The 144,179-nt window shown below is 35.3% G+C and overlaps 2 protein-coding genes across 2 annotated transcripts in view; both read right to left on the bottom strand.

Moving 5' to 3' along the window:
- Positions 1 to 1,182, bottom strand: part of LOC145660798 (putative fatty acyl-CoA reductase CG5065) — a 121,723-nt gene extending 120,541 nt beyond the window's left edge. The window contains exon 1 of the mRNA XM_081726208.1: positions 1,161 to 1,182. Coding sequence (XP_081582334.1) covers positions 1,161 to 1,182 — 22 coding nt within the window. The remainder of the gene's footprint in view (positions 1 to 1,160) is intronic.
- Positions 1,183 to 41,839: 40,657 nt separating this feature from the next.
- On the bottom strand, positions 41,840 to 139,927 carry LOC145660797 (putative fatty acyl-CoA reductase CG5065). The gene is made up of 8 exons (XM_081726207.1): positions 139,715 to 139,927; positions 105,527 to 105,775; positions 81,082 to 81,227; positions 76,232 to 76,341; positions 69,685 to 69,871; positions 47,256 to 47,495; positions 44,563 to 44,820; positions 41,840 to 41,870 (listed from the first exon to the last, which is right to left on the bottom strand). Exons 1-8 carry the CDS (start codon positions 139,925 to 139,927, stop codon positions 41,840 to 41,842), a joined length of 1,434 nt encoding a protein of 477 aa, XP_081582333.1.
- Positions 139,928 to 144,179: the final 4,252 nt, after the last annotated feature.

Here is a 144,179-nt window from a genome sequence, read left to right as displayed (position 1 = left end):
CGGTTTATGTGAACTGGAAGTCTTGCACAAAGTTCGAACATCTTAGAGAATCAACCCAATCATTTTATTTATTGTAGGTCAAACATCTAAACATGCTTAAACATGTATTTAATTATTTCAGATAAAAATTCTAAAACAAATTTTACATCTCTAATTCAAAGGATCGCGAGATTTGAATTTTATAATAATAATAGGAATCATCTTAGCCCTTTTTATTTTTTTGGTATAAATTTCGAACAACGGTGAAAGACATTTTGAATTATCTTAATGAAAAGTCTAAACATAGATTTAATGTCTGCACAAGGTTATTCTTAAGCCTGATGGTTAACATAGAAGCTCCCACGAGCTGCCCAAATCTTCTACCTCGTTCTTCCCATTATTCAGAAATAATAGCTTACACATATATTTACGCTGGAACTCTTAATGATAATATCATCAATAAATAAAATTTATAATTTGTAATTTAATATCTTTTACGTAAAATGCTTATCATAAACTACGAATTTAATTTCCTTATTTTCACTATTGTATATTTAGAAAATCCATGAATTGCCACAATATAACATACAGCTCTAAACATTGCAATACAGACTAAAATTATGAATTACTTAAAATAATTCCGAACACACAATAATCAACAATAACTTTAAAGTGTTGTATACATTAATTAAATAACTCTAAGCACAAATCAGAGCACTGTGACAGTAAATATGTCGAAAATCCAATACACTAAAATTATTTTATAAACATTTAAATTAATTCAAAAACATTAAAACAATGCATAAATAATTAAAAATTTCTTAGTGTTCAAATAAAGACCATAATATGAAACTTACAACTCGCATAGCATGTGCTTAATTGACATACGTAATACAATTGTGCATTTAGTATCTCTAAAGTTGAGCGAAGTTTGGCTATTGAGATTCTTTTAGTATGAACTTAGAAACACTAGTTTTATTAAATACACCTTTACTTGATTTCGTAATTAATCCTCTTGTACCTAGTACCACTAGCACTACATGAAAACGCTTATTGTCACTAGAAACTTGAATTCTTTTTCAAATTTGATATACTTTTAATCACAAGAAAGGGGGCATGGTGGCTTAGTGGTAGAGTGCTTAACTCTGGTGTAAGGCGTCTCTGGTTCGATCCCCGGGCACGTAAGTCTGTAGTGGACAACATCGTGTATGTGGGTTTAATCGGGGGTACTCTTTGTTTCCTCAAACATTGTCATTACACCGATTCTGTCATCATGAGTCACTAGGTAATATTGTTTCTATTGGGTCCTAGCATACTCCACATAATATATAAATTCCATGCAGTAGCCAGCCCAAAAATGTAGGGGGTCCGGTAGAAGTTAGGGGGTGCCTAACCCAATCATATTATAGTTCATCACCATATTATAGTTCATTTGCAAGCCTGCCATAAAAACTTTAGGGGGCCAGTGAAAATTTAGGGGGGGCGTCCCCCTAGCCCCCCGTGGATACGGGCCTGATTTCAGGTTAAGCTCTACAAGATGTGACCTAATACCTGATGCATTGGTTCCATTCTTAATGTAGTTAATGAATTGGATGTCCGCCAATAATTCTTCAGGAAACAATTGTAAACATGGTTATTATGAAAATATTCTATTTCTTTTCCACCGCTGACTTTATTCTTTCAATTGTCAAAGCACTAACTTTTAACTTGACCTTGCTACTGTTAATTACTGCCTGATTATAAAGTTTTACAATTTCTAGCCATCTAGCTAGTTTACCATATTGTTTTTCTTTATTTTATCTAAACTGGAATTTGCAATCGGACACATTAACAAATCAGCTTTTTCAAACACTCACAATATGTAAATGAATTTTAGTTTGGCCAGCAGAACAATGTTTTGAATTTTAGAAAACCCCAGACTCCGATTACTGTTTTTTTTTCGAATTAAACAAATTGTCAACTGCTGAACCATAGAAATGGAACCATTTCTTGATCCATTGCCGAATCATTTCATAAATTGAGTTTAAAAAAGTAAAGTCACAAAAACTAAGAATCTATCGATCTATTTATCTATATCTATCTAGCTATATATATATATATATATATATATATATATATACAGGGGCCGCGATTCGGGGAGGCAAGATGGGCAGTTGCCCCCACTTTTTCAAAGAGACCCCTCAATGTATATAGTTTCATTTCGAAATACAAATTTTTTGTATGTATTACTGGCTCATAGAAAAAATGTTGCCATATAATATTTGCCGTTGCGTCAGTACGTATTGGTTATTTGTCTTCCCGTGGAGTTAAGAAAGCTACAGAAATTGCGTTTTAATTGCAATTCAAAGCAATTAATATTGCTATTGCGTATTTCTTTAAATGTCGTAGTATTTAACTTGTAAATGCTTGTAGTATTTAGTATCTTTCATTTTGTAGAGTAGTAACATACATTTAATGGCATGTGTGAAATTAAAAATATAAGTTGTTCAGTTCCCCAGTTTCAATGTAACTTCTACAAAACATGCCTCATTATTCATTATTATGATTATTATTATCCTTTTTACTTATTTGTTTTGTAAATTGTTATTAAATAATCTGATCACACAATTATCTAGATAGAATTTTAAGATGTTTATGAGTAAGGAATCAAATCCCTTCTTACACTTTCGTTGTTTAAGAGTACAAACGAGTAGTACCTACTTGCGTTGCCCTTGTTAATTTACTTAATAAAATGTGAAATACGATATATAATATTTTAAGTGAAAAAGATAGTATCCTATTAGTTATACAACCTTTCGTCAAATAAAGTGTTACAACAACCAGGAAAACTAGCACTGATATACAAGTATTCAGATCATGTCTTCTCCCCCTCCCACCTTTAACGTACAATCGCCGCTACTGTATATATATATACTATATATACTATATATATGTATACAAATGAGGATGAAATACGTTTCTAAAAATTTAGTTTTTGTCGGACCTTCAAGCTTAGGTTGTCTTCTAATACTTTGATTAGGTCTCCAATGTGAATTTTATTTTCAATAGCCATACGAATTGTATATTCACTCAAATAGGTAAATGCTTCATCTATTTCTGCATATTTAATGTCTATATTATTTAACCTTAAATGCCCTAACCATGATCTCTTATGAGGTTAAGGCATTCCGAGATTTAGACATTTTGTTCGAAAATGGATATCTTAATATATCCATAATAATAGTAGTTTCACCTTTTTCTGAGCACAACTCATTTTCTTCTCTTCTAGGAGTAAATAAAGAAAATTCGAAACATGTGTCTTAATATTTTAAATGAGAAGAACAAATACCAAATTATATGTTCCTAACCTTAAGTCTCTCCAAGCTATGGACTCATTACAATAATTGTAATTGCAGTCTTCTTACCCTAAATCAATATTTAAAAAAAAGCGCTGAAAGACATACCTAATTAGTTTACATGAGAATCTACATACGAAATTTCATGTCGCTAACCTTCATAAGTTGAGCGATATGAACATTTTATTGTAATAATTGCCACACTTACTCCTGTTTGTCGTTGAAATTTTTAAATGTATTTTGTTTAGTGGTATCTTACGTCAAAAATCCTCTGCACTGTCCAAATTTGAAGTTTTAGCTGACGCAGTTTGGCCTGAACATACAGCAGTCACAAAACGCACACACACACTGAGGACTCTTATTTGATTGAAATGACGTAGAGACTTTGCGTATACGTTGCATACTAAAGAATATTAACTTTGAGTGTTCTAGAACAACAAATTCCTGCCTTATTTCTATTAACGAGTGAATCATTGCTATCATTATGTTATGCAATTCTTAAAATTACTTAACATGTTTTCTCACTCATTATGTAGAACAAGATCACACATTAGATAAAATGTCAAGGAAAAGAAGAAGAGTTATATTTTAATATTCCTCGTATGAGGGAATCTGAATGTTGCAACTTCGTTGTAACGATTTCTAAATTTTATTTTAAGTACTTTTTTTATTTTTGTAATATATTAATATTCAGTATAACATAAATTTTCAATTTCTTCATTGTGTTAACTAAAAGTAAAACAAATAACATCATCTTTACTTTACTTTTTTTTCAAGTTAACAAAAACATATTAATTTTAATAAAAAGCAATATATATATATATATATATATATATATATATATATATATATATATATCCTAGGATAGAAATAAAAAAAATATTAAAACTAAGGTAAGGCTCTCTCTGCTTGTCTTATAGCTAGCTCACGAGCCTTTCATGCATGGGTCCTGTCTTCAATCCCCGATCCAAGACAATTGAAGGATTCACGGTGGTTTGGGTTATATCTTAAACCTTTGTGTTCCACCATGAAACCAAAATTTTGAATTTTTTCTCTCTGTCACACTTGTTGCGAAATGGAATTAAGTTGTGGCATTGATTACTGCTGCCGTCTCTCTTGTACAGATATGCAACTAACACTTGAAATAGATCATTAGAATATACCTCGCAATTAACAATAGTGAAAAAATAAAAGCAATATGTTCTATATAGAAACAATCTCTAAGTATAACTTTAAGAACGTCAATTCACCTAATGTGGCCAATTTTACAGAGCTGATGAACGAACACAGCATAGGAGAAGGAACCACTAGTCTGTAGCTCGTGAATCCGGTAGTGAAGTTGTTGTGATGAATAGCTGTTATGTCTGTGAAAGTGACACCTTATTGGGAAGGGTACATATGTGTACTTTCCGATGCACAATTCAGTGCGTCAGTTATTATGAAAATGTGTTCGGCAAGGGGCAAACTCATCAGCAAGTGTACAGTAGGAAGAGTAAGGCAGTGCTGTTAAAGCACCGGCCCTAAATTTCAAGATCAAGCTATGAGAGTGAAATGGAAACGGGCATGTCCACCCAGGACACCACGCGTTGTGACAAACATCAGGACATCAGTTGTTAAGGAGCACCCATCCACCCAAAGCAAACTTTCCGCCTCATGCAGGATATCACAGATCACAGTGTGTCATATCATAAATGATAATTTGAGACTGGAAAAACGTCATAATGCGATGGGGCATAAGTTATTACCAAGGCATATCCAAGAGTGATTCACGAACGCAAGAAAGTTGTATGAACAGTACCGCTCACGTAACAAATGGCAGTGTGTTGTCACTCTGGATGAAGCCTGGATCTACACTGATGACACCAATTAGTCCAAGATCATTTTTTTATTCACCACATGATGCGAAGAGCCGCGGCGAGTTCGTCTGTGAATGTCGCAGGAAGTTTTCGAAAGACTTCATGGTGGTGGCAGGTTTCTACGTCCATGGGAAGTTGCCAATGCATCTTGCGAATTCGAAGGCCAAGGCGAATGCAGTCTACTTTCAACTGAACATGATGGAACCCTTACACACAACGCACATCCTACAGTTGTATGGCAGGGACACCCGGAAGGTATGGATCCACATGGACAAAACATCCAGTCACACTGCTCGCAGTTCTGTTGTGTATTATCGGCGTATAGCCACGGCGACTGGTGTGTCTGTTATACCTTTCTCGTCCATGCTTGTGAATTCACCAGATGCATCGCCGATGGATTTCTGTGCCTTTGGCATTCTGAAACAAGGCCTGAAGAGAAGACGTCCCACAACTATAGCAGAGCTCTGGACACCTTGTCAAGCAATGTGGTCTACAACTCCTCTCAGAAACCTTCGACGCGCACTGCTTTAGTGGAAATTGCCTTGTAGGGCGCGGCAACCACACTGAGCACAACCGTTGGTGGAGTAAGGGACTGTCGTGAGCAGGTGAACGCACAAACTTTGGACATCTTACGTGAATTGTCCTTCAGTATATGTGCGATTTTATTTCTTTCAGAATAATAGTTTTAAACATAGGTCCATATCCTACACTTTTTTTTACCTCCTACACTTTTTTTGCGTTCTTGTTTCCAATAATCAATATAGCAATCACAGTTACTGATTAAATTACTTGCGTTGCGTTGTGATCCAGAAATCTTGAGAAGATCGTTACGGAATGGTGCTCAAGCGACTGAAATCTGGGTTCATGTGATATATATAGCCTCGGTGATAAAAAGGGGATATGAAACGGAATGGTACTCAAATGACTAAACTCTTGTTCCCAGTGATATATAGTCCCGGTTATAAAAATGAACATTAAAGAAATAAGTACTCAAATGACTGAACTCTTTGTACAAGTGATATATAACACAGGTGATAAGAAGTTATGTTAAACGGAATGGTACTCAAAAGGACTGAAGTCAAGGTCCAAGTAATATTTAGCCTTGGTGATAGAAAGGGCATAAAACGGAATGGTAATCAAATGACTGAATTCTGGATGCAAGTATTTATAATCCCTGTGATAAAAAGGACATAAAACGGAATTTTACTCAAATGACTGAACTCTTTGTCCAAGTGATATATAGCCGCGGTGATAAAAAGGGACATTAAACGGAATGGTACTCTAATGACTGAACTTTGGGTAGAAGTGATATATAGCTTTGACGTTAAAAAGAGACTTTCAATGTTGCATAGATGTAGAATTCTACGAATTAGTACCAACCGTCTATTAGCGCTCTATTAAAACTGGAAATGAAGTTAGTCAACCACTTATGATTTTAACGTTGATCACTGTAAAGTAAAGACTGGCAATACATTTCGAATAGCGGTTCTCTGCAAGCAATTAAACGTCGCAAGAATATTTCATCTCTGTTTTAGTCTCTCTACTAAAAGTGAAAGTGATAAAAAATCCATAATTACTTCCGATTTGAATATTGATTGAATAGCATGTCATACGAACTAAATTCCTTCAATTGATGGAAATGTAGCACTGCCTCTTGTTTTACTTTGATTTATTGTGTGTATACATATGTCCTTTCCTATTGTTCTCCGTATTTTAGAAATTTCATTGGAAGATTACGAGGCTTACGAAGTTGTGTTACAAATTTTAAGTAGCATAACTTGTAACAGCTATTACAACATTGTTTCCAAGTGCAACTTTGAAACAAATATTGTGAAGCTTCTATTGTGTACAACAATGTTTGCAAAAATGGCGTGTATACTGTAACTTACATTTTTACGCAATAACTTTGTTTTCGTAATGTATTACTTTTTGTTTGTCTGTTCATGAGAGAAAGAAGTTAGAAACTAATATTTGTTTAAAATTTTATGCAAAAATAGAGGGAAATAAAGATGATATAAGCGAAAAATAGAAATCAATAACAACTTTCGGCTCCTACAAACATTGGCTGAACAAAGAAATGATAGCACAGGTATTTAGAATCAAGATAGACGTGAAGTTTGAAACCGAGATTACACAATATTTCTGTTTTAATTTTAATGCACATAGTAGTGCAAAGTCCTTAAATACTAATTAAGTCAGGATTTTACATTCAAATTAATTTACAACATAATAATTCTCGTTAGAAAGCTCGAATCGGTCATGCGAATTTAACATTAGCCTATTTTAGATAGAATGAAAAAATGTAACCTAAGTGTTTGACCGAGTGGGTTGCGAGGCGAGTTAGTAAATTACATGTCTTCTGCGCGGCAGTTTCAGTCCGCCTCACTCATTATTTTTTAAAAGCCTTTTTAAATCACGAATTACATTACTACACATTACATGGATGAAAATTCCCATGCCAGAAGCCTCACGTTCACACGTAATAAAATAGCATTTCTGTATTATCCAACTTTTTCAACTACTTTCAAGAGGTATATTTATATTGAGACAAACCTTCGACGATGGTTTGCACTATTGAAAACTGTATTTCTGACGGTGCTTCAATTATCAAATATGTAGTTGTATTTAACGTAGAATTGCATACGCCAAAACAGTTGAAAACTTTCTCATTCTTTTAAATTTACTTGAGTTGACTTGAGTTGATTTTGAGTTTAACGTCCCTTTCAGCAGCGATTCTATGTAAGACGTGGATCTGCTGATTAACGTGGAATCCGAACCACATGGGCTAACACCGTTAGCCGAATCCGGGTCTCTTACGCCTTTACTTGAGTTTTGACTCGAACGCTCTCAAACGGATGCCTTGTAACTAGTGGCGTAACTAGTTTTACTGCGCCCTGGAACGATTGATCAACAATTTATTCATACCAACCCCCTGCCCCACGCATATATATACTAACAGTATAGAGTTATTTTTATTAAGAAACCTAAAGTGTTTACTTATATTTTTCCTAAGTTATCACTATATACTTAATATGAGTTATGTTCATCTCACACTGAGTTGATGAGGAGAGAGTGCGAAAAATTATTTTATATAACTTGTAAAAATGTAGATTATATTTTTTTAATGAATAATTACTTTAGTAAACAAGTTTATTTATTATTTTAATCACGGTGGTTGACATGTAAAAAGCAAATTTTTCCTGCTACTTTTTACTTTAAAGGTAGAATGATATTATTGTTTACACTTCTTAATATAAGTAGGGAGCACAAAGTAGTTTTACAAGTGTCAACTAGGTTTCAAACTAGTTCAGGCCCAACTTCCGTTTTATTCCGGAAGGCGCGGTGCGCTGATTGTAATGACCCATTATGCAATACTTTCACTAGACAGCTAGCTAGACAAACATTGCAGTGACGATTGTCCGGGTATCGCTTAGTGGGAATCCAGAAAGGGGGGTAAATATATAAAGTCGCTAATGAAGTGTTTGCTTAAAAACTGTGGGGATAAAAGTTTTACAATTTATCTCAAAAGGAATCTTCTGAGTGCGTTCTTCACTCATTGTAGATAATGTATGCGTTTCCAGTTCATGGTAATCCTGGATTCTCTCGTGTTGAAGAACATGGCTTTTCTCAATGCCGTCTGCAGAACGGCAGAGATATAAATACGTATTATGAAGCACTGCAATCCACATCTTTAGTTAGCGAACCAAATATCTAAAAATGTCTCTAGTTTATTTCTTTATACCTGCGACCACCTCAAAAATTCATGAATCCACTCCCGATATCGGCTGTTACCAATTAACTGCTAATAGTCATAGCTTACCTTTAGAAATATTTTCAAATGTTCTTTGCATCAGGAACAGTTTTCCTTTTTTTTTTTGCCTTGTGCCCTTTTACTGTGCGCCCTGAAGCAACTATTCCACTCGCTCCATTCATCTCGTTACTCCACTGCTTGCAACCCCTGTGTGTTTCAATGAATGTAATTTTTAGTAATTTAATTACTTTACTTTTGAAACGGTGTAATCATTACGTTCTTTTTAATTTAAAATTTCCTTAATTTATACGTAGTCAATGTTGAACACAGTTTTCATTTTTATACGTGGCAATAGTAACTTTCTAATAAAAAAAGGATCTGAATGATAAAGATATTTTTTTCACCCTTCTATTAAAATTTCTGTGGGCTTCCCTGAATTTAGATATAATGCTTTTATTATGAATAAAGAGGTATGAAAGAGCAATTTGACAAACGTGATTTCTATAAAAGACAAAATCGTCTTATCACTTAGTATACAAACAACTAAGCAACTGACGTTGTTCCTGTTTGTGTTTTTAAACACTATGTTACAAAGCTCTGAAACTAGTAGAAAGTCACATAACATTTTCCCTGATGGCAGCTTCAGTGCTAAGACGGGCATTCTGTCAATATATTGTGAAACTATCAATCATTCACACAGGTTCTTTCGAGACATTTAGTTGCAACAGAGGTTATTCAAACCACGTTGTTGTAGATAATGGAGGAGAATCCAAAGGACCACATTTTAGCTCTGATAAGTGTCGGCTTGCACAAGCAGCGATAAATGTTGGAGTTCATACAAGGACTGCTCAACGGTGGGTAAAGCGATAAAGGGAAACTGGAGAATCTGCTAGACGTCCAGGTAGTGGGAGAAACGTGTTACAACACAAGAGCGTAATACAATACAAGATAATCGGCTCATTGCTGTTGCACAGCAGAGACCACACACGACCTCCCGGCTACTGAGAGATAGCAGATTTTCCTGCTTCCCGATCTACTGCTACAAGACGGCTTAGGACAGCAGGCCTTCACGCTCGTCGTGCTGCAAAAAAGGAAGTCCTCTCACAAGATCATATTAGACAGCGTCATGAATTTGGAGAAACGAACAGGCATCGGAATTGGAGCGATGTGATCTTCACAAATGAATGCGCGTTCGTCTCTGATAGTCCACGACCACTTGTTGTGTATAGACCAAGAGGAACCAGGTATAACCCGCGATATGTCTACTACAAACATCACTGTGGGCGTGTTTCGGTGTCTGCCTGGTTTCTTGACGTCAAACGGCTTAGGAGTACTTCATCAGATAGAGGGATGTCTCAGAGGAGAACAGTATGTGCAAATTCTTCGGAATGTAATGCTGCCGTCTGTTCGACAGGTTTATCCTGATGGGGTGATCCATTTCCAGCATGACAGGTCACCCGTCTATATGTCTTTGGCTGGCGCAGAAGTCTGATGTGGATGTTCTGAATTGGCCTCCGCGTGGTGCCGACATGAACCCGATCGAGAATGTGTGGGCGGAAGGTAAAAGAGTTATGAAGGAACACTGTCTAATCCGTCACCCACCACGAAAACACAATTGTGGCATTTAATTTATGATGTCTGGGAGCAAATTGCTGAAAGCGAGCGTTAACTTTGGACTCTCACTTAAGGGATGTCGAGGATCCAGGAGGTTATTAATGCCGAGGAACATTGGACATCCTATTAATTGGATAATCAAAACAGCCCTTTTCAGGGCTAACAAATATATTCCAGAAAATTTCTCACTTGATTTGAATACAGAGGTTTCAATCACTATATAGAAGAAACCATATTTAAAAAAAAATATCAAAAACTCAGAACTCCTTGATTGAAGCTCAGTGCCTTTTCCCTATTCCGTGGCATCTCCGTCAAGATTCACTGGACGGAAGTTTATTCTACTTACCTGTGTCTGGGAGGAACACATTGTAATAGCTTGAAAGTAGCATTCTTGAACGAAAGTCTACAGTCATGTAAAAGCAGACATAATATCATCTTTATTTCCCACTATCTTTGCACAAAAATTTAAAGAAATATTAGCTTCTAACTTCTTTCTACCACGAACAGACAAAAAAAACGTAATACATTATGAAAACAGAGTCATTGCGTAAAAATGTTAGGTTAAAGTATAAGCGCCATTTTTTTTTCTTTGAACATGGTGGTACCATGACCTTGTAACACGCGTATCGAGGTGCTTGAATCATTAACACACGAGAACATTTTCTCACCATACCGCTTATGTGTATTCGATTGCAACACGTACTGAAAACTCTCCTCATTATTTTATTTTTAAGTTTGTTGTCAAACTATGATGTTATGTTCCAAGGATAAGGAAACTAATAATAATAATAATAATAATAATAATAATAATAATAATAATAATAATAATAATAATAATAATAATAATAATAATAATAAATATTATTATTATTATTATTATTATTATTATTATTATTATTATTATTATAAAGAACAACATGAAATTAAGGAAGTGAGAGGGAACAACAGCTTTCTGAAAAAAAAGACATGCACAAGTTGTTAGTCCATTATAACACCAACTTGACGCGAACTAAGAATAAGGCAGGAGTGGGGATAAAATGATTCGTGTGGAGTATTGTAGTGTGTGGTTCAGAATCATGAATGTTACACAAAAATGATGAAAAACGACTGGAAGCTTTCGAAATATGGGAGTGGGAAAGAATGGAGTCAATTAGCTGAGTCGAAAGGGAAACGAGATACAAGATGTTAGAAGTGGTAGGGGAGAAAAAAAATTAGATATTTAAGAAGAGGAAGAGAAACTGGTTGTTACATTGGATAAAAAGGAACTGTATCATGAGAGACGTTTTAGAAGGTATGATAGCAAGAAAGAGGGAGGGGGTGAAGAAAGAGATTACAATTTATGGCCGATATCAAAACAGAAAATTAGTAAGTGAAAACGAAGATGTTAGCGCAAAATCGTGGTGCATGGAAGCTTCTCAGTTGCAGAAAGTGGCCTGCCAATAATAGCGGAATATGAATGATGATTATAATGGCGGAATACGAATAGAATAAATTTCCCGAAATCTGGATTCCGGAAAAGTGTTTTTTTTTTTTTACAGAATCTGAAATTTCACTTTCCGGACTAAGGGGAAACTCCGGAATTCGGAAAAATTCCAGAATTTTTCCGAAATATGGAATATTTCCAATTTCCTGATTTTTTTCCGAAATACGGAATTCTTCTGAATTCCGGAATTTTCCGATCTCCGGAAATGGCCAGGAATGCAGTTGATAGAGATGAGCGCTTTAGCACTGAGTCATTGAGCCCGACTTATGTTATTATTACCATCATGAGAGGGATACTAGGAGAGGAAAGAATGATATTTTACCATCTGAATCGCGGTAGGACTTAACATAAATGCGTTACTGTGGATCAACTTAACCGTAAACGGAAGGTTGTAGTCTCCTATAGCCTCGGTACTGAAATGGGACACTAAACTTCAAAAAAACAAATAAACAGCATTCTCCTTATTTGTGATTTGTAATTTCAACAGTGCAAAATCACAAGAACTACTGTTCGTTAGTACCAATTATAAGCAATCCGCGTTTACAACATCTCTTTATTTTCTGCTGTGTGCAGTTAAAAGGTTACAAGCTACTTGCTGGTTATAAAACCAGTTAGACTGTAAAATTGCTGAAATTTTGATAGTATTCATACCGATATACAGAAAATAAAAAAAATCAACATACCGTATTTTAGCGAACTATGAAAATGCCGATCAACATCTTACTTATTTCTTCCTTAATTTTCTCACTTGTTCAGTGGCGGCTTCAGAATTCTACAAAATAGAATTCACACCATCAGTACAGGTTTTTCCCCACCTCGCCAACCCCTGCAAACTTTGGGACCTCTAGTGATTTTATTACTTCGAAGGCATTGTTTAAATTCTGCTTTGAGACACAAGTATTATAAGAAATGTAACAACGAACTGCATAAACATACATCCAGTATATGTCTCTTATAGATAATTATCTAGCTTAAATTTAAATACTCAACACAAAGAATTCAAGCTATGAAAAGAATGGAAAATAGTTTATGATACCACAATAAATGTTCTTCAATTTTAGCTTTTCTTAAAAATCCACTCCTAAAAACTACTTGGTTCTATACGCACTAAATATTAACTAACCTCTGCCATAATAGCGAAACAGAATCTTTAGTTGTAAAAGTAGTTGTACATAGTGTATCATTTTATATTGTGACTGTATACTTTACACCTGCTTCTTCTATTGATAAGTATATGTCTTTTTATAACATGTTTGAGTCGCATCTGGATGTTCAATATCATAATATACTAGTTATTGGTGATTTTAATTTACCTTTAATTAGTGATTCCAAATATGACTTACAAACCGGAGGTGGCGCCTACAAAAATTTGTTAAATTTTATGAACCTATACAATCTATTCACCTTGAATGACATTAAGAATAGCAATAACAAAACGCTTGATTTAGTTTTAACTAATATTTTAAATACTGTAGTAACTAGAGAATTAATGCCGATGGTACCTGAGGACAAGCAACATCCTGCTCTAAGAATATTAATAAGTACAAAAAGTAATGTTAGTAGGGTTCAGAACGAAACTATTTATTATAACAATTTTCGGAGAGCAGACTTTCTTCAATTGTATAGAATGTTGCTTGATACGAATTGGTCTGCCTTGTACAATGCAGATTGTGTAGAACTAGCTATTAGCATATTTTATAATAAAATTAATGAGGTTTTCTCTAGTACGGTTCCGAAAATACGAAAAAGAACAAGTAGAAGATATCCATGTTGGTTTACTAAAGAAATCATTAAGATGCTAAAATTAAAAGATTACTATCGGAAACATATTGCGATAGCGGAAGAATATAAGGAATTATTTAGGCAAACAAGGAAAAAAGAAAAAAACTATGATTAGTAAAGCATACTCAAATTATTTACGAGAAATAGAAAATAATATAAAATCTGATCCAAAATCTTTTTGGAACTTCTTAAATAATAAAAAAGTAAATCGTAATGTAATGAACTATTCAATGAAGTTTCAAGATGTTCCTCTTGAAACTACAAGTGATATAGCGGAAGGATTTGCTAGATATTTTCAATCTGTATACACAGATAGCTCTGTACAAGATACACATCACGAAAATATTCTACCTTTGTCACCGAACTCGTTATCATTAGGCTTAATTACTGATGTCGAGTATAAAAGTGCTGTAAGAAAACTGAAACCAAAACGCTCATGTGGTCCAGATGGAATACCTCCATATTTACTAAAAGCATGTTCAAATATCTTAATGCGACCGCTATGTGCAATCTTTAATCTTATAATAAGGACTCAAGTATTTCCTGAAGACTGGAAAATAACACGAATTTGTCCAATATTCAAGTCGGGTGATACGTGCAATATTGAAAATTACAGGCCAGTTGCTGTAATTTGCGCTCCGGCGAAGGTTTTGGAACATATCCTATATAGCAGAATTTTTAATCATGTAAAATGCTTTATAGATGTCAATCAACATGGATTTTACCCTGGTCGATCAACAACTACAAATTTAATTAATTTCGTTCAAGATATACACAGTTCATTCTCAAATAAATCTAGTACACACACGATTTACTTGGATTTTAGTAAAGCCTTTGACAAAATAAATCATAGCATACTTTTAAATAAATTATCATCATATGGATTAACTCAACCTTTTTTAAATTTAATTAAATCATACTTATCTAGAAGGAAATATTTTGTTCAATACAAACAATCGAAATCATTAGAATACGTAGCTACCTCGGGAGTACCTCAAGGATCAAATCTGGGTCCATTATTTTTTCTATTGTATATTAATGACTTACAGTTCTCAATAAAACATTCCAAATACCTTATGTATGCAGACGATGTAAAATTATATAAAGAAGTAAGGTGTATTACAGATACAATAGAACTGCAAGAAGATCTTGATTTAATATATAAATGGAGTGTAGAAAATAAACTTAACCTTAATATTAAAAAATGTGCATTTATGATAATGTCAAGAGCGAAAGAGCGTTTTAATTGTTATTCATATACTCTTAATGGTGAAAACATGGAAGAAATTACCACATGTAAAGATTTAGGGGTAAAAATTACACGCAATTTATCATTTGATAACCATATCACTGAAGTGGTTCTTTATGCCTATAGACAGCTTGGTTTCATTATACGGAACACCAGAAATTTAAATGACGTTGTAGCTATTTCTATGGTGTATAATACCTTGGTTCGGACCAAAATAGAATATACATGCGTTATTTGGGCTCCATATTATAAATCTCTTCAGGAGAAAATAGAAAGTATTCAAAAGAAATTCCTAAGGTATCTCTATTTTAAAACAATGGGAGCTTCCGCTATAAGAAACAAAATATCGTATAAAACCCTTCTAGATAAATTTAACTATGTCAGTTTGAGTAACAGACGTGAGTTTTTTCAACAATTATTTCTCTATAAAATTATAAATTCTTATGTTGACAATAGTAATTTCTTACAAAAAATTGGACTCAATGCTAGACCAGGCTATCTACGTAAGCGACATCTGTTGACTGTAGATGTTCCAAGAACTGAAATGTATAAAGGCTCACCATTATATAGAATGTGCAGTAGGTTTAATAGCATATCAGTATTAAACAAAGATCTAGATATAGCATTACCTCTGTCTCTGTATACAAAGAAGTTGAAAAATATATTGTATTAGAATGTGAATACATGTATTTCCATATACATGTGTATACTAATTATCTGACTGTTAATGGTTTCTTGTAATACTCTTCACGTTTAACGGTTTATACTCTTACGATAGTTATTATTGTCTTTGTCAGATATCTACAGGAATTTTGTCCGTATCATTATATTCACTATTATGTATAATATTATATTATATGAACTATCTATATTCTGTACCTTCTGTAATTGGAGATTCTATTCTCTGTTGAAGGACAATAAATAAATAAATAAATAAGTAAATAAATAATAGGTCTTATGAGCCTAAGCCACTCCAACGCCATCTGTTAGCGACCCGTTGAACTACGTCAAGTCTAGCAAGGAACACGTAGTCAGCGCGCTGCGTCGCCTTGTCTCTAACAGACGTCAGTCGACAGTCGTCCTTTCTTTTATGCACGTAACTCCCCAGTTCGCCTCACGACGCTGGGTGGACGCAAAAATTGGGAAGCATCGGCCGGGAATCGAACTTGGGACCACGCGGACGTGAGTCTAACAGTGTAACCTGTATTATCCCATGAAAAGTTAACGAACTTCATTTCTCGAACATTTATAACGTTTATTAAATTGTAAAATGTGGGCATGATAAGACTTGCATGGAGTATTGAAATTCAATTATTTACTTGATTTCGAACGTTTCTAAAACGAATGAGAACGTTTGATACATTCGAGCATTCATTTTGAGCACCACGAGTTAAACCTAGTGTTTAACGTAAAAGCTGAATAGCGTATGCTCCCACCATCGATTAAACACCATGATTCCATGCCGAAGACGCGTTTGCTAAATATTCATCTTTGAAGAAAGCCAAAATTTGCATGATGTTTAGCAAATTTACCGGGGACCGAATTTACTGAAAACCCTTTGTTGTTGCTCGATTTAAACGAACATTACATAGCAACTGACCTAAACTTATGATGATTGTGACCTTCAGACTAGAGAAAACAATAGATATGCATGATCACGTAGCCTATTTTTTCGTAAAGTTCGAAATTTTATTTCCTGGAATTTTCATGTTGTCAACTTGTTAATGTTTTATAATTATTTACTAAAATTACAAGTGTAATACATACATATGTACTTGTAACTTTACATGCACGCTTTCCTAGTAAGATGTTAAATTACATTATTTTCAAATGTACTTCAAGCAAGGGCGCCGATTCCAGGGGGGCCGTAGGGGCCCGGGCGCATCCAAAGCTCATGTGGGCCCCCGCATTTTATTTATGAAATATACAATATTTGACATAATTAGAATGCAATTTGTCTTAAAAATCCTCATGTATGCCTTCTGCATCTGAATTGGACCCCCCAAATTTACAGAGAAATCGGTGCCCTTGACATCAAGAATATCTATTCATTCCTTAAATGCTTTAAAAAATGTTACACACATACATTAAGTGTTACATTTCGTAATCCTAAAATGCATTGAGAAAGAAATTTTTCTTTCCTTTATAATGTATATATGAGCGATGTAAAGGAAACAGACTTTTTTTTGGGGGGACAAACAGCAGTACGTTCTCTCACCCTCGAAACAAATTATTCTTATTTTCTCCGCGAGAAGCAGAATAAAAATTCCTTCACCGTGTTTTTCCATGCAGCTAGGGAGAGAATTTAGGTGTAGATTAAAATTATGGCCTATTTCCTTCTCTTCCATCTGCAACGAACATATACAAAAAAAAAAAAAAATAAATAAATAAATAAAATCATTTATGAAATATGTCGTTGTATGCAATTTCAGAAGTTTAAAGGACCGTTTTGTGACAGAAGCGTGTATGTCACTAGGAACATCGAAGTCAGAACACTGAAGAGAAGGTAACATCAAGCATTGTGCCTTGTGCTATGTTGCCATATCTCTCATGGATGTCAATCAGGGTTCCAAATTCCTTATTAAAATAACTAAAGAAGATATTCCCCGTGTGATCATTCATATGTAGGAATAAATGCAGTTAATTGTTTCCTTTTTCTCTAATATGTTATTTTCTCGTATTTAATAAAAGACAAGAAACTTTGTAAGTACATTATAGAACCGGTTCTGCACTTGCTAAAACACAAACCTAATATATTTTTATTTTCTTCTTTAAGAACAAGCCAAAGTCTATTATCTTCCTTTTGTACATTCACCAGCAATAATATATCCCTCAAAGTGTTCTAATTCAATTATTTGGGGTCCAAATAAATTGCGGTTGCCACAACGACTCGACAGATTCAACCCAACTTACACGTAACTTCTCTCGGCACTGACAGCAGTTGGTAACACTGAGACAGGTCTTTATGCAAGAAAATACTAACAGCACAAGATGTGCTTGCCATGTGCCATTTCGGTGTTCCAGCTAATTTTGAGGTATGCGACACTTGGCACATACGATATTTATGTGCTAAGTATGTGCTTCAGCTACCTACAGTTTTAGGTACTTGTTACACCTAATTGATATTTGCAACTATGTACCACTAATATAGCATTTATATACCTAGCTGAGTTTCGCACTCTAACAGTAATTTGTTTTTATGCCGTCACTTGCGACATATATGTCATGTTCTAGGTACGTCCTTTAGGTACATATTGTTTCAGATACCCTAACAGCACGAGATGTGCTAAGAATTCGCCATTTAAGTGTTATAAATTCATCTCCCACATTTGATGCATTTCTTGCTTCTTTTTCTAAGCGATTGTGTACTAGAAGCAGTAAATGCATCAACTTTATTACATGGCAACTGTCACCGATCATTTGAAAGTGAATATGGAAGGACCATGAAATAAAGTAAATAGACACTCGTCAAGTTGTTATAAAATTACAAAGTGAGCAGATTTAATCTGATCCCAAACAGTTATATTCGAATATATGTGGTTAAAGGAGCACACCTAACAGCACAAGTACATACTAGGCATATGCCTATCATGTTCTGTCAGGTACATGGGAATGTGTCCAGTATGTGCCTTATGTACTTCTGAGAAAGAAATCAATTGGATAGCAAGTGATATTCACAGTCTATGTCCGCCCCTAGGCACATGAATGACCTAGTATGTTCTAGGTATGTACCCCATGCCGTAAGCGTGAATGAACCACAAAATTCTCCATCAAAATATGTTAAATCATCTATATGCGTAATGTATTTACATTAAAATGAGTCTAAACACTTTAAACAAGTAAAAAAATGTAAGGCTATCCTAGGGTGGGCGCGAACCACCAACCTTTGGATTAATAGCCGCATGCTCTTCCGAATTGGGCACAGAGGCGTTAAAGAGAACGTTGCTTGTAGAGGGATAAATAATTTAGGTATTTTTTATTCGGCTAATCAGAGTGCTCATTTGACCGCATATATTCGAATATAACCGTTTGGGATCAGATAAAAATCTGTTCGCCATGTAATTTTATATGAAATTGAGGAGTGACTACTTACATTATTTCATAGTTCTTCCATATTCACTTTCAAATGATCGGCGATAGTTGTCATCTAATAAAACTGATACATTTTTTGCTTCTAGTATATAATCGCATAGAAAAAGAAGCAACAAATTCATCAAATGTGGGAGATGAATTTCGAACACCTAAATGACAAATGCGTAGCATATCTTGTGCTTTAAGGTATCTGAAACAATATGTACCTAAAGGACGTACCTAGAATATGACAGATATGTGTCCCAAGTGACGACATAAAAACAAATGACTATTAGATTGCGAAACTGAGCCAGGTATAAATGCTATATTAGTGGTAGCCTACATAGTTGCAAATATCAATTAGGTTTAACAAGTACCTAAAACTATAGGTAGCTGAAGTACATACTTAGCACATAAATATCATATGTGCCAAGTATCGGGTACCTAAAATGTATCTGGGACACAAAAATGGCACATGCCCAGCACATCTTGTGCTGTTAGGGACTCTGACTAGCCGAATGCAAAAGACCTCAATTATTTATCCCTCTTCAAGCAACGTTCTCTTTATAGCCTCTGTGCCCAATTCGGAAGAGCACGCAGCTTGTAAAGGAAAGGTTGGTGGTTCGCGCCCACATTAGGATAGCCCTACATTTTTTTACTTGTTTAAAGTGTTGTTTAGACTCACCTTGATGTAAACACATTACGCATATAGGTGATTTAACATATGTTTGGGGAGTAATTTTGTGGTTCATGGACGCTTACATTATGATGAACATACCTAGAAAATACTAGGCACGTTCCCCAGGTACATGTCAGACATGTGCTTAGTGGCGGACATAGACTGTGACTATCACTTACCATCCATGTGATTTCTTTCTCAGAAGTATATAAGGCACATACTGGACTCATTCCCATGTACCTGAGGGAGCATGATAGGCATATGCTTGCTATGCGATTGTGCTATTAGGAAAATTGTGAGCAGATGACGCACGAAACAGTTCTTCAGTCTGAAATGAATCTCTACGGTTCAGAGCATGTTGTCCAATGAACACCATATATTATTTTCAATATTGCTATGTATATAATGTATTAATTTGTTATATACTATATGTTCAGAAAAATAAATATATTGACTACACATCAATCAGAAAATGCTTGAAAATAGATGATAATATCAAATCTAGGACAACTGATGGAAATAAGTTTGCAAAGATATTGTCCATTCAGACATTCTGCAATTATCCTGATTCCAACAAGTTCTTTCTGGAGAAGAAAAGATGTTACTTGTCACACTGAGTATGCATTGAAATTGATATTGAAACATTTGAAAAAGTTTCAACCTGGCAGGGTTCGAACCCAAGTTAGCCAAACAGAAGTTCAATGCGCTAACCACTTACCAATGGGGTCAATTCATCTTCCACCTAAACTATTAGCTTGTGGAAATCGTTGCATGTAAGACGATACAGAAGATACTAATGCTCGCATAAGAAGACGTTGCTTATGTGAATGTCACAATGAGTGACTCAAGATTTCTTCCTTTAACTCAAAAAAAGTTACATAAACAATCTTCAATAAGGAAAATATCACGAAAAGTTCTACAAGTTGAGGCTATCTGATCGTTTTTAACGATGATGCCGATTTATATTACTACTATTCTTCCTCACCTTAACTTCTATTTTCCAAAGAAGAAATGAGGGCAGACATTATTTTTACATTCTTTTAATTGTATCAACACGTGAAGAAAAAGAAGGTTCTATTTTTATTTTTGTAAGTACTAGTTTATTTTTCTTCTTTTTATGAGGAATTGTTAGGAGTGTGTAAAGCCTGAAATTCTTATTGCAAGTACCCCGCCTCGAATCCCGTCGTGGGAATTACTTGTTTTATTCGCAGTTATGTTAATGGAATTGGTATTGTAATACTGCTATTCCTTTCTTCTTCTTCTTCTTCTTCTTCTTCTTCTTCTTATTATTATTATTATTATTATTATTATTATTATTATTATTATTATTATTATTATTAGCAACTAAATACGGTAGATAAGATAGATAATATAGATAAAATACTTAGACAAGCAGCTGATGGTATTACCTTCTTTTATATAACCCTTTCACGACGAATCCGCACCATTGTCCTAGTTGTGCGGATACAATCTACAATCCCTAATATTTATATATTTTTTGTTGCGTTTTATTTCTTCGGACGTCGAGGCTCGCCATAATTTTGCAAGTTACATAAGTAGTACAGATGCGTCAATCCCATACGAGAGTACGTATTTCTTTTGTTTGAGGTTGAAGTTTGGTGGGGATTTATAAGGATGTAAAAAGTTTCCGTGGGCAGATCAGTCTGTAGTTTCCAGTATGCAATAAATTACAAATTATTATTATTATTATTATTATTATTATTATTATTATTATTATTATTATTATTATTATTATTAGAAAGTCGAAATTTGGCTACATATTTTATATTTTGTGAAGTTTTGGATTAAATTTCAAGTTACTTTGTTGATATGGCATGTATCTGAAATGGTGAATTACTTTAAACATTAATATTTCTAGCAGTAGTAGCAGCAGAAGTAGTATTCGTAGTAGAAACTTAAAAGCAATTACGGGGAAAGGTTCCTCTTTGATCATTAGTATGGTTGACTCATACTAACGATAAGACTTACGTATTCATCACTTGGTTCGCTAAACACGTTACATTCCCAGACAATACAAATCAAGATTGATAGGCCTGGTGTTATCTTTCGTAGTTCACTTTTCTATTGAAGAAAGTTGTCTAAGCACTAAGACCAAGGGAAATTGAATATTTTCAATGTTATCTTACATTGGAAATTTCAATGTTATAAATGGTAAAAATTCCTTATTTTTTGCACAAGGGTATCGAACCCAGAAGCACCGGGATGTGAAACCAATGCTTTTCCCACTATTCTAAGACATCGCTATTAATTACATGGATAAACTTTTGTGAAATGTCTTCAGCAAATTGTACACTTTCTAAGGTTACAATTATAGAACTCATGTTTCGGTCATGGCAAAATACAAAGTATTAGAAACGATTATCAAGAGCATTCAAATCTAAATTGTCAAAGTAAATTGGTGAAAATCAGTAATAGAGGTAGTATTAGTGTATGTTATTTCACCATTTAGATATGGGGGTTGTTTAACGGCCTGCTATATTACTACGTGAAACTGCACTTTAAATATATCCTTTTGGGTATTTATTTACAATTATATTCTTTCACGTGCCATTAATACGCATCGCAGATTGCCAAGTTCAACATTTTATCCAGTCTACTCAACATTGAGGAAATCAAAATCTCTAACCGTTGGTCCGCGAAGACGTGATGTGTGGCCCACGCACTCAAACGTACTTTTTATACATATTTTCTATTTATCACGTTATTTTGTACGAAAGTTTTCCTTTTGTGAAATATAGAAAGACAAAACTTATAATGTAAACAACATGAAACTCAAGCTACCGCATGTAGGCCAGCGATGGGCAACCAGTGACCTCTCGATAAAAATTAACGGCTTCGCAGATACGATCCACCGTTGCCCCACTTCCGGTTTGAAAATTATACCAGCAGCGGCAGTGAAGCGATGAAACGCCAATAAACCACAAAATTACTTCCCCAAAATATGTTAAATCGCGTTTATAAGTAATTTGTTTACGTTAAAGTGAGTTTTAAAACACTAAGAAAAAAGTACCCGGAGGGTGGTGCGAACCACCAATCTTATGATGAGTAGGCGCGCGTCGCTACAGAGCAGTACGTCTCCTTATACGAGCATTAGTATCTTCTGCATTATCTTACATGCAACGATTTCAACTAGCTAATAATTTAAATGAAAGATGAAGTGACGCCGTAGGTGAGTTGTTAGCGCATTGAACTTCTATTCGGCGGACGCAGGTTCAAATTTCGACCAGGTTGAACTTTCTCAAATGTTTCTATATCGATTTCGATTGGTACTCAGTGTGACAAGCATCTTCTCCTCTCCAGAAATAAAAAGATGTTGGAATGAGAAGAATTAGAGAAAGGTCTGTCAATGGAGGCAATGATTTACAACTTTTTTCCAGCAGTTGTTCTAGATTTGATATTTTCATCTACTTTCAAGCATTTTCTGATTCATGCGTAGTCAGTATTTTTATTTCTCTAAACGTACAGTATATAACGAAATAATACATTACATACACAGCAACATTGAGGGTAATACGTGGTGTTCATTGAACAACACGATCCACACCATAGACATCCATTTTAGAATGGTGAGCTGTAGTCACCTAGTTAGTCACCTAGTTTACAATTTTACCTGCATAAACACGTTCCTCTGGACTAGCAACTGCTGTCAGTGCTGAGAGAAGTTACGTGTGAGTTCTGTTGCATCTGTCCAGGCGTTATCACAACTGCAAATTATCTAAACCCCAAGTAATGGAATTAGAGCACTTAGGGGAGAGATACTTTTGCTGGTGACTGTACATAAATTCACTTGATCATGTACGTCTCATGTTTCTCTCTTTTTCTTTTTCTTGCTTTCTGTCCTTTTTGAAAAGAAGTTACCTATTCTCAACGTACGCTTAGTGTTGCGTAGGCACACAAAACATCAAAACTTGAAATTAGTCTCGTACATTAGTGGTATATTTAAAAATAATAAACTATGAATAATGATATTTTACTGATATTTGCACTTAAAAAGGAGTTTCAAGAAATATTGTATATTTTAAAACCTGATTTTGTTGTTCTTTCCGGGCTTCAACAAAAATGAAAGTGACTTCGTTCGCTTTAGTAAAAGTGAAGTAGATTATATTTGTAACTTAATAACTCTCTAAGCACTTGAGCAATCTCCATCAAATTTTCAAGATAGATGAGGTTCGGAACTGGGATGGTTTATATTACTTCATTTTGACTGTGTAACTTAGAGCAGGGAAGAGGGGCAATATAAAAAGTGAGAAATTCATAGCTTTTAGGGGTTGCTGAGATGAATAGTGACACTTCAGATACCATTTAAATCTAAATTCTACCGCGGAACTTGAGGAAGGGAGAGCGGGATTTATAACAATGATTGAAAATGACTGATATTAGTGTTGAATTCGTATTTTCGGCGGATACTGAGCTCATCAGTGACACTTTTGATTTCGTTTAAATTCAAATTCAGCTTCCATTATTACTCCTAAGGGGGGACGGTGACAATTGAAAATGTTCAATATCAGTGTCGAATTCATAGAATTTGAGATCCCTAAGTTGATTGGTGACAGTTTTGGTGTCTTTTTTGTCCAAAATGAAATGTATTCTCACCGTGCGAAGGACGGATATTCTCCAAGCACATGATAGGAAGAAATTTTTTCCCTTTTCGAAAGCTCAGGAACACACCCACACACATACCCACACCCACAAAAGAGGAAACTATAATGTATTTGTACTTGATCAAATTTTACAAATAAATTCATTTTACAATAAGAAATATTCTTATATATATTTATATCTATCTATCTATCTATCTATCTATCTATATATATATATATATATTACTATTCAAACTTTTGATATTATCATACAGAAAATGTAATTATCTTCCTTTTGACTTTAAAAATAAATAAACACAAATATATATTATATTTATTGTGTTTATAAATACGTTTTAACAGAGTATGCATTTATTTCTTCCAGAATGCGGACATTTGTGGTCTTTGGATCTATCTGCTGGAAGTGAATCGTATCGTAATCTGCTTTAAAACAAAAGTTTTATCTTGTTACTGACCACTTTCAGATTTCGTTTTGCATGGTAATGTCATGTTGTGCAATGACATCAGTGTGGTAATTGTCGATTATGTGTACATATCGGCAAAATAAGATTAATGAGAAAGGTTGGAAAATATTACAGCCGGTCTAATACCATCAGCTTATGAATTAGGTTATACAATGGGTACTTAAGAACAAATAGGAGCTCGAATCCCTAAAGAGAAAGAAATAATCCAATATAGATCACATTTTCCTCAACATGGAGGTAGGTTCATTTCAGTTCACTTATGCTGGAAGAATTGAGGACACTGTAGTCCCGTGATTAGAGCGTTCCGTTCACGTAACAGTCCTGGATTCCATTCCCGCCCGGCGGCTCCCAATTTTTGGTGTCTACCCGGCGTCGTGAGGCAAACTGAATAATTACTTGAATTAAACACGTGACAGTCACTAGGTCCAGAAAGCTCCCGATTCCCTGGTTAGTGACAGGGTGACTCAGCGCGTTGAGCACGTGCTCGTCACTAGGCTAGTCCAGCCAATCACTGACAGATGGCGTTAGAACGACTGAGGCCCTCAAATCGTGTTTTTCTTTACGCCAAGTGTTTTTCTTTATTATTATCAGTGTATTTTCCAGACATGTTTTTGGGGGGTACTGCCCCTCGGAGCTCTGAGAGTGCCCCACCAGAAAAGACCAAAACAATACGTCTCTAATACAATAATAATTAGAATAGTACCATCAGTGCCGCCCCGGAATACTAAGTGTACCCCCGTAACATTGTTTCTGGAAGAAATACTGATTATTATTATCTTGGGTATTGAACAAACAGCGATATTATTAAGTGGGAAGAGAAGTTTAGTTCGGGAATATTTTGCTCGGTATCCATGTAACTGTACCAAAATTTTGCCTAGTATATTTTTCGCTTAAACGCAAATTCTGCGTTAGTGCATTATGTGACGTTCATCTGAATTTGTACGCTTTGTGTGGTATATGTTTCTCATTGATTGTGCTGCCGCCTGGTGGTGCTAAAAGACAGAGTAGAAGAAAAGGAAAAGGAAAGAATGGAGAGTTTTGAAACGCAATAGTTGGTTTTGGTGTTAGTGTGTGTGTGTGAAGTATGACTCGGCAAGTTTCGCTGATCATAGTTTTATCTCGACGCCAGAAATCATTTCAATGATTTAAATTATGTTATGTTTTAGAAAAACTAGAACTTTCTTTGAAGCTCCATAAATGATCTGTGAAAATAATGATGTAGAAACTAGTATTTTTCGTAAGTGTTGTGCAAGTCGTTGTTAAAGTAAATCAGCCCCAAGTAATACTTTATAACGACAAGGGGGCGTGATCGAGATTACGAGTGAAACAAAGGACTTGGCAAGGTGCACTTGAAGGTAATGGACTCCTGATCACCGATTAACACGAAAAATGTCAGAACAAGTCAATTCTTCAACAGAAATCGCAACATAATCCTGTCATCACGTTTGCCTGGAAAGACTGTTTATTAAATACCTCGAATTGAAAGAAAGGACAATTTCTACGAGTGGATTCGTCGGATACTTAGTGTTTCTATTTAGAAACGTGATCACGAATATGGGCTCGCCATGGTGAACTAAAACTGTTCTTGTGAGTAATATTAAAGCATATTTACGAATTCGCTACGTAACTGGGGCAACGTAATGTAAGAAACATATTTGTTACAGGTATGTTTATTCATTTCTAATAAACGGCACTATAATATGTAGTTTTGTCAGTTCATTCTCTTTACAGATTGCATGACAAGACGAGAACGTGGTTGTTGAATTACTTGTGATCAATCCATGAAAGTAGGTGATGCTCTCATCTACTTTCCATAACACGCCTTAGGTCTCCTCCCAGATGATTCCGTCCGAATCTGGACCATTATGGTAACGTGTATCGTGCCTTCCTTAAACGATTGTCGCGGGGACAAACTTTCTGAACCCCTCAATGAAATAGTGCAAAGCTATATTATTCGGGGGCAAAGAGTAGAGAGTTCTCCGCGGTGGCCGGTTAACGATGGTGCGTACCGGGCAGCGCAATGCTGTACCGTGATATCCAGAGCAGAATGAAGCGAAATATCTAGAGTGCAACAGTCTTTTTTTGTGTGGACAAAACAAAATACTTCAAACCCACTAACCCACTTGCAAGTCCACTGTCTCCAAACTTTTTTTTAAAATAATTACAAAAATCTAAAGTAAACTAATCTCGATTCTCCGAGAAAAAAAAGAAAACAGAAATTAATGGAGGAGGAAGCATTAACATAATTAACCCTATGGTTTCTCTAATAATTATAATTATAATTAATGACGAAGGGCCGTTATATTTTACTCTTTACAAAACTATTTTTCTAAAAAAAATGTATCCATTTATTGAAGTGAATGAAAGCATTGATCCATTTTTCATTTTTGTAATTAGACTAATTGCAATCCAAGCAGTCCGTATGGAAAATGTCCTCATAGTTACTAGGTAAGACAATTTTTATTTCATTCACTACTAATGTTCCCATTACGAGTCAGCAAATACAACTTACAAGGATTGATAGCGAGGCAATACTTTTTATAACAGCAATAACGCCCGTAAATCTGTGATACTTCTTCCAGAACGACATTGTTCAAAGAACATGAATCCTTTACCAATAAAAGGATAACTACCTACTTTTCTTTTTTGCAAGCCTATATTATCCACTTTTGTTTGTGATGCTGGGTGGCTGAGAAAAAGAAATGCTATCATATTATCAAAATTTCGAATAACTGGAAAAGAGGGTTCAAAATTCATATGCTGCATTTGTAATGAAACATACCAAACAAGTTTCTCCTGCAATTTGCAGGCACATTTCCAAAATTTAATACCTACATATTGTTTCGTGGTTCGATCCCAACTCATTCTACCTAATAACTCAATTTCACCGTGAATACGGTTTACCATTGTGTTCCCCCAAGCCGCTTATCAGTAGGGCCCGGAAGTTGAGGAAAGTCCTCTTTTTTACGAGTGCCCGAAGACGAAGCTTAACATACTATATATTCATTTTGAGTCATTGCATGCTAGAGAATGGTGGATTTTATTTGTTCTTTTTTGCCTTTGTCGGCGTGTTTTTGTTTATTATTTCTTTTTAAAGCTTTTTATAGGACTTAACGTTTTTTTTTCTTTTTGCCCTTCGTCTTTTGACAATAAATTTACTGGCCATTAACTCGAAACAAAACTACCTCTTAAACATCTTTTCTTTAGTAAAAATAAAAAAATAGGACATTTTTCAACGACTGGACTGATAAGACCAGATCTGCAACAATCACAAGTCAGATAAGGAGGCATAACAATGTCCTCCAGCAAGGGGTAGATGAGGGGTGGAAGCTTTCTTATTTTAGTTTCTACTTCAATTTGTGGAAGGACAGACCGTTAACCTACGTTGCATTTCTTGAGCATTACCGCGGTATTTTCATTAAGTATTTAATTCTAATTAAATTGAGTCTTATTTTTACGTACTTTTGTCCTGTTTTTAGGTCCTTTTTGGGATAGTTTAAGTCTTTTTATTTCCTTTCTAGGCAATTTTTCGGTCAACTTACGAGCCCTAGTTATCAGTATATAATTTCCAGCGTCTACCTAATCTTGTAACTTTTGTCCATCTCTTTGGAAATGAAATGAAATCTTTTGAGTTTTACGCCCCACGGTTATGCCGGTTAAGCTAAAGAAGACAGTGATGATGAAAAATAAATGAAATGGTGGAATGAAGAAACTGGGAGAACCCCAAGGAAACCCACACACATGGTATTTGTCCACCACAAAGTTCAAGTAGCGAACTAGAATCGAACCAGGGACCCTATGTACCAGAGGTGTACGCTCTACCACTGAATCACCGTGGCCCCTCCATCTCCTTGGGATTGTAATAATTCGTCGCTGTTTGAGAAGAGAACAAAATTGTGGCTAATAGTAAACTCTAGTAACTACTAGTACACGCCCAACAAGAAAATGCTTCCACATTCTTCAGTTATTTTTTGTAATACAAATGTTGCCGATCAAACTTCCACAAAGTTTTGTAGTGCATATGCAAATACATTGTTCAAGTAACAATGACTACATAACATCGAAAATTACTCACAAATAAACCATATTACTGAATACATTATAGTAGATCATAAAACCAAACTCATTGTTCTCTTTTTACAATTTAACAAAAACCAAGAAACTACATTTTAACTTTCTTTATTAATAATATTAACAGGCACATATTACATGTCGTTATGGTCATCCCAATTTTAACTAACAATGTTAACAAAATCATAGTAGGCCTACAAGATATTATAATTTCTGCGTCATCTGGAGATAAATCTTGTTCACATTGGTTCTTCACTATTCACATTGACATGTAATGACAATATTTTGTCAGAACATTGAAGCGTACATATGAAATTGTAGTGTGAATGTCTCATTTCCTCAACCCTCATACCATTTTTTTATTCCTTATTTTTATCTCATTTTATATTAAACCAAAGAAATGTGTGCAGCACAAGACCAAGGTAACCAGTAAACTCAAAGTGAAGAACACTTTAGCAGATGTTTCTATAATTTGCATCCTGAAACAAAATAAAAACATTACTATCAATCATTAGAACAATGACCATTAAATAGTTTGAAAAGTTAAATAAAACTTTCTTGCTCATGTAAAGTATGAATTCTGCTAAACATGACAAAATGAAACTAGCATGGGCAATACAATATCTACTGGTCACGGAAGAAAGTGTATGTTTGGATGTGACACAACAGTTAGTAACAGACTAGCATGCTTAGCAGACCACCTATTAATACGTGGCGTTTGACTGTGTTGGTAAGGCAAGCGTTAGACTATTTTTAGGAATTTTCTTGTATTGAAATTTTCGTATTAGTGTAAGTTAACATTATTTAAAGTTTTAAGGAGTTGTTCCAAAAATGTCTAATTCTCCCGTTTGAGTAGCGCGCATACAATTCGGTGCGGGAAGAGGTCGTAACCCAAAACCTTCACATATAAATAATGGTGGCCACAGTCCAGCGGGAACATGGACAAAAATGGGCCAATAACACAATGGAAATGCCCATAAGGTGCGCATATTTTTGACATTTTTTTGTATATCGCTCCGTTGAGGTTTTATGGAAGTGAGATTACACATTGAGCTCTACAAGCACTATGAGTTTCATCGCACTGAACTCTGCGGAACAGGGAAATAAATGGGTCAAATCAGGGGACATACCATCTCCGATGCTCCGACTGGCTCGGTAAAGTTCTGCATTTTCATTTTGTACCATCTTGCTCGGGAAGGGAACGGTTGCATTATTGGATATTTCTATCAATGTACAAATTGAGCATGATCAGTTGGGTGTTGTACACATGTTATGCTCATTATTTGGTACTTAGGAATAGGCGACGCAATTGCATCACGTCCGAAGTCATCTGAAGTCTTGGATAATTATATTTTTTTCACAAGAAGACGTAACTAGAAGCTCTTGTGCGATAACGATGAATCATTCCTGTCAGAGGATGAGGAAATCGACAATTGAAACCTTTTGAATACTTATATACAACACATTATATCCTTCATAATAATCCTCCCCCCCCCAACTTCCTGTGCGGAAATGGGAGTAAGGGAAACCTTGTAGTTCATCTCAGGTAACACATCAATCATTTTGTACTTTTCAATATCAGGTGTTACGCTAGTGCAAGAATCAGTTTTATTCTGCGAATATCTCTGTATTTACTGTACATTTTTCTAGATATGGTGTACAATGTGCAAAATTCTACTTACCGTTCAATTCCACCTATTTCATCTATAGCAATGCTACTCAGCGGAAATATGGCACACGGTTACAGCATTCTCTTTCGAGAGATTTAACGCATATCAGGCCAATCTGAACATCAGAGATGGTGCGTTCCCTGACAGTGACTCGATTTAATTTCCTGTTCCGCAGGCTCGAGTGCGACGAAACTCATAATGCTTGTGGAACTCAATGTGTAGTCTCAGTTCCATAAAACCTGAACGGAGCGCGTCTTCTCTTTTGGGCGATATACAAAAAATACGTTAGAAAAACTCGCACCTAAAAGAGCATTTCCGTTCTATTTTTGACTTATTTTTGGCCATGTTCACGCCGAGCTATGGCCACCATTATTTATATATGAAAGCCGTAGCCCATGAGCCCTTCCCACACCGAATTGTATGCGCGCGACTCATACGGGAAAATTGGGCACTTTTGGAATAGCTCCTTTATGTGCCTTGATATTTATGAAATTACGAGAGAATTCTGAATTTATCATATTTTAATATAGTGGAAACCTGAGGAATAAGTATGTTTGTCTTTTTAGTAAGAAAAAAGAAAAGAAAAGAAGAAAATTCTTCAGGAATCCAGTGGCGGCATGAGAGAGTTTACACGGCGATTGTAAACTTATTCTGTGTATATCAACAAACTGTGATTCGATTCTTTTCAGCAGAGGGTTGTCAGTCCAGTGACACTCATAGAAAAAGAAGGTAATTTGTGTAAATTGTATCTGAAACAATTGTAAATATTCCCCTTTGAGGTCATGAATGATGAGAAGAAGTTTCTGGCCTGCCAAATTCTTCATAGTTGTCTTCGATACACACTTCTTTATAATTCTGCAATGAATTTCACAGAACTGAAAAACCTCTGCTGACAAGAATTTAATCACAGCGCATTGATCAACGCGGAACAGGCTTACAATCACCGCTGTAATTCTTTTGTGCCACACGTATGAAACAAGATGTCATAACTTAGAAGAAAAGGAAAGAGAGATGTTGAGGGGGTGTCGCCATTTTAAAATTGTAAATATCATAACTAAGAATTATTGTTAATAGTTAAGCGTTGTGTACTATGCTTTTACTTTTATCTGATATCGGACTTCCAAAGATTTCTTTAGACGTGAATTAATTGACCATACACAATGAGGACGACTTCCAGTTATAGCATCTTCGGTTTTCTTAAAATAGAAAGACGAAGAAAGGAAACTATGAAGAGGAGGAAGGTAAACGGAGAAAATGAAGAAGTAGAAGGAGGGTAGTAAGAAGAAGAATGAGTTAGGATGATCTTATTGAAGGAATGATTTGTCCCGAAGTAGTAATAAATGTGAAGAAAAAAATACAAAGGAACGATGTCGAAAGTCTATGGCAAATATGGAAGACGGTAAAAGATGTCGAAGAGGAATAGTAAAAAAGAAGGAAAGTACGGAATAATCACTAAAATATAGTTAAAAAAACTAATGGCTATTGTATTCCCGGTTAGTTTCATGAGCATTAAGGTTAAACTCGTTGCTGTTGGATTAAGATATGTTTAATCAACACAACTCTGACTTGGATCCAAGTAAATACACAAGTAGGAGTTACTGGAACCTAACCCAAATGGTGGAAAATAGTTAATTTTGATTAGGGTAAACATTGTTCCAGTCAAAATTTATTCATTTATTGACTCGGTACTTCTCACTCAGCAGTTATACAATTGCTTGCAGCGGAGAAAGAAAAAAAATCAAACTCAAACGATGTACTCGTATTATTCAGATTTAAAGTTCTCGAATATTCTCAATCAATGGCTACCACTATTTCTGTTCTGTTGTCCTCACTTGCTTCGTAGAGCCATAATTGACTAAACGGAAGATTTACACCCTTCATGACCTACATCATGCATTAATGACAACCACATTTTCTTTGAATATCCATATTTTGAATTCATTACCCATCTTTTACCTTATCGCGTAGGTTTCTCTGGTTACTACTAAAACCATTCACTCATTCGCACATTCGTACCACATAAAGACAAGATAGGAACATATACATTAGGTTAATCATTTGAGAAAGAAAATCCACTAACTACATTTTTACGATTTATTACAGTCAGTAGTAAAAAGTTAAAAAGAAGAAATGCAAGGAAGTTAAATACGTTTATAAAATTACAAGGGTTTAAATAAACATTGAATTATATTAACACACTAGTTAAATTGTCAATCAAGTTATTTAAATGTACTTCGTTTTTCGAAAACGACTTATTAGAATGTCACATTAAACGTAAGTTTATACTATATCAAGACAAAGAACGTCGTAATGTTAAGCTGCTGAAGGTAGCTGGATCTAATATTTGCGGTGCATATTGAAAACGCAAATTCTCATAGATTGCTTACATAAGTATAAGACAATGCAAAATAATTAGGTCGAGACCATTGTCTGGTAAAGTTCTTTATTAGCGATAACCAAAGATATTAAGCGTGTCAAAATTTCTCGAAGCTTCTACTACGGTGGTTATATTACATTTCGTGTCAATACATTCACTGACAAGGTGAGAGAGGGAGATTTTATATCGAAGGGGAAGGTGGTTTATGCACTAATAGAGAGCACTAATGACGCCAATTACAAAACTGTAATAAAAATTTCCTAATGCATATACTGTGCAAATTGTATGAATATGAGAAACTACAGCGCAAGTAAGTCAATTCTTAATAGTGCACCTCTATAGTTACTACTCGACGATTCAATAACTATCTATAATATCCCGCGTTTACTTTAATGTGAACTGAAATATATTCGTAAACTGAACCTTTTACTTATTGTCCAATCCAAATAATTGCTAAGGTACGTGTGCATCTAGTTATTTTGATTACATAAACTACTAAAGTGTTTATATGCAGAACGATAGAAAAGAAAGAAAAAAAACTTAATAGTTGTGCATCATACTGTTACTCTATTTACGATTCATTACATTCATTTCACTCCAGTCACTAATATCTTCTGGAAGGTGCAATAACATATCCAAGTTTCGAAGTATAAACTTTACCTAACATAAAAATTTATAGTACATTCATATATACAAAGTGTTTCAAAACAACACCGACAACGTTTGGGAAGTGATTCCTGACACCAAGATAAGACAAAAAACATCGACCAACTTGGGTGCACAAATGCTTCCTTTGGGAGTTATAGGCTGCCGAAAACACGAAAAAGTGAACTTCAAAGGTCCATAGCTCCAAAAATTATTGTAGTCGGTGAAGACTTCACATAGGAACTAGTATGTGACCTGTCCAAATTTCCAAGTTTCAGAATCCTGCGGTACTTCTGCAACAATTTTTATAGAGGTTGCTCGTGAGTACGTATCTGCAGCCAAACTCCCTCTATAAAAATGTTTCGTAAGTATCTTACGATTGTGAAACATGGATTTTGGGATATGGCACATATTAGATTCTAAGTGACGTTTTGACCTGACTGAGAGGGCCTATAATTTTGGAGCTATGGACCTTTAAAACTCATTTTTTTATGCTTTCGGCAGCCTATAACTCCGAAAGAATATTTTTGTGACCCGTCCTTTTCATATATATACGACAATGTAAGTGAGTATTCACTACTCAATGCTACTTCTTACCATATGTATTAGTCGATCCTACGAAGGATAGTCGAATAGAGATTATACACTCAGGTAAAGAAAATTGTAAAGCACTGGCTACCTCAACGGAAGATTCGAAACTATTCAATATGTATTTTTACTAAAATACTGACATTTCCACACATTTACACTTCGTAACTTGTTATATCATATGCGGTATATGAATGATATCACTATTTACTTGCTTGCTTTGACACTAACAGTTCTTCCATATTTAAAACTTCTGCATTGACTCGCGAACTGTAAATTCCTTCTCTTAAGAATGTCAACAAGCATAGATGGCTAAATTATATCATAATTACTCATTTGTGTTTAAGCTAATACTACTAATAATAATTTAGTATTTACTTAACTATCCGGAATGATTCATATATTAACACGGGAATCACACTACTATATATTCTTTAAATTAACCACCAACACGTACGCTCACAACGACTGAGTTTACAACCGGGTAAGCAATCACGAACATTTGGTTGGTACTTTATAACGTTGATTCATCTTATAGACTAAATCAAATTTTATATTTCGGTATTACTCAGCTATTTAACGTTAAAATAGAATGAATCTGTTAACACATCTGTTTGATATTGTCTTTTTATGGATTAGCTACCTACCATCCCCATCACGATATTGCCGCCTCCAGTCGGACAATTTGTCCAAGCTGAACCAGATGCCGGCGCCTTACACCGGCGTCTTTCCGCGCAATTTTCGACCGCGACGAGCAAAAGCAAGGTCGTTCACCAAAAGAAAACAAAGAGAGTTACAAGGTAATTTGGTGCTTTACAATACAAATTAGTGCTTATATTTCCCTCGTATATAGCTTTCCGGAAACAGTAGGACGACGACTGCAAAAAGACACTGCCGGCAATTTCTTGAAAAACAAAGTCGGCACGACGTCGGCGAAAGTTTCAATGACAAGTACCAGTCGAAGGTTGGAAAATGAATAGAGTCTGTATATTCTTTAATGATGAAGTAAAAATTGAAAGCGTCTGAAGGTTTTTCTTGTGGCTGGACACTAATTCCATCAAAAATGTCTTGTGAAAACGGAGTCGGCAGAAAGTCGGCATACAGCGGACGGAAGGACTCAGCAAATGATGGTTGTAAAGACGCCGAAACGCTGACGGCGTGCCGATCATAAAACATGTAAATGTATGAAAAGTAATGTAGTAAAGAGACTCCAAGTAAAGGGTATATGAGAAGTAAATTTTTTAATTTAAATTACAAATACGAGAGGATCCTTGACAAATATTTTGGAAGACGATAAACAGCGGACAGGCCGACCGCAGCAAATGTTGTCGGAAAGACGCCGAAACGTTGGCGGTGAGTCGACAAGTAAAGAAGCCGAAAGAAGATAGGTAAACAGCAAACGAACCGACCTCTGCAAAGATGCTCAGACAGACGCCGAAACGCTGGCGGTTCGCCGACTAGTAAAATAACTCTTATACTATAGGACCTGCAAGGGGAGCAGTATATGGAAAGTAAGTTTCACAGCTGAAACAATAAGCTAATGATCCTTTTAAAATGAGTCGGAAAAGGGTCGGCAGACACAGGACGAAACGACTGCTTCAGTTAATGCTCTATATGCCTTCCACTTTGACGATTTGCAGCCTTCCATGGCGGACCGCCTCCTAATTCAGCTGCCAGGCCGCCAACACAGGTGGTGTCAAGGCGGCATGTGGGCATGTTCCGCTTATGCCGTTATGCAGCTCTTTCGCAATGGCGGCCCGCCAGCGACGATAACACCTTTGCCGCTGAAGAGCCTAATTGGAGAAATCGTTGTCTACTCGCGCTGGCTATATGTTCGGTTCGCGTTTTTCATTTGTCACATGGTGATGTAGTGTGTTTACAAGGTGAGTTTATAAGTGAGAAAAGAGCTTTTGTGTGATAAAAATGTTACTTCATTATACTGTTGTTCTTTACAAAGTAAACAGTAGTGATGTGTAATTGCTCCTGGTGGGGAAGACGACGAATAAACTAAATATTAACCGGCTAATAGTAGTCCGTGTGAAACCTGAGGAATCGTGCCCTGAGTACGAACTACGAAGTGGAATAGTTATATACATGTTGTGAGTTAATTTAATATTATGTATATACATTTCAAATTGTCATAAACTTTCAATGTTGTGTTACATATGTTAATTGTTCCTGCGCAGGAAAATGTTTCGGTTATAGTATCTTCTCGCGCTACAGAACCTTTGATTACTATTGCATAATCGCTCTCAGCTACGCCCGAACAAGACGCGCAATAAGAATAAGTGGGTTAGACTACGACTCAAGGTACTAAATCGAATGGCTGAGTTGAAAAAGGAACACATTCCAAAAACCTCAACTTTCAAACACTGTGTGGAAACATGAACACTTTCCAGAAATATGTTCGATTTTTCACTCATACGTTCCCGTAGACTTCAGTAAAGAGGACCTAAAATTAATGAATGCGTTCCTTGTTCCTTTCAAGCGGTGCAGGTATATATAAAACGAATATAACATTTACAGATTAGCTTGCTTATTTTTTGGAATGTGTACCTTTTTCAACTCACTCGTTCAATTTGGTTTAATTGTTGTATCGCCGTACCAATTTTAGGAAATTTACCGGGTCAATTGGAGAATTTGTTTATGTCTGTGAGGAAGAATGAGGGAAAGTCAGGTAATGGGAGTAGTAAAAGTTAAGAAAGTGGTTGTTTTTTGAGGTAAGCTTCACTGTAAGTGGAGGCGGATAAATTATTTCGTGGAGAGGTACACTTGTTACGATATAGTGGTGCGAAAGGCAGTGTGGAAATGGTTCGTGTATGTCAAGGGAATGACATATCATGTGTGAGTTATATAGAATTATTAAAAATAACGAGCGACATTTAAGAAACTGTAGTACACAATTTTCTTCTTGAAATTGCAAAAGTTTACAAAGCATTAGTTTTGAAGGTAAGTAGCTTCTAATTCAACTGCAATGTTTTTCTGCACAGTGTACGAAAGTTTTATTTTATTTGTACAACTGAATGTTATTAGTATGAAACCATAACAAGTGATATTGAAATATGTATGATTACCCCACATGTTTTAACAACTCTCGCTTACGCGTATACCCATTGTCACTGACGCACCTGGTCCCTTCGGACAGACCCCCGCCCCTTGCCCTGATTCAGTTATATAGCATTCGTGCTTTTTACTGGCCAACTAGCACAGGTTGGTTTGTGTTTTTTGCACTGGAGTTTTTATACCCCTAACCTAATGCAACGTAATCGAATTTAACTTAATCTAATCCAACCATATAACCGATTGGAGTACGTTTTGGTACATTCTTTTCGATTTTGAAATTTGTCATGCGATACAGCAGTAATTCCCTAAATTTAGGTTAGGTTAGTTTGGATAATTTTTAGATTAAGGTCTTTGGCTTACCGCTGGAAGTGGTAACTTGAGTTTTGTCTTTTTGTGAATAGTTGTTGCAAAATAGAGTGAAAAAAGTGACCTGCAACGTTTTATTATGGCAAAATTACTTAATAAAGTAAGGCGGTATACAGGCTGCACCCCTATATTCAAAAGAACGCTATTTCCAAGCACAAATCCGTACTCCAGGGGGAAAACATCGGCGCGGTGAGTGGTAGGCCCGGTTTGAATCTCTCTCTTACCACATACAGTTTATTACAATATTGTATTTATAATATTTACTTCATTAATTTTTATTTAAAACTCATTTTCTAAGGGTAGTGTAACCCTTGTACTTTAAAAAATTTAGAAAATCACTTTTGGCCACTTTTTACCTTCCTTCAATTTACACGCTAGAGCGCGCGAACAGTGGCGCGTGTTCTCTAGCGAGATCATAAAGTTAACTATTACAAAAAGATCTTTAAAAAATAAAGCTTTTGCAAACTTTTTAGTATAATTTTGCAAAAACTCTTTGTATCAAATAAGAATAAATGCACAAGTTTGGTTATGTAAAGAATCAAACAGTTCTGGATTTTGTTATTTGGTTGTTTAGTTAAAGTTCATCAAAATTATTTTATTTGTTTACCTTCTTTCAACCTAATGTTCAGTAAGGTACCCCAGTTATTACTTTTTAAATCTTTAAGGCCTCTTGTACTTCGTCAATTGTTGTTGCCATCTTCCTACGGTCTCAGAGCTACAGCGATTGATTTACTTCTTTATATTGTGCTTTCACGAGTCGGCTAACTGCTTTCGTTAATACGAATTCCACAAATTTCTGCTTAACGAAAGCATTTAGCCGACTCGTGATAACTCTATATCATGCACTCTACTGTTTCTACAAAGCAATTTTTCGCATATTTTTCAGTTCGATTGCAGAAAAATGATAAAATTAGCGGTACTTTAATTTGGTTATGAGGCCTCTTAACACACAGCAACACCTGTGTTACGGTAACTATAGTCGGACGGTAACTATATACGGTAACTATATATATATACATTTAGCCGACTCGTGATAACTGTCTCATGCACACTACTGCTCCTACAAAGCAATTTTTCGAGTTATTTTTTCAGTTTGAGTTATTTTTTCAGTTAGAGAAAAACGGTAATATTTAGCCGTACTTTAATTTGGTTCCTCCGAAACCTGGTCCTCAAGACTCAGGCATTTAATCATCCGGCTGCCTGCGTACGGATTTGTGGTCGTAAAAAACACAAATCGCTGACCAATCCGCGTGCGACATTTTCGCGGCAGCAGACACGTTACCGCTAAGTGGGTCGACAACGGGAAAAGTGTAAGGTCGTTGGCGGACCGCCGTCGATACTGGCCAGAGGTTCGATGTTTGGCCGCTCTTGGCCGTTCTAAGCCCGCTCTCGGCCCGCCAGCGGATTGTCAATGGGGAACGCTGGTGGCGTGCCAACAACAAAGATTTTTTTACAGGCAATTAGTAGAACAGTAAAATCTGATAAATTAAACCGTGACTATTATTTTGTTTATAGCTGCCGATTTTTGGCCATGCTCGCCAATAAAAACTAAAATTGACGTTTAAAATCATTTTTCGAATAGTTGATGGGGAAACGACAGCCTGAAAAGTCCGTATTCTGACGGATTGCTGCGGTTTTTTTCTCGGAAGAAAGCATTTGCAACAAGCAAATTTTGAATGCATAGAACTGTGTTGTTCCTAGTTGTCCTGATGGTGAAAAATGTGCTTTTAGGGCGATAATGTACTTACTGCTATAAGTTTTTCACATTAGGTCCACAAACGTGTTAATTGAATTATTCGTAACGGGCATTAGTAGCTGCTTACTTGTTGTTTTTAGGTCACTTTCAAGCATTTGTAAGTCATTCTCAGATATTTTCCCTCTATATGGCACTTATATCCTACTGAGAATTGTCGAAATGTACTGCTTATGTACATGGTGCGACATTACTGGTGGGAATCCACAATGATTTTCATTGAATTCCTAAGCACCGTTTCTGCTGTTTGCTGACAGCTCGAAAGGACCTCTTTTCGATGTCGGCTTCCCGATTCTCCCACGGGCGGCATCTGACCTTTTGCCGCTGTCGAAAATGGCCCTTTGCCGACTTAAAATCAACCCTTCAGGAAGGAAAAATTTTCACCACCTTTTACAGTAGATTTACCTAAGTCTTCCTCCGTGCTATGATTTCTCGGCAAGGGGACAATTGCTAGTTCTGTAAGTATATATTACTTGCATTTTCCATTCAATTTCTTCTTTTTTGGCTTAGAGTGCTGCAAAAACGCAAAAAGGAATAAATTATACTGAGACGTGAAAAAATGCAAGTATTATACTTCAAGAACTTGAAAGGGTGCTCCTTGTCGAGAAATCATATCATGGGGAAGACTTAGGCAAGACTAATGTAAAAGGTGATGAAAATTTTGCCTTGCTGAAGGTTATCTCATCGGGCTGAGGAGGTTCTTAAGGGTCCTATCTGACTTGGAATTGGCAAATATTTTGAAGAAATTTTACCCAATTCCTAAAATGTGAACTTCCTTGAAACAATAATGTATAATTCACAATTAGACAAATGAGATGCCCATATATGTGAAAAAGTTATAAAGAAATAATGAATAAATAAAAAAGAAATGATTTCCTATCAACCTAGAATCCTAATAACCCCAAAAAAGTATTATTAGTTAGATCGAAAGATGGGTTATATTTAGGCTAGAGGAATCTTGTACAGTAAGCACTAATTACACATTCCAGTATTATACAGTGCGTTCCAAAAACTATCAGTGTGGGGACCAGGATTTAATATATATATATATATATATATATATATATATATATATATCTATATATATATATATATATATATATATATATATATATATATATATATATAGCGGTTGGCACACTACGCAATACCAGTTAAATTCCACACATTAGCAATTTTATATACCTATACGATGTGCATGCATGTCTATTCCCGCCTCGCCCAAAACATTCTTTGTACGATGTTCAGTAGAGTGCGCAGTATTGCCCCGGCAGGTATCATTTGGTTACACTTTATACGAGTTTTAGTGTCTAAATGTTATGTAGTAAATGCGTAATGTAACACACAATAGTTACTCAATTGAGTAACTATTGTGTGTTAATCGTTTTCACAAAATTATTTCATGCAGAATAAACGTTTTTACGTTTTAGGAATTTATGCAGAAGCTACAATTCTTGTTCCGTCATAAAGTTGAACGAAATTAATAGAAACAGAAACAACTCTTTTATTATTACAGTTTAGTCAAGAAGTTTTTTTAATTATGAATTTTAGAAATAGGCAACATTTTAATCGATAAAGTTGTCGAAGGCATTCTCACTATTAGCTGTTGAATTGTGTCTTTATATATTTGATATTCATATCGAGGAGGATAGTATGTAGGTCAGTGATTGAGACGTGTGGCGGACATATTACATCAAGCAGAGTTTTATGGTAGGTAAATGAACGACGGACAAAGAGCCTTGGCGCATTCTATCAATTTCCTGGATTCAATTGTAGTTTATGATTGCAGGCACGGATTAACTTTGGTTGAGTACTAACCATAACATTCGTTGAGTACGAAGTCCGTTTGAAAAAGTTCTAAGAGTATAAGAGCAACATAATCATTAATAGAACTTGTTGTTCTTCGTACACAATCCACTCATTTTTGGCCATCTGACTTAATAGAGCAAGAGTAAGTAGTTTTTGTTACGTAGAAGCAGTGTAGGGCAGAAATGTACAACCGCTAATCGTGCGATACTTATTTGATCTTACATTTAACTTTTTCTAATTTCTTCCAGATGCTTATGATTGGATAATCAACTTGATTCGTTCACAACTTTTCCTGTAATTTTCTGTGGTATTATTTTAGGAGTTACCTTCAATTCTCTGTGAGCACAATATCAAGATCATTGTGCTTCTTTATCTTCCAGATTTCTGTTTACTCAAAAGACGTTTTGGACCAATCTTTCACAGTGTATTCTTTCACTCTTGCTTGATCCCTATGTCTAATGACTAAATATTTCTACGATCCAAATCCAAGCTTATATGTGAGTCAGAAGTCGTAGCTAATGAATACAGAACAGGTGGAAGCATTTATAGAAAGCAAAGGCTGTTAACATATCCTGTTTCAAAGCATGCGATAACAACAATTTTCTTTTCTCCTTAGATGTTTTTGTCAGGAAGATAGAACTTGCTGCGAAAAAAATAATTAAACTAATATTATAGTTGTAAATAACCCAGAAAAGTATTGTCTTAATGGCCTTATATTTAATGGTTGAATCAGAAAATAGAGATGAAATGTTACACATTATGTTTAAGTCACAATCACCTAGATGTCTAACAACAGGGTTACACTATACATAAAGAAACTAGGGATGGGCGAAACCGGTTTTTATAAAAACCGAAAAACGGTTTCTATAAAAACCGAAACCCGAAAAACCGACACTTCCGTTTTCTCGAAAACCAGTTCGGTTTTTCACCGAAACCGGTTTCGGTTTTTCTCCAAAATCGGTTCGGTTTTCACCGAAACTGGTTTCGGTGAAAACTTTTCGAAAACACAAAACTATTTCTGTGGAAATGGATTCGGTTTCCGGAGAACAACGAAACACCATTCTGGTCAGAAATAGAACAAATTTTGAAAACAAACCGGAATCGGTTTGGAAGAAAACCGAAACCGGTCCAGGTAAAAACCGAACCGGTTTTGGAGAAAACCGAAAACCGGTTTCGGTGAGAAACGGAACCGGTTTTGAAGAAAACCGAAACCGGTTTTGAAGAAAACCGAAACCGGTTTCAGTGAAAAACCGGTTTTTGTGCCCATCACTAAAAGAAATGTATGCAATCATGATCTCAGACATTTTCTGGCACCATAATATATATATATATATATATATATATATATACCTTATTTCTGTCTCCATCATCGAAGCTAGTGAATCGTTATGTGATTTATGTCAGTCTGATTTAGATGCAGTCGGATTTATAGGTTGCAACATCAAATTCCTTCATCTCATATATAATATATTGTAATTCAAGTCAAAGTGTAGGATTTTGTCATTATCTTCTTTTTAATACGTTCTTGGCCAATATAATAAACCGAATACAGAGAAGAAAAGGAAAGGAGAGAGGAATAGAGAGAAGAAATATGCGATGTTATCGCAATAACTTGAGTTGGAAAATAATAATAAATCATGTTTAGCTGTAGGGTGTAGGCAGATACAATTATTTTGATCCGGTAATTGGTTGCACCGTCTCAACCTATTCACGGAACCATCTCCCATTGTGGCCAGGGTGTTCAGCAACAATTTAGGTTATCTCATCGGTTTGGCTCAACCATTCGTCTGGCAATTTTAGAGTGAGGTATGGATTATTGAATTACTGAGTAGCTTTCAACAATCCCGCCGAGGCACGGTTAATTATTGTGAGTGAGTGAATTGAGTGGGATATGAGATTATGCTTTATGATTCTAGAGTCAGATCTAGGGCTCGATGGCATTATTGCAGTGACACACCAAGGTAGTAAAATTATCTTGTCGGAGCTTTAGTATTGCAACAGCTAAGTGAGAGTGACGGGTCTCATAACCTCATACATAGTCGTATATCATTTAGTAGTTCGGTGAAATTATTTCGTTCACTTTCTGGATCCCGCAAAAGACAAATATCATCTTAATTTGGTAATGGTATGGGGATTGTGCTATTGTATACCCAAGTTTTTTAAATAAAAAATCATGCCTTCACTGCTCATCTTCTTAATAAAGAAGTAAATATACATAAGAAAGCTCTTGAGTGATTCCTATGATGTTTGTGTTCAAAATATTTTAATGGAAAAACTTTCCTCTACAGTCAGAAAGTTCTGCAATTGGATATTTAAATTTATTCTGTTTCTCTATTTTATTATAATTGGTTACGATAGTTTATTTCTTTGACGAAACAGCTAAACCGCTAAACGCTTTTACTCATGTTTTATAAAACTAAATTATTCGAATTAAAATTCAATGTAGACTGTAATATTTGATTTCTGCTTCATAAACTTTTAAATAATAATTACAAAATGTTTAATAAGAGAACGTTTACGTAACATTGTCAGTGCCATTAAGTCTAGGGAGCCTAGATGGGCAGATCATGTAGCCAGATTGGAAATCTAATCGTAAAACGACTATGATGAACATTTAACTGGAAAATATTAAGATGGGTCCGGCAGAAATAGGAATGCAAAGTGTAAACTAGTTCCAGTTGGCTAAAGAAACAAGGAAATTAAATGCTTTTACGAACGCAGTATCGAACACGCGAGTTACATAGGGCATATACTTATTTAGTTAGTTACAAAATAATTCATTTATGGATTCCGATAATATTAATCGTAATTGTACAAGCTGCAGTTTACATTCGGCATGTTTTGATAGGTAGATGCATTGAAAGCAATATCATAAATGCATTGAATCTATAGAGGATGGCGTGATGAAGGCATTTCGACGACATTACTCGTGAATATATGGTGGGAAAATTTGAGACAGGATAAAGTAAAAGTTCTAAGGCTGCAAATTGAGTGTGGAATGTATAACAATTTTACAACTGCGGACAGAATGTCAGCAAGGCCAAAACATTCATAACAAATATTCAGTAGGTTGCCCAAGTGACACAAAGGAACACGAGGAACCCTAACTTTAAAAAAAAATTCAATTAACAAATAAATGGAAATAAATATCAAGAATAAATACAGTTTCATTACCTGTTTGAATTATGGCATACCTTTGTCCAAAAACGAACTTCTACACTTTGTGCATTCTATCCACCTAAAGGTTCATTCGTGACTTTAATACTGGTTCAGTTTGAAAAAAAAATACACTTATTAAAACATCTAATTTTTATTATGCTTCAATGATTACTCACCTCCTCAGGCGTTTTCTAGCTTCGTCGGCCATGTTTATGTCTTCCTTCATCAGAAATTTCTTGATTCCTTCATAGTAAACTGAGACATAACTATCCCAAAATACTTCTTTAATATCGAAACTGAAAGTAATCTTATCTGAAGCCTCCATTTCTTTTGACAGTGCTTCAACATTTCCATTTTCAAAATCCCATTCCTTTAGGGTGAAATTCGCAAGTTGCACTGACATAGAATGAATCTTTTTCTGAAGGTTTACCATTCTGAAAGTAATAGTTATTTAGTAATGTAATTAATTTTTGTAGGATAGTGAAGGAAAGTGGTACGGAGAAAAGCAGAGATCAAGCGATGTCCATGAAAAAATCAGTATGGATATCTTTATGAATAGATAAATATCAAATGCAAATAAACTAAAATGTCTTTATGAATAGATAAATATCAAATGCAAATAAACTAAAATGTATTAAACTATACAATTGAGGCGTGCGGCTTACAACTGGGCCAACGTTCGCAAACAAATCGTGCTGTACATGAAATTTTAAAGACTTCAGTAGATTTTGCAACCAAAAATGACGGGCTATACACTTGTTCCTTTATTTTACTAAACTTTGCACAAACAGAAAGGTTACAGCAATTACTGAGAATTTCTTTTTTTATGTCCTACTGATAACTCCAGCTTGCTGAGATTGGCGCTTCTCCTATTTTAGGATCTACACCTCAATTTTTCTGTAGCATAGAAAACAAAATTACTTTTTAAAATATAGCTGGTAATTTATGTTTCATCCAAAAATTGGTATTTCCAAATTTTAAAAAGGAAATGTAATTTATATTCTTATATCAAATTAGGGAAAAGTGATAATCTTTTTTCACGTGTTGTCCTGCAAATTTAGAATTTCCATTGTTAATATTTCATTTCTGTAGTAATCTTCCACCTGCAAATAATTCCCAAGATGCAATCTAAGTTTATTTTGAACAATGCTTTAAATCAATATAATTTGAAAATGAAGTACACTCAAATTGAACACGATCCTAAACGATTTTGATTGTGTAAAACATATATTGTCTTCGCAAAGAAGAGCTTTCATCTTATGATATGCTTTTACTGACATTCACTAGTTGAAGCTTGAGTAGTCAAGAACACAATATATCCTACGAGTTCAACCAACCTTTGGCGTAACTGAGGGTCCCGCAGGGCCTGCAGTGCGGGGAGACCTGCATAGCTTGGGGGCCCACCGCGAAACAAATGCTAAGAACTATAGGCTACAAAAAGTGAGCTGAATACGGAATATCCGTTTCCGTAAACAACATTATTTACTTTAGAAAATAAAAATATGTTCTGGGTGAAAATTCATCCATTCTAGCAACTTCAGTTTAAAAAATCATCTTAGAACTCGAAGGTTAAGGGATAATAATTTTTGTCTTTTTCGGTAAGTATTAATTTTAATTGAAATTTTATTATGTTCCGTGGATTTTATTAACCATTATCTTCTACAGGAACATAGTGGGCATGTGAAGGGGGAGGGGGCAAAATAATTATGTGATATTTTTGCGTTACGCTACTGCAACTAACTTATTCGATGTAGATCAAAGATGTCATTGTGATAGACGTTCAAATGTTCTAAACACTTGTTAAATATTGTCATATGGCTTCTGAGTTCAGGGTGATGAAAGTTAGGGGTTTGAACTTTCTAGAAATCATTCTACTCAATCAATACAACTTGTCTGATCTTGACATAATTTGATGTAAAATATATCTGAACAAGTTCAACATTTATGTGAAATAATGTGGCATGCAAGTGATGTACTCTTGAATTATTGAGCAGTAAATTTGATTTTCCAATCAAGTCAAATTTTACTAATTCCAATTACTATTTAAAGTTAACATATATGAATCACACTTGTTTTTAAACTTTACTCTGAGAAACAATTGAGTAAAAGAGGAGACGTTTTTTTTTAGTTTAATCTTAAATGCAATGGAATTACTAGTTCTTCTCTTTAATTGTTCTATTTAATACCTATCTCAGTCCAATTCATGTCTTGTACATTATTATTATTATTTCAAATCTATTCAAATGTTTTCAGTTCATTTGTGGCTAAGTTATCATTTGGCTCAATTCCAGCTGGAAGCACATGTAGTTCGGATCCCACGTTAAGATATAAGTCAATGTCTCACGTAGCTTCGGTACTGTAAACTACTAATCAGCAATTAATTTAAAAAATGATTTAATTTTTCACCACTAGAGCAACTAATCCTAATCCTGTTACTTCTTGTTTAAAAGACTTCAAACTAAGGGTTTATTGGAAATTCAGCTCGATCCAAATGGCAATTATTGTGAAAATATTGACATAAAGATAACTAAGAAAGTTCTGTCTCTTTTTTGAGTTTCAATGTTGTATCCCAATCTATGGTAAAATGGGTCACATGATTTGTTCCTTTTAATTTATATAATACATGAAAGGCACCCATAGTTTGGAAACGGATTTTTTAAACTGGCTTCTTCTTTATATTCGTAGTAAATTTAGTTGATATATAAAATATATTTTGTTTCATACACAAATGATTTACCTATGTGAAACCAAGTAAATTGCTTCTATGTAGTTATGTGAATGAAATCGTCTCCGCAACTTGTGAAGTAGATCAGAACAAAAGCAATGAGCACGAAGTTTAATTAGCGTAGGTTAGAAACTAATTACTTACCTTGGCCTCTTCCGCATGATCATTGAACATAAATCAATAACGTAGGCCGGAATCAACTGGAAGATTATGAAGACACAGTAATACTTGAAGTAACTTGTTGTTAGATTTCTACGAGGAATCCAGTATGTATTTAATAAAGGATTCTTGAGAGAACATTTTTTAGCTTCACTTATAAAATAATCCCACGTAACGGGATTTAGGGTACCTGAAGTGTAGTTGTAAATCTTCATACCTTTATTTCTAAAAGAAGAAATAACAAAATAAGTTACTATTACAGCAAAACCTTTCACAGTACAGCATGTCTATTTGCAGTGTTTACGACTAAACGTATATAAAAACATAAATAAAACAATGTGTACCATAGTGTATCTACTGTTATGGATAGGAGTTAGGGGTAGATTCCCATTCTCACAACCCATAATTACATTACGAAAGATATGTTCCACAGCAGACAACCGTGAAAATTATCCGGTATCGACCTATTTTATATTATGGGAACAGGGCGTGCACAAATGGGAGCCTAGCTCCGTGTAACCAAATGATACACCAGTGAACCCAACCTTCAAACCACCGACTAGAAACCATGGCTGCAAAAAATACTGTAATACCAACGCTCTTGGTTAGGAGATCAGAATATCAACTACAAGCCATTATACATCACTAACACTACATCACTAACACAGTAAATGCTCCACAACACAAGTCCACCTACTTAGCATGGCACTCTGGCGTTAAACGGGGATAGAGGCATATGTTATTGCAGTCTGTGTTGATTTCGACTCAGGAAAAAATATTCCAATTCAAAAGATGAATTTTGGAATGCAAATGGAGAAAACTGTGATTTACAATATATCGAAAATCGGGTTTGGCGGAAAATTCCACAATTTGTCAAATATTCACGATTTTGTAGTTCGTTTTCCTGTATAGTGAGCACCTTTTGATCAGCCTATGCTCTGTGCGCTCAGCAGTTATAAGGTTATAAAATACCTGTAACCATCTTATAGTGTATTTTTTTTTAAGGGAGAGGTAGAAAGGTACAACTGATCGAAAGATCTAGAAGTCATAATTGAATTTGACTGTATAAAATAGTAGAAAGTGAAACTTATTATTATTATTATTATTATTATTATTATTATTATTATTATTATTATTATTATTATTATTATTATTATTATTATTATTATTATTATTATTATTATTTACTCCTACTTTACATGATACTAGAAAGTGTAATTGCATCAAAGGATACATACTCTATGTACATCAGCGAGAACATATTTGCGAATTTTTAAAAATTGTTTAATACAAGAGTATTCCAGGGGTACAGGGATTCATTTAATGAATACACACACGATACACACCCCAGCAATTAAATACTTGCGATACAAGATATGGTTCTCATTCAGTTGTTAAAAATCAAATTAACACAGATAATTATGTACAGTACATTTTACGCTGAGAAATAAATGTATATACGCATTCGCATATTTACTTACAAAATTATCATTTTTACGTAATTAAATAGTCATGGTCATCACCTAGTTCATGTGGGACTTTTGCAGAGTTGGCGCACCTATTACCAAAGCAAGAGCCGCACACAGATATGGATTTTAAACCATTTTTCGACAGAAATACATTCTTATAGATCAAAGGTTTTCTTATGATATTTTGAATTTGCACCGGATAATATTCAGGATGTATTCCGATGTAGGGGCCAAGCCATGTTAAATCGGTTCATACTTTGTTCCTCCTAGCACCATCTTACATAAGTTCTAGCTGCTTGTTGTCGGCCAAATTATTAGCCCGAACGACAGACAGCTATCACATTTTAAGTTGAGAACTCATTCTTAACCTTGGTTTGTTTTTCTACTCCTAGAAGGGGAACCAATCTGAATTATTAAAAGTCAAAACTACCTAGGATCGATAGGCAATTTTCGTAATTTGTCATATTTCTGGATCACCGCTACTACTATACACAACGAACTCTAAAGATCTAGCCTACACATCTCGACGTACTCTCTATCTGAAAACTAGAAACAAACATAACTAACAGGAGACTTTCTGGGCACAATTGCGAGCTTCTGAAAATCACCGGTGCTTATGTTTTATGTAGTGACTATGGACAAAGTAGGCGTTAACGTGCTTGTATCTGTGTATGTGTGCGTTTGCCTTAAGTTATCCTGTAGTTGTTATTTTCTTCTCCAATTACAAATTAATTAAAAATCTAAGGCATTTTCTTTCACACATCATGACATTTTGCCTCTATATAGAGCAACCATTTTGCGGTAAATCACATTCTAGATGAGGTGGTCAATAGCATGTTTTTGTTTAACAAGACCAACGCTAATTAGGTGAGAAATAATTAAAAACTAGAGCTACAATTCAATCAATAATTGGAGCAAAAAAAGAATATTGCTTTTCTTTTTCAGATGTGATCTTCGACCTCACTATTCCAAGTCAGAGGTAATATACTATTGACAAAACATGGGAATAAACACACTAATTATTCATACATTGGCTATGTTTAAATGTTCAAACGAGTTTTAAATGAAATATATCTAACGTCTTTTCTAATCCGCCCCTTAAAATAGTTAGGTCAATTTGTGATAAATAGCTTATGAACGCACATCAGCAGCAAATAGAAAGTTCCTTTGGTTATAGTTCCCCTTCTTCTTTTTAGAGTAACAGACGTTATGCAAAAAAAAAAAAAAATAAATAAAATAAAATAAAATAAAATAAAATGAAAAATTTCCTTTACCTAGGTCTAATGGTTTCATTCTTTGATATATTGTAGAAGAAACATGAAAGAAGCAAGCGTTGTGTGTCCTTAAATTAAGTTCTGGTTATGTTGTGTTTAATTTGGAGGTAATATGTTGCCTCATTTTAAGTTATCTTGATAGATTAATAATAGTGATTTCTGTATACAAGTTCATGTATACCCAAAATCTCTACTTAGGATTTTCTCTGAGAAAAAATAGATAATTATGTGTTCATATGTTAACATTCACAAGTAATCTTTGGTTAACTTGCTAGGATATAATCCTAAGGTTCCGAAAGGTCATAGATTAGTCATTCATTAACAAATTCACGCAGAATCAAACCCAATTAAACTTAGAAGATTTTACATAGGTTCTGAGGCATTAAGTTTGACTTCCAAGTACAGATTATTTAATCTATTCTCCCGTGCTCGTGAGTTTTCTCGGGGTTCTCTTGTTTCCTCCCACTTTCTTCTTTCCACCATTTCACTCATCTCTCATCATCACTGTGTCCTTTAGCCTAACCTGCAAAAAACGAGGGACGTAAAACTTAAAGATTTCATTAGTAGTTTGTTTGATAAAAGTAAAGAATATATAATGAGGCAGTGAGGTCTTTTTTGACGTGGTAGCACTTCGTAATACACGGCCGGTTGACAGTTTGAAGAATGGATACACCCTTTTTCCCGCATATTAATGACACATAATGTATACACCTGCGGCCGGAGGTTGTATAGAGAACATGACATATAATAAATGTTTCGGGTGAAAAAGAAATGTTAATTGGACAAGCAGAATACAGAAAGACCTTTCGGAAATAAAATATGCAGATCACACACGTAGAACAAGGTAATATATTGTTGGATTCATTAATATTCAGCACATGTAACGCGGCAGCTGTTGGAGAATATTCTGGAATTGTGATCGTTGGAGTGGGATATCACGTGATGGACGAAGCATATTAAATAGCCAGTGTTTTTAATGAAAAGGAGTTATAGATTGGTTTTAAAGCATGGATTTACCGAACCCTTTCAATTTTAGTACAAGAGGTGAAAGTGATCTCGCAGAATCATCATCTTTGCCGGGGACAGAGGTTTTATCCCAACCGGTGGTGAGCCCGCAACCTCCGCCACTGGAAACAGAAATTAACCCGGCCAACTTGGATGTATTACCGGGAACAGAATTTTCATCCCAACCGGTGGTGAGCCCTCAACTTCCGCCACTGGAAACAGAAGTTACCTCGGCCAACTTGGATGTATTGACGTCTTTATCGGGGACATCCCAACCGGTGGTGAGCCCTTAACCTCCACCACTGGAAACAGAAGTTTTCCCGTTACTTGATGTGGATCATGAAATAGAAGAATATCCCCCTACACCTTCACCAACAGTGAGTTATTCCCCGGTGGAGAATTGGGAGTTGGAAGAATTTTTGAATTTGCCATGTGAGTGTACTGTGGAACGTACATCATTGGATTGTATAAAAGACGGGATATCACGTGATGGACGAAGCATATTAAATAGCCAGTGTTTTTTAGTGAAAAGGAGTTATAGATTGGTTTTAAAGCATGGATTTACCGAAACCTTTGAATTTTAGTACAAGAGGTGAAAGTGATCTTACAGAATTATCATCTTTGCCGGGAACAGAGGTTTTATTCCAACCGATGGTGAACCCGCAACCTCCGCCGCTGGAAACAGAAGTTACTCCGTCTAAAGTGGATGTATTACCGGGATCAGAATTTTTATCCCAACCGGTGGTGAGCCCTCAACCTCCGCCACTGGAAACAGAAGTTACCCCGTCCAACTTGGATGTATTACCGGGAACAGAATTTTCATCCCAACCGGTGGTGAGGCCTCAACCTCCGCCACTGGAAACAGAAGTTACCCCGGCCAACTCGGATGTATTGACGTCTTTATCGGGGACATCCCAACCGGTGGTGAGCCCGCAACCTCCGCCACTGGAAACAGAAGTTTTCCCATCACTTGATGTGGATCATGAAATAGAAGAATATCCCCCTACACCTTCACCAACAGTGAGTAATTCCCCGGTGGAGAATTGGGAGTTGGAAGAATTTTTGAATTTGCCATGTGAGTGTACTGTGGAACGTACATCATTGGATTGTATAAAAGACTGTATAATATATTGGAAACCAGACGATATATGTATTTGTTTTGCTTGCGGGTTCGGAGACGGCAGTCAATGGACACATGATTGTTTGTTGTTGGATACGGAATCTCTTGAACGGAAAGCTATAGATGCTGTAACGAAATTTGAAGTTCGTGAAGAATTATTATCGATTTACAGAAAAAAGCATGGACAGCCTTTTGCGATGATATGGAATTTCATAGAACGTTTCCGAGATCTTGTGTGGGACTTTGAATATAGACCCATTCTATTAAAAATTTTACTAGAAAAAGATTATGGGAAATACGTGGACATATGGTAAATTGTTTAATTGTTTGATTTCCTTTTATTAGTAATCATGTATTGTGATAGTGAGAATTGTGGACAAAACATTAGTGAAAGTTGTGTGTTAGAAACGATAACTGTATACTTACGCTCAAATGGAATAAGTGGTATGCAGCATAATCCTGGAACTTTTCTTGAAAAGCACTTGTTGAATGATAAGACTTTAGTAGAACTCTTTGAAATTTTTCATGAACGGCATCGTAAAATTTCAATCACAAACTTTATTTTAAAAACTGGTGAATGTTTAAAAAATACTGAATTTATTGGACAACTTATTCCAGTTGTCATGGAACGTTCGTGTGAAATTTCAGTTTGCCATAAAACGTATATTGTAGACATAGAGGGATTTAAGATTTCCCCGAATGAATTTGTGATACGTGAATTTTGTCTTACTGCGTGTGATGATACATTAAATTTTCGTTGTTTAGTAAAAGTACCATGTGAATTTAACGATTTACCAATAGGTTGCCAAAAACAAATCGATTGGCTTACAAACCACTTGCATGGCTTGTCGTAGTCTAGTAAGACTGGCTATCTCGTATCACATATTCGGAATATTATGTATGATTTTTGTGCATCAGATGCAACTTTCCTTTGTAAAGGTGGGGAAAAATCCATTTGGATAAAGAAAATCTTTGCGTTAGCAAACGTTGTGGATGTGGAAAGAAAAGGTTGTCCACCATTAGCAGAATTACAAGGTACCGTTTGTAATGAAATTTGTTCATTTCATAAGCAAGTAGAATCAAAATCGGCATGTGCATATCGAAATGCACAACAATTGAATTATTGGTGGAAAAATGAGAGATCCTCAACCCTTACTAAGGGCATAGCAAGTTTAATGTTTTCATTCTAATCTTAAAATTATTGTAAGAAAGAGATATTTTATGGAGAAATAAAAATATAAAACTTTAAAAAATTGGTATTTATTTATTTCTAAAAATCTACAAACATCTACTTTTTTTCTTTTTCGTTGTTTTGTACATGTTTTTTGACAAGCTTATTATTTTTTTTAATTTTTTATGATTAAACATTGCAATACATTTGTCAAATGAAACACCACGTATCATATAATACAAAAAATATAATACAAAATATCCACTCATGAGAGAATGATTATCTTGAAGTTGTACAGTATTTACAAAATAGAGTTTACAATTCCTTTGTAGGAACTGTTGAATTAGTTTAGGCACACCCTGTGCCAGAGAATCAAAATAGTACCCATGTTGATTGTTATTGATATAGATCGCTACCCAATGACTACCAGGTAAATCAGACTTGTCCAAGTTAATAATCAGCCCTACAGGGTGTTGCACAAGCATAGGTAAACGATCAATGGGATAAATTCCAATCACATTTGCACCGGTAATACAGTCCTTTAGTAACACTTGTAATAATTGATCACTATACATGTTTATTAGTCTATTTCATCCTTACTTTCCTCCTCTTGTTTTATTTTTGATGGAACATACGTTGCACTATTTGGATTTACGTATAAAACATAACCATACACTTTTAAGTATTCGGCATATAATAAAGCTTCACGCACACAGCACTTAAATTGTCCAAATCTATGTTTTAAATAAGCACAAGAGTAAACATGAAATCCCAAGGAAGACGCTTTTGGGCACTGTAAATCTTCTACATTCACAACAGTCCATTCCAATAGTTGCTGCAGATAGTCCTGACGTGTTTTACCATAAGTATACAAGGTACATGTATTAGCACAATATTGTTTCAATATAGTAGGTAACAATGAGTAATCTACATCGCCATTGTACCAGTCAATACCATAATCATGTTGTACTAGATGTTTATTCGAAAGTATGAGCGGCACACGTAATTCATGTAATGAATATGGTGGTTTAAAAATCCAGCTTTGTACAAAGGGGATATCAGGATTTACAATTGCAAGTTCCTTAATAATAATATGATCATCATTATCGTTGAACACGGAGAAGTGAACAATAACCCTCATGGCACTCAAATGACGAACTTTTACATTGTATGATCAGTATATACATTCCTATCTTTATCGATTTGAATGAGAGAGTCAAAATGAGCGTACACAATACATGTAATGGAATTTTGTAGAGGTTGAGAAAATGATAATACTAAATTCACAGGGGAATCACGTATGACATCCCACGTAGAATCATCTAATGTTCCTGTTGGAGATAGAATGAACGGGTACAAAGGGTATCCATGTCGAAATTCTTCACGGGAAATTGTATGTGAATGATCTTGATAATATATACCGGTACCGGAAAACAGAGTGGAATATGTTTGAACATATAATCCATTTTCAAAATTAGGAGTGAGTGGTGTCGGTGGAAATGATTTTGAACCAACTTGTAATTGCAGGTTGTTAACGTTAAAATGTTGAAATTCAAAAGGATTTACATGTGGTTGACCATTAAATGCAGCGTTTGATACAAAACCTATAACAACACCTTTTGGTACTTTACCCAAAAATAAATTATCGAGATTATATGAACTTACTTCTGCGGGAAAGGTATAGGTACGAGTTTCAACACGAGTAAGAAGTATCCTGGCCGGAATGTGTTCCATGCCAGCATTGATTTGCATAGCTAAGTCGGCAGCAATATCTAGACGCCGCACGTGAAGTGTTACGTCTTCAAGTTTGACTTTATACGCTGTATTTTCAGCAGACATTAAACAAAACGAATCTTTTGTACGATGTAATTTTACACGTAAGCTTACTTTATTAGGAAGCATACATCCCACACCGGCAATATCAGCATGGATACGGCCATACATATCGAATGATGCACTATTTCTAACATACTGGGCACGATTTGTAAATCCAGTATTTGCATTACCTAATACATTAAATTGGTTTGCAGTATCTTTATACCATAATCCCCCAGTTAAAAGGGTTCGAGCGGCATCACTACCATAATTTAATAATGTTTCGATATAAGCACGGTACGGATATGAACCAAATGATGAACTAATTAATTTATCGTTTAATAAAACATCAACTTGACTAAATAACGAATGAAGAAAATTATTTACAGGTGCAACAATATCCGCCGCAACTAAATTTGTATTATCGTTTTTTGTAATTTTACATTTTACATAGAGATACAAGTATGCAGTGTGAATAAAATCACCAGTTTCACCAGGTACAACAAATTCAATTGGTCCTTCTGACGATGAAGTAGAAACCGGACGATATTCAACAGTGGAAGATGACTCAATAGCAGTTTGAGTCATTGGTATAGTAAACAAATCAAGTTCACTTGTACAACATTCAGGACTACTTCCACTGCGTAAAGCCATGATTAACTAAATATATCACCGGAATATTTTCGATTACATTTGACCGTAGGACCGAATTGTACACTAGCAGGAGCCTTACGTTTTCGTGGACGTCTCTTACCACCACCGGTTAACAACTGACTAAGTTTTTTTGCAGCTTTAGTTTTTAATGTTTCACCAGCTTCTTCAACGCGAGCACGAACGGATTCTTTAAATAGACGGTCTTCTAGTACATCACCTGCAACTTGTATTCCTGTTTGTAACGCTTGCCGGCCTACAGCTTTGGCACCTTGTTTTAATAAAGGCAATGCAAAACGAAATAAACCTTTAAAGAAACTACCAATCCCATGACCCCGTTGATAAACTGGACCTGAAAAGAAGGGAAGGCCACGTCCCCGCTTATAATACGTATGTTGTTTTTTCATTTTCCAGGAGAACGTTTAAAATGAAGTGTCACTGTCAATGTCCCGGAACGAAATGGTAAATTTCGTCCTGCGTGGTCCTTTAGTAGTATTTCAACACTGTTAAAGCAAAATTTAGAGAGTGGTATACAGTGAATATCTTGATATCGTAACGTTTGAACTTTTCCATAAGTCATATTGCCAACAGATGCAATACGTAGTAAGGGAGCTTGCGTATCTCCCACCAATTGATATTCAATAAATTCAGTATACACAAAAATTTGAAAAGGATATCCAATATCTAAGTATGGTTTTTTAAATCCCTGTTTTTGAATAATGAGATCATTTTTTTCATGAAAACCTAGTTGTATAGCCAAAGTAGGTGAAAGTGTTATAAATTCAACGTTTGGTTCAGAAGTAACATGAATAATATTGGAAAACGTACAGTATTTTTCAAATTATTAATGAAATGGGTTGGACTATTTTTAGGATAAACGTCTGTACTTGCATTTGAAACCAGTGTAATGTAGAAGCTGTCTTCTATGCTTTCAGAAATCATTTTCGTTTAAAGTGAAGTGTCAAGTTCGAAGTTCCAAACCGAAATGGTAAGTTTATACCGAGTTCATCTTTTAAGTTTACTTCTATCGTATCAAAATATTTCTTTTCAACTTTCACGTACTGCGGGTTATGAAATAAAATATTTTTGATTCGTCCATACCGCTCGTAAAATATACTAATTTTACGAAGTAAAGGTCCAATTTCTTCTTGTTGTTCTACAATATCCACACATACGTTAACTTCTGTTGAAATATTATAATCAAGGTTACAGGATATTTTCCCTGAGGTATATTAATTTGTGTTAAGCCCACAACCCACTCTCCGTCTGTTAAATCTATGGCCCTTGCAAGTTTTACTCGAAATGAGGATGTTGTATTATCAAAAAGTGTATTACTTGCATTGGAAGGTAACGTCACGTTAAAACCGTGTTTCAATGACGAATTCATTATGCAGACTGAATACTAGATACTCGAATCCACGAATTCATACTTTCTGGGTAGCCTAACCATTTTACGAAAACTCACCCCTTCTTACGTTGAAGAACTTTTTCAATTAAATAGGTCTTGTTTGAGCTTAGAAATATTTTTTGTATTGCTTCAGCATAAAATATTCCTTTAATTTCATGACCATTCCAGTCTTTTAATTTATAAGTTACAGGATTTGATTTTATACACTTATCAACGAGAAATATTTCTCGAGACCAATTTGGCAAATATCCTTTTTCAAGTTTATGTTTATATTTAGTAATGCGAACATAATCTCCTGATTGAAATTTACAAGTTAATTTCTTATTATTATTTACAGTCTTTCCGTACAGCGTATTCCACACTTGATTGATATTTGAATCATTTACTTCTCCGGGTGCCATTTTAATAGTTGAATGATAACTATGATTATAATTGTGTACAATTTGATCCAACACATCAATGTACCGATACGTATTTTCTGCAGTAAAATAACGATATATTTTACTTTTAATGGTACGAATTACTCTTTCTACTAACGCACATTTCATTTCCGAATGTATACTATAATGATTAATTCCAAAATCTTTAAACACTTTCTTTACATGGCGATTATAAAATTCTGACCCTAAATCAGTTTTAACGAGAACCAGTAATGGCACTTGGTTTAAAATTGAAGTTATTGCATTAGCCATTTCAGGCCCTTTCTTTGTTTTCACAGGAATGCAATACAAGTACCGCGAGAAAATGTCAATTGCACTTAAAATATAGCGATATCCGTCATTATACTTTGCAATATTTTGCATGTCTACCAAATCGCATTGTAATGTTTCATTAGGACCACTAACATAATATTGTTTCCGTGGAAATGTTTTTCGTATTGGAGCGTGCATTGTATATGCATCTTGTGATGCTAACCATTTTTTAATTTTCTCTCGGGATAATTTTGTTTTACGTTCTAATGTACTAACACTGGATAAACATGCAGGATCTGAATACTTGTAATAGATTTTTGATAATTTTGTCATTTCTTATTTACATTTTATATTCTTTCCAATACCGAAATACGTTAGCTGCAATTGCGGGAGATACTGCAGTCGAAGAAGAATGCCGTTTTCGAATTTTACTGCCAGTCACTTTCGGGGTTGTAAAAGCAGGTCCTGGTGTACGTGAACTAATAAACTCCCGAGGAACATTAATATCATCCAATAACGTTTTAAACGACTGTAATCCTACTGGTTGTGTTAAATATTTCCGTGTACGAACGACATCATTTACTAAATCGATAATATTGGAACCGGGAATGATATTTCCATTGATAGCCACTGTATCTGTTTGATCCCACGAGATTTTCTGTGAATTAATGAGTTGTTTAAGTAATAAATCCGTTTTTCTTCGAAGTGTGTTTGGTACTGATTGTAATATATCAGCTACAAGAGTTAAAATACCACTATCTGTACGACTACTCGCATTTTCTGAGTCAACAATGGGTAAGGCAATAGGATTTTCCGGTGTGGGACCCGATTTATAATGTAAATATTGATATAATACTTGCTGTTACAATTTCCATTTTTGTTCTCTACTCAAATCTGTACGATGTAAGATTTCGCTCATATCTTTATCTAGTCTTGCTTGATGTGCTTCATGTGTCTTTAAATTAGATTGTATTCTATGAAGTGCATTTTCTGGAACTAATAGCACTTTACGTAATTCCGACATGTTATCTTCCAAAAATTGTTGAGGCTAAGGCACCAATGAGTGGTCCGAGAATTAATGGAAGTAATGCACAACCTTTCTGTAGTAATAATTTATTTTTCTTTTTAAGAGAAAGTTTTGAGGAGAGAGCACGTAAGATCTTCTTATGTCTACGGAGCCTTTGCTTCTGAATTAATGATATGAGGATATTTCCTTTTATAGTATTTTTTGCTACTTGTGATATGGTACGAATCAAGTCACCCGATGCGTTTTGAAGAATAACTTTCCGATCGGATGGCTTGCATTTCGCATGCGTGCAGAGCGTATTATATTGATGTTTTACCTTCAACATCTTGATGCTAACTAAACATAAAACGGTGTGGCCGCGTTTTTAACACTACTGTACACATGCATTATTTCTCTGGGAAATATATTTGTTCTCAGTCGTAGGGCATCATGTGTTTGTTGTGTAAGATCAAACAATAAATACGTGTGTGGTTTTTTGTGTAACTTCCTCAAAGACATTCACGAGTTGTTTGCTTTCACGAGGCATAATTTGTCTTGCTAAATATTCAATTTGTAACTTATCACGTGGATTCTTAAATACCACTATATAATGTACATTTAAACTAATATCTCGAGCATGTCGGTTTTTTGGAAATAAATGTTGAAAAATAAATATTACGGTTAATTTCTTGTGGTGAGCGTACTTGGTAAATAAATTGGCCACATCGTCATTTGTTTCTGACATTAAATAATCTAATATGAGTAATGAATTTTCACTTATATCGAAAGTATTTATATCGGTGATTCCTTCCAGAAAACGTATTTTTGCATCAACGTCCAAGTTTGGTATAACTGCGCCATAACACCATACAATTTCTTTAAAGGAAACATTAAACATATCATTTCTTTCTTTGATTAATCGATTAACAAAGTGAGTTTTACCACCACGGGAAGGACCAGCTATGAGAATAGTGCACGATGTTTAAAACGTAACATCTTCGTTGCAAATGACACAATGTGATAGAAACTCTGCTTTTTATTCCCAAAAAACGAGTCTCTGGCCAATCATTTATGAGATCTATAGCCATACGGAACAGTAACACTTTTTGGTACGTCAGTCACAATGTCAGCATCTATTCGTCTGCGTTTACTGGTCATCATTCGATGTGTCCTTTAGTTCTCTTCGAGAAAAGATGCGCAAATCTGGTTTCCGAACAATTTTGGATGGCATTTCGATTACAGTTGCCTCCGATTCCCCGTCACTAAATCATAAAAACTATCAAAATTAATTTTATCACTTTTTCTGTGATTTAATGTTATTCCACGAATTTTATAGACATATTTCATTTCCCCACTAGCATTGCGTAAAGCATAGGCGTAATTCTTTGCACCAAATGCTATTACTTTACGTATTTCCCAACCTTCGGGAACTTCATTTGTTAACCCACCCAAATACGAACCTAATTTTAATGGGAGTTGCTCATCTTTTCTTTGTATAAACATGATACTGTCCGTATCGCAATAGATTACATCCTGTTCTCCAACACTTGTTAATAGATCATACAACCACAGTCGTGCCCATGATGTTATAAACGCCGCAACCACAACATTTGAAAATGCTAATGGGATATTTTCACTCTCACAGTCTTTATATTGAACAATTAAATGAGTTTCACCAATTGGTGTTACAGCTTGAATTTCATATTTAGGATCTGTTAAAATTTTTAAAAAATCCTCTGCTGTATCAACCATTGTGCACTGTGAAAGGTCTGTTCTTTGCCCCCATTTCCCGTACAGCGAATTCAAAAACAGTTTCGCTGTACTGCGCAGGCCTGGATTATATTCTATGTTCTCATAATTTAACTCTATTCCCTCATGCCTGAAATATTCTTCAATGTACTTTTCCTGCTCTTCTTTTGTAGTGCATTCTGCAGGAAAGCCTGAAGCTTCTTGTTTTATTTGTAAAAAGGATTTCACACATGACCCAAATAATCCTTCACAAACACCTTTTTCCGGGACTAATAAATCGAACTCCCATATTTCATGAATTTCAATTAGCTCATACCCATTGTCTAATGCTTTGTGCAGTTCGGGGGTACAGAACGTATCGGTAATGATACGTTCAAGATCTATGTGCTTACATTCATCATCATTTTGTTCATCCATGCACGATTTACACAATCCAAAGATTAATCTTCCTCCCGTAACATAAGGGAGGATTGGAAAATATAAATCGGAGGGTGGAAGAACACTGCATTTTACAAGTCCATGAATGTTTCGCACATTGGGGAAATTGGGGCCATTGTGTACTTTAGGTACATTCACAGGCATGCCCCGTTTACACATTGTTGCGGAGTAAAGCGAAGTGACATCTACGTAAACTACGTATTCGTCCTCTGCACAGTCTACATATAACTTGAAATTTTCTGTTCTACCTCCTTGATAGGCAGATTTCGGAATGAGAGGATCACGAATATGTTTGCACCGTTGTTCGAGGATATTCTGTATATGTTTATCACGTTTTACTATTGCATCCCATTCACATTCCCAAATTTCTATTAAATTATAACCTAATTTTTTCAAATAGTTGCGGCAGTGCACTGTTTGTTCGTATCTCTTTTCAAAAGTGTTGTACGCACCATTTTCTTTGCATAAAATGCTATTTCTATTATCTTTATAGCAGCTTTTACAACGGTGCCAGAAACATCCCATAAACTGGTATATAGTATTTGTTTTAGCGTCAAAACCATCGACTTTATATCTGCCAAACCGTTCCTCCAACGCATTATTCGAAGTAACAATAGATCTCTTTGTTACGTGTTCCATATACTTCAACCATTTTAATGCTTTAATACTCTGTTGTTGAGTAAGTTGGAACCCGTTTGGAGGAATAACTGAAATTGTGTTTTCAATCAAGTGATGACACCGGTACGTCAACATTGCTAGACTAGCGATCGTCGTGCTGGAAATAAAACATTGAATACCATTTGTTTTCTCTTCAATCATGGAGGTAAATTTAATTACTGCCTCCGCCAATATACGCACATCGTTCCGGCAGTACTCCAACAATTCTTTCCGAAAATCAAAAGTATCACCATTCCGTACTCTCTCTTCATGCCACAGCATAAGTTCTGCCCGGTCTGCCGTACTACGTGAGTCCGGGTCATAATAATGCAATGCCGGCCATTCTCCAACATAATTTTGATGTTCCTCTGTATTAAAGAGGTATGGAAAATCTTCCTTTTTCAATTTAACATTCAATCCTAAGGTTTTCGGTAATTTGGATAATTTTACACCAAGATAAAGAAAAGTGTCCCGAAAATAAAAACGGTTACTAATACTAATTTGAAATATCTTTTGACCGTGCGTAAGAATATGTGAAGTTATTTTTTTGTTTTTCAATAAGTGTCCGAACACAAAATAGGCCATCATATCGCGAATTATTGTGAGCAAGTGCCACAATGATCTGATACTCTGGCCTTTCCATAAGCACATGTTCAATAAATGACTTCATTGTTGTGAAAGAAAACATACGGTTCCCGGTTATTTTATCTGCGCACTTGAAACACAAACTATCTACTCCAGGATTTATGCAGTGGAAACATACATTCAAACAACAACACAAATTTACGGCATGCTCCCGTTCACCTTTCTCATTTGGTGCTAATAGCATGGTTTCCACATCAAATATAATGTACAAAAACCGTTCAGTGCGTTTTAGTTTACACTTTTGAACGAAACATCGATGGCCAACAGTTACGTGCACTTTACAAAGACTACAATAATAGCAGTAGCGTAGCGTGATATTCCGAAAGGGGGATGCCAAAATTAGTCATTTGTGCGATATAGTACTACTGCAAGCAGCAATACATAGCTATTCCGAATGGAAATATAGGGTTATACAAAATTTAGGAGGAAGCCCCCCTAATTGGAGTTCTAGTGGGGCATAGAGAAGCGAATGCGTGGATTACGTTAGAATTTAATAACCAATTGTCTCAGCTCCTTCTTGCCACTACCGTTGTGACGAGAAAACTAGGCCCCACTTTTGTATGAACATTGTTTCCAGTATCGTTCCCTTCATTTCTTTCTCGTGGGCGGCTTTTTTCTCCACATACCACACGTCAATCTCGTTCTTTCAAAAAAAAACTATCGCCCCTAAAAATTTGTCATCTTGGGTCCGGAACTCAGACGCCCGTTCGTGAATATGGGCCTGAGTGTATATATCATTTGCAGATGTAAATACAAAGCACTTAAACCAACTCTGGGGGACTGGGGCCCAGATACTGAAGTCAAGGGCGCAAATCTGTCTTCAACGTTCGTGGGATGGGTAAGACTGTTCCCATAATCCTTTCCTTTTTTAACGATGTTCAAAATATTTATGAAGTTGAAAAAAATGCTGTGGAGGATTAGGGGAGCAGAGTTGTCTATAACATCGGCAGGAGGGCACATTTTAAGGCTTATTGTGGGGGGAGGGGAGAAAAGACTCATATTACAGTAGATGAATCAGATTTCTGAGGTAAACCTGTTGTACTCGTATATTATATACCAAGTGATGTAGATGAAATAGTGGTACATATCATTATTACAACTCAGTGCCGTGAGCACATTCTGAAATTTGAATATATGCATAATAATAATTGACATGTTTCTACTTACGCATCCACAATGATCCACATTAAAATTTTAGGACATTTGTTTTATAAAAATACAAATAATGACTTCCCCAAAACTATGAAAGAAAATCAATCAGGCCTATATTTGGCGCAACAATACTCTTATCTGAGCAAAATTATGATTACCACAATAGCATTATAGGAATTGTTAAAGGAATTAAACAAATAGTTGAAAATAGACTACTAATAATTAATGACAATGAAATATTAAAAAATACGATTCTTTTTTAAAAATGAAACAAGTCAAAGGACATCAGTTTCCTTTGTGGCAGTCGGATAGAAATCATCATCATCACAATCTCAAATCGGATTATTGGGGGGGGGGAACAAGATTGTAGGGAACATGTTCCCCTTGTCCCCGAGATTTGTGGCAGTGACTGAAGGGCCCTGGTACAATCTTTGCGAGTGACGGGGAGTGGTGGCTCTCTTGTCCTACCAGATCGGTGACCGTAATTCTACATAATGCTTTACATTTATGCCTGTGTCTGTGAGCTCCTTTACGATGAAGATTACAATTACGATGCATTTAGTTACGATTAAGGCATAATTATTTTAATACTATTATTTACATAACCGGCATGCTTCAAAAATGCGTTGAACTAACCATTTCCGTTTTGTTCTATTTCCTTTATATTAGGGCTCGTACGTTCTGTTCAGAAACTATATCTTAGTTCAAAATATATACAGTTGGAAATACTTGAATATGCCAGCGTTTATCTAAAGCGAATGTAGGGTTGCAAGGGATGAGGAAGAGTGAGAAGGGAAGTATTGCGCATGTGCATTCAACAGAAAGCAGACGAAAACCCCGATGCTTTCAATAGGCCTGGAAGCCCGAGGAAAATAGCATACGACAGGAGGAAAGACAGAAAATGTGCATCTGAGCGACGCGCATGCGTAGGTTCCTCTTGTCAAAGTAAGTCGAGAGAGCGCGCCAGAAGATTGCAGTGGAAATAATTGTGATAATTAAAAGCAGACAATTTATATATAATGAAATACGTACTTTTTCTTATTAACAGGGGATGCCGGGCGTACCGGCGTTCCCTTACGCTACGCCGCTGAATAACAGTCGCCGCATACATGAGGAGATTTTCTTTTTCTCACATCGTAAATTACACCACATACGTTACACAATTTCACGTAATCATTTGTGGATTTCTTTACTTTATTTGGTGTTAAATGGTTATTAAAGCAAGTGCCTTCAGCAAAGTTTCTATTACATTGTGTACAATGTACTAGTTTCGCGTTAGTTTCTTTACAATGAAAATGTTCACAGTACAAACATCTCATCTGACATTGGTGAGCCGCATGTGTTTCATAAAATCCTTCCAAGCACAAACAGCAGAACTTCCTCTTACCCATAACCGAAGTAATATTCTTAATGGGTTGGAAATGGCCCACAATATCCCCTCTCTGATACAAAATAAATAACTTCTTCTCAGCATTTATTCCTGGGTAGCGTACAACAGGTGTTCTGGAATTTTCCGGTAATTCATATATTACAATTTGATAATTCTTTTTCACTAAATAGTTTTCAAAAGCAACTACATCTTCCAAATCAAATCCCTGTTTCCGTTCAACGTACATTTTTGCATCGTGACACAATTTTTGTGCTTTATTTTCCCATGTTTTCTTCGTAGGCAAGGTCATATTGTATAGTGCATCCTTACTCTGTTCATGTTTTGTAATCCAATATACTATGGATTTTGGCAGACAAAGAAAATCACTAGCCTTTGTGGCCACCACATGATCCTTGAGAAAAATACTCATTTCTGCATATTTTCTTACCGCTGCGCGTTTAGATATACCCTGTCAGTGTAATCCATCAACGATGTCAAACCGGAATTCTAATTGAATCCCTAAAAGAAATGATTCGTTGCTATTTAGTACGTTCTCCACCGTTCTAAGAACCACATCGGTATTCAAATTTTGACGTTTTCGCCATGGAACAAACACTTCTTTATTCAGGAGATCTCTGTAGGAATTTATTCTTAAACCGACAAAATCGTGGGGCCGTGTATCCCTCAGAACGGTAGAAAGCGCATAATCCATCATAGATGTAATATAATCCATGGGATTTGTAATTACATGTTGCACCGTTGGTTTTACAATAATTTCCACCCCTTTCATATTGAAACGCGGGTACTCTCTCACATTTCTCCCCACAATTTCAAACATATTAAACTCTATTTCATTCCCTCCATACCCTTGCAATGGAAGGTGCTGAGAAGTTGTGGGCCGCATATCTTCTGAATAATGTGCATTATTCAGACGATCAACACGCGCATTTTCTTCCTCAATTTCTTGCAATTTTTGCCACAAGTCAGTTTCGGAATTTTGAATTTCTAATGGTTCATCCAAATTAATTTCATTTAATAGTGCCCAATCAATATGTAATGAGTCATCATCATCATCATGTTCTGATTGAACATTTTCACGATTTCCCGTAAATGAAAAGAACGCGGATACACTTTTATCACTCACTCGCTCTAACTGCCCCTTCTCAGAGGCCATATAATTTAAATATGACACAAATGACGGACCATACAGTCGATCTTCACGGAAAAAATCGTGGTCAAAGAGCTCTATAATGTCCGCTGCTGAGCGAACATTATTCAGTATAATATATTGATTATTTTTAAAATATAGGTACAAAAGCGATAATAGATCACTTACAATTTCAGACGATCCAATATACCCTGCTGCTTGCAGGTCCACTACCTGCTACCACGTATGTAAAACACATTCAGCACTATCCAACCCTCTCAGTCTTCCCTCGAAAATGCTTTCATCAATAACGTTAAATTCTTCGAAGTAAAACTCCATTTTTTCTGTAAAATACAAAACAAAAAAGTGCAATCAATATATGTATACAATGACTAAAAACCTGAAAACAAACAGAATTTTGAAAATAATAATAATAATAATAATAATAATAATAATAATAATAATAATAATAATAATAATACTTACCGAATATTCGTTTATCTCTGTTTAAGTGATAATCCAATTGAAATCCACGCCTTTCGTGCTCTCTGCTTTTTCTCGCTTCTCTTACTTATTATTCGCTTCAGCACCTAAAACAGAAAAGAAAAAACTGTACTTAGTTACCGTATTACGACTTTTCAAATTACAAAAAATATGATATTCAACGTAGCACTAACGTTCTCAACCATATTGGCTTTGCATGTAAGAGAGCCATGGTTCGATTCGCGGTGCAGATTCTGTTAACTACCTCTCCAATATAAGTTTATTCGTAAGGAGTAAAAATATACCATTTATAACTGAGAAAAGTCTACAGTGCAAGCAAGCGTGCGGTTCTCCACGTGGAAAAGCCCTGGTTCGAGTTCCGGCAGTGTTATAGTTCCCTACTCAATAAAAACTTCCTTCTTACCATATACTTTCTAATTACCAGTTATATGTCTTACACAATTCATAGCTACATATAAGTAACAATACCTGCTAAGCAAAAGGTTTATCGCACGGTTTTTTCACGTGGAAGAGTCCTGGTTCGATTCCCGGGGGGAGCATTCTGTTGACTTCCTGTTATGTCATACACAATTCATAGCTATATATAAGTAACAAGTTCGCACAGCAAGCATAAAATTTAGCATACGGTTCTCCACCTGGGAGAATACTCATTCCCGGTGCAATCAATAATAATGATTCCCTCTACCCTCCATATTACATTATACTATATCTTAGTCAAGTTATAATTCCATAAAAGTACACCGAATCATATGATTTTCAATGCCGGAAAATCCGCAATCAATTTCCGATAAAACCAAACAGTTCCATTCCCCTTATACTCCCGACAATTACAATATCTCCCTTTCCCATATAAAAATGAACAAGTATAATACAAGAAAACTACAACGTTAGTACTTACCAATCTTCCAGTCTCCCCTAGTAGTAAAATATCTTCTTCGCAAACTTAACACTTGATGTTCCTGCTGTCTTCTTTCTAAATGTACACATCATGCAAATGCGTCAGTATTTATATACCCTTCAATATTTCAAGAAGTTTCGAGTGTGTTCCTTCCCCTATTCCAACAATAATACATTTAAAAAAGATCTCGAAGTTTCCAGTGCTTCCTTTCACTCATTTTAACGACCACAATTCCAGAATATTCTCCAACAGCAGCTGTCGCGATGCATGTGTTGCATATTAATGAATTAAATTGTTCTAATTGTGTGATCTGCATATTTTATTTCCGAAAGGTCTTTTCTGTATTCTGCTTGTCCAATTAACATTTCTTTTTCACTGGAAACCATTTATTATGTCATGTTCTCTATACAACCTCCGGCCGCACTTACATACATTATATGTCATTAATATGCGGAGCAAGGAAGCATCAATTATTCAAACTGTCAACCGGCCGTGTATTACCAACTGCTACCATGTCAAAATTATCGACACTCATGAATATTCATGCGGGCGATAGTTATGTTACTACCTACTTTCATTTGATTTTTTCATCTATTCTCTCTAGCATAGGTCATGGACTTGGGTTCATGTCCTGTCACATCTTGGTATCACATAATGCCTGAGGATATCACTGAATATATTCTTTCCCGTATGGCATTGATGTTTGAATTATCAGTTTAAATTGTAATTTAATATTTATTTCTACCATTATTTCTTATTTTCTTCATAAATCGTTTGATAAATTAATATCTTCTACTGTGTGGTTAAGTGTAATAAAATTATAGCATGAAATTATTATCTTGAATTTCCTATTTTATCTTTTCACCACGAAAACTAAATGAGGGAGGAATATTTGTTATTGCATTCAATCGAATTGCTTCGAAATAGCATAATTTAAAAAGCACGTTTTGCTGAGATGTATTCTAGTCACGGGTTGCGGTCTTTCCCTTGCATATATACTTATGGAATTGAACGTCTAGTATCGGGAGACTTTGTCCAAAACACAAATAAATTAAATACATTCAATGAAGATTCAAGATCAGTATAACCATCACGAACTGGTAGAGAATTCAAACTGAGTGACTCATCGAGAAAGAGTTCACACATACTCAGTTTAACATCAATTTTAGTTATGGTCTGGATGACCGTCTGATCATCCGTGAGGTTTTCGAGACGAGACATCCGAACCTCTCGGTACCTAATGCTCATCTCATCATTGAGACCGACGAGCAATTTGGGAACAAATTTGTAATCCCTTCTTAGAGAGGTCCTTCAACGTCCTATCCAGGTAAGTCCAGGTTTCAGGAGAATACTCATTGGCAGGACCTAGGAGGACAACGGAGGACAGAATACGACCAGGCGATTACAGTACCACTAATAACCCCAATTCGAAAACCTCAGTCAATGCTTTTTTTAAACGAACCTCCACAAAACACCAGAATGTTCACCACAGTGGCGAATCACTATTTGCTCTCTATATTCATCAATTTTAACCCTTTATAGAAGTCAATCTACTTCAGTTCAAGCCTCCAGTCTTGGTTGTAAGAGAACAGGAAACATACCGCAGCTTGTAGGGTTTAATCAAAACAGAGATAATAGCATTTTTCAACACTCCTGGAATCTTGCTTTTAGCGACAGTAGTCTAACTCACTTCGTCAATATTCCTTCAAGTATTTACCTTGTTTTGTAGTATTTCTCTTAGTGAATTCTTGATATGAAAAGTTCATCAAGATATCTGTGGCAAAAAATATTCTTCTGTGATCACTGAAGGTCACTCTGTTATCAATCCTTTTCATATTACACATTTAATTTTGAAGTGTGTTGATTACCCAGTGTATCTAGGGTTGAGTGTATTATTGAAAACTACGACGAAGTTTTTTTGTTACCAGAAATACAAGATTCTTTATTATAACTATTTTAACTAAAGTGTAAAACCTTATCTCCCTCTTTTGTTATGTATATAAAACACAATTGGTTAAATAACGCGCTTTCCTTTACGCATATTTATTTAATATCACATTAATTCAGAATCTAACAGTATTTCGAATGTCATGCTAATCAATTATCCTTTATTTATGTAATAATATGGTTCTTCTCCTAATGTTGGAATTTATGTTTCCTTAGGAAGCTGTACCAATATTTCCTAGTATCTAAAATGACATATTTCCCTGTTCGTACTGGACGTTCAATCGCTAGTGAACTTACCTGAAAAGATGCCAGGCTACTGCAATGATGCAATTAACACAAAGATCCACAGGCACAATGTCAGCCTTCTTTTGTCCATCTACAAATTGTGTACGCGACATTCCGGTACAGTAAGCCACTAGTGGTCCTGTTGCTGCATTAAAGCTGTTAATCCATCCAGGAAAAGGAGACTTCCAGGATGCTCCGACTGTAGGAAAGAAAAATATTCGAAAAAAACATTAAAGTTTAAGATTTTATTTTGAAGTCGGACACTATAATATTCATTATTAGTCATGGTTATCAACTTCGTAATAATATCTGATTTACTGATACGTCAGTTTCTTACAATGTCAAAGTCTCGACTTAGCATCTCCAAAACAAAGAAAAGTACTTTTATATGTTTTCTAAAAGTATGTCGTAAAACCTGTCCTTGTTCAACGAACTTAAAAAGTTGGTTATGAATTCGAAGAAGGTGTGTTTCTGTATGCCTGTTATTTGTGAATTTTCAATTTCGAGCCAAGAAGTGAAGTAGTTTTTCAGGTCACTGTTATTGTTCCCGAGATATTGAGCACAAAAGTTCTGATTTTGGGAGATTTAAGGAGGTATATAACGGTAACGTACATAATAGAGAGATTATTGTGGTGTTGATCAATACCTAAGAGAATGGTGAACATTTTGTTACAAAATAATAATTAGTGGTCACTGGCCAAACCAGTATCCAGTTCCTATTTCGAAGGAAGCCACAGCTATCTCACGGGAAATGAATAGTCTCAATAGAGACAATGGGTTTCAACTCACTTGTAACTGGTAGGCCTTTTTCTGAAACAAAAACAGATATTCAACAAAGCTATTTCTAGTCCTCACAACAACACACAAACTTATAAGGAAAATATAGCCAACACACTTGATTATTCTGCCTACAAGAAACTAACCGTAGATTCTACCTCTTGAGAGGAAAACCAACTTGTTGCAGAAGTATTGTGGACTTCCTGAAGATCTGCAAAGGGGTCGTTCCGCATATGAAAGCCAACGACCTCAACTCTATGGTTTACCAAAACTTTACAAGATTGGTGCACTTTTGAAGCCCATTGTCAGAGCAGTGGAGAGCTCAGCATATCATTTAGCTAACAAAGGACATCACCCAATTGTCCGGTTCCGATTTCAATGAATTTTTTCTAGCTGATAGAGGACATATATGTATTATTTGTGATGGCAGAAATTTTTGCCATGGTGCATGTTTTCTATTTTTTTATAATTTTTAAGAGTTGTGATGTGGTTATTAGAGATTACTGCAGAAGTCCCTTACTAACATTTGTAAACGAAGCGTTAATGAAAGAATAATTATGTAAATACATATAAGGCCTAGGGAAAGTTGTGTGATAGGTATGGCCTTGACGGCAGCCATCTTGAAATTTGCCATTTTGAATTAAGGTCAAGTTTTTCAAATGGGAACAGGGTAATATGATACACAATTTCGGGCTACAATTTAATCAGAAAGACAACGATGAAACTAGTTTTGAGATACACCTATTTAGGGAAAAGTTACAGGCATTTAATTGTTTACTTACTACGGGCGATAGTCCCTTACCTCGGCTTCTAACCCTCGAATTAATGATAATAAGTGGATAAAAGCTTCGGTAATACATATTATCCCTAGAGGGAAATGATACGGTAAGGGCATCCTTGACGGCAGCCATATTGAAATCCGCAATTTTGAATTAAAGTGAAGTTTGAAAAATGAAAACTATAGCCTGTGACACGTCATTTTAATAGCAAATTTTCCCAAAAAGCCAATGGTATGCTTATTTTTGTTCTATAGTCAAGCAGTATGAATTTAGGACTGCTTCTAATGTGCACCAAACGTCCATTATTCGATCTTTCAAATTGGCCACACTCCTAATTTTCACCGCATGTTTTAAGATTCCAACTGGCACTTTGCAATTGTTGCTATGGCACATGGTTTTAAACTTTATTACGTTTTTTAAGAGTTGCAACTTGTCAGTTTGTGAATAGTGTTGGGATAAGCATCCAGCAATCTTTCGCAATTTTGAAGACATGCAATGTAATTATTTATTTCAAACCAGAATACATGAGGAGGCTATGTACTTTTGTGATGTAAATAAATAAAAATGAAATTATAAAGGTGTTATATGAACACTAAATTATCAGGAAATGTAGCCTACATGTTGCGCAAACGACAAACAATAAAATATTGTTAATAAATACAATCTTAAAGGAAAAGCAGCATTGATAGAAAATATCAAAGAGACATAATATGACTGTTCCCAAAACATTGTTTGTACCATGAACATAATATTAAAACAGGTAAGTTGTTTATAAAGAGGGTAACTTAATTAACTTCCTGATCAATACTGATTATAAATCTTGCAAACATGAATCATCGACAACAATTGCTAGGAAATGAATGACTTTTTTGTCTGACTAGCTAAAACAATTGTCATAGAAAATAAATAAATAATTATACAATAAAGAAATAAATATAAAACAAAACAAAAGACATTTGATTTACACAACAATCATTTCGTTTTCCTTTTTGAAGTGAATTTTTATTGATTTCTCGTCTCATCCACTATCCATTACAAGCTACGTCTTAAGTGTGACCTGAATGCAAAGTTGAAGTTCTTTCGTTGTGCGATGATTCATGTCACTAAACGAATTTTTGAAAGTCTTCAAAATTCACAAAGATTGCTGGATGCTTATCCCAACTATTCATGAACTGACAAATCGCAACACTTCAAAAAGTGTAATAAATTTAGAAAACATGAGCCATGGAAACAATTGCAAAGCGCCAGTTGGAATCTCAAAACATGCGGTGAAAATTAGGAGTATTGCCAATTTGAAAGATCGAATAATGGACGTTTGGTGAACATTAGAAGCAGTCCTAAATTCATACTGGTTAACTATAGAACTAAAATAAGCATACCATTGGCTTTTTGAGAAAATTTGCTATTAAAATGATGTGTCACAGGCTATGGTTTTCATTTTTCAAACTTCACTTTAATTCAAAATTGCGGATTTCAATATGGCTGCCGTCAAGGATGCCCTTACCGTATCATTTCCCTCTAGGGATAATATGTATTACCGAAGCTTTTATCCACTTATTCATTAATTCGAGGGTTAGAAGCGGAGGTAAGGGACTATCGCCCGTAGTAAGTGAACAATTAAATGCCTGTAACTTTTCCCTAAATAGGTGTATCTCAAAACTAGTTTCATCATTGTCTTCCTGATTAAATTGTAGCCCGAAATTGTGTATCATATTACTCTGTTCCCATTTGAAAAACTTGACCTTAATTCAAAATGGCAAATTTCAAGATGGTTTCCGTCAAGACCATACCTACCACACAACTTTCCCTAGGCCTTATATGTATTTACATAATTATTCTTTCATTAACGCTTCGTTTACAAATGTTAGTAAGGGACCTCTGCAGTAATATCTAATAACCACAACACAACTCTTAAAAATTATAAAAAAATAGAAAACATGCACCATGGCAAAAATTTCTGCCATCAAAAATAATACATATATGTCCTCTATCAGCTAGAAAAATGTCATTGAAATCGGAGCCGGACAATTGGGTGATGTCCCTTGTAAGTAATTCATGTCAACTCTAAAACTGTGGACATTACATTAAGAACTCATCTGATTTTGTTAAGATCCTGAAGAACCTGAAAGTGAATCCAAACTACCTCCTTGTCAGTTTCGACGTATTTTGTCTGTTTACAAAAGTTATTGTCAAGGGTACGATGCAACTGATACGAAATGACATCATCTTGGAACCAACTGACCCGTTCCAGCATATATTGACCTCCGCGTACCTTTTGTATGATTGGTGTTACAATAAAAAACGGATGGAGTAACCATGGGGTCTTCTCTCTCTCTCTCTCTCTCCTCTGATTGCCAACTTCTAAATAAAAGGATTTGAACACGAAGCTCTCGATCTGGTGGTTCTTAACACACCCGTCTTCCTTAGATACGTTGATAATACTTTTGATATCTGGCCACAAGGTGCTAAAAGACTATAATATTTTCTGGAATTTCTCAACAGTCGTCACTCTCAAATAAAATTCACCCCCAAAGTGGGGCAGAATGGATGCATCCCATTTCTTGATACTCTTGTTCGCCGTAAACCTGACGGAATATAAGAACACAGCGTATATAGGAAGCTGAGGAAGCCGACTTATACGGATGTTTATCTCAAGGCAAGCAACTTCCATCACAAGTCACAACGTATTACAGTGCCAAACACTTTAATCCACAGAGCTGTCTCCGTAAACGAGCAGGAAAGTCTACAAGAGGCCTTCAACCATCTTCGTTCGACGCTACAAGAGAATGGATACAGCCGTGCAGATATCAGTATGACCACAAAAAGGGCCGTTATTTCGCAACACAAATTAATCAGTAAAGTTAATAGTAAGAATTATCTCTCTACTACCGTAATGCCTTTCATCGGCCTCATCTCCGGCAAACGCAGCAGAAACTTCCAGACATTGTTTAAATGTTATTCATAGACCTTCAGCCAACATCATATCATTATTCAAAAGACGACCTTTACCTGCGCACTCCTCGTGTATACCGTATGCTATATGAATGTGGCAGATCATACATAGGATAGACTGGGCGTACAATAGACAAACGATGCAAAAAAAACATAATAGCTACAGAAGACATCAGCAACTCGAAAATTCAGGACTATTAGGGCATAACCTAGAGCTTGGACACATAATTGATTTTAGAAATACAATCATAGTACCCAAGTAAAGTAATCATAGTACCTAAGTAAAGTCTCAATAGATACAGTGGGTTTCAACTCAGCCCTAACTGGTCGACCCTCTTTTGGAACAAAAACAGACATTCAACAAAGCTATTTTTCATAGTCAAAACAATAGCCAATAAGGAGGCAGGATATTCAGCCAATCAGAAGTCAGGACTTCCCTCAGCCAATCACAAGTCCCCATTCATAGCTATGACCCTAAATAGTCACAATACGTATATGCATGCTCACGTCTCCCGTCTCTTCATTGCAGTCCCAGAAGACGAATGCAATGTCTGCATTCTAAACGTTGGATATCAATATCTTCACTTAGTTAATAGCCAAAAAAGACATTAAAATTTTTACTTCTGTTGTAGTTTTCGAGTGGAGCACTGCTTTCTTATTGTGGGTTCAAAATGGGAAACAAGTGTTTAGGAATTCGAGCTTAGGAATAACGCCGGAATTAATAAGCCAGGCAGAAAAGCATTTAGATACGTAGTAGACTAAATTGCCTGATTTATTGGACTGTCAATGTGAATTTTCAAATATCTCTACAGGAAATGTTATGCTTCGTCTGTGAACGCATAACAGTGCCAGAAACGGTGTTGAAAAATTGCTAAGCCAGGAAGTTCTCATTGGTGAGAAAAGAGAAACACCTGGTGAACGAAATCCCTTTGTAAACTTTGATAGAATTTCTTATATCGATTAAGGAGGCACATTCTAACCAAACTCTAAAGAAGTTTCATGAAATGAACATTTGGAGAAGTGTGCCACTAAAGAGGCCATGCATAAAGTTCCACATCACAGCTCAAAATGACATATACTCAGTTCATGTGGGCTGGAAATGTTGGCCCAGCGAATCACGTGTTGTCTTCATTTAAATGACAAGAGAGGTCGAGCGTACCAACTTCAATTGTGTAATGGAAATGGAAAAGGCTGAAAGTGCCACAAAGTAAAATTTCCAGTATTCAATAAAAACTTCCTAAAACTGTACTTTATCCTTTAAGGTGCTGCTCCTTGCGAGTGCTCTAGAAACTAGTAGGAATTTTTCTGGCACTTTGGACCCTCTCTAGGTTATTGGCGATGTCGTTTACAACACATTCCATGCAAAAAATCGATTTTTTTATTTTTTGGCACTTTCAGCCTTTTCCATTTCCACTACAGAATTGAAAATGCAAATTCGGTGAAGAGTAAGGTCAGGCTACAACAAGTTCAGTAATGATACTAGGACCATTTTGTTGTACTGTGACTTTAGCTTATTGACAGAAGCAAGTATGAAAGAGTGCTATGTTTAGCTGAGTGTTGTCGGTGACTAGTTATTGTTATTTCTCCAACATCTTGATTCATTTGATGAATGTACAGTTAACACTCTTATCTTCTAACAGGATAAATATCGTGTCGTAGAAGTACATGGTTGAGGAATATTCTGCCTGTCCACGATTAAATTCAATTTAAAATATATGGAACTATTTGGAACGCATAAATTAACACCCCCATACTTTGCTGGAACTAAGGTATTTATATGATGTGCGAAGGGACATACCTGAAACAGACTCCAAGTGAAATAGTATCTACACCAGAGGTTCGGTATTAGACAAGTTCTGTTAGGTATGACCAATCTTTTATTACAATACTAATGTTTAAACATACAATTGTTAATAGTAGCATTGACAAATAATATTCTTTGTTTTTCATTTATATTTTTGAAGTACTAAAATCTGACTGGAAGTTGTTTAGTATATACGTAATGTAAAATATGTAAAATATGTTTAGTATATGTAATGTAAAATACTTACCGATGGAAGGTCTAAAGATTGAAACCGGAAAAAATTCTGAGTATGAGTGAACAACATGTTCTGCTAAGCTTTTAGACAAAGTATAGGCATTATGCCCACCAACTAGGAGTCTGAAAAAAAAATTGAATCCAATATTATAAATAGGTAAATAATTAATTATTGAAGTTAGTATTTTTAGGGAGTTATATCTTGTACAGGATAATGCAAATGTATTACTCATTAAGAAAAAAATTTCAGGGAGGGAAACTACTTACTATCAGATGTAGATCATTAGAATCTGCGGGACATTTGAAGCTGATATTCGATCCATCTTTCATTAGTAATATACTGTCATAATAGCAGACGAATTGTACGTCTTCAAATTCTAAATCTTTAATATATTAGTTTTTAATAGATAAAATGCCGGTGTTTTCTTTTAGGTGGCCAACTCTTGTTACTTCCCAAATTTCTACTCCAAAAATTATTCTACATTTATTAGCTTTCATTAACTCCTGTCTTCTTTACCCCACACAACATAAACGTTGAACGTAAAACTAAAAACTTTATTTAATTTCATTTTATCTAGTATACACATGTCTCCATGCAACCACAGAACTTGTCGAAAAGTCTTTTACCATATGTAATCTCTTTGAGACATCGATGTCTTACCAACGAGTTTGTTGTTTGCTGGAACATTATTAAATGCGCCAGGAATCAGATCCTCACAGAATCTCCAAGAATTACTTATTCCCTTAGATAAATCCCACGTCTCGCAGCTAAAATACTTTCAATCATTTGGAATCATTCATATCTACAAAAAAATACTTTCAATCATTTGGAATCATTCATATCTACATATAGCAGAGTATAAATGTAAGACGACAACCTTGCACCTCAGTTCTATGGCAATAGTTTTGAAGATATTCACTTTTAAATATTTTCGACAACTTATATCTGAGGAAATGTTTACTGAAATATATTCCTTGCTTGTAAGAGTAGAATCTCTTCCGAGACGTTATATATGTAAACATAGAGGTTGTTTTGCGTATGTGTGACGAAATTTCACTTATTAAGCATGTACTAAAGTTCATAGCGTCACATGCGATAAATGTGGTTTCCTGATTGAAAACGCCTGACAATATGATTTCTATCTCAGAATGCCCCGTTGCGGAACTACGCGGAGACTCTTTCTTTTATTCCATAATTCTCTGACAGTTACCACATGCCTGTTGTCCAAGGTCCTTTAAAGGATTCCAAATCCTCAGAAGTTATTTGAGTTGAGGCAGGAGATATCACAGATATGTCATTGCAAATGTATTTTCCGTCTTCCAGTAATCTCCTTCATATGTTGGTAGAAAATCAGTGACAATTTTGTGGTGTGTCATGCAGCTTTGACTTGATATGCGTACTATGTTGATCTACTTTCCATAAATTTCTGTTAGCGCTTACAATCTCGGAATTCCGCCTCAGAATTTTCTCCTAGTAACACTGCGAGTTGATTTTGCTGCTCTTCTTCACCTTATAAATTTTCAGTTTGTCCTTGTTACTGTAAATTACGACCCTTTGATCACTGTAGTTGGACAGGTATACCTATGCTCACCCATTGCAGCAACGTATGACACCTTTGATTTTCAAATGCCCCACCTATAGCTTTTGAGCATTATACTTGTGTTCCTGTCGGTGACACCAGTATTGTGATGACCGCAAGCCTTGAATACCTCTTTAAGATTAAGTAGTTGGGGCAAGGTGCGATTGACAGTCCCTAAAGATTCAGTTACATGATTCACCGTCTGTTTTTCGATGGGTAAATACGTTTGCATGGTAATTCTGCAATGTTTCGTGTCCATTCTGGTGATGACTTGTTTGCACGCCCATGTTGCCCCATATGTTGAAGAATCGAACACTGGAACTACTGAGTGCTTCCACTTGCTAATCACATTATTAATTAAAACCAATCTAATGACAAACACTTTGCTCTTACACTGCTTCCTCGCCAAGGAAGCAATAAACTTCCCGTTGTAAAAGAATACAACATAATTCTGGAGAAGAATTCAGAAGCATTTGGGTCTATATACTCTTCTCCAGGCCGCCCCATAAAATCTTTGCTGATAAGAGATAATCTCTTACTCTGATTCTCAACCATGTGCAGATACAGTTAATTTTCTACTTTGCAGATCTTGAAGCATTGAACGATGTTACAAAATTAACGAATAATGAAATTAGCAATTTGTATTATAGCACAAGAGTTCTATAGAGAAGCCAGCAAGAGAAGATATCTGACAGCTCGTAGTGGTCTTGCCACTACTCATGTATCAAATGCTTTTTGGTACATTTAAAATGGCATTTTATGTAAGACAGAGTGATCGTAGCTGGTCACACTACACCAAATTGGGGGCTGCATTTTCGTTCCACTTGTGGCAAGAAACTTCAGAGACGACCTCTTTTGACCTGCGAGAGGTTTTTGCTGAGATTCTGTTATAAGCTAAACTGACAGCGATTTTACAGATTTATCGTCAGATTTTGCTAGTTGAATGTCGATACGAGATCTCCGATATATGTAAGTTATTGACACTTTACTTCCACCCCAATTCCGGTCTTGTTAATATTGCTAGTTTTTGACAATCCTAGTCTAAACTAACTTCACAAACTGTATCTTGAAGATTTAATAAATAAAAAATAACTTTTAGTGTAATTATTTGACTTATATTCTGGTTTCTTAACACATTTTGTATTGTATCCACATTAACACCTTCTTCTCAAGTCATTACTCTCCAATATTCTTTTAATTTTATTCTTCTCTGCTCTTTAAATTTTGCACTCTATCACAATCATATTATACACATTTCCATTCAAGGCAAGTTGTCATCAAATTACTTTAGGTTTGAAATCTTTCCACGTTAGACACAGCTACATAGGGAATTTTGTTTACCAAAACTCATTTACATATTTATCCTATCCACCAGTATATCCGACCGTTCCGGAGACAAAATGGATCCCCACTAATTCTGGTCAGGATATACAGGACCGAAATGCTAGAAAAGGAGTTTGTTAATGAAGGTGATCCAACCAACTTAAATTGTAGAAATCGACCATTTCCGGTTTTAATATTGTTCACTATAGAATGTAAATGGTAATATATAACGAGGTTTCCTGCAGTAGTTTAAGCGTTTCAAAAACACATTTTATCTTCACCTTAACTCTCTTGCAAAACCTGAAGTTAAAGAAATCCATTAAAATGTTCCGTTTCAATACTGCTCTACTCAGAGCAAAAACGGGAAACAAAGCATTAAAAGGATTGAAAGCATTAGAAGTGTTATTTTAGAAAAGAACAGCGTTAGCGTTCTAAGAATAGGACCATCTTCCCTCTTAAAACTATATTTAGGTAGAAAGTGGAAGACATCAAGTACTTCCGATTTGAGCGTTGATCAGTATAACCTGAAAACCGTAATAGGAAACTAGAATTGGTTTTCTTCAATGCATTAAGCGTCCAAAGAATACAGTAATGTCCACTCTAATATCTAATAATCCTGGAACTAATACAAATTTAATGCAACATCTAGTTTCAATAAGGATTGAAGCAAAATCATGCCCTACAAACTGAAATCTTTCACGTGGTATTGGTTCTTATTTTAGTAACTACTTCTACATTGGTACAAAGATTTTGAGGCAGTATTTCTTAGCATTTCCTCTTTTCCCGAACACTTCAGCCTTTATCTTCTCTTTACCTTTATGGTTCTGTGTTGCTTAATTTAAATTTAGTGACCGTTCCACTGTTGACGTTGTATGAAGTGCAGAACTGCGGGTTCACATGAGATCCTGACCCTGGAATCGAACCTGAGCGTTTCTTGTGTTCATCAAAGTTATCCCTTTTCCCTAGTTCCCAGTACATATCACATTCTTTTTATATTTCTAGATTTATGCAAGTGATCGTGGTAAGTACATTTAAAAGCACAAGAATAATGAGAACTTTATATCATTAGTATGAATGTAAGATAGTTTCCTTTGTTCTAGCGGCTAATTTTCCATTCTTACTCTTGCTATTTTTGTTGACACATATATTCTTTTCAAATAATAATGCTGCTTCGGTATCTAGAATGACCAGTGATTCTATTTTCTTCTTAACATCCGTTTATGTGACCAAGATCCCAAACTCGTTCGTTGTAACTTTGAATCCAACATGATGGAAACCTTCTTTTGTTCATATTAATTAGTTTCTTATACATGTGTCTTACATTACGTTAAAGTTGATTCATTCTCTAAAACTACAAAGGTATAGTGGTTCAATAATGGAGCGTTTACCTCTGGTTCTGGATCCGTATTTCGATCTCATCAATCATCACGTGAGCTTTGTGGAGGACAAAAACCGTAAGTGTCAATTTTCCCGAAGTTCTCTTGTTTGCACTCATTTTTATCAGGCTACCTTTTCATTCATTCTCATCATTACCGTCTCCTTTAGCATATTTGGTATAATTGCAGGATGTAAAACCGAATGATTTATTTTTGTATAGTTTCAAAACTATCACTCAAATCCCTCATGGAGTTCCTTTTTGACTAAGCGATTAGCGTACTCACCTTTGGCGTGGGAAACCCGGGTTCATTTCCCGGCGGGAGCTCATGTGGTTCGGAGTCCACGTTAAGTAGTAGGTCCACGTCTCATTGAGCTCCAGTGCTGAAAGGGACGTTAAATTAAAAATCAACTCAAATCAATCATCTCTAACTGGCAAGTTTTCTCACTTTTCGTGTCATATGCACGTCTTCGATTGCGAATAGAAAATTAATATCATTGCTACAACTCCATATCTTTGTAGTTTTCGTGCTGAGTTTCTCAAGAATCCGTTTCTAAAGAAAGTGAACAAATATTTTAATCTTACCTTGATGTTTCTTTTTCTCCCTCGGTACAGTCCATTCTAAATATAATTTCTTCCATTTCTTTCAGTGAAATTTTTACCGGATACAAAACTTCATCTATCTTACACCTGTCACAGTTAGAATAAGCAGTTGACACATGAACAAATGCCTGAAAATATAATGTAAATAATAAAGTAAGATATTAACTTGTTATTAAATCTAAACGTTTATCCCTATTAATCAAGGAAATCAAAGGTTCCATATAATATTTGGAATTGAATTTGATAAATTCGTGATTATTAAAGATGAATTTCTAAGTGTAGAAACTACATGAGAGTGTGATATTTGGAAATTTATAACCAATACTTTTTATAGTAATTCAAGTATAATGTTCTATGAAACACCTGGGAAGATTGTACTTCTCAAGCCTCTATCCATCTCACGAAAATTTCACCTAATATACTGTACATACATTGAACAGGCAGAACATGATGAAAAATATGAATAGCATAGAATACCAAGGATATGTCAATGGGTATTTCCTTTTAAACCAAAGATTTAAATTTAAAGACATCATTGTGTAGCGTATACCACATATCAAAAATGTCAGAAAAATATTTCTTCCTTACGGAGATACAACGCTTTAAGCAATGCAAAAATGAGCTGCTTACGTCACGTATTGTATTATTATTTATTGTATATAAACGTAACATCTTAATAAGACCTATCCTCTTAGTTTAAAATACATTAAACGTCATTTGTAATGGTTTATCATAACATATATTTTAAATACTTGTACACTTATCATTGTATTACTTGTATTGTTGGACTACTTTATTATTGTATTACACCAAAAACATTAGTCGCCTTATGCAGAGTCGTTTTGATATATGATTAGTGTCATACTAGGGTGGGTCGTTTTGCCACTTTTTTTTCGGAACGCAATGTAATACCTGGCAAAAGTGGCCCACCTACATGGACATGGCAGGCGTAGATTTTTTCTCAATTCGGATAATATCTTCTGTGAGAACTATTGTCTCAAACTTTAAAAAATTCACTGAAAATTACAAAAAAAAAAACAAAATTGTTCATTATTTTTTGTTATGTTAAAGTAAACATATTTTTGGCTTTATACATGCCAGATGCTATGAAAACTGACATTCATGTCACAAAATGCCAGTTATATGCCCCTGCGGTGGGATAGGGGTGCTTCCTCTGGGGGCCGAAAAGGAAGCAAATTCAGTACAATTAAGCTATTTTTGTCCTTGTCTTTTCCTTCGACTGGTGGTTCATAGCGGTAGCAGAGCATTCTTATTTAAAACCATGACACTCCCACCCCTCCAGCTCACAATACCACATCGCTCTTCTCCAGTCCCGATATGTCTAACTCAGCGTCGCAGTCAGGAACGAGTTGGATACGCTTCGAATTGGGGGCCATTTCTCAAGTGCTATATTTTGTTACTGTTGCCTTCAGCTTATATGAATTAGCCGTTACAGATAATAGTTTGCTAACCACTATTTTCACAGAAAATATGCCAGTTCCTTCTTGATCAAAAAGGTCCCAGAATTGGTCGCATCGAGTCAGTTGATTTAGCAGTAACAAAACAAATGATGAAAAGGGCTTAACGTTCGTGTAAAGGGTGTAGACATGAGTTTCCTTTCTGAATCATCTGCTTCAAATGACACCCAAAACTTTAATGACAATGAAACACACCTTGGAGACAAAACAGAGGATAGCTCTTCTGAGGAAGAAACCAGACCCAGAGACGGAACATCTAAACCGAAGCTAGATTTGACTGAAACTGTTATGTTGCTCAGAGATACAATTTAAGCGAGAGGGCTGGGCACATATAATACCAACTGTACTTCAGGCAGCTTTAAAGGCTGGAATTATAACATCTCAACAATCTAGCGATATAATATCTTCTTTAATTGTGGGCAGAAGCAAAATAAGCCGTGCGAAACTTAAAGTTGCTCGGAATTTAAAAGAAAGTTCTAGAAATGATTATTCCATTAAAACCTCTTTTTTGATGGTCGAAGGGATGACACTAAAACACACACAGGCATCATTAGAGAAGAGCATTTATCGTTGGTCACGTGACACCACCCTCTGGCTCTGCACATGACGAGTCCATGGCTATTTTCGAGTACATCATGAACCAACTCAAAGTTGGCTTTGATGAAGTTGAGGTTCTTAAGTGTGATGGAACAAACACTAACACTGGTTGGAAGGGAGGTATTCTTCGAAAATTAGAGGAACTAACAGGATAACCTATACAATGGGCTATTTGTGTCTTGCATTTTAATGAACTGCCGTTCTGAGCTCTCTTCACGTATATTGAAGGCGCTTATTCAAGTTCTACTCTTACACAGGTCCCATAGGCTCAAAAGTATCTGACTGAAAAGCTTCCAGTGGTGTCATTCAAACCAATAAAATTTGGCTTACCTCATCATAGTCCAGAAGAGCTCAGAAAACTCAGTAAAGAACTGAGATACTTGTTCCAGATATCTCAAGCCATTATGACATTCATACTTACAGTCTATGTGGTTATGCAATATCGAGTCAGAACAGTCTTCCATTGTTTATGGTCCTCGTCACGAGACCATTCATAGGTCTAGGTACTTACCAAGGGAATACCAGGCTGTAATCCGTTCATCCATTCAGACGAATGCATTCTTCGCAATCCCAGAGAATGTTCTTGCCATGATGACTGATGGTCGACTTGCTGTCCGACAAGATACATTACACAAGATTCTTAGTGCTCGAGAACACGAAGCAAGGAATCTTCATAACTCCATTAGATATAACATCATTCCCAGTCTGAATTTTGATGGGAAAGATTACACTGAAATGATATTTTGGGAAAGCACTGATGTTTCAATATCTGTACCACCAGTTCCAAGGATGGTATCAAACAAACAGCTCATGGACAAACTTTCAGTTCCTGACAACAATGTGCCAGAATGGTCTTTCACCGTCTATCCGTGCCACACGGTAGCAGTAGAGCGGATAGTGAAATTAGTCACTGAAGCAGCCTCCCGAGTATGTGGCAGTGATGCTAGAGGCGGAATAATCAGGTCAACCTTATTTTCTACGCAAGCTGTGTCTAAATTTCAATCAAAGTCCCAATTTGAGACAATTTTTTCTAACAGTGATGATCAAATTAGTTCATCCTCCCCTAGCTGTGGCTGGTTGGTTGGATAGGGCTGGCAGATGAGCCTTAGGTGCACCCATCTCCACTTGGTGGGCTCTGGGTCGCTTGGCCAGGTGAACGACGAGCTGCACAACCGCTTAACTGTACTGAATTTGCCGCCTTTTCTGGCCCCATAGGAAGCACCCCTATCTTCCCCCAAGGGCATATAACTGGCATGTTTATACTTGAATGTCAGTTTTCATAGCAACTAACATGTATTTAACCAAAAATATATTCACTTTAACATAAATAAAATTAACGAACAACTTTGGTATTTTTTGTAATTTTCAGTGAAATTCTCAAACTTTGAGACAATAGTTCTCACAGAAGATATTATCCGATTTGAAAAAGAATTTATACCTGTAATGTCCATGTGGGTGGGCCACTTTTGTCAAGTATTACATTTTGTTTCGAGAAAAAAGTGGTAAAACGCTGCACCCTACTGTCATACTAAAGGGCTGACTACTGCAGGAAACATATGTTAGTCTAACTGTTTAGTATATCACTAATCACACGTCAAAACGACTCTGCATAAGACACTAGGAGTCTAATTACTATATCATTTCAAATTAAGTCACGCGCAGATTGAGAATATCTAGGCCACTATATAGTTTATCTTTATTTTGAAGACTTGTCATGAATTTCCATGTTATTATACTACGGTACAAATAAGCACTTTCTGCACCAAAAAGTTTTTAATTCCTTTAAAAAAGACCGTATCCTTTTACACCCTTACATTATTATACTATTTACTGTACACATTAGCAATTAGTCACCCCACACCATTGCTACAACGAATCGTATTACTGGTATATAGCGCTTAACTATTTTTACTATATTTATAAAAGGAACATGCAGTGGTTCAAAACTGAGGAAAGCTGTAGCGAATAGAGGCAGACAGATGGTTAGGTTTGTGACGATGGGGATCGTCACAAATATGTAATGTGGATTTGGGCGATATATATATATAAATAGGTCACTTATTATTATGGATTTATTAGGAAGTAGATGGCGCCATCTTTTATTTTTATGGAGACATAAGACCTTATTCTCCCTTCGCCCTTTTCCATCCTACCTTTTTGGTCTCAAAATCAGGTTGGTAGTGTATTATGAAAATATATTCGAAGATCTGGTAACAGCTGGTAATGTAAAATGACGAGGTCCTCGTGATATAAAATCCGGATGGTGATTGGTTGGTTTTGAACCCGGAATGGAAGCCATGGATCAACTGACGTAGATCGTCAGTTGGTCACTGTTCGAGGTACGTAGTGTTTGTTCTTTACGATTTGTTAAATTAAATTATTGTTTTTTTGTGAAAATTGGTGAGAAATTTATCATTGGAAATTTCGTGAGTATACTCAAATATATTTGAAAAACGATAAATATTTATGGATTGACATATTTAGTCACGAGCAAGTGTAAAATATTGCTGATTGAAAAATTAGATAACTGAAAGACGAAAATTAGAGGTCGGTGTAGGCCATGTTGGAATGGCGATTTTTTTTAAATGTATGCTAGGCTGTTTTTCTATCAGAAACAGTAAGATTGTTTATTCTTATTATTACTATTAATATCCAACTGTTAATATTTTGTGTACTATTTGTTTTTTTTATTTTTTTATTATTATTATTTATTTTTTCTTTGTTATAATAAATTGTTTATCCTTGTTAAAATTGAAATAGTAGGTTTGTCATTGCTAATTAACTTCCTTAAAACAACTGAGAAATTTTGCTTGCAATTTCGTAAATTAAAGGTGAGAGTTATACATATACATATTCTGGGTGCGCTACGGGGCCCTTTAATACAGTACCAGCGAAAGCTCTCCTCGTTTTTTTTCAGGATTATTTCCCCGGTGGGCGGGTCTGTATTTTGAAGGTTAGATGTGTGCTGTTCTTTCATTCTTTTCAAGTACGGATTTTGGCCCGGGGTGGTCATTCTGAAAAAGAAGGGGGATTAAGGGTGTTTTTCGTTACAGAACAGTGACCAACTCAGTTAAAATACTCTCACTTATTAAATTTAAATATAAATTCAGTTGTTTACTTTTCATGTTAATGGCATATAAAGTCAAGGCGGTGTATGTAATTACTTGCTCGTATATATTAATTGGATACCTTGTAGGAAGTCTATGTACGGCAGTTCAAGGAATTGGTTCTGGGGATCGAACCCATGCTATCTAGTATATAAGTATAGAATCGTATCCAAAAATAAAAAAATGGCTGTAGGTGGTGACTCTAGTTTCTTTCTTGAAGAAGAGTTTGTAGACGAAATTCCTGTGGATGTTAATGCGTTTTTGAATATGACTATAGACGAAAAGCAATCAAAAATATTTTCTATGAATGAAAGTGACGCTAAGAAACTGCTGTTGTCCATAACAATTGCTAACAGCAAGTCTACACCTGTTGGTTCGTGGGTTGTAGTAGGTCAAGGTAGAGGCACTGATAACACAACCACACAGCCGGATGGAAGTGTGTGTGTGCAAACAGCTGGCAGTCAGCCAGGTCATTTACCTTTTAGCTCGGTGAACGAAGGAGCTAGAGCAGAACCTCTATCTGAATTGACACAATATAGTTGTTTTAATAAGATGGAACAGTCATCAGCATTTTTAGTTTTACGTTCATTCATGGAATCATTAGAGAATTGTGATGGTACGGATCCTTTAAAATTGTATCAATTAATCAAAAGATTGATGAATTTTGTAATATTGAGCGTTTTCCTTTTTCTGCGGTTTTGTATTCATTGCGTGGGAAAGTTACGGGTCCACTGCAGGAAATTCTGAACGAGCTGCCACATACATGTAAAAGCTGGGATTTTGCACGTGATTTTGTTTTTCATAATTTATTATCAGAATGTGCTATTCAGAGAATAATAGTAGAATACATATATCGCCATCAAGAGAATAACGAGGATTTAAAAGCTTTTGTAAAGCGTGTAACAACTGTTGATAAACTTTTGAAGTTGCGTTGTGGGGACGAAAAGCTGATTAGTTTTATTACTAGTGGCGTTATTCCAAACATAAGGGAGCGGTTGTTTTACCATATAAAACCCCAGACAATAGATGAACTTAACAAACTAGTTAGTGAATACAGGTATCATGAACTTTATATAAAGCAGTTTACTTATAAAATGAGGTCCCAAACAGGGTTGCCGGATGCTCCGGTAGGGAGTGACTTTAAGAATTCTCGTAGAACTATACGCTGTTACAAATGTCAGGGTCCACATCCTGTGAGGCTATGCCCAGAAAACAAAACTTCGAAGACATTTTCTTCTTTTTCAAATAAGACTAATAGGAACTTAAATCGTTTAAATAAAAAAGATGATGCGGCATGTATTGAAGTTAAATTATGTGGAATCGCAGTGAATAGTTGTTTAGATAGTGGGTGTGTGACTAATCTTTTGAATTTGGAGCTCTTCAATAAAATTAAAAACTCTAGTGATGTGCAAGTAAATTATAAAGAGTGCTTTAAAGGAAAGACTATAAATAACGAATCTATGGTGTTGATACCTTCAGTTTTGGTTCCGTTTACGGTGAATAATTACACCTTTAAATGCAAACTGTTTTTGTTCAAAGATTTGGAATTTCCCATTTTGATGGGACTAGACTGTTTTCGTCAGGAAGGAGTTTTAGTGGACTTCAATGAATCTAAGGTTGTTTTTAGCAAAGGAAATGCTACAACCCCTCTTGCTGACTTCCCCTCCCCCTCATTTTTCCAAACGAATTCTTCTGCGGCTTCTTGTCATTCCAGGGGTCCTGGCGACGGAGGGTCATCCGCTAGGCTATTTTTGGGAGATATCTCTAGTCCCGATGGTACGCCCTGGAGCAAAAGAAAGAACAAACGTGGACTAAATAGGCAATTGGTGTTCGCTCGCTCGAGTTTTCCTGAAACTACTGCTGGTAGAGAGAGCGAGACTGGAACTTCGGCTGGTGGTCCAAGGATGTTTGGTAATGGAGAGGAAAGGAACAGGTTTGACAAATAGCATTCATTCCAGAAGAAACAACATAAAATAGTAAACGGTCTGAGAAACAATAAATATTCGATTGCGGAACTAAAAGAGAATTCCAGCTTTAATTCTAATCGAAAAAGTGTCGCGGATATAGGTGGCTCTATTAGTTCTATGCCAATAGTGGGAGAAAAACAGTGTGTTAATAATGATGTAACGTCTTGTTATAGTAATGAAGATTATAATTTTTCTGATGTTTTGGGTCAGGAAGGGGATCCGTTACTATTAGCATTTAATAATTGTAAAAGCGATAAGTGGGAAATTAGTACAGATGAAAAGGTTAAGATTTTGAATGGTATTGATGAGGATATGGTGAAACAAGATCCTACTTTGGTTCAGTATGTAGAATATTTATTAGATAAATATGCGAATGTCATTACCCACCGAATTGGTACTATCAGTGACTTTGAATACACTATTCAATTAAAGTCTGATGAAGTAGTTCGGGAGCGCCAATATCCTTTTTCGAAAAGTCAGCAACAAGAGTTATCGAACTTAATTGAAAAATTATTAGAAAATGGTGTGATACAACCTTCTAAGTCTGAATATAGATCTCCGTGTTTCCTAGTGCGTAATAAAGATGGGTCACCTCGATTAGTAGTCAATTACTCTAAACTGAATAGGCTCATTTGTGGGGACGGCTTACCATGTCCTAATATAGAGGAATGCATTAGTTCGCTCGCTAAAGCTAAATATGTAAGCAAGATCGATGAAAAAAAGCCTTTTTCCAATTACAGTTGACTCCGATAGCCGTAAGCTAACAGCATTCGCCGTACAGGATAAATTATATGAATATTTGCGAATCCCCATGGGTATCTGTGTCGGAGTACAAGCACTTATGAGGGCCTTGGATGATATCCTGGGAGACCTACGTGGGCGCGGGGTAGAATACTATGCAGATGACATTGTGATCTTTAGTTCTACAATCCAAGAACATAATCGGTTATTAGAAGAAGTCTTATCGCGTTTTGCGAAAAGGGGCTTAACCATCTCACCAGATAAATGTTTACTTTTGAGAAGTAGTATCGAATTTTTGGGTTTCTTATTAAAGATGGTGAGATATCTATGTTGCCAGATATGTTGCAAGCCATACAGGATCCCCGTCCGCCTGTAAATCGCCGGGGGTTGTGTAAAATATTAGGATTTTTAAATTTCTACGCTAAATTCTGCGATAATTATGCAGGTATCGTAGAACCGATGAATCGATTAAGATCTCCGAAGGTGAAGTTTGAGTGGGGTCCGTTACAGGATGCGAGTCTTGCGCAAATAAAAGAGGCTTTTGCTGAAAAAATTATTTTGCGAATTCCAGACATGAGTAAGCGCTTTTACTTGCATACCGATGCAACTTTACGTTGCCAAGCGGCTATTTTGTCACAAAAGGATGAGCAAGGTTTATTGCGTCCTGTTTGGTTCTACAGTAAAACTTTGAAACCAGCTGATTTTAATCGCACTATTTTTCAACTTGAACTTCTTGCTATATATAATGCGGTAATGAGATTTCGCCCGTTTTTGTGTTCGGAGTTTACTATTTTCACGGATAATAGTGCCTTGGTTAATATGCTGCGAAACCCTAAGAACTTAGGAAGATATGCCAACATTGTGCAGAACTTATTTGAGTTCAGATTTAAAATAGTGCATGTCTCGTCTTATAAGAACTATCAGGTAGATTTTCTTTCAAGGATTTATGAGATAAATCCGAGTGATATTGATGTTGATCCTTGTCCTTTTAATGACTCAGAGGGATATATGTATAGTCTGTGGAATTTACTGCTAGCACATGAGGACATTAAACAGTATCAGCAATCAGAGGCAGATACTAAGGATATTTATGAGATGGTAAAGAGCCATGGCGGAGAGCATCAACAATATAAGTTAATGATACATACTTTATACATAAAAACCAAGGCCAAGGTGTCGCCTTATAAAATACTCGTCCCAGGTATATTGAGACCTCTACTACTAAGTTATTATCATACTTTATTGCCTAATGGCGGGCACTTAGGTTTATTGAAGGTATACAAAAAGATTTGTAGATATTTTTCTTGGCCAAATATATTCAACGAAGTGCGGGACTTCGTTCGCTCGTGCCATGAGTGTCAATTAGTAAAGGCACGAAATACTCTTCCGCAAGGACAACTAATTCCGGAATATTGTAGGAAATTAACGCCCATTATTACGCAGACTTAGCGGGGCCGTTGACTTCTAGTTTCGGGTATCAGTATGTCCTTCTGTGCTTAGATAATGCGAGTCGTTATCTACATTTAGTTCCGTTACGCAATGCTACTAGTAAGTTAGTAGTTAAGGCGTTATATGATATTTTCTGTAAATATGGATTTATTAGAGCTATTTCCACGGACCGGGGCCCTTGTTTTTCATCGGCCTATTTCAGACACTTTTTGTTTGGTAATGGGATAAAGCACATACGCTGTTCTCCGTATTTTCCAGGAGGGAACGCAGTCGAAAAATATGTGAGACTGGTTAAAACGAGTCTTCGGGCATATCTGGATGGTAAGCAGGAGAAATGGGTGCGTTTCCTGAATGAGCTCCAATTTTGTCTTAATGCTGCGGAACATGCGGAGCTTAAGTTTAGTCCATTTCGTCTGTTTTTTGGGAGAGAACCGGTGGATACGTTGATGGTAAAGTGGAGTATTACCTGAGGATTTGGAGGGTCCTAATAATGCCCAAATATGGGAACAAGCTTTTGTTAATATGGATAAAGCATGGGAAGCAAGGCGTCGGTTGTATAATAAGCGGATGCTTCCAGTCACGTTTGCTGTCGGAGACAGGGTGTTGTTTAAGTCTCTGTTAAAATCTTCCTTGAAAGATAACGTAACAAAGTCATTGATGCCACAGTGGTGGGGGCCAATGACAGTCGTATCTAAACCTACTGCCAATATACTTCAATATAAGACTGAAGATGGTAAAATGGTTGTTACCCATACAAGTTTAGCAAAATTATATAGAGAACAAAGAAATGTTAATAACATCAGTGAAAATTGAAAAGCATAATGAGAAGTGAGGGTACCGGTTTTGTGTGTATATTTTGTTGTTATTGTTCACCTTCATAATCAATCAATCATCTACTAACACTTTTTTCCATCATTTCATTTCATCTTCATTGAAAAATGTGTAAGGTACTCCTCAAATCTGGTTAAGATGATTTAATTTGTTTATTTTATTGAAAATTGGTCAGTAATGAAAAATTTCTTTGAGTAAAATTTTTCATCTACGGAGGGGGATGTGTGACGACGTGGATCGTCACAAATATGTAATGTGGATTTGGGTGATATATATATATATATATATATATATATATATATATATATATATATAGGCCAGTTATTATTATGGATTTATTAGGAAGTAGATGGCGCCATCTTTTATTTTTATAGAAACATAAAACCTTATTCTCCCTTCGCCCTTTTCCATCCTACCTTTTTGGTCTCAAAATCAGGTTGGTAGTGTATTATGAAAATATATTCGAAGATCTGGTAACAGCTGGTAATGTAAAATGACGAGGTCCTCGTGATATAAAATCCGGATTGTGATTGGTTGGTTTTGAACCCGGAATGGAAGCCACGGATCAACTGACGTAGATCGTCAGTTGGTCACTGTTCGAGGTACGTAGTGTTTGTTCTTTACGATTTGTTAAATTAAATTATTGTTTTTTTTGTGAAAATTGGTGAGAAATTTATCATTGGAAATTTCGTGAATATACTCAAATATATTTGAAAAACGATAAATACTTATGGATTGACATATTTAGTCACGAGCAAGTGTAAAATATTGCTGATTGAAAAATAGATAACTGAAAGACGAAAATTAGAGGCTGGTGTCGGCCATGTTGGAATGGCGATTTTTTTAAATGTATGCTAGGCTGTTTTTCTATCAGAAACAGTAAGATTGTTTATTCTTATTATTACTATTAATATCCAACTGTTAATATATTGTGTACTATGTTTTTTTTTATTTATTATTATTATTATTTATTTTTTTCTTTGTTAGAATAAATTGTTTATCCTTGTTAAAATTGAAATAGTAGGTTTGTCATTGCTAATTAACTTCCTTAAAACAACTGAGAAATTTTGCTTGCAATTTCATAAATTAAAGGTGAGAGTTATACATATACATATTCTGGGTGCGCTACGCGGCCTTTTAATACAGTACCGGCGAAAGCTCTCCTCGTTTTTTTTCAGGATTATTTCCCCGGTGGGCGGGTCTGTATTTTGAAGGTTAGATGTGTGCTGTTCTTTCATTCTTTTCAAGTACGGATTTTGGCCAGGGGTGGTCATTCTGAAAAAGAAGGGTGATTAAGGGTGTTTTTCGTTACAGGTTCAGAAAAAACATCACAACAAGAAAAGTGGTCGAATTTTTTTCTTGTGACCTAGACGCCTGTTCTCAAACCTGGGTACCATAATAATACAATTTTATACATGAACCTGTATAATTTTATTTTGGATTTAACTTATTTAGGAGCCATACTCGTATTTCTAATCGCCTTGTCTACCTTCCGTTCGGGATTATTCGAGCCTGAACAAGAGAAATATTGACAGAAATGCATTATGTATTACATGTGTTGTCACTTTGAAACTTCAAATTTTTCTTTTCAATAGTCTCACACGAAATAGTGTTCTAAGTACACGAACGTAAATTTATTTATATTCTTTCCCTCGTTAGCTCTGAGGTGATTAAGGTTTGGCATATGGTGGTACATTTCCAAAATATTGTATATTTAGGGTATTGAGTTTTGTGTTTTTCGATACCCACAAGTGAAAAAATCACAAAATCAAACACTTGAAGAGTGCAGTCATTTGTTAAGTTTAGTCCGTGTAGACTGATTTCTCTTATATTGCTTCACTCACAGTAACAGAATATTGTGTTTATTACTCGTCATGATATATCACAAGTAATCAAAGGATACGGTGAATCAATAGTAGAGCTCTCACCTCTAGTGTATGGGATCCCTGGTTCGAACCCACGTCAATGAACAACATCGTGTCTGTGGGATTTCTCGCAATTCTTGTTTCCTCCCACATGGCCATTCCACCGAATCTTTTATAATCATTCACTCTCACTAATCAACCATCCCCCTTTGCCTACAGAACATATTTGTGGAACATAATAGTAGAAAATTCGTTCTATTTTATTCAATAATAAGTCAATTGTACCTAATTTGTTATCATTACTGTGTTACCATATCTGTTGATATGTTGGTTTAAATGTTACCTCTGAGTTCAAAACATTTCAGTCGATCTGTAAATGTTCACATTGACTAATATAAACAATTTACGAGTATATACCATGAGCTAGAGAAAACGACAGTAAGCGCGAAGATATTATGGTGAAATATGCTAATGTAAAAAGGAGTTCCATAATAGCCTGTGAATTCTCAGAAAACTTTTGGAAATGATTATCATCATAAGTATTTATGTCCACGTAGTAAAGAATTTAGGTTATTTTTATTTGGAGAAATGCTTTCTCATGTGTTAATTTCCTCGGGCCTCCCCCTGAACGCATAACTATCGAATCCACGACGAACTTGCATACACGAAATTAGAATCGTACTATCAAATCACTTTGATTTTATATTTGCTGTAGATTTTTCCTAAAGAATGAATAAAATTCGTTTCGTAAGGTCGGTCGGTGATCCCAAACATGGAAACATTAATTAGTTTATTACCTCAGGCTACAAACAATGTGAGTAATATTGCAACTTACTACAATACAACTTTGTTCTAATATACTCAAGTATATTCAAATAAATGGTAATAAATAAACAGACAAATAGCTTTATTTTCAGAGAACCCTTAAATCCTGTTTCTTTTCTTGTTCTGTGTGTAATTAGCAACATCGTACACATTTGAAAAACATGCATTGTATCTTTCGCTATGTAGTTTTGCTAGTTAGTGGCACAGACATTTCCCCCTGTACCGACAAACATGGTGGTCATGGTTTAGGCGCACGAATTCAATTGTAATTCAATCGTAAATTTCGACTAAATAGAATCATCCCATGAGTAAATGAAAATGTTCTTCGTAATCAGCAAGTTGGAAAGTTTTTTTGAGAGCAATAAAAAAAATCAGTGGAAATGTCCCTTATCGCTAAAAGATATAATGAAAAGCACTACTAGCTTTTATGCCACAGAAGCACACTTACGTGCATTATATATATATATATATATATATATATATATATATATATATATATATATATATATATATATATATTGTTTGTATCATAATTGGAAAGAACAATCCATTGAAGTTTAACTGTATTTTCTATGAGTACATTGCTGTTTCCTGATAATACCACTCTGTCTGGATTCCGCATTCTTTAGTGTACTGCCGGTTTCGATGATAGAAAACTGCTGAATTGAACCTACGAAGAGACTTCTGAATAAAATCCAGACTACAGTACGGCAAATGATTATTCTTGTTAGAACCTTTGTCAATAGGAAGGGAATAAATTCGTGTGAAGAAAGTATAAATTTGAATTAATCAATTTAATTCCATCAAATGTTAGTTTATCAGAACACGCCCAAATTCTTACTACTCTCGCATAAGTCTTATTACGATCCCAAATAAGTTTAATGGAGACCTCGCGCACACACACAAACACACACACGTACACACACACACACACACACACACACACACACACATTTTTATATATATAAACAAACTGCAGCTGAAAATTTACATTATCACCAAGTAAGCCACGTATCGGCCTAAGCTGTTACTAATATTTGCAAGTTTTCCTTTCCTCCCGAAATGTCTTTAATTCTATTGGTGTATATTTCAGGGTCCACGATCACGCAACCTAATCATCACTTGAGACATTGGGGTTGAAACCGCTTGCGATGATAGTCTTAAGACGGTATGAACACACGTTTTGGGTCGCTTTCTGCGTCCAGGTTTTCTGAGATGCAGATATGCAAAGACCTTTGTCAAAAACACAATGAAACGAAGAAATTGTAATAATGAATTTGCTGATATACTTTAAAACGGACTCATTGCGAGGATACAGACTTGCAATATTTCACTATCTTACCAATTTGTGTTTGATAAAAAGTATGTATGGACGTTCCAAGCAAATATATATCATATGTTAGTTTTCATATGCTCCATATGAGAAGATCTCTTAGATTTCCTAGTGAATTTCTAGAATTCACAAAAGGGTCCAATTTTAAGACTTTTAATGACTTTTCTTCTTTACTCTTTTAAGAAAAAGTATTTCGTGAAATAAACATAAAGGGCCTGAATAAAGATGTGCACGTGGTATGTCAAATTTAAAAATTAACTAATTTCTCAGACGAAGAATGTACCAAATTATGTGAATTGTAACAATCGCTATGTCCATCAAGAAGCCTTTCTCCAAAGAAGATACTGCAGTCATTCAAGAAAGAACTTGATCACAATGTTGACGTTTTAAATTTTATCAAATCTCACTTACTTCTTGAAAGCCAAATATTCTCAAAATTAAATGCAAAAGTAGTAATTGCCCCACTTGGTCTCACTTTGGACTTTGACCCCGACCTTTGTGACGTCATAGGTCAAAGGTCAATGACCTTGGCCCGGGGTCAATGACCTAGGGGTACCTAGCACCACCCCCTCTAAATTTTGGCAGGGGTACCTTGGCCCACCCCCTAAATTTTGGCAGGGGTGCCTAGGACCACCCCCCTTAAATTTTGGAAATTGCCAAATTTAAAAATTGGGTATGGTAGCCTAGGACCATAGTATGTACCTCTATCAGTATTGGGTGTCTATGTCGTTCCCTTTTATGGGTAAAAAAATGCCAAAAATTTAAATTTCGGGGGTTTTTGACCTAATTTATCCCCTTTGATGAGGTGTTATTACCCTATATAGTTATATGGGCGTATACAGGGGTCCATTACCTTTCATAAGACATGGGTATATTAATGCACCCCTTGAAAAATTTGGGAGGGGTACGTTGCCCCACCCCTTAAATTTTGGAAATTGACCAATTTTAACATTGGGTATTATAGTACCGGACCCTAATATGTATCATGATAAATTTGGGTGGTCCACCTCGTTCCCTTCTAGGGGTACAAAATTGCCAAATATATAAACGTAAGCAATACGTTATACCACGTGTTTGGTTTTTGACCTAATTTATCCCCTTTGATGAGGTGTTATTACCCTATATAGTTATATGGGCGTATACAGGGGTCCATTACCTTTCATAAGACATGGGTATATTAATGCACCCCTTGAAAAATTTGGGAAGGGTACCTTGGCCCACCCCTTAAATTTTGGAAATTGACCAATTTCAACATTGGGTATTATAGTACAGGCCCCTAATATGTATTATAATAAATTTGGGTGGTCCACCTCATTTCCTTCTAGGGGTACAAAATTGCCAAAAATATAAACGTAAGCAATACGTTATACCACGTGTTTGGTTTTTGGCTCAATTTATCCCCTTTGATGAGGTGTTATTACCTTATATGGTTATATGGTCATGTATAGGGGTCCATTCCCTTTCATAAGATATGGGTATATTTGTGCACCCCTTGAAAAATTTGGGAGGGGAACCTTGGCCCACCCCTTAAATTTTGGAAATTGACCAATTTAAACATTTGGTATTATAGTACTGCACCCTAACATGTATTATGATAAATTTGGGTGGTCCACCTTGTTCCCTTCTAGGGGTACAAATTTGCCAAAATATAAACGTAAGCAATACGTTGTACCACGTGTTTGGTATTTTGGCCCAATTTATTTCCTTGGATGAAGTCCTATTACCTTATATGGTTATGTATAGGGGTCTATTCCCTATCATAAGACATAGGTACATTTGTGCACCCCGGGAGGGGTACCTTGGCCCACCCCTTAAATTTTGGAAATTGATCATTTTATATATTTGGTATTATAGTACTGGACCCTAACATGTATTATGATAAATTTGGGTGGTCCACCTCGTTTCCTTCTAGGGGTACAAAATTGCCAAAATATAAACGTAAGCAATACGTTATACCATGTGTTTGATTTTTGGTCGATTTTATCCCCTTTGATGAGGTGTTATTATCCTATTTAGTTATATGGTCATGTATAGGGGTCCATTACCTTTCATAAGACATGGGTATATTTGTGCACTCCTTTAAAAATTTGGGAAGGGTACTTTGGCCCACCCCTTAAATTTTGGAAATTGCCCAATTTAAACATTTGGTATTATAGTACAAGACCCTAATATGTATTATGATAAATTTGGGTGGTTCACCTCGTTCCCTTTTAGGGTACAAAATTGCCAAAAATATAAACGTAAGCATTACGTTGTACCACGTGTTTGGTTTTTGACCTAATTTATTCCTTTGGATGAGGTCCTATTACCTTATATGGTAATGTATAGGTGTTCATTCCCTATCATAAGACATAGGTACATTGATGCACCCGGGAGGGGATTCGGTATCATAGTACATGACTCAACATGTATCATGATAAATTTGGGTGGTCCACATCGTTCTCTTTTAGGGGTACAAAATTGCTAAAATATAAACATAAGCAATATGTTGTACCATGTGTTTGGTTTTTGGCCCAATTTCTTCCCTTTGATGAGGTTTTATTACCTTATATGGTCATGTATATAGGTTCATTTCATATCATAAGACATGAGTACATTGATGCATCCTTTAAAAATTTGGGAGGGGTATCTTGGCTCATCCACTCGGTTTTAGAAATTGTTTAATATAAGCATTTGGTATCATAGTACAGGTCTCCAATATGCACCACTATAAATTTGGATGGTCCACATCGTTCCCTTTTCATAGGTAAAGAACTACCAAAAATCAAATTTCGGAGGTTATTGACCCCAATTTAGCATGTTATATGGTTTATTACCTTTATATGTTTATGTTCCCTTTTAAATTTGGGAATTATCAAATAACAAAATTCGGTAAACGTTTTTTAGGGCCCATTGTAGATGTTGATGTTCCTCTTATGGCCAAATATTCAAAATTTAAATGTTATTGACCGGCTTTATTATTGAATAAGTACAGGATTTATTACTTTTTTCATAAGACACAGGTGTATTTGTGTACCAATCTTAAATTTTGGAAGGGATACATTTCTTATTGTCGTATCAATAATTGGTAATTGGATAGTATCTCATTCATTGGTTAAATCATTATGATCACGTGATCGGTTATTGACCTATGATGGGATTAGGAGTTCAGGACATTGGTACATTGAAACTTTGTAGGATAATTTGATAATGCGTCATTGGTTTTGATTATTCCCGCCAAATATAAACGTAAGCAAGACGTTGTACCACGTGATTGTCCTTGATGAGGTAGTGTACAGGGATTCATTTCCTTTGTTGTGGTACTTCTTAAGTTTGAGTACACACACACTTCTAGAAAACAGTTGGTTCTACTCAGGTAAACAATTGACGGACATTATTGACATTATTGAACATATAATGATATGATTAACTCTAAGACTTAGGTATATCAAGAGAAGTATTCTTTAAATTTGGGAATGGTGATAAACAGAATTTTAACATAAGGTGCGAAATTTGAAACAATACATTGAACTTTAGTCACAGCTCATAGTCTAAGATCATTGGTGGTGATTGATTTGAAATCTGATAGCTAACCTTATTGAATCTTATGACTCATAGACGAAAGGCAATACATGCTACAACACTGGCAAAGTTATTGTTAATGCAATTTGATTGGTTGATCACTATCTGTCGTGCAATCTGATTGGTTGATCACTATCTTTCGTGCAATCTGATTGGTTGATGATTTTCAAATCTTTGCTGTATTCAGTTTTAAGTTTTGTTTAACATTTAAAAATCTTGGTTTCGTTCAACATTTTGCACTCACTGATAAATATGATCAAAACCGTTTATTTGTTAATCGAATAGTTAAAAACCGGATAAAGTTTGACGGTTAACCGTGAAACGTAAAATTTTTTTAGTTTGAATTTTTTTGCTTGAAAATTTTGTTTAAAATTTTCGTTTGAAATTTTTGTTTGAAATTTTTTCTCGTTTGAAATTTTTTGTTTGAAAATTTTTGTTCGAAAATTTTGTTTAAAATTTTTTGTTTAAAATTTTTCGTTTCCAAATTTTTTGTTTGAATTTTTTGTTTCAAAATTTTTTCGTTTGAAATTTTTTGTTTGAATTTTTTTTCGTTTCAAAATTTTGTTTCAAAGATTTTTTGTTCTAAATTTTTGTTTCAAAGTTTGAGTTGACATTTTTAAAAGTTTGTGCACTCATTAGTAAAGAACCGGAACTGTTTAGAACAAAAACCTTTGACAACATTGTGGTGCAATAGTACACGTCAGAACCTGGGGTTGTACTTGAAATGAAAAAACACAATTCATTGAAATGGATCATTTTATTACACTCCACATACATCCATACCAGATAGTGGTTCTGGATATTGTCGATACAATGTATTTTGAACTTCTTGCACTAGTTTGTCTTTAGCATATAATTTTAATTCCAGTTGAAGTCTTTTAAGGTCTATTGCGATATCAATTGGTGGAAACTCAATGTCCATTTGATCACAAATAAACTGTTTATCAATACAGGTATGCACCCACGAACGATGTTGACAACCATCACAATATCTAGATACATGTTGTACAATATGCATAACACATTTTTCAAAATAGTACTTTTTCAGGAATATACTAGTTTTGTTGCACACTTCCACTGCATGTTTAACACACTGAAATACGCTGATGAATTTGTTCCATTCAGTTTGTGTTAGATACACCATGTTGCGAGGGACATGGAATGTACTCTTTTTACGTAACAGCACCATCTTCTCTTCGAGGACTGTACGCAGCACCACTTCATGATTTGAGCCTAATGATTTGACTATGGTCACATTTAGCTCATCATGAAAATAATCGTTCATTTGGTCGATTCGTGAACATAATATTTGCCATTCTTCACAGGTCAGTTGTACACCAAATTGTTCTGCTTTGCCCAATCGAATCACAGGTTCAAATGTTCTAGCACTGATACCAATCATCACATGTTTTGTTTGAAATATATTTATTGGATAATAGCTTGCGAAGATGAACTCTTTATCGTTAGAAGTACACATCTTTCCTCCTGAAAAGCACTTGCTCAAATGATTTCACGGTATTGGTTGATTTATCGAACTACGACTGACGTCATTGGAAAGGAATGTGCTGACATTTGAATTCATGATTTCATCACAGTTACTGACGTCATGCCGAGCAACCACATTCATACAACTATGTCTGATGTGTTGATGTTTGAATTCATGATTTCATCACAATTGCTGACGAATCCGGCTGTGTACTAAATTCAAATTGATGACTTCGACCCAAGAGTCTTTTATAGCATAAAGATACAGATCCAGTATTTAAGAAACGCAGCAGTTCTTCTTGTTTTGATGCTTCCATGGGTAAATATCTTGCTGGTAAAATTATATTCTTATCATTTTCAAGCTTCACTACGATTCTTAATCCAAACTCTGTAGGGATCATTTGGCTAGCTAAGATTCTATAAGGTACATTCTGTTGTAAATCAGTAATCTTGGTAAATGATTTCATCACATCACGTGTGTTTAGAAACTGCAGACAAGTAGCCATGATGATGTTATCATGAATACTAACTCGAACGATACTTATATATGATGCAAAACTGATGACGTTGCATTATCATGTTCTGACGTGTACTATTGCACCACAATGTTGTCAAAGGTTTTTGTTCTAAACAGTTCCGGTTCTTTAATAATGAGTGCACAAACTTTTAAAAATGTCAACTCAAACTTTGAAACAAAAATTTAGAACAAAAAATCTTTGAAACAAAATTTTGAAACGAAAAAAAATTCAAACAAAAAATTTCAAACGAAAAAATTTTGAAACAAAAAATTCAAACAAAAAATTTGGAAACGAAAAATTTTAAACAAAAAATTTTAAACAAAATTTTCGAACAAAAATTTTCAAACAAAAAATTTCAAACGAGAAAAAATTTCAAACAAAAATTTCAAACGAAAATTTTAAACAAAATTTTCAAGCAAAAAAAAATTCAAACTAAAAAAATTTTACGTTTCACGGTTAACCGTCAAACTTTATCCGGTTTTTAACTATTCGATTAACAAATAAACGGTTTTGATCATATTTATCAGTGAGTGCAAAATGTTGAACGAAACCAAGATTTTTAAATGTTAAACAAAACTTAAAACTGAATACAGCAAAGATTTGAAAATCATCAACCAATCAGATTGCACGAAAGATAGTGATCAACCAATCAGATTGCACGACAGATAGTGATCAACCAATCAAATTGCATTAACAATAACTTTGCCAGTGTTGTAGCATGTATTGCCTTTCGTCTATGAGTCATAAGATTCAATAAGGTTAGCTATCAGATTTCAAATCAATCACCACCAATGATCTTAGACTATGAGCTGTGACTAAAGTTCAATGTATTGTTTCAAATTTCGCACCTTATGTTAAAATTCTGTTTATCACCATTCCCAAATTTAAAGAATACTTCTCTTGATATACCTAAGTCTTAGAGTTAATCATATCATTATATGTTCAATAATGTCAATAATGTCCGTCAATTGTTTACCTGAGTAGAACCAACTGTTTTCTAGAAGTGTGTGTGTACTCAAACTTAAGAAGTACCACAACAAAGGAAATGAATCCCTGTACACTACCTCATCAAGGACAATCACGTGGTACAACGTCTTGCTTACGTTTATATTTGGCGGGAATAATCAAAACCAATGACGCATTATCAAATTATCCTACAAAGTTTCAATGTACCAATGTCCTGAACTCCTAATCCCATCATAGGTCAATAACCGATCACGTGATCATAATGATTTAACCAATGAATGAGATACTATCCAATTACCAATTATTGATACGACAATAAGAAATGTATCCCTTCCAAAATTTAAGATTGGTACACAAATACACCTGTGTCTTATGAAAAAAGTAATAAATCCTGTACTTATTCAATAATAAAGCCGGTCAATAACATTTAAATTTTGAATATTTGGCCATAAGAGGAACATCAACATCTACAATGGGCCCTAAAAAACGTTTACCGAATTTTGTTATTTGATAATTCCCAAATTTAAAAGGGAACATAAACATATAAAGGTAATAAACCATATAACATGCTAAATTGGGGTCAATAACCTCCGAAATTTGATTTTTGGTAGTTCTTTACCTATGAAAAGGGAACGATGTGGACCATCCAAATTTATAGTGGTGCATATTGGAGACCTGTACTATGATACCAAATGCTTATATTAAACAATTTCTAAAACCGAGTGGATGAGCCAAGATACCCCTCCCAAATTTTTAAAGGATGCATCAATGTACTCATGTCTTATGATATGAAATGAACCTATATACATGACCATATAAGGTAATAAAACCTCATCAAAGGGAAGAAATTGGGCCAAAAACCAAACACATGGTACAACATATTGCTTATGTTTATATTTTAGCAATTTTGTACCCCTAAAAGAGAACGATGTGGACCACCCAAATTTATCATGATACATGTTGAGTCATGTACTATGATACCGAATCCCCTCCCGGGTGCATCAATGTACCTATGTCTTATGATAGGGAATGAACACCTATACATTACCATATAAGGTAATAGGACCTCATCCAAAGGAATAAATTAGGTCAAAAACCAAACACGTGGTACAACGTAATGCTTACGTTTATATTTTTGGCAATTTTGTACCCTAAAAGGGAACGAGGTGAACCACCCAAATTTATCATAATACATATTAGGGTCTTGTACTATAATACCAAATGTTTAAATTGGGCAATTTCCAAAATTTAAGGGGTGGGCCAAAGTACCCTTCCCAAATTTTTAAAGGAGTGCACAAATATACCCATGTCTTATGAAAGGTAATGGACCCCTATACATGACCATATAACTAAATAGGATAATAACACCTCATCAAAGGGGATAAAATCGACCAAAAATCAAACACATGGTATAACGTATTGCTTACGTTTATATTTTGGCAATTTTGTACCCCTAGAAGGAAACGAGGTGGACCACCCAAATTTATCATAATACATGTTAGGGTCCAGTACTATAATACCAAATATATAAAATGATCAATTTCCAAAATTTAAGGGGTGGGCCAAGGTACCCCTCCCGGGGTGCACAAATGTACCTATGTCTTATGATAGGGAATAGACCCCTATACATAACCATATAAGGTAATAGGACTTCATCCAAGGAAATAAATTGGGCCAAAATACCAAACACGTGGTACAACGTATTGCTTACGTTTATATTTTGGCAAATTTGTACCCCTAGAAGGGAACAAGGTGGACCACCCAAATTTATCATAATACATGTTAGGGTGCAGTACTATAATATCAAATGTTTAAATTGGTCAATTTCCAAAATTTAAGGGGTGGGCCAAGGTTCCCCTCCCAAATTTTTCAAGGGGTGCACAAATATACCCATATCTTATGAAAGGGAATGGACCCCTATACATGACCATATAACCATATAAGGTAATAACACCTCATCAAAGGGGATAAATTGAGCCAAAAACCAAACACGTGGTATAACGTATTGCTTACGTTTATATTTTTGGCAATTTTGTACCCCTAGAAGGAAATGAGGTGGACCACCCAAATTTATTATAATACATATTAGGGGCCTGTACTATAATACCCAATGTTGAAATTGGTCAATTTCCAAAATTTAAGGGGTGGGCCAAGGTACCCTTCCCAAATTTTTCAAGGGGTGCATTAATATACCCATGTCTTATGAAAGGTAATGGACCCCTGTATACGCCCATATAACTATATAGGGTAATAACACCTCATCAAAGGGGATAAATTAGGTCAAAAACCAAACACGTGGTATAACGTATTGCTTACGTTTATATATTTGGCAATTTTGTACCCCTAGAAGGGAACGAGGTGGACCACCCAAATTTATCATGATACATATTAGGGTCCGGTACTATAATACCCAATGTTAAAATTGGTCAATTTCCAAAATTTAAGGGGTGGGGCAACGTACCCCTCCCAAATTTTTCAAGGGGTGCATTAATATACCCATGTCTTATGAAAGGTAATGGACCCCTGTATACGCCCATATAACTATATAGGGTAATAACACCTCATCAAAGGGGATAAATTAGGTCAAAAACCCCCGAAATTTAAATTTTTGGCATTTTTTTACCCATAAAAGGGAACGACATAGACACCCAATACTGATAGAGGTACATACTATGGTCCTAGGCTACCATACCCAATTTTTAAATTTGGCAATTTCCAAAATTTAAGGGGGGTGGTCCTAGGCACCCCTGCCAAAATTTAGGGGGTGGGCCAAGGTACCCCTGCCAAAATTTAGAGGGGGTGGTCCTAGGTACCCCTAGGTCATTGACCCCGGGCCAAGGTCATTGACCTTTGACCTATGACGTCACAAAGGTCGGGGTCAAAGTCCAAAGTGAGACCAAGTGGGGCAATTACTACTGCAAACAACTAGAAACAGACATACACACTCTTGAATGCAGCATTATATTGACAATCCACAGGCAATATTTTGCAGTGATTCTTCGAATTAAGTGATATGCTATGACATTTTTCAGTGATAACTTTCCATACAATTCGTTGAATAACTTTCTTCATTGTACCCTGTATTTGTCAGCCTACTTAGTACATAATTGTGAATGCTTGAACGCAGTCAGTATATATTCAAGATATTTTTGACGTTGGATAGAGGCTTAAGGCAGCAATTGTAAAAATGTGACTGTGAGCAATTCTAACTAAAAGCGATTACTCAGCACCTTCCCAAAACTGAATCATTTCTGGATCTACTGGCAAAGGATTTCTACAAGAAGTTTAACATATTATCATTGAGTACCTGACTCTTACAGGGTCTAATTTCAAAGATTTCAACATCCTTTCAGGCTTGTGCAAGGTTGTCATGTGCAGTTTTCGAGAAAATCGGAAGAAACACGAACTTTTGTGTCGCTAGTAAGTATGTCGTTTCTTGGGTGTTGTATTGCTGGTGGAAGAAATAGTTATTGATTCACATGGTATACAGCATAATGCACAGTTATTTCACATATTGAAATGTATTTACTTACAGTATTACACAAACGTTTTACGCACATGCTACTGCAATGTTCTCTGTAATTATCTAATCATTGATTAAAGTATAAACACTGAGTACAAAGATCCAACTATTTAAACATCAACTTTATTCATCAGAAAACTCAACATTTCTTCGAAACTTGTAAAATGTTCAATTTACTTACAACAAGTTGAGTCATTTCCTTTGCTATATCAAGTAGGTTTTTGGTTCCAGAGATGTTAGTTGCCAAAAGCGACCGCGGGTCTTTTATAAAGGATACCACCGCTGCCGAATGAAACACTACTGAAACACTCTCCACTAACAATTTGCGACTTTCAGAATCCAATCCTAATCCTGGAGAGGCAAAATCTCCCTTGATGGCAATCACCTTTTGAAATATTTCAGGTTTGGTTTCTTTCAGATGAGTGAAAAGCTGTTTCAAAGTAAAATGAATAAACAAGATATAAATAATATAAATAAATATCAGGAATAATAAATACATAAATTTCATTAAGTGCAAAATTAAAATAATAATTAATTACTTTTGAACTTTCTGCTGCGGATAGAAATGAGAAACTTTTCGAAAAATTAATTGGACCATAATATTATTGAATTATTAATAATTTGTAAATGATGTCGACTTATAACGATCGTGGTGTTGTGCTTTGTCGAGTGGTCAAGTTAATGGTCCATCAGCCTCATGACTTGGATAAACGTCGAGAGTCCGTAGCCTCTTTTAATTATTAGCATGATGAGGAAAAAGAAACATTTGAGTAAGTAGCAGATTTTTAGTGATACACGTTTACCTTGGAATTTTAAATCGTGATATTAATGTTTAATTTTTTTTTATTGATTCCGGAATATATTAAATAAATAATTTTATATATATACGCACATCTAAGAATACATAGATTATCTGTAGCTATCATATTTGTTCCAATATAAAATCGGACAAATAAACAATATCATTCGGGTCTTTAACGATTTTGAATAACAAAGTAAAATCTGTAGATAATGTTGCTACCACTCCCAAATTTACCGGTATTAGCCATGACTTCCAACAATGTATATTTATCCAAACTGGATTCAAAACATTCTTCATGAACATAGTCAAAGTGGTTGTCAGCCTCCTCGAAAATGTCTCCTTCCGTCTTATTGTGTGTTTAAATTATATTCAAGTCGATTTTTGTTCAGATAATCTTGTTATCTTTTCCACTCGTTAATAAACGTATATACTCTCAATTTTACGTCAACTTTATCCCTTTTCGGCACCCGCCTTTTTAGGCTAGTTTTTTAGACTTTCACTGAAGCAGCTACTGCATCGTCACTATTTATCCCAGAATCATGGTTTATACCTCATTCTCTTCAGAATGGAGCTGGCTTTCAAATGGTACCACTTGCATGCTCATTGCGTATACCAGGAGCGGGAAAAATGATGTCAAAAGGAAAATTTAGGAGGGAAAATTTCCCCCCTCGCATTTTGGGCCCCTCTGGAGCGGCCCTGTTTGAACGTAGCCATTTAAAAAATCGGATAAATAGTACTTGACATACTGAATGTGTGCGCCAAATTTGAAGTTTCTATCTTGAGTACTAAGGCCGGGAGAAATTTTATCAGGAATTCCCACCATGCCCCAAATTACCGTAAAACACCATGATCTCAGGTAAAAAATTTCCTGAGACATCCCTAATTACCCTAGGATCATGTTTTTCCAATCATTCTCTTCAGCTTAGAACTGCCTTTCAGGCGGTATGACTCACGTGTCTCCATCATGTATCTAAAGCGGGAAAATCCCGAAAAAAGGGAATTTTTGGGTCTAAATATCCTTTTTTCAAATTTTAGCCCCTCTGGACCCCCTGTTTTAACGCAGAGATCTGAAAAAATCTGATAAATACTACTAAGTGGGCTGAATGTTTATGCACAATTCCAATTTTCCAGGTGCAAAAGTAAGCCCGCCAAAAAAATATATACCGACAATGTCCCATATTCCCGTATACAGAGGAAAATTTTTAAACATTCCCTGAGACATCCCTAATTACCCTAGGATCATGGTTTGCACATCATTCTCTTCAGAATAGAACTGCCTGTCACTTGTCCCCATCATGTATCTAAGGCTAGAAAATTCTGTGAAAGGGATTTTTTGGTAAAAATTTCCCTTTTTCAACGTTTAGCCCCTCTGTACCCCCCTGTTTTAACACAGAAGTACGAAAAAAATCTGATAAATACTCCTTGGCGGACTGAATGTTTGTGCACAACTTGAATCTTCTACGTAGAAAAATAAGCCCGCAAAAAATAATACCGAAAATGTCCAAAATTCCCCTATAAAGAAGTATATTTCAAGTATATTGCCAAAATTTCCTGACACGTCCCTAATTACCCTAGGGTCATGTGTCGCACATCATTCTCTTGAGAATAGAACTGCCTTTCCGGCGGTACCATTCACTTGTCTCCATCATGTATCTAAGACGGAAAAATCGCGAAGAAAGGGATTTTTGGTAAAAATATCCCTTTTTCAAAATTTGCCCTTCTGGATCCCCCCCTGTTTTAACGCAGAAATCTGAAAAAATCTGGTAAATACTACTCGGTGGACTGAATGTTTGTGCAAAATTTAAATCTTCTACGTGCAAAAATAAGCCCGCCAAAAAATAATGAACATAGAACGGCCCCGCAATATTAAAAGAAAATATATATTTTAGAATTATGACGTCATCACCTCCTATCTCTCGACGCAGGAAGGTGTGAAACCATACGTAAGGTCTTCTACAACGCCTCTGGATTTGAAAAACAAAAAAAAACGGATGAAAAAGCTCAAATAGGAAGTTATAACGCAATGTACCGTGAAACACCCCGTATTTTATACAGATTGTACCATGGGATCCCCAAAGTGTTAAGACACCTAATTAGTTGAACGTTTAAGATGTAATTGATTGAGTTACTTATACCGTAAAAATTTTAAAAACAGAACACTTTTTTTTTTTTTTTTTTTTTTTGAAACAACGAGTAATAATTCAATTTCAAATGTGTGAGTATTGAGGATTTCAAGCGATATTTCAGCCAACTTGACTTTATGTGTATATCGGATACTCCAGGAATAAGCCGAGGAAGAAAAAAGTTTATCTTATTACTGTATTGTGCTTTCTCCCATGTACCAAATAGAATCACTTGTCATGACTCAGGAAAACCACCTAGAATCCAGCATTCACCTCATCTTCTTAATAATTATCCGTGCACTAAACTATAAAAAAGCGTGGAGAGGCCAATCTATTCAATCGGGTCCTCAATTAGCGAGGATATCAATAACTGGCCTCTCCAAGCTATTTTATAGTTTAGTGCACGGATAATTACTAGATATCCGTGCACTAATTTGGTGTCATATTTAATGTCTTGAACATGCTGCAGTTTTGTCTTTTGCGAACACGACGAGAAATGGAAGACGACGCGATTAATAGTTCTTAACTGTAGAATTAGTTCTTCAGAATGTTCGTTGCACGTAAATTTGTTAGTAATAGTTTCATCAATATCCATCTTTAATGTGAATAGAATCTTTCGTTCCATTAAAGGATAGTTGATAAGAGTCCTTCCTCTGTCATTTCTCGTGTCGGAATAGTGCACCAATTTTAGTGAAGTTTTGGCACATGTCGGTTTTTCGTAGATTATCACAGGGTGCGCCACTATATATTATGTCACTTGACGTAAACAAACATAGCGCCATCAGTTTTTCGTCACCACGTGGCCTAGACAGTAACGAACATAACACTGTCAAGCGGTAACAAGCACAAAAACTTTAAAGGAGAACAGTAAAGCTCACATATATTACACTTTGGTGGGCGAAATAAATTTGAAGGTGGGAAGCAGCTCAATTACAATCTAAGGCTTTGGTCGGAAACGCGGAGATTGGACATATTTATGATAATTACTGAAATTGTTCGCAGGATGGCTACACTGAATAAGTCTACTAGCAGATTTCTTATATGTGTTGAGGACCTCTATACAAGATAAAGGTTTATCTGCGACACTGCTCAGAAAGGCCTAATTATGGAGATGGAGCAAATTTAATGCAATTAGTGGAATTGATAATACGGTGGGTTACATTAAATTGTTACCACTAATTACCTTAAATTGAAATGAAAATGAAATGAAATGAAATTTTGAGTTTTACGTCCCACGCTTATGCCGGTTAGGCTAAAGAAGACGGTGATAATGAGTAATGAATGAAAATGATGGAATGAAGAAAGTGGGAGGAAACGGGAGAACCCCGAGAAACCCCACGCACATGGTGTTTGTCCACCACAAAGTTCACTTGGCGGGAGCAGGGTTTGAACCCGAGACCCCTAGCACCAGAGGTGAACGCTCTACCACTGAGCCACCGCTGCCCCAACCTTAAATTGAACCCACCTCTGTTATTAGCTTGGAACTAAAGTCCAATATAAGCTATTTTCTTGTATCGAGAACCTGAAAACTATGTGAAATTCCACTGCTTACTTCCTTGACTTCATATTGTATAAGTAAAATTCCAAATGTTCAAGTATTAATGGATAGATAAGAATGAAGCATTATCTGGAAATGACTCGATTTGAATACAATCTAAATATGAAATCACGATTTGAAATTGCTGGAGAAACACCTATAATTAGAAATGTAGTACCTATTTAAACGTTTGATCAGATTTTTATGTGATATAGGTAACATAATTTATTACATAAAAAACAAGTATTGCACAATCATGTTCAAGAAACCTACCGCAGAGAAGGCCTAAACTTAAACTAAGATAACAGCATGACAATTTATTTATATACTATGATTTACATCGTTTTGTGCTCTTTATGATTGCCATAAGCATCACCATTTACTATCCCATCAGTGTGAACAGAGACTGACCATTTTTAAGTTTGAAGTGGAAAAAAGTGGATGTTCTACTGTTTTTTTAAAATATTACTCAGCTACTGCTAAGCCTGCTTTGCCCTGTCCTCGATATTCTTGTGTTCGTGTCACACTCCAGTCCAGTAGACATTCAAAAGTGCAAGGAAGATTTGAATAAGTTACCGTTGTTCGGTTCATGGCTCATGATTCATGGTTTTTCTACCGGTAGGGGCACTAAAATTTTCTAGTGTCTAGACATCGGGAAAGCTAAATGAATAGCGAAGTAGCAAAAGTCCGTCGACAAAGCAGCAAATAAAGTCACTTCCGAGTCGATGAGACTGATCATGTATGTTTTAGTTTTATGGGCTTTAGTACCAGGAAATTTATTATTTCTCTGTATGTCTGTGTTTCAATCGCGTGTAACTAAACAAAGCTGAAAAGATCAACATTTCTTTATTATCTATCTCATCATCAATTTGTCTCCCCTCTGTGGAAATGGTAATTGCAATTGTGCATGTAATTAATAGAGAACGGATTTTAAGGTACAGCACCTTTTCTAAAAATATAGTTGTTATAACAACCAAAGTTGAAAATATGTATTTCCGGGCATAAAACGAAACTGAATTGAATCCACTTTGTTGCACCTTTTTCGTGAATGCTGCACTTTTTTTTTAGTTAGATTAATAAAATTTTCCTTTTTGTTACTTCTTTTAGCCTTCCGCACTTTATTGTCCCTTTCCTCTTTTTTTTTAAAAAAAAATGGACAGAACAATGTGTTTTATTTTCAATCTAGTTTACACATACCATTCCATAAATTTAGTCGCAGTATAGATGGATTTGCTAGAGATAAATTTGAACTGAATTTGCGAAACAATTCGAATATAAAAACCTTTGCAACGTCAACTGAACTTCCTGCCCGTGTGCTTACAAAATGTGTACCATTGGTTTCCGTTGATGCCGATCGAAGTTTCTCCGCAGACTAGGATCTCCTGAGCTCCAAACGATAGAAACTAACATTTGGAAACAGAAATGTTGTGCATAATCAAGTATAACCAGTTACTGAAGACCCAGTAGGATGTGACGGTTTCTCAAGCCACAATATTGCTAAATTGAACTTTTCTTTTTTAAAATACGGAGTTGGTTTAAACCACAATTTTATTACAAGAATGTTGAATGTTGTACAAGTTTGGGATTAAATAAAACAATTTTGCAATTTATGTCCAATGTTTAAAGCCAAGACTTTAACAATATTTGTTGGTGTAATGAATAAAGAATGTTCATGTAACTGTATACTATCCTATTAGCACTTTTTTGCACCATTTGAATGATTTTTCAGCCCCTTTTATTCCCTTTTTCCTGCGACATTTTTGCACCTTAAAATCCACCCTTTAGTAATTAATTATCTTGCACAGATTTGTGTGTTTTCAGTGTTGCATCAAATACTCAGACAAGGATAACGAACTTGATGTTTCAAACATCAACAGTGCCTCTGATTGTGAATAACTTTATTCTTATTAAGCTATTTTTGCTGTTTCTTTCATAATTAAGCATCTTGATAAATTGATAACTTGATAAACAGTAAAATAACTTGATTAACAACTATAGCATATCAAGCAGTAGCGTCTCAATTTACTCATAACTATTTTAGTGGCATTCGCATTCAGCATACGAGTATTTAATAGTGATTATACTTTGCCCACCCATCGATTTCCTGAATGCAGTCTGTACCTGGAAGTTCTCACAATTTTCGAAAGTAAGGAACCATGATCGTCACTGCGTAATGTCCTATTTACGCCAACCTATAAATAGCAATTTATTTTTAACAATTTAGTCTTGAAATTATAAAGAGCAATCAAGAAGGATGTTATTACGTAAGGAATACATTTAATTATAATAATTATAGTATAAGTAAATATACGCTCAAAATATCAAACTGAAAATCAAAAACAAACAATTATTTACTTACAATTACGTGAATTTCTGCTCAAGTCCTCTTTCTTTGCGTAGAAACCTCTGGATTACTGCTTTAGAAACAGTAATAGGGGCCCGAAACCGTAAGTCTTGAGGATGACCCACTAATGACAAAGTAAATGAAAATAAGGGAAATAAAAAGGCAGAATGGAAAACCGTTCTGTAGCTTAACGTCCAGACTTTTTTTTTTATCAACTGACACTTCCAACAACTTGGATCGAGAAAAAAAAATGATGTTTCTTTTCACCGTACTCCTTACACGTATTTTAGGAAGAACTCGATTGCACCATTAACTTTTGAATTGAATGATATGCTTAGCAATAAAAAAACGTGCGTAAATCATACTCCCTCTCCCCCGCAAAACATGTTTTCCGTATTGCTATAAAATATCTACATCCACAAATATATCTACAGATTTGGCCACGCTTGAGAGAAGCAGAAAACTCAAGACGTTGATTTCCTAACCAACGCCCTAGATCACACAAGCACGAGGTGAGGAACACGAAGCGGGTGCACAATAGGAGTCTTCTAAAGAAGTGAAAATTCAGCCAAAGCGTTGCCAACGACTTACTCGCAGAGTTGCCTCCTCAAAACATGACGGAGACCGCACAGCACTTCTCTGTTCTTTTACACTTCAACACATGATTCTGTCTCGTTGAAAATAAAAAATCCCAAGTTCTGACGATCCGTTTAATTAAATTAAAATACTCTTTTCTTCATTTTCCGTTGGGCGTTAACACACGACTTGCACACCCAGAGAAGACGCTACTGATATCAAGTTATTTTGTACGTAAGTATACATACATTACAGTATTGTCTTTTCTACATAAGGTATTTCGTTGGCCGTTTGTCAACCTTTCTTTTATAATCTACATATATCATATATTGAAAACATAAAAAAAATGTGTCAATTGTTATAATTGTAAATAAATAGTTTATTTGTTTTAGATTTCACCCATTTACATTGTGATACGATAATGTTGAAGAGGGTGTTTTTATATATATTCAAAAACCAAAACTTCCTTCATGTCTACCTTAAAGTATCAAAATTCTTATTATAACTTTTCTTTATTACTTTTTATCAGTATTTACAAGATCTGCTATTGATCGAAAATACAGGGTGTTTCAATATGAATATCTGGGTTTTAACGCTTTGCAGTGTTTATTATAATTAACTTACAATTATAAACAATACATCAGATGAAAGAGCTACTCAAATAGTTTTGTACGTGCTCATGCCATGCACTGTTCGAAAACGCCAGTAGCAAAAATAGCGACAAGGAAGCAAAAAGCTTTTGGTGTTTTACGTTTTGCAAATACTGAATCTGAAAGTGAAACTGTGTGAAGAATTTTAAGGAGATGCTTACATCTGCTTAATTATCGTTTGTAGTTGCTACAAGTTTTACAGATTAAAGTTTACATGCGAACTTTGCAAATTAAACGTTGCTGCATGACGATGATGATTTTCTGGATCGTATCGTCTTCAGTGATGAATCGACATTTCACCTAAGTGGCGATGTGAATACTCATAATGTTCGCCTTCTGAGAGTCAGAATATCCTCACGAGATGGTACGTTTACAACGAGATTCCCCTAAATCGAATGTTTTTTGGGCCATATCCCGGCGGAAAGTTCATGGACCTTTCTCGCCTATCCACTCGATGTATGCAGTGCGACGAATGGTGCTGACATTTAACACTTGTAGGAAAAACTATTTGAAGTGCTCTTACAGTTTATGTACTATTTAGAATTGTATGTTAAAGGAGATAAATAGCACAAAGCATTAGAACCCAGTTATTTATTTTGGAACACCCTGTAGTTCATACTCTTTCTTCCTGGGAATGATTAAAGTACTCCGATGGAGATAATGATTGATTTGTAAGGGACATGATTGACAATTTTCATTTTTCAAGTGTTTTTCTACTTTTCCTTTCTGAATAAACAAAGATCTAGTGTAATCTTCAAAGCATTCTCAAGCGCTTCATTCGGGGGAAGGGACGGTAAGGAAGACTGGAATATTTGTTGGATAATTATCTAAATATAAGAAGGCTTTTTATTCATTGCGGGGTGCAGGGAAATGCGTTATACTGACAATAAAGAAGAGAAAATCACTAATTAAACCTAGCCATCACTTGATTTAACGAAGAACATAACAAAAATGAGGGAAGTAATGATCCATGGGATAATGGGTACCGGTGATGGTTAGTACGTAATTATTGTAATGATTATTGCGTTCTAATGATACCATACAGTAATATCTTACGAACCATAATTTTGGAAGAATCCGGGAAATTTCGAGAAGCTCCTCAGAAAAATATATTTTTAGCAATCTGGGCGCCTTATCCTAACACCAAATGTCCCCAAGCATTAATGCATGTTTCTTATTATATTTTTGATTATCTTCATTGTAGATTCATGGTTTGTACGTCACTCTCTTTAGAATAATGGAAAGCTTTGATCGATACTCCATGCATGTGTAACGATCCATAAATTCGAAAGATTTTTTTAAATCTTAAAATGTTTCCTTTAAAATGTATATTTTAATTAGACACTTCTATTAGGACCCCAGTGTCAGGTACAGTGGGAGACACTTCTGGATGGTACAGCCATATGGAGATTTACGTCAAGAGTGCTCCACCAGTTGAGTCCAAAGTATTTGCTGGAAGTATTGCAACCGAATTAACTTTAAAAGAAGGCGGGTGGCATAATCGCCAGGCAATGAAAATTCCCGCACACTTGGGTGAAATTCCCACTACCGTCTACAGCATCATTTCTCCAAAATGGGACGAATCTACTTCTTATGGCAAACATATTACTGGATATTTGTTCTATTTGTGGAGATAAGTTGAAACAAACAATTGAAGTCCAATCCTGTTGCTGTTGGAATGAACTCTCTTTAAGTCGTTTGATCTGAAATGACTTTACAGAACCTAAATAAATATTCTGTCACTTCAGGGGAGGAGGGCAAAATCTCCCCTTCTACTGTATGAAAACATATACTTTCAATCAAATGCTTAGCGAGAGTGAACCCATTGGTATAGCTCTTTTATGATTTGAAATCTTGCTCCCAAGCCATTTTTTGTCATAACTGACAACATAGGAGAACGGGAGATGCAAATATGATGAAGGAGAAATACACTCACATGTGCAAATTCAGAATTGGAGACAAAATGATCGGATAGCATCCATATTTTGTCGAAAATTTTGATTTTGTAAGTAGACATGTAAAAGCTCACCCGAACTTGAGAGCATCCCATTACCAATTGTTGAATTAAAGTGGAGAACTCAGTTGAGAGCATCAGATGATTACGGAGGGAGAGAAACATCTTAAGATATGGGGAACGAACAATGGAAAAAATACCAACTTGCCTCGACCGGACTCGAACCCTAAAGCCCATGATTACGAAATCACGCCTTTGCTCACTCATCCACGGAGCCACACAGAGTCTTGCGGTCATACGTCAGGAAAAGCGTTCGTTACGACCAGTGATTTATTTGTAGGGGGAAGCTAGGGAAATTCCCCGTCTCTAGTTTTTCTTTCCTTGGCACTAACTTAATTACTGTTGTCCCACCCTGAGAAGAATATTTTCCACCAGTCGAGAAAATTTCCTAACAATTTGCATACATTTTAAGCAACACAAAACATTTATTCATCGCTGTTCTGCATAATTATACTTACACAAAGGAATTATTTTCAATTCTATGAATTCCCGTACCAAGTAAACAGAAGTACTGAGTTTGAAATTCTATATCTCGCGAATAGTTTTGCAGAAAATACCTAAGCTAAATTTTCTATTGGGAACAGGGAGAAGCACACACGCGGAGCTTAGGAAGCAGATTGCGCCCATAAGATTGGTTTTGGTCAGTAAGGGACATAAATTTACATTCAAATGGCAAAATCACACGTTTAATTATGCTATAATTTTACTTTTAAGAACTTCAAATGCGTAGAACGAAGGCATTCTTTTTTGCTTGGAGGAATAAAATTATGGCTGAAGGTACTACACATTCCTTGCTACCGTATCACGATTTAATTAAATGTTTTAAAAGTTTTTAAAGCTGAATCCCTAACCAAATTGATAACTGCATGATCTATCTCTTTGCAGTTCACTTAAAACACTATAGAATTATCGTAAAACTTAATAAAAGGAAAAAAAGTTCTTTCACAGCCTGAAGCTTACGATTATTACCATATACTTATAGCGTAGGTGATTCGTGTATCTTCTTTCGTAGCTCATTGGATCCGTTTAGAATTCCTATTCCCGCGACCCGTGTTCGAATCTTCGCGTCGCTGTTTTTTATTTTTATTTTATTATTGATCAGATAGGACTCCAGTAGAAAGAAACATATGGTTACAGTTCAAGGTGTGATTCGATATTCTGCAAGTATTTATTTATATTTTTCTTGTCAAGCGAAAAATTGAAGTAGAATTTTACATGCGTAAAACTTCTAAATTTGACTGTTAATAAGAACTATGAATAAGATTACAGCTCAAAATAAATTGAATTCTCTTCAATTGTTGTCCATAATTAGCTATGGTCAAGGAAATGGATTTAAGCTGTTTTGTGTGTGATCAGCACATTGACTTCGATCATCCCTATTTTTTGGAACTAAATATCACTAATTTTGTTTTTTTCGTTTATATATAAAATTCTCATCCTTTAGTCCTTAACAAAACAGATATTATTGTTCAAACTGTCACTATGGGATTACATTTCATTATATAAAAAAAATTAAACTAACTATATATATATATATATATATATATATATATATATATATATATATATATATATATATATATATATATATATATATATATATATATATATATATAGGGGAAACCATATAGTCGTTGGCACTCTGACAATTATTGGCACTTTCCTTAGTTTTTTCTCTTCACTAAGGAAAAATGAATACGTGTTGGTAAAAATTTCCTGCAACTGGGAGCTCTAATCTTCTCTGCCCGCGTTCCCTTTGTTTGTTTTGCCGGGAACCTTTCAGTTGGAGGCAAACTCTAGTCGACAGTGGAAGATATTTGGATTTTTCAATTTTGCAGGTAATTCTTATACTTTTTGTTAAGGATATCTATCAGCTTAAGAGAAATGTAATTAGTTTGGTATTGTTTAAAATATTTTAATATTTTTTGCACGAGAGGAATTGGGTCTACTAATCATTCCAATGGTACATTTTCAACCGATTTGTTTGTCCTTCGAGTGAATGCATGGGGTGTAAATAACTGTACGAATGAAAATATAAAATGTCAGTCATTGGCACTAGAGTGCCAATCACTGTCTCTGATGCTGAAGAATAAAATAGCTTGAAAACTGTCCGATAATGCTTTCCATCTCCACATCTATTCTTGGTCAAAATTTTGGTTTCCTACTCTAATAGGTAACAGTTATTGGCACAGTGCCAAGAACTGTATAAATGACCATCCAATGACTGTAGGGATTTGCAGCAGAATAGGTTCTGGTAATGAAATATGTCTAATATGCCTATTGAAATTATTTGTTCATGTAGTCTAGTCCAGGGGCGGACTGGCAAAGTTTGGCCCACCCCGCTGAGTTACATAGTTAGCCCACCATCAAAATTTATTATAATAGTTTGAACGTTGAGTTACAGCAAGAAAATATTTTTCAAAACTCAGCTAGTCGGCCATGAAGTGCGCGTGGTCAGACACAAGAATAGTTATTAACAATGGCGAGCTAGCCTAAGTCAATGTGAATAACGGTGTAAAGAAACTCCGGTAAAGAAAAGTCTGCTGTGAGATTCAAAACGTTAGTCCCAAACGTCTGGACGGTTATGGACATTGTTGGTGTTAGCAACATGGGCATTTAGTTTCTACTTTTTTTTAAATGGTAGGGCCTAGATCAATGTCAAACTTAAATTATTTCATATAAAATTAATTACAAAACGTTTTCTTATTGTTGCAGAAATAGGCACACAATGCCAAAGATTGGAAGAAAAAGATATTCACTATAACAGAGAAGTGCTTCCCTTGAAGCAATATCAAAAGGTGTAGGAATAAAGACAGCATCGAAGCAGTATGGCGTTCCTCGGTCTACATTACAAATCCATCTGAGAAATCAAGATGTGAAATCATCTTCCGGACCACGACCCATTTTAGAATAGGAAGAACCATTGTTGGTGGAATTTTTAATAAAATGTGCTGAAAAGAGTTTCCCCAGAAAGAAACAGGATATTCTTAAAAGTGTTGCGGAAAGAACGTGCGAATCTGTTACAAGTGCGAGTGCTTGTGTAACAGAAAACGACATAAGATCATGGTTTCATAATATACAGAAGTATTTTGAAGCCAATAACCTTACAGATGTTCTGCAGGATGCAACACGTGTTTACAATGGTGATGATACTAAATTTTAGCTTTGCCCGAAAACTGGAAAGGTGTTAGCGTAAAAAAGAACTAAGTAACGTGTACGATGTAGACACGCGAAAATGCAAAGGAGTCTTTAACAGTTATGTTTACTTTCAGTGCTGCAGGTGACGTAACACCCCCAATGATAATTTTCCCTTATGTTCGTGTGCCTAATGATGTGGCTCTATCTGTGCCTACAGGATAGGGTATCGGTCGCAGTGAGAAGGGGTGGATGAAAGCCGAAGTATTTTATGGATAGATAGGTAATGTGTTGTATCCGTAATTAAAATCGAAAAATGTCAAGTTCCCGATTATATATTTTGTGGACGGTCATAAAACTCATCTTACTTACCAACTTAGCGAAATTTGCTGCAAGCTTCAAATTGAACTCATTGCTCTGTACCCCAATTCTACAAGAATATTGCAACCTGCTGACGTTGCCGTATTTACACCATTGAAGTATGGGTGGAAGCAAGTGGTACGAGAGTGGCAACTTTATAATCAATTGCAGTCTCTGAAGGAAGCTAAATTTGCTCCTCTGTTGAAACAAGCAGTTGACACTTACATTTCGCCATCTATTATACAAAATGCATTTAGGGCATGCGGTTTACACCCATTTGATCCCAACGACATAGATTACACTAAATGCCTTGCAAAACCAATACAAACAGTTCAAGAAATACGCGGTGGTAATGAGCAAACTAAGGATTTAGTATTAACCAGAACCGAGTTTGAAAGTATAGTAGGAACTGATGTAATGAGAAGACTTCAGGAAGTTGACAATGAACAAGTCCTTGTAAATAAGAACGAAGAATTCCATGTACTGTATCGCTTATTTCAACATTTTATAGATAATAGTAGGCCTAAGTCTTCGGTAGAGAGATGTGTTAATCTTCAGTCGGGGCAGACGAACAATCAGCAAGGTTCACCTGTATCATCTGCATGTATCCAACTCAATGATTTCAACCACTCAGATACTGCTAGTGATGCTCATACTCTTTGTGAAGTAAACCCTAGTACACCTACCAATGGCAGTACTACAGATGCAAAGACCGAACACCCGTTGCTGCAAGATGTTTTGATATGGCCAGAAACTTCTAAGAGAAAGGGGAAACGAAATGTAGAAAGACTGCCGTTTATAATAACGTCTCATAAATATCAAGCTATTTTGCACGACAAAAATGAAGAAGCAATTAGCTGAACAAGAAAAAGATAAGAAAGCAAATAAGGAAGATGTCTGAGAGAAATGAACAAGAGTTAAAACGTAGAGGAAAAGCATCTGCAAAGAAATCAAAGCATGAGGTCTATCTCGATTGTTCAACGGAGATAAGCGGTCCTTCAACTTCTAACCTCGAAAAAGACAAAGGACTGACTGAATCAATACAAAATGGAACACTCACAAGGATGCTGAACTTCGATTCGTCATCAGCTGCGAGAAGCAACGTAATATCTTTCAAACACTGTTTTCAGCTATTCTTTTCGGGAAGGATGGATCTTGAATGCGAGTTGTGCCACAGCAAGTATCACAGTCGTTGCATTCCATAGTACCATAAGGAACACATACCAGAAGACATAGAACATGGAGTTGTGTGTCACGGATGCTACGTTCTACAGGATGACAGTGAATGTGTTCTCAGATGAGGACGAGATTAATGAAACGGATTGACATAAATCATTGAAACATACAATTTTGTTTGTGCATTTCTCGTTTATTTAATTTTAAAAATATGTTGTGCATTCACCGGTTTCAATTTGTCTTTACTTCATAATGTCCAAGGTCTAAAATGTCTATTTCTTGTCTATTAATACATATAATATTTGATATTACTTCCAGTCAGGTCTACAAACCTTATTTCTGTCAATCGTATCTTCTACTCTATGCTTTATAATGGTGCCAATAGCTGTCTTCATTGGGTGCCAATAACTGTTTTTTGAGTGCCAATAACTGTAAGATCATTGTCACATTACAAAATATATTTTTATTGCCAAACTTTACATTTGTATTGTAATTTCTCAACATACTATTCAATTAGAGATTCCCAGAAAGTATATATTAAAAAATCGCCAGTATATGTTATAAAATAAGTTTTTTATAAAGATATGAATGAAAACAAGTCCTTAAAGTGCCAATAACTGTATGGTTTCCCCTATATATATATACTTAAAAATATCGAAAATAATATGACAAATATTATGAACAATTTTATAATAGAACTAAGCAATGTTTTATAATACACTAAACTGAATGAAATACAGGGTATTTGAAGTTAGCGATAATATTGCCAGTAGATTCTGAAATACAAGTTTCTTGAACAGATAGGGACACTTCACCTTGAAATATACACCTTGAATTTGATTCTCGATAGAATCTGAAATATGTTAAGAACTTTAAATCTTGAATAACGCAACACAAGTTTGAATCCCATAGCTGTAATTGAGTCTTTATAAATTCACTCTTTTTATATAAATCAACAAATCCAAAACCGGATATTTATTCAAAAAGTATTTTCTCCTTTACGTATATTTCAGGGAGAACATTTAACGTCAACTTTTTATTAGCAAATGTAGCAACTGATCAAATTGAATAATGCTAAAAATAGCCTACTTCGCTTGCTAGAACTTATCTTTGGTAGAAGTTCATACATCAAATCCTTTTTTTTTTGTGTTTCTTGTTTTTTTTTGTTTTTTTTTTTGTTTGTTTGTTTCTTAGGTTTCTGAATACTTCGGAAGATTTTAACAGAATCCTTGTAATTATACATTTATGTTTGCTCTGTTTGATATGAAAAAAATATTTCTTATGAATAAAATGGTCTGCAAAGCTCTTTGTAGAATGTCTGTTATTAGTTGTAGTAGTTAGTTTTACTTTAGCGTCCCATTCAGCAGCGAGGCTATATGAGACATGGACTTACAGCTTAACGTGGGATCAGAAACCATAGGCTTTTACTGAGAATCGAGCTCCGTTTTTAGGGGAAAAAATCTAACCACAGTCAGTACCTTCACGTTGGGGTTAGAACATACCCTATTATTATACTGGTATTTGGAAGCAGTGATAATTGGTTACGGATTTCTTGACCTGGAAGCAATCACACTCGTGTCCCTGCATGACCGGAACAGACCTGGGGACGACGACACGTCGTGATACGCACGATGAAATTATATGATACTGTTAAATATTAAAGTTAATGCATCATTTTTATATCAATAGATAACTTAAATAAAAAAGACAGTAACAATACTATTAACGTATATCTACATAGTATATAAATTAAAAATACGTTGTCTATTATAGCGAAAAATGGCTGAACCGTTTGAAATGAATTTTATTGACATAGTTAACCTCTAGCTTGGACTAGGTTATTGAGATCTTGCTCGGGAGAGTACTCCCGGTAGTAGTAACTAAATACACGATTCTGATTGGTTGGCGTTATCCATATCTTGCTACGTAGCCTATACCTATGTATATAACAGAAATCATACGCTTGTTGCTATCGGTCCTCGTGGTCGTGTGCGCTAGCGTTGTAAGCTGGTAACAAGAATTGCTTTTGGCATGAGTTCAAACCCGGCCGAAGGAAATTTATCTATTTTTTTTTAATTGTTCATAACACTTTTTTCAATAAAATATGATGAAAAAGTACTCGAAAAGGAGATTTGCTTACTTTTGGGGAGATAAGTAGTAGTGGTAGTAGTAGTACAGCAGAGGCGGATATATATATATATATATATATATATATATATATATATATATATATATATATATATATATACTAGCAGCGTTCACCCCGCTTCGCTGCGGTCACCCCGGAACGCAATAAACTTTGTTACTTAGATAATTTTTACTTTTTCGCTTTCAAATTGCAGTAAATGTTAAAATTATAGCGCCTGTCATTTATGTTAACCCGCCGAGTCACATGGTCATGCGGGTTGCATATAAATACGTTTATTTTTACCTATGATGAACTAATAACAAAGGATTTGTACGTATGGACACTTGAATGGTCAATTATCTCAAGACACTGGTAATTAAAAATTAAAGTGATATGATAAAAACCATCTAGGGTCCAAATCCTAATAACCCCCCAAAAATGAAAGAAATTGGTTCAGCCGTATTAGCGTGATGAGTTCACAAAGGATTTGTGCGTTCTCTTTTATATATATATATATATATATATATATATATATATATATATATATATATATATATATATATATATATATATATATATATATATATATAACTTTCCATGAAATCATGAAAATAAAAAAAAAATTACTTCCAACTCTATTCAGAAAGTAGGTATATTGGCACGTATCGAACCGAGTTGTTTGCTACGCGACGTTATGCCTTCAGGCAAACTTCTGGCTATCGACTAGGTAAGTCTTATGGGCCACTATGAAGAGAGAAAGAAAGAAAGAAAGAAAAAGGTATGCTTGTTTCATGGGGAGAACAAAATATAATAGTCTATCTGCTCCTTGACATTAAGTGTTTGAAACCAATCTGTTATGAATATCCATTTTTCTAATTTCCTTAGGAGACTAAAGAGAAACGTTAATTCTCCTATATATGAAAGAAAAATATATATCTCATATATCACACAGATAACGAAATAAAATAGCATATTTATCTATGCCTTGGCATTAAGTGCTTTAAAATTGTTCAGAATATTTTTCCTTATTCCCATAATAAAAAGAAAAAATGAGAATTGTTAATTCCCATAGAAGAAGAAAGAAAAATATAATTATATTTATTAAACAAAAAGAATAAAGTAAAATATATTTAAAATATATTAAAACAAAATACGACTAAACTAAGTAAAACATTTACTCCGAATAGTCTCTGCAAGTAATTTGTAGAAAATTGTCAGAAATAATGAGCATAAACTATCAGGTCTAGTTCTAAAAGTGTAGCAAGTGATAGTTCTAAACTCAAGTAGAATATTCACTCTGCTTCATTTAAATAGCAGACATTTTACAAAAATAATGATCTTTTGGCTGTATCGTAAATATTTTAGTAAATAAATAAATAAAATACATATGTATAATTTAATCATCGCAACTGGATAGCTGATTCTGTGGGTGAAGATAATGAATATTACTACAAACTGTTACAAAGGTGGGGGCCGCAGTGGCCCAGTGGAAGCCGGTGGGTGTAGCTAAGCAGCCTGTAGTGTTTTCAACGGCTCGGCTCACGACTCAGTCACCTCAACATACCGAGCCGGTTCGAGATCCATAAAATTGATTAGATGCTAATACAATACGAAGTATATGTTCTATAAGCCTTTCACACAATTCTACTGCTTGGGGCTGAAATCAGTCAATAATGAGGAAGTTAATTATTCGTCCCTGATTGAAAACTGTTCCGGAAGACATCTTTAAACAAATCCCATTTTTATGGAACATAGTGAAATTGATCAAAGACAAGCGCTACAATTCGAGTTTTGGTTTCATTTTAATGAAAATTGGCTTATGCTTTCAACTAATAATCCTATTGTTTGGGATTTAACTCTATCAAGAATAAGAGGTGAAAGCTAAAACACACCCTTTGCACATACACATATATAACAATTTTGTGTTATAGGCAAAACATCTGAAAATCATTTGATTAGACAAAACATAGGCTATTTTTACTTTAGGCCATCCGCATCATTCGAATTTGTTGCGGGTGAAATTGGCAATGGATAAGCGCGTAAAAGGGACCAAGTTCCTCTGAACTTCGAAACTTGGTTATTTAAATATTATAATAAAATATGTTTAAAAATAACTTCCACCATATTGAGTCAATTTGATTCAATATGGCGTATATTTTCTTTGGGGCTTCTCGATCATCCCTATTAAACGAAGTCAATTGGGGTCAAGAGAAAAACGAAATTAACTTTTTCAGTTTTACGTCCAAAGATTATGCCCTGTAGACTAAGGGGGACGATGATTGAGGGATGTGAATTATGATGGTAGACTTGATGGAATGATAATGTGGGAGGAAACGGAAGTACGCCGGCTATCAAGAATTAGAGGTTGAATTACTTTACCCTGACGTTTAAAAAAGATCCAGTATAACTTCTGTAAAAAATGATTATTTTTTAAAGAATATGGTGCGAGTGTAATTTGGAGTTTATGAACAAGCCACACTTTTAGGGGTAAAATCAGTCAAGAATGACCAATCGCCCCCTCCCAATCATGTTCCTTTACAAAATTCCAAATATTGTTTTGTAGGTTCCCAATTAACTCCGCTGTTTGGAATTATAATTGGCCAATAATAAAGGAGTAAATTTCATTCCTCTTGTCATGTAACACGAAATATTTCGTGTAAATTAGTTTTGTGAAACATAATGTGTTTTGTTTGAAATTAGAGGCATAAAGTTATTGTTTTGAGTTGAAGTTGGAGGGGAAAAAAGGTGAATTAATTTCATTTCGTGAAACTGTTAACAACATTTTTTCTCCAAAGTTCCAATTTTTCATGAAATAGTAGGTATGTTTTCTTTCATGCTGTAGTTAGGTCTATTGTTTATGCTGTTATGCATGAGAGTTGGGGAAATTAAGCCAATTTCAAGATTACATTTTACGATAACTTCTGTGCTTTTGTTAAACCTGATTTCATGAAGCAACTTTTATTTTTTTTTATTTATTTATTTATTTATTTTTTTTTTTTTTTTTGAAAGTGTAAGAACTACTATTGTTGGTAGGGACTGAAACTGATGAAGAGAAAGATAATGCAAATGTAAAAGTTGAAACGAAATCCGCTCGCTTCTTTAACACACAGCACAAGTAGTGGTGAAAAAAACGTTATTTTGTAAAGAAGAAATAAAATATATAATTCTAGCCCCAAATGTCTTTTGGGCATTAATTAGGGAAAAAATAAAATTAAAACTAATTTTTCTAAAAACGAAATAAAATATTTAACTTTAGCTCCAAAGGTCTCTTGAACTTAATTGAGATGAAAATAAAATCAAAGTTGAATTTGATGAAGAAAACCTAAGACATTTAATGCAGCTTCAAATGTCTTTTAGGTTAATTGAGAACAAAAATGAAATGTATAAGTTCTTTACCATTGAACAAAAGAAGAAAAGATAAATAAAAGGCAAATATTTGGAAATTAAAGAATTCTAGTATTTTGTCTAGTCACCTTCTGCTTCTATAACGTCACCCAAACGATTAGGTATACTAGCTACAAGATTCGAGAATATAGTTGGATGTTGTTGGAAATTATTCCAGAGTTCTATTACATGTGCCTCAAGAATTCCTTTGTTACGGTCTTGTCGACGTTCTTTCCATTCTTGAACCATTAACGCCCAAAGATGTTCTATGGGGTTAAGGTCTGGCGATCGAGGAAGCCATTCTATACATATTAGCTCTGGATGATCTTCCAACCATGCTTGAGTTTGCGTCGAGATATGAACACCGCTGTTGTCTTCCATAAACACGAATTCCTCTTGTTCTGGAAATTTTTCGTGTAGAGACGGAAGCAGTGTATCCTCCAGTACTTGGATATAAGTCGCACTAGTCATTCGTCCAGGAACAGGAATAATATCGCGCGGACCTTCAGCTGTCATAGAGCCCCAAAAATGAGCTGAAACTCGTCTTGAATGTTCGGTGCGAATGACATGTTGTTGAAGTATCGTGTCCCGCGTGGCCTGTATAATAACATTCTCCCTTGCAGATCAGAGAGGAACACCTTCTCATCAGACCAGATGACGAGATCCCAATAGGCTTGTGGAACACTCACGTTCTTCTTAGCCCATTCTGAACGCCTTTCCTTGTGGTAATCTGTCAAAATAGTTCTCATAGCTGGTTGTGCGTGATGGAGTCCAGCCGCAGTAAACCGTTGCCTTACTGTCTTATGTGAACATCCTAGTTCAACAGCTTTGTCTCTCAACACAGACACTATTTTAGTTCTAGGCACTTTTGCTGACACTAGAATCACAAACGAAATACTCCACAGGATGTATGAATGTGAAGGCGTGTAATAAGGATCAGAGTAATATTATGGGTTGATTTACTTATTGATGCATGTTCATTGTGGGTATTATTAATTTTATTTTTGTAAAGAAGCAAGTTATTACCCGCAAATATAAATATAACTCTAACTAAACTCTTTTTCTATTTTTGAGAAAATAATATGACGAGTGTGGATCTTTTTATTTGTTTTTGGGTGTGAGACTGTTGACCAGGGTAAAAGAAATCATGATTTTTTTAAAAAAAATATCATTTTTGTTGATTTTTTAAAATTTAAATCGATTTTTTTATTTATATCAAAACTTTCTCCTCATATAATACAAGTCGCGAACTGCAGAAAGGACATTAGAAATTAGTATTAAATGTTAATTATGTCATTTAGGTGGAAGTATTGGGATTTAATTTTGAATTAATCCCCAATCGTTTACCTATTTCAATCCCAAACAATGTGTCTCAAGCATTAAGGAAAAATCTTACAGCAACGTTTATCAATATGACACTTTTCTTTTTGCGAAAGTTACTGATGTTTGGCAGGGCCATATTTAAAAAAAATCGAAACTAGCTAGCCGCACGAAATAATATAAAGTCCATAAATTTCGCCTAAAATTAACTAACTCTATGGCGTATGGAATCCATAGGATCAATTCCACGTTCACAAAAGCTTTCCCTGACTTCTATCCTTAGGCAACTGGATCCAGTTTCTAATTTGTATTCCTATATCTGCGAAATCAATCTAAAAGTTGTCCTCCCATCTGCGCCTAGGTCTTCCTAATGGTCGTTTTCCGATTGGTCTTCCAGTTAAGACTTTGAAAGCGTTCCTACTTTTTTCCATCCTGGCTACATGACCTGCCCACCTGAGTCTCCTAGACTTGATGACCCTAACAATGTTTGGTAAACCGTACAAATTATGTAGTTCCTCGTTATGAAGTTTCCACCATTCCCCATGCCCGTTCCTTTTAGGTCCGAATATTCGTCTGAGGATCTTGTTCTCCAATACTTTCAGTCTCTGTTCTTCCCTCATAGCAAGCGACCATGTTTCGCAACCATACAGAGCAACAGGCATGATTATCGTTTTATATATTTTAAGCTTCAAATTGCTCGACAGAATTTGCGACGACAAGAGATTTTGAACTAAATAATAACACGAATTCCCTGCTTTTAGTCGACATTTAATTTCTTCGTGAATATCGTTTACGTCTGTTAATATTGATCTTAGATATTTGAAAGTATTCACTTTATCAAAAGAATTATTATTTTTTTAACGCATCCAAAATTTGCCGTATTACGATCCCGAATAACTTCTATGTATTTAGTACATAAATTTCGCCTGAAGTTTTAAACTCTATTATTTTTTATTTTTTTTTTTACAGAGGGGATCGAGCCTCCTAAATACGACCCTATTACCTGAAAACAAACAAATAGGCGTGGGCACAAAAGAACTTTCGTCTTAAATTTTCATGATGATTTCTCCGTTGGAATAGTTTTAACGATTAAAAACCCTATGTTACAAAGAGAAGAAAGCAGGATTTACCCGTTACCCGTTCAAAACGGGATTTTCTCTAATCATCCTCTGCATGATACTCGTTTTCATATTGTGCTTACATAATTTGAGTCTCATTGTATTTTCTTATTATCTTCCATAATCGAAATAACAGAACAGAAACGGGATTTTACTTATTTTCACTTTAATTTATTTCGGATTTTGATTTAAACCAACGACTTTTATTTAAAAAATCAAGTGATTTAAATCTTGATTAAATTCGTGGATTAAATCAGACTGATTTAAATCAATCCACCCTGCTGTTCACCCATTGAAATTTCCTTCAGTAGTAAGCAACTACTTATTCAATGAATCATCACTAAACGCTAGAGGCAAAGAAAGGCAAAGCAATATCGCCTGAAGGTCGTTTGAAATGCGTGTCTTGTCTTTGGTTTACCTGTGAAGTGAAGCATTTTGCTTCTTCTACTAAGTTCTGACACATTATGTCAATGAAATATTGGTCTGTTTGTGAAAACAAAGAGAGGAAAGAAAAAAATATGAGCTATCCGCGTCAGTCTATTAGATCTTTAAGCATGTTGGAAAAATAAACCATGTCCTGTATTTAACCAAAATATGGTTAATAAACTAGCGTTATTATCATTAAAGGCCGTATGCGTCCTGGAACCTTGTATTATACCTGGAAAAGTTCGTGTCAGATCCAGAGGAAATGTAACATTTTATAATTATGCAACGATAAATGAAAAAATGGAAGTACGCTCTGTCTTAGTGTTCGGTGCGGAAGACCTGGGTTCGATTTCCAGTGTGAGTTTATCTGGTTTGGGACAACACGTTAGGCTGTAGGCCCATGTCTCATATAGTCTCGGTGCTGCAAATTAAGTTAAAATTCTAACCATTCAACCCATCAGTCTTAGAGCTCATAGTATTATGAGAAAGTGATTGGTGTGATCCGTGATGCGTTGCAATTAAAAAAGCCACAATGAGAATCACAATGCTGGATATAAAAGTTGATTTCTCGCTGAAGCATCGTGACTTATAATTAAATTTCAGATTTTTAGCTTCTAAAAATTGGGCCTATGGGTCCCTAATATAAGCTTGGCTAAGTAGTTAATAGGGATGCGCACGAGTCGAGTCGAGACAGAATTTTCCTGAGAAAATTAGAGTCGAGACACAGCTCTTCCAATAAAAAAATATACGTTTTTCGAGTCGAGATATCACTTTTACAGCACATTTTCGAGACGAGACAGCTTCAAATCTTGTCTCGTGCGCATCTGTAATAGTTAAATATATTCTAAAACTCATGAAATAGAATCAACAATTAATTTAAAATTATTGACTGAGTATAAATGTAAACCCAGAGTTTAAAAATAAATATGTAAAAATGATTAGACACATAGTTGCATTCGTCTGGATATTCAAAGCCGGTTTTCACTGTTCACATCAGTTTAAAAATTATCAACCAACTAATTACAATTTCCATTCTCCACACGAGAAGAATAAGTGTACGAAAATGTTATTTGGGAAATATTTAAACCCCTTTCATCTCCCAGAAAAACAGCGAATGATAAAAGCTATCCCAGTCAATCCACGTGTTAACTACGTATGTTCAAAATTCATTGTAAACAGTTAAATTACTTCCTTGCTTTGACCATTTAATTAGGATCGTGTAGCAATAACCCCCGTTCCCCACTCCGTACATTCTACAAGACAAATTTTACTGGCTCGCTTGATTGAATTTTGACAATCCCTTAAAATCAAATAACTTATCTTTTCTGTTACTCTCAAGCGCTTATACTCTTACAGACCTTGCAGTTATCTTTCAGTGCAATGTTTTGACACATACAGACGCACTCATCAAACAAGAAAGGCAAATATAAATTTAGTACGAAGAGAAAGCAGAATCGTGTTGTTATAATTTCATTTAAAACTTAAATGAACATTAATGAAAAATTAGTTTCACGTTCCACGATAAAGTCCTTTAGGCTAAAGAAGACGGATCATCAACGAAACTAATGTTTCTTGAAGTAAAGTTTTAATGATCTCCTAACGAAAATCGAATCCCAGACTACACGAACCACAGGCGCACACGCTACCCACTAGATCAACAGGAACGGTTAGGGCTTCTTTAACTGTGTCGTAGACACTTTCATTTCCATCGTCTCCAGGTTTGTTAGGTCATACCGGATCCAGGTAATGAAATTCTTATCTAGTTTCATTACTGTTTCCCAATAACAAATTAATTTCATTTTTCTCTTGACCCCAATTGACTTCGTTTAATAGGGATGATCGAGAAGCCCCAAAGAAAATATACGCCATATTGAATCAAATTGACTCAATATGGTGGAAGTTATTTTTAAACATATTTTATTATAATATTTAAATAACCAAGTTTCGAAGTTCAGAGGAACTTGGTCCCTTTTAAGCCTACCTTTTTCTTTCTTTCTTTCTTCATAGTGGCCCTTAAGACTTACCTAGTCGATAGCCAGAAGTTTGCCTGAAGGCATAACGTCGCGTAGCAAACAACTCGGTTCGACACGTGCCAATATACCTACTTTCTGAATAGAGTTGGAAGTCATTTTTTTTTATTTTCATGATTTCATGGAAAGTTATATATATATATATATATCCCCTTCTGCTGTACTACTACTACCACTACTACTTATCTCCCCAAAAGTAAGCAAATCTCCTTTTTGGGTACTTTTTCATCATATTTTATTGAAAAAAGTGTTATGAACGATTTAAAAAAATAGATAAATTTCCTTCGGCCGGGTTTGAACTCACGCCAAAAGCAATTCTTGTTACCAGCCTACAACGCTAGCGCACACGACCACGAGGACCGATAGCAACAAGCGTATGATTTCTGTTATATACATAGGTATAGGCTACATAGCAAGATACGGATAACGCAAACCAATCAGAATCGTGTATTTAGTTACTACTACCGGGAGTACTATCCCGAGCAAGATCTCAACAACCTAGTCTAAGCTATAGGTTAATTATTAGGGTGGGCCGAAAAAGGCCGAAAAAAATTTTCTTTTTAGAAAATTAAGATTGAGTACCGTGCAAAAGTTGTATAATGTTATATTATGTTTCCTCACCAAAACAGAGCCGGATTAAAAGATATTTAACCGGGCCCCGGGGGCCCCAAAGAACGTTAATTTTGAAAAAAAAGTACCCAGCAATGAAAACATTACTAAAATATATTTTTTTAGAAAGTTAAGTTTGAGTACCATGCAAAAGTTGTATAATATTACGTTATGTTTCTTCACCAAAATAGAGCCGGATAAAAAAATATTTAACCGGGTCCTAGGGGCCCGAAAGAACGCTAATTTAAAAAAAAATGTAGCCAGCAATGAAAATATTATTAAAATATATTTTTAGAAAGTTAAGTTTCAGTACCGTGCAAAAGTTGTATAATGTTATATTATGTTTCCTCACCAAAACAGAGCCGGATTAAAAGATATTTAACCGGGCCCTGGGGGCCCCAAAGAACGTTAATTTTGAAAAAAATAGTTGCGAGTAGTGAAAATATTGAAATATTTTTTTTAGAAAGTTAAGTTTGAGTACCATGCAAAAGTTGTATAATATTATGTTTCTTCACTAAAATAGAGCCGAATAAAAAATATTTATCGGGGCCCCGGGGACCCGAAAGAACGGTAATTTTGAAAAAAAAGTAGCCAGAAATGAAAATATTATTAAAATATATTTTTAGAAAGTTAAGTTTCAGTACCGTGCAAAAGTTGTATAATGTTATATTATGTTTCCTCACTAAAACAGAGCCGGATTAAAAGATATGTAACCGGGCCCCGGGGGCCCCAAAGAACGTTGATTTTGAAAAAAAAAATAGTTGCGAATAGTGAAAATATTTTTGAAATATTTTTTTTTTAGAAAATTAAGTTTGAGTACCGTGCAAAAGTTGTATAATGCTATGTTTCTTCCCCAAAACAGAGGCAGATAAAAATATTTCACTAGGCCCTGCGGGTCCGAAAAGTGTTATTTTGTTGTTCTTTTTAAATATATATACCATTATTTTAAGTATTTATAGAAAATTGGTTAAGATTCCTAATACTGTAACTTGACCCCAGGATTTTAAATGTTCTGATCTGATGTGCAGCTCTTCGCCTGATTGGTGTTTAGTAGATATAATAGTACGAACACAAATACATAAGGTAAGGTTGAAAAATTGACCAACAAACACCAAACCAGCGCAGAACTCACCACGTGGAGATGGCTACAGCGAGTTCCTTCCACCCGCCCTCCTCTTACTTAAAGCTCCTTAGCGGAATCTTGGAACAAAATATTGAGATTTATGTCCGAAGCTTGGTAGATACTTACGTGCTTCCAGTTTTGCGCGAATATAATCGTCTCGTGCAACACTACCGCATACTTCTGAAGAATATTCTGTTACTACCTTTAGACACTTCTCCAAAACCTGCGTGTGGAAGGGGAACGTGACAAACTGAAACCTCCTCTTTTCCACAATCATTTCGGTTAGTTCTATTGATACGTTAGCCGAAATTGGAGGTTTCGTTACTAATACTTCTGACCAATCAGTCAAATCGATATAATCCGCATATTCTTCAATGCTTTGCCTATTGCAATTGTCAATTAGAACTATAGTTTGGTATTTTTGGCCATCAAAATAGAGACCCTTAAAATTAGTAGCTTTACACTGTAGACGGTTTCTTTTTTCTTTTTTGCTAGTTTCGTACGGATTTTGTTTTTATCTACTACCTTGTCTTAGTTTTGTTCAGTAAATTCATATCTTCTAAAACAGTGGATACAATTTTAGCACCTATTCGATATACCTGTTAAATCTTTTGCGGTACTCATTTGCTTAGGGCTCACTATTGTTTATTTAGGTTTACTTTAGATTTTATTCTCTAAACGATAGCTCCATGCGAACTCTTCATCGTCTGAATTCGGGGTGGAAGCGCTTACGGGATTGAGGCTAACGATTGTAACCCTCTTGTAATTGGTACCGCAGCATCATAATCGATCTGTGTGTCATGCTTTCTTTTGAGCCTATGGGTTTCTGCTTCAAACTACATTGCAACTCGTCATTTGTCTCTAATTTCTCTGATCTAATAGGAGCTCCCACTCCAAAAGCGGTATATAATTTGATTTACCACACTTACAGGTTAATCTATCGCAGCATTTGCAAGAGAAAATATCACATAACTTCTGAGCACCGTTCTTAAATTTCTTTAATTTGGCTCTTAATGGGGTATATCTCATTTCTTAATGGGGTTAATGATCGTTTCGCATTTTAAGTTGTAATTCAAAATCATATGCTTAATTCGAAGTCAAGACAATACAGGAAGAGAGGCTCGCAGCCATATTGTTTCTACTTTATTTGAATTCAGCAATGTAAGCGCCGCCTTCGGAAAGCCAGTGTTATGTATTTTGCATCCAGATGCAAAAAAATGATATTCTCTTAAAGTTTGAGAGTTCTGAGGTGGGCTCAACACAAAGGTTTTTCGTGTGTTAATATGGTAGTTATGAAAGATAGTTAAGCTCTTAATAGTTATTTGCATATATTAAAACCATGTATTTCATGTTTTATGTATTAATAGTAGTGTCTGGTAAAATGTTATTACCTAAAACCATTTTATTTGAACAAAAAATTAGGAACTTTAGGGCCACGGGGGCCCGGTTAAATATTGTTTTAAAATCAACATATTTGACATGGCTTCATTTCGTACCATTGCACAACTTTTGATAACTACTCAATCCTGAATATCTGAAAAAAAATTTTTCGGCCCAACCCATTAACTATGTCAATAAAATTCATTTCAAACGGTTCAGCCATTTTTCGCTATAATAGACAACGTATTTTTAATTTATATACTATGTAGATATGTTAATAGCATTGTTACTGTCTTTTTTATTTAAGTTATCTATTGATATAAAAATGATGCATTAACTTTAATATTTAACAGTATCATATAATTTCATCGTGCGTATCACGACGTGTCGTCGTCCCCAGGTCTGTTCCTGTCTTGCCGTCACACGAGTGTGATTGCTTCCAGGTCAAGAAATCCGTAACCAATTATCACTGCTTCCAAATACCAGTATAATAATAGGGTATGTTCTAACCCCAACGTGAAGGTACTGACTGTGGTTAGATTTTTTTTCCCTAAAAACGGAGCTCGATTCTCAGTAAAAGCCTATGGTTTCGGATCCCACGTTAAGCTGTAAGTCCATGTCTCATATAGCCTCGCTGCTGAATGGGACGCTAAAGTAAAACCAACTACTACAACTAATAACAGACATTCTACAAAGAGCTCTGCAGACCATTTTCTTCATAAGAAATATTTTATTTCATATTAAACAGAGCAAACATAAATGTATAATTAATTACAAGGATTCTGTTAAAATCTTCCGAAGTATTCAGAAGCCTAAGAAACAAAAAAAACAAGAAACACCAAAAAAAAAAAAGATTTGATGTATGAAGTTCTAGCAAGCGAAGTAGGCTATTTTTAACATTATTCAATTTGATCAGTTGCTACATTTGCTAATAAAAGGTTGAAGTTAAATGTTCTCCCTGAAATATACGTAAAGGAGAAAATACTTTTTGAATAAATATCCGGTTTTGGATTTGTTGATTTATATAAAAAGAGTGAATTTATAAAGACACAATTCCAGCTATGGGATTCAAACTTGTGTTGCGTTATTCAAGATTTAAAGTTCTTAACATATTTCAGATTCTATCGAGAATCAAATTCAAGGTGTATATTTCAAGGTGAAGTGTCCCTATCTGTTCAAGAAACTTGTATTTCAGAATCTACTGGCAATATTATCGCTAACTTCAAATACCCTGTATTTCATTCAGTTTAGTGTAATATAAAACATTGCTTAGTTCTATTATAAAATTGTTCATAATATTTGTCATAATATTTTCGATATTTTTAAGTATATATATATATATATATATATATATATATATAGATAGATAGATAGATAGATAGATATAGGTATAGATAGATAGATAGATAGATAGATAGATAGATAGATAGATAGATAGATAGATAGATAGATAGATAGATAGATAGATAGATAGATAGATAGATAGATAGATAGATAGTTTAATTTTTTTATATAATGAAATGTAATCCCATAGTGACAGTTTGAACAATAATCTCTGTTTTGTTAAGGACTAAAGGATGAGAATTTTATATACTAGGAATGCAATGGATGTACCCGATTGCAATGAAATGAGCTGAGCGAGCTTAAACTACGTAGTCATTCCTTGCCATTATGCAATAATAAATGCCATTTTTAATTGTTGACAAAAAAATCGCGTGAAAACTTTTTCCCCATGTTAAGTCTATGGAAGCGTTTTTCGGTGATTATTCCTCGATGGTACATCGAATTTTTGATTTCGACCTATGTTCTCACTCAGCACGACATACTCTATCAGCGTGCTAAGTTTGGTTGAGATCGGCCAAACGGTCTAGGAGGAAGCGTTTTTCGGTGATTATTCCTCGATGGTACATCGGATTTTTGATTTCGACCTATGTTGTCACTCAGCACGACATACTCTATCAGCGTGCTAAGTTTGGTTGAGATCGGCCAAACGGTCTAGGAGGAGTTCGCGGACAACCAAACGGCTAACCCGAGTATAAGAGCTTCGCTTCGCTCAGCTCAACTAGGAATGCAATGGATGTACCCGATTGCAATGAAATGAGCTGAGCGAGCTTAAACTACGTAATCATTCCTCGCCATTATGCAATAATAAATGCCATTTTTAATTGTTGACAAAAAAATCACGTGAAAACTTTTTCCCCATGTTAAGTCTATGGAAGCGTTTTTCGGTGATTATTCCTCGATGGTACATCGGATTTTTGATTTCGACCTATGTTCTCACTCAGCACGACATACTCTATCAGCGTGCTAAGTTTGGTTGAGATTGCTCATCACACACAAAACAGCTTAAATCCATTTCCTTGACCATAGCTAATTATGGACTACAATTGAAGAGAATTCAATTTATTTTGAGCTGTAATCTTATTCATAGTTCTTATTAACAGTCAAATTTAAAAGTTTTACGCATGTAAAATTCTACTTCAATTTTTCGCTTGACAAGAAAAAAATAAATAAATACTTGCAGAATATCGAATCACACCTTGAACTGTAACCATATGTTTCTTTCTACTGGAGTCCTATCTGATCAATAATAAAATAAAAATAAAAAACAGCGACGCGAAGATTCGAACACGGGTCGCGTGAATAGGAATTCTATACGGATCCAATGAGCTACGAAAGAAGATACACGAATCACCTACGCTATAAGTATATGGTAATAATCGTAAGCTTCACGCTGTGAAAAAACTTTTTTCCTTTTATTAAGTTTTACGATATTTCTATAGTGTTTTAAGTGAACTGCAAAGAGATAGATCATGCAGTTATCAATTTGGTTAGGGATTCAGCTTTAAAAACTTTTAAAACATTTAATTAAATCGCGATACGGTAGCAAGGAATGTGTAGTACCTTCAGCCATAATTTTATTCTTCCAAGCAAAAAAGAATGCCTTCGTTCTACGCATTTGAAGTTCTTAAAAGTAAAATTATAGCATAATTAAACGTGTGATTTTGCCATTTGAATGTAAATTTATGTCCCTTACTGACCAAAACCAATCTTATGGGCGCAATCTGCTTCCTAAGCTCCGCGTGTATGCTTCTCCCTGTTCCCAATAGAAAATTTAGCTTAGGTATTTTCTGCAAAACTATTCGCGAGATATAGAATTTCATACTCAGTACTTCTGTTTACTTGGTACGGGAATTCATAGAATTGAAAATAATTCCTTTGTGTAAGTATAATTATGCAGAACAGCGATGAATAAATGTTTTGTGTTGCTTAAAATGTATGCAAATTGTTAGGAAATTTTCTAGAGTGGTGGAAAATATTCTTCTCAGGGTGGGACAACAGTAATTAAGTTAGTGCCAAGGAAAGAAAAAACTAGTGACGGGGAATTTCCCTAGCTTCCCCCTACAAATAAATCACTGGTCGTAACGAACGCTTTTCCTGACGTATGACCGCACGACTCTGTGTGGCTCCGTGGATGAGTGAGCAAAGGCGTGGTTTCGTAATCATGGGGTTTAGGGTTCGAGTCCGGTCGAGGCAAGTTGGTATTTTTTTCCATTGTTCGTTACCCATATCTTAAGATGTTTCTCTCCCTCCGTAATCATCTGATGCTCTTCAAGTGAGTTCTCCACTTTAATTCAACAATTGGTAATGGGATGCTCTCAAGTTCGGGTGAGCTTTTACATGTCTACTTACAAAATCAAAATTTTCGACAAAATATGGATGCTATCCGATCATTTTGTCTCCAATTCTGAATTTGCACATGTGAGTGTATTTCTCCTTCATCATATTTGCATCTCCCGTTCTCCTATGTTGTCAGTTATGACAAAAAATGGCTTGGGAGCAAGATTTCAAATCATAAAAGCGCTATACCAATGGGTTCACTCTCGCTAAGCATTTGATTGAAAGTATATGTTTTCATACAGTAGAAGGGGAGATTTTGCCCTCCTCCCCTGAAGTGACAGAATATTTATTTAGGTTCTGTAAAGTCATTTCAGATCAAACGACTTAAAGAGAGTTCATTCCAACAGCAACAGGATTGGACTTCAATTGTTTGTTTCAACTTATCTCCACAAATAGAACAAATATCCAGTAATATGTTTGCCATAAGAAGTAGATTCGTCCCATTTTGGAGAAATGATGCTGTAGACGGTAGTGGGAATTTCACCCAAGTGTGCGGGAATTTTCATTGCCTGGCGATTATGCCACCCGCCTTCATTTAAGTTAATTCGGTTGCAATACTTCCCGGCAAATACTGTGGACTCAACTGGTGGAGCACTCTTGCCGTAAATCTCCATATGGCTGTACCATCCAGAAGTGTCTCTTACTGTACCTACCTGTACAAGAGGTACTCTAAAACCCCTACATCTCCTAGATTAGATATTTGCTGGCTCGCACTGGAAGACAATCAGTAGTTATAGTCTAAAGATATAGTAAGCTATAGAGTCGGTACTACTGTTTACAGTAAATATGCATTTTCAGAAAGAGAGAGAGAGAGAGAGGAGAAATGAAGAGTGATAGAATGAGAAAGCGAATTTTCATATAGAAGTGAAATTCTTCTGTGTACGATGGGTCACATGACACGTACTCGATGCAATTAAGAGTGTGCTAAAATTTACTAGAATAAAAACAACTTATTTCAACCAAATGCTTCTAAGATGATTTTAACAGTATTCGTAAATTGTATTAAGTGAAGACCTATACTTCATGAACGACGTCTACGTAAAAATGAATATTAAACAATGTCACTTATTGCGAGTATATTTTGAAAGACAGAAAGACTTCGCATATTTGTGATCAGTAGTATTTCTAATTACAATGACCTAATAAAACGTAGATAAAATTTAACCTAGTTCATTGTTTTACGTTTAATTTCTCCTGTGAGTGTCTGTGTTAAGAAAATAATACCTTCCTTTGCTCTTTCTTACTTCCTTGGTTTTCTCTCTCGCAACAGTGATATTTCCTGTTAAAAAGTCATCGTAACTTGTAACCGTCTTTCGATATAAGTTGGCAGATATATAACCGAGAATCTATAGTAGTTTTTGCATGATTTTTCGTGACCTAACCACTGAGGCGCCGATGAGGATGCCTAAACTAAAATATGTATTTCAAATGGAAATGTTGGGAATTTTCCGAGTTGCTCCTCAATGTATGGATTGTAAAACATGTGCAAGTTTTTTTTTTTTTTTTAAAGATGCATCATTCTTAAGATACTGATAGGCAAATTATGGACCTATCATAACTAAGGTACTGCCAGGTATTTATTAAGTATATATCTTATATTTCAAAATGTGGTAATACATTTCGAAAATTTTTCGTACCTTCATATCCTCCAACTGTACTCCAATTAAGCTTGATTGAAATATATTCCAAAAAATGAAAGAATGATTGGATATACTTCGTGAAAATAGTTCACACTGGAACCCAACCAATTTCTTAATAAACAAAAACGTGTATTTTTTTAAGAATCTGAAGGTAATGTTGGTAATACTCCCAAATTTAAGTGTTCAGGATCAAATCTAAGTTTGGTTTGCTTCTAGAAGGTTAAAACGTAAAAGGAAGAAGTAGTTTCATGCAGAAAAAAATCGTTGTCGACTAATGTTATAGTAAGATGGTCATATATTCAAATTTTCTAAATTTAGGGACATTGTGTTCTTCATTTAAAATAATTCAGCTAGTGTTCAGCGTCTCTTAACACCCTATAAATTAAGAAAGAGGATGGGGAGAAAATGGGGTCGGAGTTGTGAGTTGTCCATGTTACGGAACCAAGAAAGGTTAAAGTCACAAAATTTCATATTTGTACTGTTCATTAAAACACATATTTTTACACATATTTAAGCACATACTTAAACACATATATAAGCGTTTGGAGATATTTGACTCAGAACATAACAAAATGTGCTTTACTATGATGTCCATACGAGGAGATTGGATTCCGCGTGCTACTTCGAGTTCAAACAAATCTTACAGAAAGTGTGAAGAATGAAGAAAGTAAAAGATTGCCAACAGTAACACGTAGAAGGATTTGCTGGTATAGCATATAATAAAATAATTAGACAGATAGATAGGTGAAAGGAGTACGAATTCAGAAATCAATGTTTTCTAATTTCAATAAAATGTATAATATTTACACTTACTTGAGAATCAAATAACTTGTTCAACCGTGCATAAATATCATTTGATTTCTTTGGTCTCAGAATGACGTAAATCTTATCTATTCCTGGACATGAGTTTAGAAGTTTCTCCAGCAGTACAGCTCCAATGAAACCTAAGGCTCCAGTTATAAGGACACTTCTTCCCGTGAAGAATCTTGCTATGCTGCTTTCAAATTTTGGAGGAGTAGAAGTCATGTTGCTTTCTGCTACAGTAAAAATTCTAAATTAATAGAAAACATCTGTTATATTTTCTAACACACGAAATTAACTACAGTATTTAACAATAATAATTAACTTTTTGTTATACTAAATTGTGTATTTTGAAGAAATTTCAAAAAATTCTCAACCATAGAAGTTTATGCAAAAGGAAAACTAATGGCATATAATGATGATTTTCACATTGTAATTACAAGTACAGGAAGTGCGTATATACATATTTGAAAATCCGTGTTCTCAAGTAATTATGTTACTCTTGCCTTACACTTGAGAATTTCTTTTGTAACTTTTCTATAGGGTTTTAGGTTAGAAATAGGCTACAATTACTGGTTGCAGAAGACAGATTTCGTAAGTACGTGTAATTGTTTAAAGAATATTACTCCACAAAGCAAACAATTTTAATAGCAAAATGTTTTAACGAAGAAGTAGTTGTATGTATACCACGTGAAGGAGTTTGGTTTGGTTTATTATGTAAACAAAAATACCTTAACAAGCTAAATATTACCCAGCCAATGGTTAAATATAGCATTTTGCCTCAAATTAAATTTAGTGTACTTTACGATGGACGGATATTTGAAAATAGAAAAAAATTAAATTGGGGATGGTCAGAACCGGTTCCTGGTGGAACCAGTTTTCGAGTTTTAACGATTCCAGTACTAGAAGATCCGGTTCCGGAACCGGCTTTTCGGATCCAGATCTGAAATCGGTTCCTAAAATTTGGTCTCAGAACCTGTTCTGAATTTGTGTACGATCTCGTGTTGTAAGTAAAAACGTGTGAACGTAATCGAACAGGAATTTTTAGTGTGTAAGCTACAACTGATTTTATTTTTCGCAAACGAGTTCTGAAACAAATGATGTAATACAAAACCAATACTGAACATAAGTAGCTCGGACTCATTCCAGGTTTTGCTACTCAAGTAACGTTTGCTTTTCTTGTGTATTTCCGATTTAAAATTATCATGATAATGTATCTACGGACAATTTCAATTGGATACAAATTCTAAATATTTTGCAATAGAAAGGCAAAATTACAGCTACAGAAACAAATTAGCCATTTTTTGTTTCCACACTACACTAAACTTCAGTATTTGTCCATCCAACAAATACATTTACACATAAACATGTACCTATTCACAAACATGTATATCTAAAACACGTAAAACCTTTTTGACACAAAATTCGACTTCTGCTGATTGCTTTTCTACATTTTGTCATATCTCTTAACACACATATGAGTGACATTATTCATAAGAAATTTTAAAATATCATTAATCTAATACGTACAATTCTGAAACAAAATACAGTGCACTGGTGACGAATAATACTTGATTATGCATTGCAATGGTACTTCAAATATTAGTAATTAATAAGCTTGATCACATATTGGGTGTAAAAAATTTTGGTATGTGCACACAGAAATTTTGGTTAATTAGGGATAGCTGGAACCGGTTTTCTGCACTGAACGGACCCAGTACTAGAAGATCCAGTTCCTTAACCAGGTTTTCGGATCCAGGTGTGGAACCGATTCCGGAACCGAGCTTTCGGATACAGGTCTGGAAACCGGTTCCTAACATCCGGTTCCGGAACCGGGTTTTTCGAATCCAGGTCTGGAACCGGTTCTGAAAACCAGATCTCCAAGAGCCGATTTCTCGCCGAACCCGTTCCGCAGCAACCGGAACTTTGTCGCCATCTCTAATTTAAATCTTTAGATTAGTGGAATTGAAAAGTCAGATTGTTTCATTTTCTATTGTAATCTATGGACAAATTAGTATGTTGCATCATAAGCGTTATACAAACGCGCTAATATCAACAGTACTGCGGTAGCCAATCAATCAAGTATTATAACAGAGTTTCCAACGTCGGAAACAAAATTATCAATTTTCGTCCTCACAAATAACGTATATTACAAAAAGAGTTATCGTATATTCATTATGCACGTGATAATTGTAGAAAAAGGCATGATACCAATAATAATAGTAGAAATATATAAAGAACTTATCTAGTAATCTTCAGTTTGAAACTCGAAATTGGGATCACTGACCTTACAATATTTTTTTTTTTCTTATTGACACTATTCTGAACAACAATACATTTGCACTCTCTCTTAAACATAATTGAATTCAAAGAATGGATGCAAGATTGCGATTTGTCAATTCTCAAATGGTTATTGATTTATTTTAGAGGGAATGACTGTTAAAAAGTGTGTGTGTGTGTGTTTCCTAAATACTTAATGCGCATCTACAATTTATTTGCACATTCAAAAACTGCAAAAAAGTGTGTGTTCTAAAATTATCATATACCCTACATGGCCAAAAGTATCAGGGCACCCAATGATACGAAGTCGAAGAGTAATAAGACTAATATTAAAAGGGTATTGGTTCCCCTTTTGCATCTATAACAGCCTGCATATGTCTAGGGAGACTTTTCACTAGTTTTTGATATGTAGCAATAAGAGTGGACGCCCTAGCGGCCATCAGATGTGAAGTGAGTTCTTGCAAGGAAAATGGTCGTCTTGCCTGGCTATGTAATTTGCGTTCCAACTCGTCCCAAAGGGCCCCAACGGAATTGAGATCGGGGCTCTGAGAGGGCCAGTGCAGTTTCTGAATGCATATTTCGTCAAACCATGGCTGTATAAGTCTCGATATGTGACTGGAGCAGTTATCCTGCTGGAAGAGAAATTGGCGCTCCTTGAATTATTGTCATAGAGTTAGAAGAGCAGCATTTCCAGAATGTCCAGATACTACAAGAGTCCATGTTTCCCACAACACGAACAAAGGTACCCAGTCCAAACCATGAAAAATATCCCCACACCATGTAGCAGCCATCACCAAACTTCACAGTCGGCACAGTGCAGTCATTGCAGAAGCGCTCAATCATTGCAGAAGGTATCCACCACACCCAGCCTCGTCCATCAGACTGTCACCTTGTATACAGGGATTCGTCACTCCACAGAACACGTTTCCATATGTCCAGCGTCCAATGTCGGTGAGCTTTGCGCTGCTGCAATTGATGCTTGGCATTTTGGGAACTGATGTTCGGCTTGTGTGCTTCTGCACGACAATGGAATCCCAGGTTTTTAACAGTCCTGCTGCTAGTAGGCCCTACTAATGCCTGATGCACTTTGAAACTCCTATGTGATTTCTACCAACGAGGACTTGCGATTTAGTTTCACTATACGTTTGAGCATTCTTTGGCTGGCTTCAGTAAGTATTTTCGGCCTGCCACTTCGTTTGTCGGCCGTTTTATTGCCTTGACGTTTCCACTTTATAATTACATCCCCTACAGTGGATTTCGGTCTCTGTAGCATGTCCGCAATATGGCGAACAGATTTCTCACTACTATAGCATCCCACTATCAAGCCACGATAAAAGTCATTGAGTTCCGTAAGCTTACCCATTGTAATACGATCGCACCACTGTGACCTTCCACACTACTCCCGATACTCTTCTCGGTTTTAGTCAGACGCCACTTGACGTCAAGGGCCTGATCCATTTCTTTGGAGGGGTGTCCGGATACTTTTGGCCAGTTAGGTATTTACCTATTATAGCAGAAGCATCAAAGTTTAAATTATCGTATATCACGATAAATTATCGTATGGTTGCCAAGCATGGATTATATTTATAATTACTTGCATAGTAATACACGAGGAATTGATTCTTGATTGTTCATATCTTTGGATCATATCTTTGGATAATCATCATCAACGAATTCAATCAATAACTTCTGATCCTCTCCATCTTAGCTAATATTGTTGGTGATCCATAAAATAATTCGTGATATTTTGTATCTCCCGTACGGAAAACGGACAGATTGAGTAAACATAAATTATTTGTAAGTCAGAATACTTTTTGGCAGCTAATATTAAATTAAATAGAAATTACTCATATTATTTAAGCCCTTTCCACTGGCCAAAGCTTTGTTTTCAGTATTCTCCCATCCAAGAAGAAACGATGATCGTTACTTTTACACAATACAACAACAATATTTTATAATAAATTATTTTTCCGTATATGACTCAAAATAACGACTGAGTTATCCAACAGTCAAATGAATGGTTTGATTTTACTATACGTTTCTTATCTGCAACAAATGGCCTGTTCAGTGGTGAAGGTCATCAAGTTCCATTTAGTCATTTAGGACATAGTTAATCAAACAATCAAGAGCAATAGTTGAAGCTTCTTTCAGAGCTTAGATTATGCCTTTCCAGATTTAAAATTAAGTCATAAAGTTA

The sequence above is a fragment of the Thermobia domestica genome, chromosome 9, assembly GCF_964235325.1.
Source record: "Thermobia domestica chromosome 9, izTheDome1.hap1.1, whole genome shotgun sequence".
NCBI classification, from domain to species: Eukaryota; Metazoa; Arthropoda; class Insecta; order Zygentoma; family Lepismatidae; genus Thermobia; species Thermobia domestica.
The sequence above is the reverse complement of the archived record's forward strand: the minus strand, read 5'-3'. Positions and strand labels throughout refer to the sequence as shown.

Bases quoted from the DNA above. Each gene is read 5' to 3' on its own strand.
- LOC145660797 (XM_081726207.1), bottom strand. From the start codon at position 139,927: ATGACTTCTACTCCTCCAAAATTTGAAAGCAGCATAGCAAGATTCTTC. The intron at 105,776-139,714 runs GTAAGTGTAAAT...ACTTTGAAACAG, and splicing joins ACAAGTTATTTGATTCTCAA to CTTTTCACTCATCTGAAAGA. The intron at 81,228-105,526 runs GTAAGTAAATTG...TTATATTTTCAG, and splicing joins AGGAAATGACTCAACTTGTT to GCATTTGTTCATGTGTCAAC.